This window comes from Schistocerca piceifrons, chromosome 4, assembly GCF_021461385.2.
Source record: "Schistocerca piceifrons isolate TAMUIC-IGC-003096 chromosome 4, iqSchPice1.1, whole genome shotgun sequence".
Taxonomy (NCBI): domain Eukaryota; kingdom Metazoa; phylum Arthropoda; class Insecta; order Orthoptera; family Acrididae; genus Schistocerca; species Schistocerca piceifrons.
In genome coordinates this window covers 637967784-638088934 of record NC_060141.1, presented here as the reverse complement: position 1 = coordinate 638088934, position 121151 = coordinate 637967784, and the positions used below count along the sequence as shown (strand labels likewise).

The window sequence follows — 121151 nt, the reverse complement described above, 5'->3', positions numbered from 1 at the left end:
ACAGGGAACGAAGTTACCCGATTTATTTATGTATAGTGCTGAGAAGCCAACGCGTCTACAAAGATTTCTGTATCACTTTCAACCAAGTAACATGTCGTAAAAAATCGTAACTGACAGAGACCAGAGACGGGTGTTGTGACTTGTTACTGACAATTGATCACAGCTGCTTCTGTCAGTGAATGCAGGACCATGTCAACCAATAACCAATGACCAGTGTAAACGTTACGAAGGGAACTGTTACAGTTTATACTTTCAGAAATAAATATTGCAGAGGTAGAAAAATGTTTACCAAAGTGATTCTTTGCTTTTTCGTTCATTATCTCCATTTTGTGGCGTCAGAGTGAACTAAACAGAAGCAAACACATGTATGATCTTCACAAGGCGTGGGGTAAACGGAAAGAAATACACAACCCTTAACTTTGAATTATTTTACGAGACCAGGACCCAATGAAAACAGATACAATCCGGAAACACAGAACTTTTAGGAGTGCGGCCAAAAGCGGTACTCGAAGAAAGAGACTATCTTTTAAAACTGCCAAGAGCTGCTGATGAAATAATTCTTTACACTGAAGAGACAAAAGTCATGGGATACTTCCTAATATCGTGTCAGACCGCATTTTGCCCGACATAAAGCCGCAACTCGACTTGGCATGGAGTCACTGGAACTCTCCTGCTGAACTACTGAGCCATCATGCCTCTGTATACCGGGTGATCAAAAAGTCAGTATAAATTTGAAAACTTAATAAACCACGGAATAATGTAGATAGAGAGGTAAAAATTGACACTCATGCTTGGAATGACATGGGGTTTTATTAGAACAAAAAAAAAAAAAAAAAATTATTGCTAGACACGTGAAAGATCTCTTGCGCGCGTCGTTTGGTGATGATCAGCCGCCACTTTCGTCATGCTTGACCTCCCATGTCCCCAGACCTCAGTCCGTGCGATTATTGGCTTTGGGGTTACCTGCAGTTGCAAGGGTATCGTGATCGACCGACACCTCTAGGGATGCTGAAAGATAACATCCGACGCCAATGCCTCACCATAACTCCGGACATGCTTTACAGTGCTGTTCACAACATTATTCCACGACTACAGCTATTGTTGAGGAATGATGGTGGACATATTGAGCATTCCCTGTAAAGAACATCATCTTTGCTTTCTCTTACATTCTGATCAGATGAAGCGCCATCTGTCGGACATTTTTTGAACGTTTCTATTTTTTGGTTCTAATAAAACCCCATGTCATTCCAAGCATGTGTGTCAATTTGTACCTCTCTATCTACATTATTCCGTGATTTATTCAGTTTTCAAATTTACACTGACTTTTTGGTCACCCGGTATGTCCATAACTGCGAAAGTGTTGCCGGTGCAGGATTTTGTGCACGAACTGACCTCTCGATTATGTCCCATAAATGTTCGACATGACAGGCGATCTAGGTGGCCAAATCATTCGCTCGAACTGTCCAGATTGTTCTTCAAACCAATCGCGAACAGTTGTGGCCCAGTGCCATGGCGCATTGTCATCCATAAAAATTACATTGTTGTTAGGGAACATGACGTCCATGAATGGCTGCAATTGCTCTCCGAGTAACCGTACATGACCTTTTCCAATCAATGGTCCATATAAACACAGCCTCACACCGTTATGGAGCCACCATCAGCTTGCACGATGACTTCTTGACAAATTAGGTCCTGGGCTTCGTGGAATCAGCCCCATACTCGAACCCTATCATCAGCTCTTAGCAACTGAAATTGGGACTCATGTGGACCGGCTACGGTTTTCCGGTGCCTAGAGCAAAGTGATATAGTTACGAGTTTAGAGGAGGAGCTGCAGGTGATGTCGCGCTGTTGGCAAAGGCCCTCACTGGGTCATCTGCTGTTATAGCCCATTATCGCCACATTTAGTCGCACTGTCCTAACGGATACGTTTTCGTACATCCCACATTGATTTCTGTGGTTATTTCACGTAGTGCTACTTTTCTGTTAGCACTGAGAGCGCTACGCAATTGTTGCTGCTCTCGGTCGTTAAGTGAAGGCCATCGGCCACTGCGTTGTTCATTCCGAGAGGTAACGCCTGAAATTTGGTAAACTCGGTACACTCTCGACACTGTGGTTATCGGAATATTGAATTTCCTAACGATTTACGAAATGGAATGTCCCATATGTCTAGCTCCAGCTACCATTCCGCGTTCAAAGTTTTAATTCCTATCGTGCGGCCATAATCACGTCAGAAGCCTTTTCACATGAATCACCCAAGTACAAATGAAAGCTCTGCCCTTTTGTACCCTGTGCACGTGTTACTATCGCCACTTATGTATTTGCATATTGCTATCCAATGACCTCTGTCTCCGGTGCGTGTATACTACTGGTTTATGTCTTCTGATCATCTTCTGGTATCCTGTACAACAATGTTAGTGTACTCCTTTAATGTGTAATATACATTAGGTTTATAGAGCGTAAGTTTTTTATATATGACTGTTAAAAATTTTCGTAGCTAATACATGATTGTGCAGCATGTGTATTTGAAGGAAAGGGTAAGCATACTAGTTGTATCTATGTATGTTGTTGTTGTTGTTGTTGTTGTTGTTGTTGTGGTCTTCAGTCCCGAGACTGGTGTGATGCAGCTCTCCATGCTACTCTGTCCTGTGCAAGCTTCTTCATCTCCCAGTACCTAATGCAACCTACATCCTCCTGAATCTGTTTAGTGTATTCATCTCTTGGTCTCCCTCTACGATTTTTACCCTCCACGCTGGCCTCCAATACTAAATTGATGGTCCCTCGATGCCTCAGAACATGTCCTACCTACCTATCCTTTCTTCTAGTCAAGTTGTGCCACAAACTCGTCTTCTCCCCAATTCTATTCAATACCTCCTCATTAGTTATGTGATCTACCCATCTAATCTTCAGCACTCTTCTGTAGCAACGCATTTCGAAAGCTTCTATTCTCTTCTTGTCCAAACTGTTTGTCGTACATGTTTCACTTCCATACATGGCTACACTCCACACATATGTGCGACTGCTACGGTCGCAGGTTCGAATCCTGCCTTGGGCATGGATGTGTGTGATGTCCTTAGGTTAGTTAGGTTTAAGTAGTTCTAAGTTCTAGTGGACTGATGACCACAGCAGTTGAGTCCCATAGTGCTCAGAGCCATTTGAACCATCCACACATATACTTTCAGAAACGACTTCCTGACACTCGATGTTATCAAATTTCTCTTCTTCAGAAACGCTTTCCTTGCCATTACCAGTCTACATGTTATATGCTCTCTACTTCGACCATCATCATTTATTTTGCTCCCCAAATAGCAAAACTCCTTTACTACTCTAAGCGTCTCATTTCCTAATCTAATTCCCTCAGCATCACCCGACTTAATTCGACTACATTCCATTATCCTCCTATGTATGTGTGGCCTAGAAACGACGGAGAGGCTTCGTGCCGCCGGAGCCCTCAATGGTTCACAACCCCACAACAGGCCACAGCAGTCCACCCATCCCACCGCTGCCCCAGGACTATCGTGCAGTTTGGCCCCCAGTGGACCCCCACCGGGAACGTCTCATACCAGATGAGTGTAAGCCCAAATGTCTGCGTGGTAGAATAATTATGGTGTACACGTACGTGGAAACGGTGTTCCCGCAGCAATCGCCGATACAGTGTAACTGAGGCGGCGTAAGGGGAACCAGCCCGCATTCGCCGAGGTAGATGGAAAACCGCCTTAAAAACCATGCACAGGCTGGCCGGCACACCGGACCTCGACACTAATCCGCCGGGCGGAATCGTGCCGGCGACCGGCAAGTCTTCCCGCCCGGGAAAATGCGCGTTAGACCACGCGGCTAGCCGGGCGGGCTTAAGCGTACTAATTACTGGAATCTCAGCGTAAATACCAGTTCAGTGTATCATTTTTACATCGACCTGAAAACAGAAATATGCTGTGCAGTCCTTTGTAGAGTGCCCCTACACGAAAAGATGGTTCTTACTGAAATAGACGCATATGAAGATTCATTAAAGATGTTAGGACAGGACTTAATGTCGGCTGGTATGCTGGTCCAGCGGCTCCCAGTCTTTTTTAACTCAATGGGCCATGCCGGCACCGGAGGAGGAAATAGTAAACGCGTATTAAACCGCAGCGTGACTATGATTTGCTGTTTAACCGGCCCTAGTGAACGTGATAAATAGCTGGCGATAAACGAGCGGATTTCCACGACCGGTCACGGATATTCTAGGCTGATTCTTGAATTCCCACAGTCATCGCCAGTGCGTTAGTGGAGAACGACCTTCAGACCGTTACCCTCAGTTCTGGGAACTACCGATCCGGCATATCAGCAAGTACATACACGGGAGGATTTTAATGATGGGCATCGTTCAGCCAAATCAGTTAGTTTTCGGCGAGCAGGTGGCCGACGCGCAACTCCAGCATAACGACGCGCTCACGTCGGCTACCTCTCAACCTTCTCAAACGATTTTAAAAGAAACTGTTCGGTAGAAAAAATATTGTTTTTCACGTCAATTGTAGCGTTATGTTTCAGCTTCACGATGAAGCGCTTATCATTTCACTAATGCTCATGGTTACAGTGATATTTCGCATATCAATAACACACTGCGTAAAATTCGAAAAGTTTGCAATGAAAAATAGGGTCGCTACGAATTTGCGTTTGATGCATAAACTGAGGTGACAAAAGTTATGGGATACCTCCTAATATCGTGTCGCACCTGCTTTTGCTCTACGTTGCAGCCGGCCGCTGTGGCCGAGCTGTTCTAGGCGCTTCAGTCCGGAAACGCGCTGCTGCTACGGTCGCAGGTTCGAATCCTGCCTCGGGCATGGATGTGTGTGGTGTCCTTAGGTTAGTTAGGTTTAAGTAGTTCTAAGTCTAGGGGACTGATGACCTCAGATGTTCAGTCCCATAGTACTTAGAGCCATTTGAACCATTTTTCTGCGCCTCTACAGCCGTCCGACATTGTTAAAGTCTTGCTGGTATCGGATTTTGTGCATGAGCTGACCTCTCGATTATGTCCCATAAATGTTCGTTGGGATTCATATCAGGCGATCTGGGTGGCCAAATCATTCGCTCGCATTGTCCAGAATGTTCTTCAAACCTCTCAAGGACAGCTGTGGTCCAGTGACGTGGCGCATTGTCATCCATAAAAATTCCATCGTTGTTTGGAATCATGACGGCCATGAATGTCTGCAGAGGGTCTCCAAGTATCCAAATATAACCATTTCCAGTCAACGATTGGTTCAGTTTGACCAGAGGACTCAGTCCTGCTCATAAATTCTCATAAATCAAGGATAAATGCAGAATGTGGTGCCACACAACGTGACACTATACAAAACTGGCGCTAATAGCATAGGCACATAGGGAACACACACGACACAGATCTGTAAGTCCACGGTATTGGTGATAACTTGAGAAAACCGTCCTGAAACACATTGGTTACCAAACGCCACTGTTTCCTGAACATGTACCCCGACATTAATATGGGATATGATCACCATGCACACGTACACAGGCCGCTCAATGGGTTGGCATACTCTGGATCAGGTGGCCGAGCAGCTGTTGGGGTATAGCCTCCCATTCTTGCACCAGTGCCTGTCGGAGCTCCTGAAGTGTCCTAGGGGTTTGAAGACGTGCAGCGATACGTCGACCGAGAGCATCCCAGACGTGCTCGATGGGGTTTAGGTCTGGAGAATAGGCAGGCCACTCCATTCGTCTGATATCTTCTGTTTCAAGGCACTCCTCCACGATGGCAGCTCGGTGAGGCCGTGCGTTATCATCAATCAGGAGGAAGGTGGGACCCACTACACCCCTGAAAAGGCGGACATACTGGTGCAAAACAACGTCCCGATACACCTGACCTGTTACAGTTCCTCTGTCAAAGACATGCAGGGGTGTACGTGCACCAAACATAATCCCACCCCACACCATCAAACCACGACCTCCATACAGGTCCCTTTCAAGGAAATTGAGGGGTTGGTATGTGGTTCCTGGCTCACCCCAGATGAAAACCTGGCGATAATCACTGTTCAGACTATACCTGCACTCGTTCGTGAACATAACCTGGGACCATTGTTCCAATGACCATGTACTTTGTTCTTAACATCAGGCTTTACGGGCTCTCCTGTGACCAGGGGTCAGTGGAATGCACCTTGCAGGTCTCCAGGTGAATAAACTATGTCTGTTCAGTCGTCTGTAGACTGTGTGTCTGTAGACAACTGTTACAGTGGCTGCGACAAGGTCCCGAGCAAGGCTACCTGCAGTACTCCGTGGCCGTCTGCGGGCACTGATGGTGAGATAGCGGTCTTCTTGTGGTGTTGTACACTGTGGACGTCCCTTACTGTAGGGCCTGGACACGTTTCCTGTCTGCTGGAACCGTTGCCACTATCTTGAGATCACACTTTGTGGCACACGGAGGGCTCGTGCTACGACCTGCAGTGTTTGACCAGCCTCCAGTCGCCCTGGTCCCCTCGTAACGTCATCAATATGTGTTCTATGAGCCATTTTCAACACTCGGTCACCATTAGCACGTCTGAAAACGTCTGCACACTTACTAGTTGCACCACACTCTGACATGCACCAACACACCTCTGCGTATGTGGACTGCTGCCAGCGCCACCGTGCGACGACCGCAGTTCAAATGCACCGCATGCTCATACCCCGAGGTGATTTAAATCCACAAACCGCCCACCAGAGCGTTGTTTCATTATGTATCAGCATTATCCTTAATTTATGAGCATGAGTGTATATAAACACAGCCCACACCATTATGGAACCATCGGTTTCCTGACCGATTAAAGTACTCGGTAGTGAAGCCACTTTATAAAAAGGGAGACAGGGATAATACTGACAATTATAGAACTATTTCTATGCCATCGGTGTTTGCTAAAGTTATCGAGAAGGTTGTATATACAAGGTTACTGGAGCATTTAAATTCACATAATTTGCTGTCAAATGTTCAGTTTGGTTTTAGAAATGGTTTAACAACCGAAAATGCTATATTCTCTTTTCTCTGTGAGGTTTTGGACGGATTAAATAAAAGGTTGCGAACGCTAGGAGTTTTCTTTGATTTAACGAAGGCTTTTGACTGTGTTGACCACAAAATAATACTGCGGAAGTTGGACCATTATGGAGTAAGGGGAGTAGCTTACAATTGGTTCGCCTCTTACTTTAAGAACAGAAAGTAGAAGGTAATTCTCCGCAATATTGAGAGTGGTAGTGATGTTCAGTCCCAATGGGGCACTGTTAAGTGGGGCGTTCCCCAAGGGTCGGTGCTGGGGCCACTGCTGTTTCTTATTTGTATAAATGATATGCCTTCTAGTAGTACAGGTGATTCAAAAATATTTCTGTTTGCTGATGACACCAGCTTGGTAGTGAAAGATCTTGTGTGCAATATTGAAACAGTATCAAATAATGTAGTTCATGAAATAAGTTCGTGGCTTGTGGAAAATAATTTGATGTTAAATCACAGTAAGACTCAGTTTTTACAGTTTCTAACTCACAATTCAACAAGAACCGATATTTTGATCAGACAGAATGGGCATATTATAAGCGAGACGGAACAGTTCAAGTTCCTAGGCGTTCGGATAGATAGTAAGCTGTTGTGGAAAGCCCATGTCCAGGATCTTGTTCAGAAACTAAATGCTGCTTTATTTACCATTAGGACAGTATCTGAAATAAGTGACACTTCAACACGAAAAGTAGTCTACTTCGCATATTTTCATACGCTTATGCCGTATGGTATTATTTTTTGGGGTAATTCTTCTGATTCAAAAAGGGTATTTTTGGCTAAAAAACGGGCTCTTCGAGCTATATATGGTGTAAGTTCGAGAACGTCTTGTCGACCCCTGTTCAATAGTCTGGGAATTCTGACATTGCCCTCACAGTATATATTTCCTTTAATGTCGTTTGTTGTTTGCAATATTAGCCTATTCCCAAGAGTTAGCAGCTTTCACTCAGTTAATACTAGGCAGAAATCCAATCTGCGTGTGGAATGCACTTCCTTGACTCTTGTGCAGAAAGGAGTGCAGTATTCTGCTGCATCCATTTTCAATAAGCTACCACAAGAACTCAAAAATCTTAGCAGTAGCCCAAACTCTTTTAAGTCTAAACTGAAGAGTTTCCTCATGACTCATTCCTTCTATTCTGTCGAGGAGCTCCTGGAAGATCTAAAAAATTAAGCAAATTCCCGTGTTACATTGTTGATTTTCTTTATTTAAACTTACTTGTCACCTGAATATGTTTTTTATATTTGATTTTATCTGTTTCTAATATCGTGTTATAATTTCATGTATTGACTTGTTCCATGACCGTGGATACTTCTCCTTAATTTGGTCCCACGGAACAATAAATAAATAAATAAATAAATAAATAAATAAAACCAGATTTAACAGTGTCTTATTGACGGGTTACGGCTTCGTGGTGTCTGCGCTACACTCGAACCCCACTGTCCGCTCTTACGAACTGAAATCGGGACTCATCTGACCAGTCCATAGAATCGTCTAGGGTCGAACCGATACGGTCAGAAGCCGAGGTGAGGCGCTTCGGGCCATGCCGTACTGTTAGCGAAGGCACCTGAGTCGGTCGTCTGCTGCCATAGCCCATTAACGTTACGTTTCGCCGTAATGTCCTATCGCATACGTTCGTCGTACGTCCGACATTGATTTCTGGGGTTATTTTACGCAGTGCTGCTTGTCTGTTATCACTGATAAGTCTACGCATATGCTACGTCTCTCGGTCGTTAAGGCCGTCGGCCACTGTGTTGTCCGTAGTGAGAGGTAATACCTGAAATTTGTTAGTCTCAGCACACTCTTGACACTGTGGGTCTTGGTATACTCAATTCCCTAACGATTTCCAAATTGGAATTTCCCATGCGCCTGGCTCCAGATATCATCTGCGTTCAAAGTCTGTTAATACGCTTCGTGCCGCCATAATCACATCGGAAACCTGTACAAGCACTGCTCCTTTAATACACGATACTGCCACCATCTGTATATGTGCATATCACTTTTGTCACCTCAGTGTATTAGACCATATAATTGCTTCCTATTGAATTTAGCTAACATATTCAACTTTTCTTTAGACGTGGGAGGAGATCTCTATCTATCATCGGGCTCGAGAAAATTGATGTTATGTATCACACTCATCTGCGATTGCACGCTCCAGCATTATAACTAAAATGAAATACTCATACATCAGAAACAGTTTGAGATATCAAAATGAGGTGCTGGCAAATGACAGATGAGTATTTTGCCATATGGTAGACAAGCGGAATTTTCTTATCTACCGCGATATACGAGTAATAGTAGACTTCTGCAATGGAATAATATAACTTTTTGCGGTGTGTGGTGAAACGAGGATTGGTGTCGCCTTGAAACAAGGGAAGTAAAGAAATTACACGTTTATATTTATACCGAGAATGTACTCTTTCATAAGCTTTGTACCTGCTTTGTCCCCAGTTACTTGTTTGATAAACCACTATTTCAGAATTATGGCGCATTCGCAACTTCATTACGAGTCGCGAGATGGCACTGTCTAAAATTCACTTTGTTCTGACAACAGAAGCAAATTTTAACATCGCAAGAAGAGTAATATAGGTGATACTCGAAATTAGCCGTTGATGAATGTGTGGTGTTTACGTTACAGCAAGTATTAGTTGCTACAAGTATAGTAAAAATGACCACTTTGATGGTTCAAATGGCTCTGAGCACTATGGGACTTAACATCTATGGTCATCAGTCCCCTAGAACTTAGAACTACTTAAACCTAACTAACCTAAGGACATCACACAACACCCAGCCATCACGAGGCAGAGAAAATCCCTGACCCCGCCGGGAATCGAACCCGGGAACCCGGGCGTGGGAAGCGAGAACGCTACCGCACGACCACGAGATGTGGGCGACCACTTTGAAAAACTTATACAATTGTACCGGGAAACACCCATGGATATTACAGAAACAAGAATGTAAAAAACAGAGCATACAAAGAGATGATTGAAATATTTCTGGACAGTATTCCAGCTGTGGACCAAAGTGTTACAAAAACTGCCGTTTCCTGATGTGAATAAAAATCGGGCATAATATATAGTAAGTAGCTTCAACATCTAATGTAGTGAACTGTTTTTAGATGCAGAAAGCGGGCCAGATCGTAAAAAAGTTTCACAGACCACTGATAATGCTTTATTTCAATAAAACGAAACGCATTTGGTGACAAAAATACGCATTTTTCTGTAGCTGTAAAGAATGATTTAAAATACGTCCAATAATTACTGAAACAATTTCAGAAAAGTGTAGTCTCTTGAAATGGCTGACCAGCTTGATGGGAAGAAAAGGTGTGTGTGTGTGTGTGTGTGTGTGTGTGTGTGTGTGTGTGTGTGTGTGTGTGAGTGTATACAGTATACCGAAGATAAGTTGCGCTACGTTCCAAAATTGTGATCGGTACATATCGGTAACTGTTTGAACGTTGCAGCTGGCAACAGTTGAAAACATGACGTCATAGTCAGGAAAACCACCGACTCGTGCCGATGTGCATCGAGCAGAACTACGGAACAAAGTGACGGTGCTACAGAAACGACGATAACACCTATTGTTTATATTAAATCTTGTGGTTTTCGTGTTGTAATTATAACAACTTACGTTTTTAAAACCTGAGCTTCAGAATAGTACCTTGTAAAATATAATTTCTTATTGTTAAGCATTATCATACGTTTTCAAAAATAGAAACTTGTGATTTTTATTGGTTGGAGGGCGGAGTAAAAGGGAGGGGGGATAATATGGTTGAAGAAGTGCATCCTAGCGACTAGGCTAGTATGTTGTACTGTTGATAGTATACCGTACTGTATTAGTGACGGCAAGCAAGACATTACAAATGAAACGTAATCAAGTATTTATGTATGAACACTAACGGTTAGATTGCTTTAGAGTTTGTGTCTTAATTTTCGTGACACAGGACGGGCTTTACGTTATTTGACGACACAGTTTTAATATTGCAATGTAAGTTACTGCAAATAACTTTCAGTGTTTTATGACATAGTGTTACAACACTTTTCTTGAACATGTACAGCACACAAGTGTTGCATTGACAGTTAAATAGTAAATGAATCTCATGTGTTCTGTCTGTTACAGCCACGTTACATCCGTGTACAGGTGCTGCTTATTTTCTTAGACTTTCTTCGTTTGCATATACTCCAACAACACCTAAGCTGAAATCTACAGACAACGAAACATCTTTGAGAGTACAGTAATAAGTGGTAGCATTCAATCGTATTTCTGTCCTACACACAGCTCAGCAACGCGTTTCGAGAGACAATGCTCTATCATGTTGTAAGACTTAGCTCTTGAAGTTAACTTGATGATCAGAGCATTGTCTCTCGAAACGCACTGTTGAGCTGTGTGTAGGGCAGAAATGCGGTTGAATGCTACAGATTACAGTTGTAAAAAATTAGCAACCGTTACCTCACGTTCGTAACGGATAATATTAAATCTGCGTGGATGTCCATGTTGTCCTGATTCTTGCAACGAGCCGGAGCTGCTCAAGGCACAAGAAAATGCTGTAGTCCGTTATATTTTGCCGTCCACACGTCTCGCGCAAATTGATTCGCTTGGCGCCAGCAGCGCTAATTCGGATTACTTGGTTTGTCGCCGGCCGATCTTGATATTACCGGGGGATTATAAATTGTTAAGTGTTACTAATCTCACCGTTAGTTCTCTTCAGTTCTCAACCCCGTTCCCCTACTTTCAAGAAATTTCGAAAATATACATACGTAAATAAATACAAAATTTGTTTGTTTCAAATATTTGTTTATTTAAACTTCTTGGAAAAATAATGAATTATGAATTGCACTTTGAAAAGCCGGTCGGCATTATCCGGTTCATTGTTGTTGATGGAGAAATGTAAAAATGATAATATTTGTCTGAATCGGTTGCGGGACATCGTTTTGCGAAATATCGGTGTGTCTATCAACGGATTCGTCGACCAATAATCGTCGATCCTTGCTTTTTTTATAATTTCCATAAGGATAGAAAGCCAAACCATTTTCTAAGTTCGGAACCCGCAAAGTCGACAAATTTGGCATTTTTATACAATTTTCTTCTATTGCAATTTTGACTATAGTACTTGTTGGTTTCGTTGCTAATATACTCAAATAGATCGTTTCCAATATGTAATTCGACAATATCCTCGACGCTATGTGTATCTTTGGGAAATATATTTGGACCCGGAGATCCTTCATATTTATTATTGGTCCTCTGTAAATCAAAGTCTGACCACTGTGCACTGTCTTCTTCGTCTGATTCATCCGAATCAGTTGGCAACCGTAGCGTCCGCCGAATTCTTCTTGGACGTATTTCACTGCCTTCCGACCATTCTGCTTAACTCTCATTTTTTCGTTATCCAATGCCTTCTTCCCGATCGGACAAGTCGTCCGGAACGTCAGACAAACGTCCGCGCATTCATCGTAAATAATCGTATCGTCTCTGTCGTTTGCCATGATGAAAGAGCATAAGTAGTTATAAAAACAAAAAGCTTATTGATGTGTGTAACTTATTGCTACCTAAACAGAATACCAACAGAATGCAAAAGATAGTTAAGCGCTGTCGCCGGCCACTGCGCGATACTACGCTCACGACACCACTGTGGTGTCGCCGGCCGTTGACCACTATTTCGCGCACGACACCACATGGTGTCGTCGGATGGAAGTGTTAAGAACAGTATCCACCCTGGTCTCGAGCTCTGTCAACAAGTGCCGATCCACAGCGCAAAACGGGCGGGTGTGTTCTCTGCAGTAATATTCCAATACTTGGAACCATTTCTCGAGAACATTGAATAAATATTGGAAACGACACGTTTATGGTCTCGGATTGCCTTCCATACATTTGCGCACCAATGATTTGGATCAAGTCTTCTCTTCAGTTCGATGTGAGGGACAGTGAATAGATTTTGGGTGAGAATGGAGGCAGAAAGGCGGGGAGAGGAGTCTACAGGGTGGTCCACTGATAGGGACCGGACCAAATGTCTCACGAAATAAGCGTCAAACGAAAAAACTACAAAGAACGAAACTTGTCTAGCTTGAAGGGGGAAACCAGATGGCGCTATGGTTGGCCCGCTAGATGGCGCTGCCATAGGTCAAATGGATATCAACTGGGTTTTTTGAAATAGGAACCCCCATTTTTTATTACATATTCGTGTAGTAAGTAAAGAAATATGAATGTTTTAGTTGGACCACTTTTTTCGCTTTGTGATAGATGGTGATGCAATAGTCACAAACATATGGCTCACAAATTTTAGACGAACAGTTGATAACAGGTAGGATTTTTAAATTAAAATACAGGACATAGGTACGTTTGAACATTTTATTTTGGTTGTTCCAATGCGATACATGTACCTTTGTGAACTTATCTTTTCTGAGAACGCATGCTGTTACAGCGTGATTACCTGTAAATACTACATTAATGGAATAAATGATCAGAATGATGTCTGTCAACCTCAACGCATTTGGCAATACGTGTAACGACATTCCTCTCAACAGCGAGTAGTTCGCCTTCCGTAATGTTCGCACATGCATTGACAATCCGCTGACGCATGTTGTCAGGCGTTGTCGGTGGATCACGATAGCAAATATCCTTCAACTTTCCCCACAGAAAGAAATCCGGGGACGTCAGATCCGGTGAACGTGCGGGCCATGGTATGGAGTTTCGACGACCAATTCACCTGTTCAATACCGATTCAACCGCACGCGAGTTATGTGCCGGTCATCCATCATGTTGGAAGTACATCGCCATTCTGTCATGCAGTGAAACGTTTTGTAGCAACATCGGTAGAACATTACGTAGGAAATCAGCATTCATTGCACCATTTAGATTGCCATCGGTAAAATGGGGGCCAATTTCCTTCCTCCTATAATGCTGCACCATACATTAACCTGCCAAGGTCGCTGATGTTCCACTTGTCGCAGCCATCGTGGATTTTTATTTTTGTGAAATTTTTGCATGAACTTAAGTTCACACTATTAGGAAAAGCAAAAGAAAAAAGAAATAGACAATATGAAATCTTCTTTCATCAAAAAATGCCCCAAGAGCACATTTCAGGTTAACAACTGGAGCATAATAATTGAAGCATATAAATGCATTATATAACTAACATATAGTGAATGGCATGCACTTTAAATTACATGTCATTTAATGGCGTACAATTAACGGCTTATCTTGCGTTGAAAATCACCAAAAATTATAAAAAAACACAACTGAAAACATGAAGGCCAACAGTCGCACTCCAAATCAAGTCAAAATGGCTGTCGCACCTTCCCTTCCATTCAGAGACATAGTTACATGTCACTATACTAGCTTTCGAAAACAGCCACAAGCTCATGGTGCTCTGCTATCGTTTTCAGCCCCGGATTCCCCTACTAATCTGTGGCATTTTAATGGTTAGTTTTATTAATAATCAGCATGAATTTCGCAAGTTTTCTGGTACAAAAAATGACAGTTTGACAGTTTTAGAATATGCCCCCCCCCCTCCCTTTGCATAAATTTCTGTGGACGCCTCCAGGGCCGTTGGGCACACGATATGTGTAAACTACCTGGTGTATGCGCGGCAAGGTTGGCAAGGCTGCTGTACATATGAAAGTTGCCACTGCGGAAAATTGTAGAGAAATACAGAAAGAACTGCAGAGGATCGACGCTTGGTGCTGGTCGTGAATATGCAAGCTGAACGTAGTATCGAATTTCCATAAATTTGTTTAAACAATACCATCACCAAAGAACTTGGGTAGTTACCGCCCTGAAGCGACTAAAGTTGTACTACCACGGAAAACATATTATGGAGAAATCAGGTGTCAGGGTGAGATTAACTGGAAAAATTCTAAGGGAATATAACTTACTCGCGTATTACGAGGGCAATCCCAAAAGTAAGGTCTCGTATTTTTTTATAAGTGCAAAACTGTTTGTGTGGCAGTTGGTCACGCTGTTATGAAGAGTGCTTCACGCGCTGTGTGTAAAGATGCGGACGCCGTGCTGAGGCGCTCAGCCTTAGCTTGGCAGCCGTTGAGAATGGAGCTCTCGTTGGATGTTACCGCCAAGTGCGAATCGCGCGCAGTTATTCGGTTTTTGAACGCAAAGGGCACTGAGACGATTGAAATCCATCGCCATTTGACGGAAGTGTATGATGAGTTCTGCATGTATGTCAGAAATATTCGTAAGTGGTGTAGAGAGTTTGCAACTTGTCGGACCGAAATTCACGCCGAACAAAGGAGCGGGAAACCGTCAATTTTTGGCGAGATAGTGTTGAAGGTTGAGCAAAACATGCGTGAAGATCGGCGGATCACCCTGGATGATCTCTTCACGTTGGTTCCTGAGGTTTCCCGAAGCACCGCTCACAGAATTTTAACGGAAACATTGAACTACCGGAAGGTGTGCGCAAGATGGGTGCCACGCATGCTGACTGAGGACCACGCCAACGAGTTGAAGCTTCCCGCTCATTTCTTCACCACTTTGTAGCCGAACAGGACAACTTTTTGGACTCAATTGTCACGGGTGACGAAACCTGGACACACCACTTTATACAGAGACCAAGCAACTACCACGCCAGTGGCGGCATCCTTCTTCGCCAAAGCTGCGGAAATTCAAACAAACACAGTCTGCCGGTTAAGTCATGACAGCCGTTTTTTGGGATCGGAAAGGGGTATCGTTGGTCGACTTTATGCCCACTGGGACCACAATTAACGCTGACAGGTACTGTGAGACTCTGAAAAAACCCAAACGAGCAATTCAGAACCGGAGAAGAGGAATGTTGAGCAAGGGTATACACATTCTCCATGACAACGCTCGCCCACACATCGCTCGGCAAACCGTTGCTCTCCTGCAACAGTTTCAGTGGAACATAAACACCCACCCATACTATAGTCCTGACTTGGCGCCCAGTGACTATCACCTGTTCCCTAAGTTAAAAGAACGTTTGGCCGGAAAGCGATTCAGCTCCGACGACGAGGTAAAAGAAGAAATTCATAACTTTCTGAACAGCATGGCGGCGAGCTGGTATGACACGGGCATATAAAAACTGCCACAGCGTCTACAAAAATACATCTACAGGAATGGTGATTATGTCGAAAAATAGCAAAATGTTCAAGCTGTAAACTGATTGTAGAAATAAATAGGTCTATGTACTTATAAAAAAATAGGAGACTTTTTGACTTTGACTGTGGGACTACCCTCATATGTGGCGAACAAAACGGCGTTGACCGATACTTCAGTATTGTTCGTCAGTTGTACTAATAATGGAGAAAGAGAAGATCCAAAGAAATGCTGCGCGCTTCGCCATGAGTTTGTTAACTTAGTGCGAGAGCGTTATGTCTATCAGTCCCAGGCGGCAGACGCCCCAGGGGTGGGGTAGTGTATTACGGAGATGTTTACTGTTAAGATTCCGAAGGCGTATGGTCCAAGCAATCACGCAAGATATTATTTCCATATATAGCTGACGAAATGAACATAACGGGAAAAGCATAGTTATTAGAGTTCAAGCGGAAGCTTGCTGTCATTCGTTATTCTCGTGCATCATTCACTCACTACAGAGTATACGGCGGGTGGCATGGTGTAGGTGCGGGGGGAGGGGGGGGGGGGGATGCTTGATAGTGATGCACTCGCTACGTTCGAATGTTGCAGCAGACCATTCCGCTTCGGTTTAGTGTGTGTAATCTATAATTGTTTCTGTATTTTAGAACTGTGGTTATACCGAAATGTGCGTCTACATAGGCTTAAACATGCTGACGCACGCTTCTTTTTACGCACGTTCCCATCTACAGGGATAGACAAAATAGTGTGAACACCTATACTTACTTGGGGATGCTTTATTAATAAGGTATTGGAGCCCCATTTGCCTGTAATACAGCTGCGATTATTCTTGTAATACTGGCATATAATGACTTTATAGTCTCCAGTGGAATGTTATGCCACTCTTCGATCAGAATCTCTCCTAATTACTTTAGTGACGAGGGAGGCGGAAATCTGCTCCGGAGTCTGCGCTCCAATACCGCCCACAAGATTTTGAAAATGTTTACGTCTGGGGACTGTGCTGGCCAGGGAAGACGCTGCAGTTCAGCTGCATGCTCCTCGTACCACTTGTACTGTCCTGGCTGTGTGAATAGGTGCGTTATCGTCCTGAAATACGGCATCATTGTTGGGGAACAGCATTTGAATCATTAGATGCACCTGATCACCTAAAATGTTCACATAATCGTTGGCTGGAACACTGTCTTTGAGAGTAATGATGGAACCAGCAGAACACCATGATATGGCTGCCCACACCATCACACTTTCACCTCCATACTTAACCGTTGGAATCAAAAATCAGGATTGTAGGCTTCTTTTGGCGTTCTCCAGACGTAAACCAGTCCCTATGTTGGAAATAATGAAAATGTTGGCTCGTTAGACCTTACGACCTGTTTCCACTGATCAACCGTCCAGGATTTATACTCCTGACAGCATGTTACACGCTTCTTTGCGTTGGTTGTCACCACTAATGGCTTTGGTATAGCAGCTCGTCCATGAAAATTCGTTTTATGGAGTTCTCGGCGGACAGTGTCGTTAGATACGGGGTTTCGAAAACGGCCATTGAGCTCTGCAGTCACTTTAGCCGCCGTAGTTTTGTGCTGTTTTGATACAATTCGTGTTAGCGTACGACGATCTCTGTCATTTAGCCTTGTTTTGCGCTCACTATTACATTTACACGATGATGTCTTTCCAAGTTTTGTGAAGGCTGTCATGACTGTTGGAACAGTTACTCTTGAAACATTCAATAAGTTGGATGACTTGGTTACTGATGCTCCAGATAATCGGGCCCCCACAATCTGTCCTCTTTGGAACTCTATTAGGTCGTTCTTTGCACCTCGGCCTCTGAATGCAAATGCGAAGTGTGCACTACTCGTAAACAACCTGCACTGATGCCTAGCCCGTGCTGAACACGCACAGTCCAGCACGAAAAGTGCCTTACCTCCGTTATTGACTATCAAACACAACCATCCCATTACTACCACTGTTCACACTTTTTTCCTATTCCCTGTATATCCATACAATTCACCGGGCATCTCAGAAGTATCTACTGTATCGTCTGTCATTAGCAACATGTTTTAAATCATTTCTTGTATCATCAATTTTCAGTGGTGTCGCAGCATTGTTATTAAGCAGTGCGTGGGACAAAGTGAGCACCGAAAATTTAACCACGAACATGGGTGTAGCATTTTTGAAACACAGGAAATTATAAATTTATATCTCTCAAACCGTAGAAATTGCAAAAAAATTAAAATTATTCTCCAGAATGAAATTTTCACTCTGCAGTGGAGTGTGCGATGATACGAAACTTCATTGCAGATTAAAACGGTGTGCCGGATCGAGACTCGAACTCGGGACCTTCCGCCTTTCGCAAGCAAATGTTTGGTGGAGTACCTCTCCGTGAAACGCAAAAGGTCCCGAGTTCGATTCTCGGTCCGGCAAACAGCTTCAGTCTGCCAGTAAGTTACAATATTACTATTCATGTTCATCCAAGAGTTCCCTGTTGCGTTGTAGTATGGTTAATTTTAAAGTATACGTGTGATTTCTTTCCCAGGCTTGCACTGCCCGAATGTAAACTATTTCTCTTACATCGTTCGTTAGCGATCTGTAAAGAACGCAGTACGTAGACTAAAGATGTAAGGTTTTCATATGTTTTCTGGCACTGTGAATATTTCACCTTTACTGTACTGGGAAAAAGATTCATGAGCGCGTTGCACAGGTAGTGGATAAGAACCTTGGGGGACACGCTTGGTCGCTAGTCAGTTGTGGACCGCTGGGGCATTCTTACTTATATTTGTGAGTCTTTGAGAAATTATCTGGAATATTTTATTTCGAAAGGAAAACTTGTTTGTAAAAATATTTTCTTAACTGCATTGATGAAGAGGATTTTTGGAGGAACATTTCAAGGTAAACAATGCATGCGTAAGAATGAAATGCTTGTTAGTCAGAAGGACTAACTGAAGGAAACCTTTCTGCCTTACATAATTAATATTCGTCATTAGTGTTAATTTGATCTCTTTGTTTTCATTAAGTCATTAATAACGCAATTGGTTTAAATGTCTGTAATTTTTGTAACGAGAGAACTTCATAATTGTTAAGAGCCATATTATGTTGTTCAGTCTTCTTTGACAATAATCAGAATTTAATTTTTCACGGACGTTTTTCTACACAGTAGAAGCCTCCTCCATCATTCCCAGTAAAGATTTAAATATTTTGTCGTGTGAGCGTGTAGCCACAGATTGTTTCTGACAAATAAAGAAAAATTTACGCTGAGCAAGAGGTAAGTTACTTTTCTTTCAGGGCAGATCTCGCTTTGCGTTCTTGTGAGCAAACAGTATGTAGTCAGAATTTTCAGGTGTTGTGCTAAGTAAGCAGATTAATTCACAGTGAACAGTGAAGGTAATCTTAAACAGTTACATTCTCCCGAGTGAAGTAGTATTTTATTTTGTGCTTATTTCAAGTCAGACATCACACTCCATGTTACGTAAGTTTCATAACGTGCTTCAGTACTGAGATTCAGCTAAATAGTGTTCACTGAGTACACGATTAGATTCTTTTGGGATTTAATCAGATTCATTTTCATTACTTCAAATTCAGCGTTTCTCTGATAAAAGTTTTGTTTCACGACACTGTCCACAAGCTTAGTACAGGATTGCTCAGCAGTTGAATACGATACCTGGAAGACACGTTACGCGAAGAAAAAGTTTATGAAAAAGAATATTCAGTATTTCGTGCATAGCTAAATTACATAGAAAGCTTGAAAAAGCATCACTTTTAGAATGTGCGTGCCCTACGCATCATCTGTTGCGTTTAAATCCGAGAGTGAGAAAGTCACACATTCCAGGTATACTTCGGTACTCTATTGTCCTGTGTTACTTCGAGTAAATGACTGAACTGATCGTTAACTTGCTACGAGAATACGAACATTTATCAATCTAATAGGCATCTTATAACGAAGTCATAATTTTATGATTTACAGTGTTTACTTACCCAAATTTTACTATTCGTTAAGAACAGACTTGGCATCCATGCAAGTCGTGACTCCAGTCATCAAAATAAATAGGACAAACTGCTAAGTGAACATAATATTAACTAAAATTAATTGGTTCAAAAGCCCTAACTGCATTTAATTATTACTTTTTAGTAGTATTTCAGTGATAACGAATAGTACTCAACCGTATTTTCAGTTGACCAACCTATTTTTTAACTCTTCAGTTATACAGTAAAATAAGTCGCAATTCTAGAGAATAGTTGTCAAATTCTCATATCGTTTAGGTAAATTATTTCCAAACTCGTGGCTTACCGACTTTTAAGCGTGCACACACTGAGGTGACAAAAGTCATGGGATACCTCCTAATATCGTGTCGGGCCCCCTCTTAACCGGCGAAGTGCAGCAGCTCGGCATGGCATGGACTCAACAAGTCATTGTTAAGTCCCCTGCACAAATACTGAGCCATGCTCCTCTACACCCGTACATAATTGATCGCGAAAGTGCTCCCGGTGCGCCGGCCGAGCGGTTCTAGGCGCTTCAGTCTGGAACCGCTCGACCGCTACGGTCGCAGGATCGAATCCTGCCTCGGGCTTGGATGTGTGTGATGTCCTTAGGTTAGTTAGGTTTATGTAGTTCTAAGTTCTAGGGGACTGATGACCTCAGATGTTAAGTCCCATAGTGCTCAGAGCCATTTTTTTGTTCCCAGTGCAGGATTCTGTGCACGAACTGACCTGGTCAAATCATGTTCTTCAAACCAATCACAAACAATCATGGCCCGATGACATGGCGCACAGTCATCCATAAAAATTCCACCGTTGTTTAGGAACGGGAGTCCATGAATGGCTACAAATAGTCTCCAAGTAGCCGAAAATAACCGTTTCCAGTTAATGATTAGTTCAGCTGGACTAGAGGACCCCTTCATTCCATGCGAACACAGCCCACACGATTATGGAGCCACCAGCAGCTTGCACAGTGCCTTGTTGGCAACTTGGGCTTCGTGGGGTCTGCACTACACCTGCACCCTACCATCAGGCTTATGAACTGAAATCGGGACTCGTTTGACCCAGGACACAATTTTCCAGTCGTTCAGAGCGCAACCAGTGTCGTCACGAACCCAGCAGCGGCGCTACAGGCAATGTCGTGCTGTTAGCAAAGGCACTCGCTTCGGTCGTCTGCTGCCATAACCCATTAACGCCAAATTTCGCCGCACTCTCCTAACGGATACGTTCGTCGTACGTCCCACGTTGATTTCTGCGGCTACCTCACGCAGTGTTGCTTGTCTGTTAGCATTGACAACTCTACGCAAACGCCGCTGCTCTTGGTCGATAAGTGAAGGACGTCGGCTACTGCGTTGTCCGTGGTGAGAGGTAATTCCTGAAATTTGGTACTTTCAGTACACTCTTGACACTCCCTAGCGATTTTCTGAGTGGAATGGCCCCTGTGTCTAACTCTAGCTCCAATTACCATTTTGCGTTCGAAATGTGTTAATTCGTGTCGTGCTACGGTCGCACGTTCGAATCCTGCCTCGGGCATGGATGTGTGTGATGTCCTTAGGCTAGTTAGGTTTAAGTAGTTCCAAGTTCTAGGGGACTCAGACCTCAGAAGTTAAGTCCCATAGTGCTCAGAGCCATTTAAACCATTTTTTTTGAATTCGTGTCGTGCGGCCATAAACACGTGGGAAACATTTCACATTACTCACCTGAGTACAAAGGGCACCTCCGCCAATGCGCCATAAAATACCTTGTGTACCGCCATCTGTATATGTGCGTAACGCTATCCCATGACTTACGTCAAATCAATGAAATCATGGTCAAGATTAATTAACCCGTCACAGTGGGAGAATCAGAACACCACTTCACTGCCATCACTTACCTCTGTATTGGAGGGTCACACAGCTACGTGGTACCAGTTTCAAACCGGCGACAGCGTCCCAAGGCGGGTGATACACTACTGGCCATTAAAATTGCTACAACACGAAGCTGACGTGTTACAGACGCGAAATTTAACCGACAGGAAGAAGATGCTGTGATATGCAAATGATAAGCTTTTCAGAGCATTCACACAAGGTTGGCGCCGGTGACGACACCTACAACGTTCTGACATGAGGGAAGTTTCCAACCGATTTCTCATACACAAACGGCAGTTGACCGGCGTTGTCTGGTGAAACGTTGTTGTGATGCCTCGTGTAAGGAGGAAAAATGCCTACCATCACGTTTCCGACTTTGATGAAAGTCGGGTTGTAGCCTATCGCGATTGCTGTTTATCGTATCGCGACATTGGTGCTCGCGTTGGTCGAGATCCAATGACTGTTAGCAGAATTTGGAATCGGTGGGTTCAGGAGGGTAATACGGAACGCCGTGATGGATCCCAACGGCCTCATATCACTAGCAGTCGAGATGACAGGCATCTTATCCGCATGGCTGTAACAGATCGTGCAGCCACGTCTCGATCCCTGAGTCAACAGATGGGGACGTTTGCAAGACAACTACCATCTGCACGAACTGTTCGACGACGTTTGCAGCAGCATGGACTATCAGCTCGGAGAACATCGCTGCGGTTACCCTTGACGCTGCATCACAGACAGGAGCGCCTGCGATGGTGTACTCAGCGACGGACTTGGGTGCACGAATGGCAAAACGTCATTTTTTCGGATGAAACCATGTTCTGTTTACAGCATCATGATGGTCGCATCCGTATTTGGTGACATCGCGGTAAGCGCACATTGGAAGAGTGTATTGGTCATCGCCATACTGGCGTATCATCCAGCATGATGGTATGGGGTGCCATTGGTTACACGTCTCGGTCACCTCGCATTGACGGCACATTGAACCGTGGACGTTACATTTCAGATGTGTTACGACCCGTGGTTCTACCCTTCATTCGATCCCTGCGAAACCCTACATTTCAGCAGGATAATGCACGACCGCATGTTGCAAGTCCTGTACGGGCCTTTCTGGATACAGAAAATGTTCGACTGCTGCCCTGGCCAGTACATTCTCCAGATCTCTCACCAATTGAAAACGTCTGGTCAATGGTGACCGAGCAACTGGCTCGTCATAATACGCCAGTGGGTACTGTTGATGAACTGTGGTATCGTGTTGAAGCTGCATGGGCAGCTGTACCTGTACACGCCATCCAAGCTCTGTTTGACTCAATGCCCAGGCGTATCAAGGACGTTATGACGGCCAGAGGTGGTTGTTCTGGGTACCGATTTCTCAGTATCTATGCACCCAAATTGCGTGAAAATGTAATCACATATCAGTTCTAGTATAATATATTTGTCCAATACCCGTTTATCATCTGTATTTCTTCTTGGTGTAGCAATTTTAATTGCCAATAGTGTAGAAACTGAAATGGAAACGTTGCTTTTCGTTTGTTGTTGACATATAGTTTTATATTTTCTTTACAGAAATTATGATGATTTCCAACAGGACAATGTAGAGAGCGTATTTACTAAGAAAGTTTACATTTATTTACAATTTTGTTGTCAACTGTGTTACATAAAGATATTACGTGATGACAAGATTGGATTGTTGAACAAGCAGATCTACTGGCCGGAGCTGTCGTCGCCGTCGGCTGGACGGATGCAGAGGACGCCCGTGTCGCAGTCCCACCGGCAGCGGTGCGGCCAGTCGGCGATCTCCATCAGCGCCCAGCGGCCCGGGCTCAGCGTGTTCATGACCTGGTTGTGCGCCAGCAGGCGGTACTCGGCCGCCAGCATGCCCGACCTCACGCCCTCGTCGAGCAGCCAGCGCAGAGCCGACGACATCTGCCTGGTCACGTTGTGCTCCACGTAGTTGCCGATGAGCGCCACGTCCACGTTGCAGCGCAGCACGAAACCCTTACTGGTGTTCGTGCCGTTCCAGCCCCGGCCCTCGTAGATATTGCCGCTGCTGTCGATCAAGAAGTTGTACGAGATCTCCGGCTGCTGATACTTCTGCCAGTGCAGCTCCTGCGAACAAGGAAGACTTCTTGACTGGGGGGAAAATGCATTAATAGAGTGCTACAAGTTTCAATTCTAGATCCACTATCTACATTTATACTCCGCAAGCCACCCAACGGTGTGTGGCGGAGGGCACTTTACGTGCCACTGTCATTACCTCCCTTTCCTGGTCCAGTCGCGTATGGGTCGCGGGAAGAACGACTGCCCGAAAACATCCGTGCGCGCTCTAATCTCTCTAATTTTATATTCGTGATCTCCTCGGGGGGTATAAGTAGAGGGAAGCAATATATTCGATACCTCATCCAGAAAAGCACCCTCTCGAAACCTGGCGAGCAAGCTACACCGCGATGCAGAGCGCCTCTCTTGCAGAGTCTGCCATTTGAGTTTGCTAAACATTTCCGTAACGCTGTCACGGTTACCAAATAACCCTGTGACGAAACGCGCCGCTCTTCTTTGGATCATCTCTATCTCTTCCGTCAACCCGACCTGGTACGGATCCCACACTGATGAGCAATACTGAAGTGTAGGTCAAACCAGTGGTATGTAAGCCACCTCCTTTGTTAATGGACTACATTTTCTAAAGACTCTTCCAATGAATCTCAACCTGGTACCCGCCTCACCAACAATTAATTTTATATGCTCATTCCACTGCGAATCGTTCCGTACGCATACTCCCAGATATTTTACAGAAGTAACTGCTACCAGTGTTTGTTCCGCTATCATATAATCATACAATAAAGGATCCTTCTTTCTATGTATCCGCAATACATTACATTTGTCTATGTTAAGGGTCAGTTGCCACTCCCTGCACCAAGTGCCTATCCGCTGCAGATCTTCCTGCATTTCGCTGCAATTTTCTAGTACTGCAACTTCTCTGTATACTACAGCATCATCCGCGAAAAGCCGCATGGAACTTCCGACACTATCTACTAGGTCATTTATTTATATTGTGAAAAGCAATGGTCATAAAAAAAAGAAAAACATGCGTCCAAAATCAGCCTCCAGATCGCTTTCCTTTATTTCTATATGACCGGTTTGGTGCAAGCTGCCAATCATCAGACCTATTACAAAAATTATTTTGTAGTTATAATTGGTGCAAATTACAGGTGGTTTAACGTTTAAGTTCAGAAAGCTTCCACGTTCTTAAGAAATTACTTATAATAGAAATTTGTTGTACATACCATCTGATACAGGTGCAGAGTAACCTGGCGAATATGGAATTGAAAGTCCACCGTCATAACTACCCATACACTAGTCTACTGAGGCTTCATATATTTTTTTAAGAAACCTCATTGGTGAAACATATACAGAACTAATGTAATTCATAAGAAAAGTTCCTGTGTATAACATTAAACACTGATGTGGAATTTAATAGCATTAAAATATTTTAAATAAACAAATTATCAAAACATCTGCTGCGCTAATATAATTCAAATGGTTCGAGAATGAGATTTTCACTCTGCAGCAGAGTGTGCGCTGATATGAAACTTCCTGGCAGATTAAAACTGTGTGCCGGACTGAGACTCGAACTCGGGACCTTGCCCGCGAAAGAACTTAGATGTCTTTGACCACAGCCCACATTTTTATATGTAAACATAGTTTATTTCACGAGTGCACATCATAATAGTGAAATACGAAGCTATAGTTGGTAAAACTGAAATATGGACGTGAAAATGACAATAAGCGTGTAACTAAGTGGCAAAACTATCACCACAGCATAACTATAATAATGGTGCTTCATCTTTATGTAAGTACAGATATATATTCGTCAAATCCTGCCTTACCACTTACAATTGTCCCACTTGTATCTGTGTAGTCACCAGCAAATAATTTTTTTGTATTTATACAGTGGTCTCCAACAGTACAAACATGTACATGAATGTATAAACACCTGAGGATGGGCGCAAGCCCGAAACCGGTGGTGTGACAAATAAATAACCTTTTATTGTGACTGGTAGCGAATATTTTTATACACCCTACACATCTTGGCAAATTCAGATTAGTTCATGAGAGTATTTTACTGGGATGTAATGTAAAATTATTTTACGTCATATTCAATAAAATCATGTGTATATGCCAAAGTGATTCGCACAACCACATCTGGCCATATAGGGATTTATAGTGGCTAGCCCCATTCAGCCCTCCAGTAGGAGACTCTCAGAACAGTTGACTCCAAGAATACCCTGACGCCGCCATCGTCCAACAAGTATTTATGAAATCCTGTTTTAAATTTGTGTAGTTTAAGTACTTATTATTTAGTTTATCAGTGTAATGTCATTATACTTCTACTTGTAAACTGCTCTTTATTTTTTGTAGAGCTGTTGATAATGACTAGTCTGTCGAAACCGCAATAGCCGTTAAATAATTCAAGTGTTTCACGGAAATAAGCTTTAGTGTTCAAGGTAATGTGCTCACTGATGCTCTCTGGAAATAACATGGCAAATGTGAACAATATCCTGCCAGCTTACTTGCGGAATTGGAGGTGCTGACGTATCACTGCACATAGAAAACTTCTCTGATTCTGACTCATGCTACCCAAATTAATAATTAAACGATCAGTATGGTGACGCACCTAGACACAAACTAGAATCAATAAGATATGAAGTGGCGCAGTCAGTGTTTTGGACTGACATTGCAATTCCGAAGAGCTCGAGGAAGAGTCCACTATCCCCCCCCCCCCCCCCTCTAATTCCGCAACTTACCCTTTAGGCAGAGGAGCGCATATATACATACAGACTGGAGAAAATAATATTGTCCCGAAAATATTTATAAAGGGTGCCCCACACGTTCAATATGAAGATCGAAGAGTTTAAAAATATTGACGTTCGCTCAGCGTATTGCACGGCACAAGGGTGATGACGCACAATTAACGACAGTTCCTGTCGGACCGACAGAAATTCAGTTCTCTCGGAACAACTTTGCTTCAAACAAATTTCTTCAAAGAGCTGAAAATAGTGAATGACAAAAATCATGGAGAATGCTAGAGGATGTATAATAAAGCGCCATGCGGTACCCTGAAAAATAAAAATTCCAGAATGGTCAGGAAACGCCAGATACCTCGTTATCCACCATAACAAAGGAAACTGATGATAGTGATGTCATGGCAGTAAGCAGAAACGTTTATTTTACTTCTAGCAGTGTTCAGACGTGGCAGATAAGATCAGGTCAGCTGTCTAGTGAACGTAAATGTCTCATGCTCACATAAGATCATATGATTTTCAATCAGAAGTAACTAAATAACTGTTTTATTACGTTTGCAACATTTATTACAGTAGAGAAATATATACAAAATAGGACGTGTACAAGACAAGCTACACAGTTCATTTGTTTAATTCGTAATTAGCTGTTGTTGTGATTTAAGAACCTAGGTCGCAGTAAACGTGCCTCTCGTCCAATGAAAAGTCTACTGGAAGATTTTCAGAATGGTTTCACTCATTCTGTATAATTTGTGTTTGTGGTTGGAGAGGCAAGAAGCTCAGACGCAATACACGCATACAGTTTCACATGGTCGAGTACAGTCATATTCGCCGCGAAGGTAGAATGGTAACTGACTCGTCCCGGGATAGAGTCTGCGCAATATTATTGTTATTTGCCTCAGACTTTCGCGCAGTATATTGACACTATTACTACGCAATGAATATTAAGCATGTGAGAGCCCCCTAAGACTGGCGCGGAACTAACCTGACCGTTGTTAATGAACAGGAGAACTGAATGTTGCAGAAAACGCTGGAAACGGTAATTTCGATGCACCAGTCAGGTGTTGCCATATGTCTCCACATGTGCATCTCCCGCATGCTCTGTTCCGAGTACTTCACTATGTCATTATGTTCGAGTGAATGAGAGGAGCAGATCCATTTAGCGACTAGTGTTCACTGTCGAGATTTATGTGCAGTACTGTTAGTACAGGAGTTTAGGAGGCGAACTTTTTTAGAAAAACCTCCGGCAAGGTCTGCAATACAGAATTTAGTGGCAAAATGACGCGAATCGGGCTCTGCAGCATAACACTACAGAAAAAAAGAGTTTGGAAACCAGAGTTGCTTGAATGAACAAAGTCCGACAAAATTTCAACGCCATGCAAGTGGAAAATGAGACCTAGTCGTGTCGAAACACTGCCAAGAACGACCTGCAGCTGTATCCTTACAAACTTACTGCAGAGCACGAGTCAAAGCGTCCAGAAAAACTTTCGCTTGTTGGTGTTTTCTCAGTGGAGTGTAATTAGGATTTTTGGATCCTCATATTTTCATTTCTTCAGATGAGGGATGGTTCAGTTTGCAAGGATGTGCGAACTCACAACCAAGTCCCATTAGGCTTCGGAAAATCACCATCAGTACGCGGGTCTCAAGATTGCTACACTCCTGGAAATTGAAATAAGAACACCGTGAATTCATTGTCCCAGGAAGGGGAAACTTTATTGACACATTCCTGGGGTCAGATACATCACATGATCACACTGACAGAACCACAGGCACATAGACACAGGCAACAGAGCATGCACAATGTCGGTACTAGTACAGTGTATATCCACCTTTCGCAGCAATGCAGGCTGCTATTCTTCCATGGAGACGATCGTAGAGATGCTGGATGTAGTCCTGTGGAACGGCTTGCCATGCCATTTCCACCTGGCGCCTCAGTTGGACCAGCGTTCGTGCTGGACGTGCAGACCGCGTGAGACGACGCTTCATCCAGTCCCAAACATGCTCAATGGGGGACAGATCCGTAGATCTTGCTGGCCAGGGTAGTTGACTTACACCTTCTAGAGCACGTTGGGTGGCACGGGATACATGCGGACGTGCATTGTCCTGTTGGAACAGCAAGTTCCCTTGCCGGTCTAGGAATGGTAGAACGATGGGTTCGATGACGGTTTGGATGTACCGTGCACTATTCAGTGTCCCCTCGACGATCACCAGTGGTGTACGGCCAGTGTAGGAGATCGCTCCCCACACCATGATGCCGGGTGTTGGCCCTGTGTGCCTCGGTCGTATGCAGTCCTGATTGTGGCGCTCACCTGCACGGCGCCAAACACGCATACGACCATCATTGGCACCAAGGCAGAAGCGACTCTCATCGCTGAAGACGACACGTCTCCATTCGTCCCTCCATTCACGCCTGTCGCGACACCACAGGAGGCGGGCTGCACGATGTTGGGGCGTGAGCGGAAGACGGCCTAACGGTGTGCGGGACCGCAGCCCAGCTTCATGGAGACGGTTGCGAATGGTCCTCGCCGATACCCCAGGAGCAACAGTGTCCCTAATTTGCTGGGAAGTGGCGGTGCGGTCCCCTACGGCACTGCGTAGGATGGTGGTGGTGGTGGTTAGTGTTTAACGTCCCGTCGACAACGAGGTCATTAGAGACGGAGCGCGAGCTCGGGTTAGGGAAGGATTGGGAAGGAAATCGGCCGTGCCCTTTCAAAGGAACCATCCCGGCATTTGCCTGAAACGAGTTAGGGAAATCACGGAAAACCTAAATCAGGATGGCCGGAGACGGGATTGAACCGTCGTCCTCCCGAATGCGAGTCCAGTGTGCTAACCACTGCGCCACCTCGCTCGGTCTGCGTAGGATCCTACGGTCTTGGCGTGCATCCGTGCGTCGCTGCGGTCCGGTCCCAGGTCGACGGGCACTTGCACCTTCCGCCGACCACTGGCGACAACATCGATGTACTGTGGAGACCTCACGCCCCACGTGTTGAGCAATTCGGCGGTACGTCCACCCGGCCTCCCGCATGCCCACTATACGCCCTCGCTCAAAGTCCGTCAACTGCACATACGGTTCACGTCCACACTGTCGCGGCATGCTACCAGTGTTAAAGACTGCGATGGAGCTCCGTATGCCACGGCAAACTGGCTGACACTGACGGCGGCGGTGCACAAATGCTGCGCAGCTAGCGCCATTCGACGGCCAACACCGCGGTTCCTGGTGTGTCCGCTGTGCCGTGCGTGTGATCATTGCTTGTACAGCCCTCTCGCAGTGTCCGGAGCAAGTATGGTGGGTCTGACACACCGGTGTCTATGTGATCTTTTTTTCATTTCCAGGAGTGTATTTGGAGCGCAATGTCTAGAGTCCGCATCGTACCTCGATTCTATCACCAAATTGTTAATGCTAACCAGTAAGTCCATAAATTGTTTAATCCACATGTGGACCAACTCACAGAAGATGATGAGGTCCCATACTCCGAGGAGTGTAGTGGACGATACGGGAGACCCGCACCGCTGTATTTGGGGAGGTCCTAGTGGAGGTGGTTTGCCATTGCCTTCCTCCAACCGTAATGGGGATGAATGATGATGATGAAGACGACACAACACCGAGTCATCTCGAGGCAGGAAAAAATACCTGACCCCGCCGAGAATCTGACCCGGTACCCCACGCACGGGAAGCGAGAACGCTACCGCAAGACCACGAGCTACAGACAAAAAGCACGAAGAACTGCATTTATATTTTCGTACGGAGCAACACCTCACACCACCTTAACAAGCTCGTAACTTGTGCTGGGGCTGTGTGGTGAGTTGAAGGCAGTTAGGAGCGGAGGTGCAATCTCCTGGCCGCCTCAATCGCTTGATGTCTTTCCATGTGAGTTTTACCTGTGGAGCAGATAGAATGGTCAGGTCTACTTAAATAATCTTCACACACTAGAAGAGCTACTGCAGAAGATCGAAAACGCCATTGCTGCCTTCCCTCTAGCAAAGATGCTACGTGTGTCTCTCACTGATAAATCGAGCACAGCGCTGGACTGACGTCAACGGTAGTCATTTCCAGCATTTTCTGTGATGTTCATTAGCAAAGGTCAGTCCCGTGTCGTTATTACTGAAAACATTTTTTCGGGACAGTTTTATTTTGTACACCCTGTATGTATGCAGAACAGTGCTCTGCGCGTTAGAGAACGATAAATACGTGCGAGAGTTTTCATTGTCGTTATAACTCGTTCTATTGACTGACTAACAGTTTCATTTTGGTGAATAGCGTGAGAAGAGTACGTTTGGTTGCATAGTGTCGGCTACGGCGACGCATCAAAAACTGACAAGAAAAACAATGATACAGAATTATTCACTGAAAACAAAACTGAGCAACGGTGGGATGAACATACTCGTATTATTTGAAAGTTTAAATTTTAACTTTTACTTAAATAATATATCTCCTGAATAAAAGTGCTTGCAATCGAAGCTCGTTATTGTAATATACTAAGACAAGCCGGCCGGAGTAGCCGAGCGGCTTTGGGCGCTACAGCCGGAACCGCGCGACCGCTACGGTCGCAAGTTCGAATCCTGCCTCGGGCATGGATGTGTGTGATGTCCTTAGGTTAGTTAGGTTTAAGTAGTTCTAAGTTCTAGGGGACTGATGACTTCAGCAGTTAAGTCCCATAGTGCTCAGTGGCATTTGAGCCACTAAGACAAAAACAAAGAAAGAAAAGAAAAGCGATGCACAACGAAGGATTTATCCGAATGTGACAGAAATCGGTTGATATGATGTACATATACAGACGAACAAATGATTACAATTTAAGAAAAATTGGATGATTTATTCAGAGGAAGTGCTTCACAGAAACGAACACGTCAACACCACGTTGGTCAACCTCTGGCTCTTATGTAAGCAGTTATTTGCCTCGGCACGGATTCACAGAGTTGTTGGATGTCTTCCTGAGAGATATCGGGCCAAATTCTGTCCAGTTAGCGGTTTAGACCTTCAAATTCCCGAGATGCATGGATGGCCCTACCCATAATGCTCCAAGCGTTCTCGGTTGGGGAGCGATCAGGCGACCGTGCTGGCCAAGGTCGGGTTTGGCAAGCACGAAGGGAAGCAGTAGAAACTCTTGCCGTGTGCGGGCGGGTATTATGTTGCTGAAATGTAAACCCAGGATGGCTCGCCATGGAGGGCAACAGGCCGGGACGTAGAATATCGTCGACGTACTGCTGTGCTGTAAGGGTGTCGCGGATGACAACCAAAGGGGTCCTGCTATGAAAACAAATGTCACGTAGACCATCACTACTGGTTGTCGGGCTGGATGGTGGGCGACAGGTTGGTACCACTCCGCTGTCCGGAGCGCTTCCAGACACGTATTCGGCCTGGAATCTCATTGAATGGAGTATAATTGTCTTCAGTGATGAGTCCCGCATCGAACTGAGTCCCGAAGATTAGCACAGACGTGTCTGGAGATGCCTTGGACAGCGTTGGGATACCAACTTAACTGTCACCCATCATACGGCCAGACAACCAGGAGCGATGGTCTTTTTATAGCATAACCCCTTTGGTCGTCATCAGCGGCATCCTTAGAGCACAGCAGTACGTCGACGATATTCTACGACCTGTTTTGTTGCCCTTCATTACAAGCCATCCAGGGCTTACATTTCAGCAAGGTAACGCCCGCCTGCGCACGGCTAGAGCACCTTTTTAGCATTATGGGCAGGGCCCTCAAACCATCTTGAGAATTTGGCGATCTAAAGCGTCAACTGGACAGAATTTGGCACGATATTCTTCAGGAGAGTATCCAATACCTCGATTAATCAATACCAAGGGGAATAACTGCTTGCGTAAGGGCCAGAGGTGGACCAACGCCTTATTGACTTGTTCATTTTGTGAAGTTCTTTCTCTTGAATACATCACCCAATTTTTCTGAATTTTAATCATTTGTTTGTCTGTAAATGTACATCAGATCTGTCGGTTTCCATCCCTTTCAGATAATTCCTTCGTGGAGTGTCGTTTCTTTTTCTTTTTTCTTTCTTCTGTTTTTAGTCTTAGAGTGTACTTTATTTTCTCTAGACACTTTTCCGGCATCCTAGTGTAAAAACAGGGTACTTGAGATATTAATTTATCTTTTTCTGTTTTCTAATAAATACGTAATAGTACTCATTGGTTTAATACTGATACACTATGTGATCAAAAGTATCCGGACACCCCAAAAAAAATACGTTTTTCATATTAGGTGCATTTTGCTGCCACCTACTGCCAGGTACTCCGTATCAGCGACCTCAGTAGTCATTAGACATCGTAACAGGGCAGAATGGGGCGCTCCGCGGAACTCACGGACTTCGAACGTGGTCAGCTTGTGTCATACGCTTGTATGCGAGATTTCCACACTCCTAAACAATCCCTAGGTCCATTCTATACGATGTGATAGTGAAGTGGAAACGTGAAGGAAAACGTACAAAAGCATACAGGCCGACCTCATCTGTGGACTGACAGAGACCGCCGACAGTTGAAGAGGGTCGTAATTTGTAATAGGCAGACATCTATCCAGACCATCACACAGGAATTCCAAACTGCATCAGGATCCTCTGCAAGTACTATGACAGGCGGGAGGTGAGAAAACTTGGATTTCATGGTCTAGCGGCTGCTCATAAGCCACACATCACGCCGGTACATACCAAAGGACACCTCGCTTGGTATAAGGGGCGTAAACGTTGGACAATTGAACAATGGAAAAACGTTGTGTGGAGTGACGGCACACAATGTAGCGATCCGATACCAGCGTGTGGGTATGGCGAATGCCCGGTGAACGTCAACTGCCAGCGCGTGTAGTGCCAAAAGTAAAATTCGGAGGCGGTGGTGTTATGGTGTGGTCGCGTTTTTCATGGAGCGGGCTTGCACCCCTTGTAGTTTTGCGTGGCGCTGCCACAGTACAGGCCTACATTGATGTTTTAAACACCTTCTTGCTTTCCACTGTTGAAGAGCAATTCGGGGATGGCGATTGCATCTTTCAACACGATCGAGCATTTGTTAATAACGCACGGCCTGTGGCGGAGTGGTTACATGACAATAACATCCCTGTAATGGATTGGCCCTCACAGAGTCCTGACCTGAATCCTATAGAACACCTTTGTGATGTTTTGGAGCGCCGACTTCACCGACCGACATCGATACCTGTCCTGAGTGCAGCACTCCGTGAAGAATGGGCTACCATTCCCCAAGAAACCTTCCAGCACCTGATTGAACGTTTGGCTGCGAGATTGGAAGCTGCCATCAAGGCTAAGGGTGGGCCACACCATTTTGAATTCCAGCATTACCGATGGAGAGCGCCACTAACTTGTAATTCATTTTCAGCCAGGTGTCCGGATACTTTTGATCACATAGTGTACGAGAGTAGCAGTATGGCTTATTAATGTAGAGTGGGTAAAAGTCGCGGGCCTGGTGTGGCCCGGTGTCGTATTATTGATGCAGGAAGCTTGAAAACTGGCGGAAATTAAGCAAACACACCTGTATGGCTTGCAGCACCGGTGTACAATCGGAGAGACCGAAGCAGCGCCCACCCGCCGTGTGCTTCACCACCACGTACGGCGTCGGATGCGCCAGCTGCAGTCCCTGTCGCTGCGGCCGCAGGCTCCAGGACGAGTGCGGCACGATGTGCCGCTCCGAGCTGTACTTGGTCTGTGACACGTCCTCCGAGACCTCCACCGCGTCGTCGGGTCCGTAAACTGCACCTGGCAACAGCGGGACATCACTTTCCACACACAGCTACCAGACCAAAATACAATATGATCTCAGCAGTAGCAAAGCAGGCGGTAACCAACAGGGAGCAACCACTCGCTTGCCTTGAAATATACAAGGTGTACCAGGAGCAACAGCCAGTTTTCAGGGATGTGACAGAAACGATCATTTGAAGCAAAAAGTTTCATATGGATATATGCACTGTTTCGAATGGTTTCCCAGATAGAACACATTTAATGTACCGGCTCATCAAAAAGTCAGTATAAATTTGAAAACTGAATAAATCACGTAATAATGTAGATAGAGAGGTACAAATTGACACATACGCTTGGAAAGACATGGGGTTTTATTAGAATCAAAAAAAATACAAAAGTTCAAAAAATGTCCGACAGATGGCGCTTCATCCGATCAGAATAGCAATAATTAGCATAACAATTAGCAAAGCAAAGATGATGTTCTTTACAGGAAATGCTCCATATGTCCACCATCATTCCTCATCAATAGCTGTAGTCGACGAATAATGTTGTGAACAGCACTGTAAAGCATGTCCAGAGTTATGGTGAGGCACTGGCGTCGGATGTTGTCTTTCAGCGTCCCTAGAGATGTCGGTCGATTACGATGCACTTGCGACTTCAGGTAACCCCAAAGCCAATAATCGCACGGACTGAGGTCTTGGGATCTGGGAGGCCAAGCATGACGAAAGTGGCGACTGAGCACACGATCATCACCAAACGACGCGCGCAAGAGATCTTTCACGCGTCTAGCAATAAGGGGTGGATGGCCATCCTGCATAAACATCGTACGTGCCAGCAGGTGTTTATCAGCCAGGCTGGGGATGATGCGATTCTGTAACATATCGGCGTACCTCTCACCCGTCACGGTAGCAGTTACAAAACCAGAATCGCGCATTTCCTCGAAGAAAAAAGGCCCGATAACGATAGATGTGGTAAATCCAACCCATACCGTGACTTTCTCGCCGTGCAATGGAGTTTCCACGACAGTTCTAGGATTTTCGGTAGCCCAAATTCTGTAGTTGTGGGCGTTCACACCCCCTCGGAGCGTGAAATGAGCTTTGTCGGTCCACAACACGTTAATCAACCAATCGTCATCTTCCGCCATCTTTTGAAACGCCCACACCGCAAATGCCCTCCACTTCACTAAATCGCCAGGTAACAGTTCATGATGCCGATGAATTTTGTACGGATAGCATCGGAGGGTAAGCCTCAATGCCAACCAAACAGTAGTGCATGGAATGCCGGTGCGACGTGCGACTGCACGAGCGCTGACTTCCCCGCGCATAGTCGAACCCGCTACAGTCTCCATTTCATCCTGAACTGTCTCAGCAGCATTACGCCTGGTGCTCGGTCCGTCACTACGGGGTCTATCGTCTAAACAACCCGTGGCTTCGAACTTCGAAATCATTCTCGCCACATCTGCATTTGTCAACGGACCTTTATCCGTTCGAATCCCCTTCCTATGGCGATAGCATCGTAACGCTGAACTAGCACATTCCCCTTTCTATAATACAGCTTCACTAAAAACGCCTTTTCAGGTAACGTCAACATGCTGCGACTGCTGGCCCATCTGATTCTCTCTCTCATTACAGCTCCTTTTATACACGATTGTCTTGCGCAGTCACTGGCGTTTTCCTGTCCAGCGCCATCTGTCGGACATTTTGTGAACTTTTCTTTGTTTTAATAAAACCCCATGTCATTCCAAGCATGTGTGTCAATTTTTACCTCTCTATCTACATTATTCCGTGGTTTATTAAGTTTTCAAATTTATACTTACTTTTTGATCACCCAGTACATTGTTGTTTATTTTTTGTATCATTCTATACACTGCCAGGTTTACACATGCACACATGTACAACAGTTAGTAAACAGCACAACATGCCTTTTACAAAGCATCAATTGAAGAATATTGTTAAGACATTGACCTCTAAGCATTATCGTATACGTCACGTTGCAGCTGTTGTACGGTCCACAATAAATATTCCAATATCCCACCGTCAGCTTCACTGCATTTGTCCACTCTTGCGAAAGCCGGTTGTGCAGCTTGTCTGAGTGCTTCTACCGGTACCCTAATGAGGGCAGCAGCGTCCGCGATGCCACCAAGCAGTTCATCTCGAGTGTTCACCTTCCGTTTGTACACACCAGATGAATCAACCCCTTAGACAAAAGTCTAACGACATAAGGTCTGGCGAGCTTGGTGACTATCTCGACCAAGCCAGCGATCAGGATAAGTGTGGTTGAGATCTTCCCTCACACGTCTGGTAAAATGTTGACGGTCTCCGTTATGCTGGCAGTACATTGCAATGAGACGTCCTCAACGTGGTCAGCCAGGCCGCTGTGGCCGAGCGGTTCTAGGCGCCTCAGTCCGGAACCGCGCTGCTGGTACGGTCGCAGGTTCGAATACTACCTCGGGCATGGATCTGTGTGATGTCCTTAGGTTAGTTAGGTAGAAGTCTAGGGGACTGATGACATCAGATGTTCCTTAAGTCCCTTGGTGCTTAGAGCCATTTGAACCAATGTGGTCAACAAACAAATTTTCAGCAAAATGCAAGTAATTCTGCCCAGTCGTTCGCTCGTCTGAAATGAATGGACCTATGAACATCTTACAGATCATGCACCACCTAAAAAAAATGGTTCAAATGGCTCTGAGCACTATGGGACAACTTCTGAGGTCATCAGTCCCCTAGAACTTAGAACTACTTAAACCTAACTAACCTAAGGACATCACACACATCCATGCCCGAGGCAGGATTTGAACCTGCGACCGTAGCGGTCGCGCGGATCCAGACTGTAGCGCCTAGAACCGCTCGGCCACTCCGGCCGGCTGTACCACCCAACATTTAGCAAAAAAACAACTTAGAAACTCAATCTCTGTTGCTCCATCATGGCCAGGGAACATCGGTTGGTAAGTACTTTTCAATAGCCCTATACTTTGAGGTAATAAAATAAAATATCTCAAAGCGTACGGCTTTTGGCGAAGTTTATTGACATTGAAGAAACTTGGAAATTGACAAGTTCTGTAGCACGTGGAGTTTTGCCGATTTTTCCGCGACCACCGATGGTTATTACGGGTGATGATTCCATTCCGTGTAAGCGTGACATCGACAGTGAATAATAAAATGAAAGCAAATTACAATTGTCTTTCAGCCACTGACAAAATTCAAGTTGTATGGCGATGTGAAGTCAGTGTAAAGACTGTGGCCACGCTGTGGGTGACATGGGTATATGTTTCCCGCATGTGAGTGTGGGAGCAGAAAGGAAGTCGGCAGCCCGCGTGCAGACACGCTGCGCTGTCCGCCGCAGCTACACGCGCCTAGCCGTCGTCACACGGGCCGTGCCGTCGAACGTTAACGTTGAGCGTGCTAAGCTCAACGTGCTGCTGAACGCTCAGGAACGATGCGACTTGTGCATACGGTACGTGGGCCCCAACGTGGTATACGCGATCGCAACGCACTCCAGCGGCAGTTGAGGGCTGTTTATAGTTCGTAAACCACACTGTTTACTTATCGGGCGCGCGAAAGATATATACAGGGACAAAAGGCGTCTTTCAGTTACGACAAACAAAATTAGAAAATTACAGCCGTAGCAACAACAGAACAAGAGTTCCTTCTAAACTATGAAAAAGAATTTGAAACTAATAGTGTGATGATAGAGAATAAAGAAAGAAAAATGTAACCAAATCCCGCACGCCATTCCATGTGCATGGCCCCTCTGCGTACAGATTCCATGTTCCAAATTGGTACAACATTTCGCGGCGTGTGGAGCCCCATGTCGGCGGTCATCCTCTGCCCGGTACTCCCCAACTGTGAGGGGGGTTGTCGAAGACACTGCGCAAATAGTTCGCAAATAGATGTCGGTATCGGGGTGTACACTCAAGTGTGCTATGACTGTCCTGGAGAAATTGCCAGTAATCAAGCACCATCTTCTCATTATCTCGAAAGAGGTAGCATATGGACATGCCTTTAAACCATGTGAGAGCGTGAGTCTTCGCAGGTGTGAAATAAGTATCCTCTGGACAAAGGAGGAGCCGTGGCTCAATACGTAGGTAGCAGGCGAGGATCTTCGGCACTAGCAGCCATACATCTAACGCCGATCCACATGTTAAGCGGTGTTCGTCAGTACCCACGAGGTGGCAACGTGGGCAAAGGGGGGAATCCGTCATCCCAATAGCGTGCAGCCTTTGTCGTGTTACAACCTTCCCGTTCACCACCTGGTACCACGCGGCTCGTACCCGCGTGGGGAGGAACGGCTTCTGGACCGCTCTCCACACTGCCGGCCATAGGGCCGTAGGGCTCTTCCTCTCAATCACATGCCGAGGTATGGACCTTAGCAGCAGCCTGTAAACGTCTCTCGCCTTGGGAGTGCGAGTGTTGGGAAGGTCTGGGTGCACGTAACTATACTCAAGAATAAATGCCGAGAGGTGCGAGAGTGAAGGTGTAATGTGCGCAACCGTGACAGGTGGCAGAAGAGACGCCGGCAGCAATTCCTCTAACAGACGTCCCGTAAGGGAAGCATCTTTGCGGGTCCACAATTTCGTCATTGTGCACAAGTATAACGCTGTAGCTCTTGCTCGTACATTTATAAGTCCCAGTCCGCCATCACGCGGAGGGAGGGTGAGTGTTTCGTAGCGGACTTTGAACAGGTGTCCGGCGGTAAGGTAATATCCAAATGCTGCTTGCAATCTGTGTGCCATCGCTGTCGATATCGGTAGGACCTGGGCCATGTGGATCATCTTAGTCGCCACGTGAAGGTTGAGGTATTCCACACGCTGTAGGAGGTCCATCCGTCGAAGTAAGTTCCGGCGAACTTCTGTGCGTATGGCCTGTAGTAATCGTGCATAGTTCATGGCAGCCGTGCGGCGCACATCCTGTGTAAATGCCCAAGAACCGGATCTTGTTAACTGGTGGGAGTGGGGCTAAAGCGTCCTCCTGTATACCTCTCCCAATCGGCATCGCTGCCGACTTGGCCACATTCATGAGGCTTCCCGCTGCCAATCCATAGCGATTGATCCATTGTATCACCGATCGTACCTCGTCACCAGATCGGACAAGTAATAGAAGGCCATCAGCATATATCCTGCAGTGAAAGGTGTGATCCCTCAATGACATTCCCGAGAGCCTGTTTTTCAACCCTCCGACAAGTGGTTCGAGTGCGATCGCGTAAAGGATCATGGAGAGTGGGCATCCTTGGCGAACTGACCGTCGGATCGGAAAGGGACCCGCAATCCGTCCATTCACCAGTACACGGGATGCACCTCCACGGAAAAGGTGCTGAAAGATGTCGAGAAAGTCAGGCGGGAAGCCCATGCGGGCCATAACGGACAGAAGGAACTTGTGGTGAACTCTGTCGAAGGCGTGGTCGAAATCAATGGAGATCAGAGCAGCTCGAAGGCGACAGCATGTGGCGATGGCTATTAAATCCCTGCATTCGCTGGTTGCCGTTTGCATGTTGGTCACTCCGCCCTGTGTCGTTTGCTCCATTGGCAGGAGTAGGGGCAGAACCTTCTTTATGAGGGTGGCGAGTAGTCGGGCGAAGATTTTATAGTCCGAGTTGAGCATTGTAATGGGCCTGTAGTCCTCGACCGTCCGACCTCTGGAAGGCTTGTGTATCGGTATAAGGAGACCTTCCACGAATGCAGGTGGCACGTGGGAACCGGGGGGTCATCAGTTCTTGGTACACGCTGATCCATCGGGACATCATTAGATCGCGGAAAGTCCGATAAAACTCGAGCGGCAGTCCGTCTGGCCCGGGAGATTTGTTGAGTTCTCCCTTGTTAAGCGCGTCCTCGATGTCGTCCCGTGTAATTCCACCTAACAGCGTCGCCGCTGCTGCATTGTCGAGGGTGTGCGACACGTGCTGCAGTATATCGTGATCGTCCGCTTCCTCTTCCTCTGTATTCACCTCGTCGTAAAACCGCGATAGTGATCTGCAAAGGCGTCTGTAACCGCGGCCTGAGTCAGTACGACCCTACCTCCTGGCGATACGAGGTCCGTGATCAGCTGCTGTCGGCGTCGGCGGCTGTCGAGCACGATGTGATGCATAGACGGGTTTTCTCCTTCCGCTCGGTCTTGACGTCGCGATCGCACGACGACCCCCTCCAAACGTTTCCTCGTAAGAGACAATATTTGACCTTTAATTCGGCGGCTTTCCATTTGTCGGTTTGGAGATGGTGGCTGGCTGTCGAGTTCGCGAAGCATCGTGTAATAAAAGTCCAATGTATGACGATGCCAAGCTGCGATATCTTTACCGAATTGAGTTAGCACACGCCGAAACGCTGGTTTTGCACAGTCCACCCACCATGCTAGAGTCGAAGGATATCGGGGAAGACGACGTTCGCAATCCAGCCATGTGTTGGCGATAATTCGACGGCATTCCGGGTCTTGAAGATGTGCCACATTCAGCTTCCAGGGTCCTCGGCTGCGCCATATCAGCTGCTGTTGTAGAGTGAGTGTGCATATGAAAGCGCTATGATCGGAGAAGGCAAGCGGCCAACGTTCGGCGTCCAATACTCCCGGCGCTAGAGCTCGTGAGACATAAATGCGGTCTAGGCGACTGGCTGAGTGACTAGTAAGATATGTCAGCCCGGGACGGTCACCGTGCACTGTCTCTCACGTGTCGGTGAGAAGCAGATATCGAACCAGGAGCCGAAGTTCTTGACAAGTCGAGAAATGTGGGACTTGGTCTTTGGGGTGGAGCACACAGTTAAAGTCGCCGCCGAAGATATATTGATCGTAGCGGCTGATAAAGAGGGGGGCGATATCCTCCGAGTAGAACAGCGATCGTTCGCGGCGTTGGTCAGTTCCTGATGGAGCGTAAATGTTAATGATGCGTGTGCCCAGTGCTGTGATCGCCAGCCCCCTTCCTGACGGAAGGTAAGTCACTTCTTCGATGGCAATTCCGTCGCGCACTAGTATTGCCGTACCGCTGCCATTCCGGTCCGCCGGTGACACATATGTCACATAACCGTAGAAAACGGGGAGGGCCGCTATATACACTTCTTGCAACAGGGCAGTATCAACATCCGAAGAACGAAGCATCTCACGCAGCAACTGGATCTTCACTGCCGTTCGTATCGTGTTGAGGTAAAGCGTGGCGAGACGATAAGCTTGTTGCCGAACCGCAGGAGTTAAGTTATCCATTAAGACTGGAATTGCCTATGGCACTTCTGACTATTGACACCTCCGCATCCCCACAAACCTCACCTGCCGTCCGTTCTAGAGAGCCGGCGCTAATGGCGTGGGCCCTGTTGGCGTAACTTGCATGGTTCCGTCGTCGTCGTGGTCATCCGCCCACGTCGGGGAACTCAAAGCAAGATCGGCTTCCCTAGCATCCTCAGGACTCGGCATGGGTGCTTGCACTCCAGAAGGTGGTGGGCAGCATCTGTCCTGCATATCGGCATCCGATGTGGCCACTGTAGGTATATGTGGTTTGTCCGCTGTGGTAGCGTCGTCATTGAAGGTGGAGTCTTCGTCCTCTGGAGGCTGCGTCGCATCCCGTTCAGAAGTTGCTCTACGCCTCCGCTTCCGTCGCTTCGGGGAGCGTTGCTTCCTGGTGTGTCCTTCTGTGTCAGACGACGGCAAAGATTTCCGACGTTCCGGCACAAAGGCAGCTGTAGGCACAATAAGCGAGTCTACGGCCATGCTATCGTCATGTATGTTGTTATCCGTCGACGGAGGCGGCGGCATCGGAATTGAATCCGTAGCTTGTGGAACGGGTGTGTCGTCATCGCCCTGTATTGGAGGATGGAGCCGCGACCCAACAGTGGATGTCGGCCGTCGTGGTGAAGTGGTAGCTGTCGTGAGGGCTGCTGCATAAGTCACGGGAAGCAGCGTCGGCTGCGATGGCGGGTCTGCGTCAGCCGGCGGCAGTTGCGTGATTCGACGTTGGAGACATTCTGATCTAAGGTGTCCCTCCTTCCCACAACCAGAGCAGGTCTTTGGTTGCCCATCGTAGATGACGATGGCACGGCAGCCACCGATATTCAGATATGAAGGTACATGTCTTTTAAGTTCTATTCGGACCTGGCGAACTCCATTTAGCACAGGATATGTCTGGAATTGCGTCCATTTTTCCGCAATATGATCATGGACGGTGCCGTAGGGGCGCAGCGCTGCCACGACGTCCTCCGCCGGTAATTCGAAAGGAAGTTCGAAAATTCTGATCGTGCGAAGCCCCATGCCAGAATAATCGACGTGTACAGTCCCCACATTGCCATCAGCATGGCAGAAACGGAGGCCCTGTTTCGTGTCCTGAAGGATCCGTTCACATGTAGCGTCGTTGATGATCTTGACATATACGATACTACTCACAATGGACAAGTGAATGCCGAGAATGTCGGTCGCCGGGATTTTAACTTCTTCTCGTAGAAATCGTTCGACTTCGAGTGCTTTGGGCCGTGCAAATTCGTTGCGGAACGTAAATTTGAGCGTCGATTTTCTGTATTGGTGCGCCATGGTGATCTATATGCTGAGTACGGCACGCGCGAAACGGCCGAGTACGATGTAAACAACACAAGCGCTCGCTCCGCGGCAGGAACACAAACAGCGCGTCCTCACCGCAGCACAGCCAAAGGCCAACTGGATTACGTTAAATGAAAGTTCACACCCCTTATGTGCATATTTTATTACCCCTTGCTGAAAACCCTAATCGTAGATATGTTACTAATTGAAATTTAATTATAACAAATTGTACCAAGAACAATGCGTTTTGGGTGGATCATCAGTGTGTCGCTGCCTTCAAATAGCCTACTCTCATAATACGCCAGTTACAATAATTCTTTTGACACGAATATGATGTTTCTTATTATTTTATTGGAACGAATCACGCAGTTAACAACGGGTTTTCCAGTGATTCTCAATTTGCTGGTGCTCAGAAACGGCATATATACGTATAGGTTTGAAATGAATGCCAATATGGCGCCTCACAACTCTGTACTGAAGGGAGACGGCGTGCGTGTGACGTAGGTGGCGTTGTGCCATCTCATTGGACAACGCTCAGACGCACGCTCAGAATATCTGACATGCCAGATATTGCTCTGCACGTTCGGAAAGACTCCCGAGCGTGCTATTCCACGCTATGACGTCACAAACTCGGCACGCTCAACGTTCGAATGCACGGTCCGTGTGCCGACGGCGTAAGGATGCACACAGAGAACGCTGGTTAGCCTGCTAGTCAAGGTGCTATGTGGTAAGGTCTTATGGGACCAAACAGCTGAGGCCATCGGGCCATAAGCTTACGCACTACTTAACAAAACTTAATCCAACTTACGCTAACGCGCTAACGACAACACACAACCTCCGAGGTGCACCTGTGCCATTAGGGATAAAACGTTGCGCGCGCACCGTTACGTCTATAGTCTTTCTCACACGATTGCACATAAACTAATCGCCAAAAGAAATTATTTTCGCGTTACCTATTGCTTTATATGTCAGCTTCATGATGAAGTGCCCAGAATTTAACGTGATATTAGCATATAAGTACGACGCTGCGCGGAATTAGAAAAAGTTTGCAATGAAAAATATGGGTCGCTATGGTTTTGCGTTTGGTGCATAATACACCATATGTTGCAGCAAACGCAATTTAGGTACGATATTGAATTTTTCTTTAGACGTGGGAGGAGGTCTATCTGTCTGCAATCTCGAAAAATGGAATTTATGTAGCACGATCACTTCCGACCGCACGCGCACTGGATTGAAATATTCATAACGTACTTCATATCTGCTAAACCGTTCGAGATATTGATACGAGATTTTGACAAGACTTAGTATGCAAAGAGAAGAGTATTTTGCTATGTCGTTAACACAGGGAACTTTCTTATCTACGGCGATATGGCGGAACCTATGGCTTTGTATTTTATTTTTTTCAATCCAATACTGTTATATTTTTAACAGTCTTATACAACTACTGAAAAGAGAATTTGCTAGTATCAAACTAAACGTGAAATTTCTTATCTTATTTTACAGCAAACCGACACAATGAGGTTTTCCATAAACTATTGATCACCCCTGTTTCATTTTAATAAGGCAGGCTGTCTCACGATTCTGTCGCAGTAGGTACTGCAAGGTAAGTTTGTGCAGTTTATACCGTATTTTAACAAAAAAAGCAAAATTAAATCTGTCAACAAGAGAAATGTATCCGTCCCTCATAATCGATATGTTTCTTCAAATGTGAAGTGGTTAACAGTTCAACAAAAATAAATATCCAATTCTGTTGCAGTTTTGACGGAATCCTCTAACCCATTGTATTCAGTGCTACCGGCCAGTTTAGACCAGCACCTTGACGTTAGGGAACTGACAACAAATGTATTAAAGGGTCAACACCATTTGAGGCAGTTTGAGTTGCGCATATTCCGCAAATTAGTATTTTTTGGTTGTCCTGTTGTCACGACCAAGGAGAAGTTCAATGTTTTTCTGATTTTAAAACTCTTGTAATTTTACGACTGTTTCTGTGGTTCTTTCAGTTGTTTGAACCTTACAGCGCGATTTTCTCCTGGGATTAATATTTTGATTGTGTAATACTATGGATTTATTTTACTGCAGCTTCACCTTCGGCGCAATTATTGTTTTATGAGGTTTCCAGTTATACATTTGAGACCATCTATTGTTCATTTGGACGATTAAAAGATAGCTCATATAATTATATACTGCTAAAATTGGAGTCCATTCACTGGTTTCCCGGACAGTAAAAACAATTTCAACTTTTTTAAAGTTCGAAATGGTTATTGTCAACCCTGAGTTTGAAATAAAAGTGTTGTTCCTTTTAATGGTGAATGATTTTTTAAATTACTCGAAGTCCTGTCCTACCATTCAACAGCAATTGCTGGCGCCAAATTGGGCGTAATTACCAGGCTCTACCTATTCCACGCAATATGCTGAAAGCTCTGGTAAACTCTCTACGATCAGGAATTCGAGATGTCGGAAAGCGCCCTCGGTATTCATCGATAACAATAGGAGTACTACGATCGCAGGAGACGTAAACATACACCATACTTGTATAATCTTCATGAGGGGCACAATACGTAGCACTTGTACAAACACAACGAATCGATGCTTCTCTCTGATACATTCTCTATCCCTTGCACTACTTCACTCACAAAACACAAAGGACGACTGTGTTTTCATTGGATTTGATGGCAGAAAGACATCCCGAGCAAAGAGGGTGAAATGAACGAGATAGGTTTGGCTAAAATAAAACGTCAAATACGTTGGGTGGGTAACATACTTGCGCACCACCAGGCCAAAAATAAATGCACTATAAATATGTTCTACCTCGGAAATTATTCGCAATAGGACATATGTCCACACGAAGGTTGTTGCTTCAGGTGAGCGATCAGGTCTTATCCCAGAAAATGGACCACTCCTCCATCAAAAGTCTATATATTATATTGATAAAGAGTGATGCGAGAGATTGTTATTATTATTCTCGTGTCAGAAACATATATAAAACACAATTTATACAATTATTGACTGATCAGCACAATTTATGTAATTTTTGACCAAAATATGATCAGTTCCAGTGCATTTTCTGTTGCCGGGTGGAGGTCATCTTCTATGCAGGAGGATGGACACAGTCGACACTGAAGCATATGTTGAACAGTCTATACTTCCTCCCAATCACATTGGGTTTTGTTTTCTTCAGTGTATCCGACCTCAGCCTATTCAAGGACTTTCAGATTGGCCAATTCTCATCGTGACCAGCGGGGAAAGATTCTGGAAACCTTTTCCAATCAGGAGAGTGGGATGTCTCTGCCCTCCATGATTGCAGCCTGCCTTCCTCATCTCTGGTTGTTAGTTCTGAGGAAACTTTTCCTTGACCTTAGTCGTTGTGGGTAGGGTTGTTGCCCATTCATGGAATGCGTTTTCTCCTGCTCCAGTTTCGTTCTTTCTCTGTTTGCTGATATTTCTCTTCGAACAGGAGGTCGTGCAATTCCTGTACGGTGGTAGAGTCATTCGACTGGAGTTGACTTCAAGCAGCCTGTTGTAATACTGCATGTGTCGTTTAGAGCAATATCACCTGTATGGCATGTGAGAGATGAAGCGAATCGGCAGAATAGCACTTGATTTTCAGTACCAATAACGTAACGATGGGATGATTTCCTTTCGATCATGGGTAAAAGTCTTATTTCTCACTCGGTGGCATTACTCGCTTCGCACGCAGCAAACAAAACTGTCACCATTCGACCTAATCTTGACCAGGGTTACGTTACTATCACCTCAACCATGTTTTGAAATTAAATTCGTTCGCCTTGCTAACTAACTACCAATCTGTTGCCTTCCGAACAAATAAACTACACTAGACAGTCGTTGTCTCTGAGAACAACCACGAATTAATTATTATCCATTTACTAGATATCTAGTGATAAATGTAAATCCTGTAAATTGCTTTAGTGCAAGGTTCTAATCCGGGTATATCTGGTTGGCATCTATTGTGAGGATAATTTAATAGAGAGCTTGTGAAAAGTATGCAGTGTTGTGAATGGCGAACGAACGAATCAGTGAGAGGTGACGAACCCCCCCCCCCCCCCCCCCCCCACACACACACAGGAACACAAATATCATGGACAACATAGCAACATAAGCCACTAGTTCTGGTGCATGTACGCTACATATGGGTGGAATGCAGATTTCTAGATTCCGACAATCGTTTGGCACGTTGCCCCATTGTAACCTGTTAACGAAAATTCGAGCTTATGAAGTAGGTTCCCAGACAGGTGAATGACACAAAGACTTCTTAAGTAATAGAACCGAGTACGTTGTACGCGTCGGCGAGTGCTTACCAGACACGAGGGAGTGCCCCAGGGAAGTGTGACAGGACCGCTGTAATTCTCTATGTACACAAATGATCTGACGGACAGGGTGAGCAGCAATATGTGGCCGTTTGTTGACAATATTGCGGTGTGATTGTAGGAGGATACAAAAAGAGTTCGACAAAATTTCCAATTGGTGTGATTAATGTCAGTTAGCTCTAAGTGCAGATGAGTTGGAGAAACAATCCTGTAATGCTGAAATACATTATTAGTAACGTGCTGCTTGACACAGTTCCGTCGGTTGAATATCTAGATGTGAAGCTCCAAAGCGGTGTGAAATGGAACGAGTATGTAACGATTGTAGTAGGAAAGGCGAATGGTTTATTGGAATAGTTTTGGAAAAGTGTGGGTCATCTGTAATGGAGACCACATATACAACATTTATGAGATACATTCTTTAGTACTGCTCCAGTGTTTGGGACCCTTTTCATGTCGGATTAAAGGAAGACATCGAAGAAATTCAGAGGTGGGTTGCTAGATTTGTTACCGGTGTAAGTAGGCTGTTTAGGTTTTTATGTTAGTAACGTCACGTAGCGCTCTATATGAAAATCACTGGCTGTGCTGTGTGCAGTCTGTGGCTGGTTGGCATTGCTGGAATATTCGCTATTGTAGTGTTTGGCAGTTGGATGCGAACAGCACGTGGCGTTGCGCAGTTGGAGGTGAGCCGCCAACAGTGGTGGATGTGGGGAGAGAGAGATGGCAGAATTTTGAGAGCGGACGATCTGGTCGTGTGTCCGCCAGAAACAGTAAATTTGTAATACTGGATATCATGAACTGATATATATATTATGACTTTTGATCATTATTAAGGTAAATACATTGTTTGTTATCTATCAAAATCTTTCATTTGCTACCTATGTCTATCAGTAGTTAGTGCCTTCAGTAGTTAGAATCTTTTATTTAGCTGGCAGTATTGGCGCTCGCTGTATTACAGTAGTTCGAGTAACGAAGATTTTTGTGAGGTAAGTGATTCATGAAAGGTATAGGTTATTGCTAGTCAGGGCCATTCTTTTGTACGGATTTTTGAAAGTCAGATTGCGTTGCGCTAAAAATGTTGTGTGTCGTATATGAAGTCTTCACGTGTTGTCAGCCGAGTAGCATCGTCGTCTCGTAGCAACGTTTCGATGGAATGTGTCTCCATCATCTTCAGGCGAAGTGTCGGGATATCGTCGGTCGCGGGCTTATATCTCTGCTGGACCGCTCTCCGCTTCCCGCGGCCGGCCAATCACGCGCCCGCGAAATCGCCCAATGCGCCTGGATCGGCCGGTGGAGGTGCAGACTGGTGGGGGGGGGGGGGGGGGGGGGGGGAACGCTTGCGCGGGGTTCGAGTCTTGGCGTTCGTCTCTGTCTGCTCCGTCCGCGGCCCTTGGTGGAACGGAACGTTCTTCTCTGATTTTCCTGATTGCAGGCTCCCAGGCTGTGCTGAGATGGTAGCCACTGTCGCGGTTGACTAGGTTGTCGTGTAACTATTCCTATGGACTCTTTGATTACTGAGTCCAAAAATCCGTTTGTACTGCATATTTTCTTTGTGTCCTCGAAATCGAAGGTGTGCTTCTCGTCAATACTATTTCCGCCAGAGCAGATTTGTTGGTCTGACCCAAGCGTACATGCCTAATGTGTTCACTGCGGTGCTGTGAGATGCAACGCTGCGTCTGTCCTATATATTGCATCCCACATTCGCATCCGATCTTGTACACACCTGGTGCCGTCAGACCTAGTGGATCCTTGGTTGAGCCGAGAAGGTCTTTGATTTTTCCTGCTGCGCGGAAAACGGTCTTCACTTTGTTTCTTGAGAATTCTCGCGATCTTGGACGTCGGAGGACCCGCGTATGGCAAGAACGCACAGCCCATTGCTTCGTCTTCATTTGGTCTCTCTTCTTGTGGTCGGTCTTCAGAGCTCTCCTTATTTGTGTCTCACTGTATCCACTTTTCTTGAAGGTGGCCTGTAAGTGTTGCAATTCTCCTGGCAAACTTTCCTTATTGCAGATGGACCTGGCCCTGTGCACTAAAGTGTTGAATACAGCATTGCGTTGCGCAGGGTCGTGGCAGCTATTGGCGTTAAGATAGAGGTCCGTGTGTGTTTTCTTTCTATACACTGCGTGTCCCAGCGTGCCGTCCATGTTTCTTGTGATCAGGATATCCAGAAAGGGTAAGCTTCTGTTCTCTTCTATCTCCATAGTAAATTTAATATTTCCATGTATGCTGTTGAGGTGTTGATGGGACTCTAGCAGCTTGTCCCTGCCATGTGGCCAAACTACAAAGGTATCGTCAACGTATCTGTAGAAGGCTTTTGGCTTGTGTTTAGCAGTGTCCAGTGCTAGCTTTTCGAAGTGCTCCACGTATAGGTCGGCTATGCCTGGTGCTAGGGGGGAGCCCATAGCTACACCATCTATCTGTTCATACAACTTCCCACCACACTTGAAATAGGTGGTGGTTAGAACATGGCGAAAGAGCTTGATGATATCCTCCTCAAAGTGTTCTTCGAGTAAAGCCATGGAGTCTTCTATTGGTACTCGTGTGAATAAGGATGTCACGTCGAAGCTGACTAGTACGTCTTCATTTTCCTGCCGCATTCCCTGTAGTACTTTCACAAACTCACCCGAGTTTTGCACATGGTGTGGACCGGAACCCACCAAGGGTTTTAGCATCTGTGATAAATGCTTAGCAATACCATATGTCTGCGAGTTAATAGTGTTTATAATAGGTCGTAATGGGACACCTTCTTTGTGGACCTGGGTGGCCGTAGAGACGTGGTGGTGCCGATGCCCTCGGGTACAGCTTCCTGATGATATCCTTCCCTAGTCCCGAGTTGTTGAGCATCTCAACGGTCTTGCGGGACACTGTTGTGGTGGGGTTCTTCCTTAGTCTTTTATAGGCAGGATCTTGCAGGAGGGCGTCGATTTTCTGCCAATAGTCTTCCGATAATAAGGACAATCATAGCGTAATAAGCGGTCAGGTAAAAAGTGAACTTAAAATTATTTCTTACAGCAATTCGAGATCGGAGTACAAAGCAGCAGATTTTACGTTGTGTTTCAACAGGCGGACGCGGGCTGCTAATATTGTAAACTTTAACAGTGTCAAAGTTAAAATACTTTCATGTTTCAAAAGGAAGTCTTGCTAAACGAAAATTATGGGTTGGTAAAAGTTATAGAAAAATCATTTTCTGGTTAATAAGGATAGTCTCGAGCTCTAGTGTTAGCCGTGTCACTGATTAATAATTAATGTTGGCGAAAAATCCACTGCAAGGTTTGAGGTTCTTTAAGCATTGCGTAAGGTAACTTCATTATTATTTTATAACAGAAATAATTTCAGAACATTTTTACGATAGTTCTAGCAGAGATAGATATGTTGTGTATTCTATTGAGTTACAGAAACAAAACTGTTCATTTAATAAGAAGCCAGTTCCAGTATAGTAATAATAATTAATCTCACTTTTTCATAACATACAATTAACCAAAGTAAACCAGTGTACAGAAAAAATAGAGGAGCTCGATATACTGGAAAACAACAACCACTGGGAACACTAAAGAAGCCTCACTCACAGTCTCTGCTGAACAACACGTAACCGGTCGAATCCAAAACAGCTATGGGCTCCTTCAAAGAAAGTATGAGTGGTGACATACTGTAACAAATCCGGCAAACTTATCCTGAACTGGCCATCGAATTCAAAGGCGACATCTCCAATGAAACAGTCATTCGTCTATAAGATAAATGTTTAGCAACAAACAACCAGACCTTAGTTCAAATTGGGATGCAAGCACAACGAAAAAATGCTATCAGTCTGCTAAATTTTGAAATCACAAAGGAAAAGGCTACAGCTTCAACGAACTACTTCAATACATTGCTCACAACAAACCACTCCTCAATAACAATCAAAAGGAAATTCACCCCGTTATCATGAACCTGATCGACAACAACACTGGCGGAATTATTTACTTGGACGCACGAGGCGGCACCGGGAAAACGTTTTTAATAAAGCTACTGCTGGTGGAAAGAAGTGCTAAACAACACATCGCACTTGTATTGGCATCATCCGGCATTGCAGCCACACTTATGGAAGGGGGGACGAAGTGCCCATTCTGCCCTACAAATACCGTTGAATGTAGCCGACGAACAATTCCCGGCATGTAAAATCTCAAGAACTTCTGGACGAGATGAACTTCTAAGGCAAGCTAAAATTATCTTCTGGGACGAATGCGCAATGTCACATAAAAAATCACCCGAAGCCATGGACAGAACGTTACAAGACTTACGAGAAAACTGAATTGATGGGAGGAACTTTACTCATACTTCCAAGGAGATTTTCGACAAACACTTCCCGTTACTCCCAAAGTCAAGCACCAGCAGATGTGATCAATGCATGCTTTAAAAAATCACATCTCCGGCCCCACATACAAATACTGCGACTAAAAAAAAATATGGGACTTGGACTATCGAAAGGCGAAACAACAGTACATTTTGCTCACCAACTTTTACAAATAGGCAAAGGTACATATCCTACTGACCAGACGACGGGCCTTATTAAACTCAACAGTGATTTCTACTGGAAACGAATTCATCGACCAAATTTATCCACACATTGTTCACAACTATAACAGCTCGGACTGGCTATTTTAAAGGGTAATTTAGGCAACTAAAATAATACTGTCGATGATATCAACTTTAATATTCAAAACAAAATTCCCGGTGAAGAGAAAATATACAAATCAGTCGACACGATGGTAAACTTTGAGGCAAGTGTGAACTTCTCTACAGCTCTTTGCAAGTGCTAGAAGTGACATTACAGTGCCTTCGACTTACAATTGGATCTCCGATCACATACTACTCAGAAATATCAACTCACAAAAACTATGTAATGGAACAAGGATGATTGTCAAACAGCTATCGAATAACATCACCGAAGTCGGACTTATTACTGGAAAGTACAAAGGACACATGCTATTTATCTCCAGAATACAACTGATCTCTTCTGAACTGCCACTCCAATTTAAAAGACTGCAATATCAAATTAGATTAGTCTACAGTTTTACAATTAACAAAGCGCAAGGACAAATTTTAAAATATTGGGGCATCAATCTCAAAGACTTCTGCTTCTCTCACGGTCAACTATACGTAGGTTGCTCTCGAATAGGATATTCGAAAAATTTGTACATATTATCTCTGGGTAACAAAATGAAAAAAGTGTTCTTTGTAAAAAAAAGTGTTGTACATAGTTAGAAAATGGTTTCAACAAAAAGTTTTTACCTCTTATACTTTAGCAAGTATTGTAAAATGCTTAGAATATGTTTTCAATAAAAAAATTTCCTCTTATACTTTAAAGTTTATCTTTTTATTCCAACTACTACACAAATCATATCAACTCCCTGAGCGAAGCCAGGTACTAATCATACAATAAAGAGTGTTCCTGTCATATATTTGCAATACTTTACATTTGTTTGTGTTGAGAGTCAATTATCATTCCCTGCACTGATAGAGATGTTATATTTCCTATCTAGTCAAGAAATGAATCATGACTCTAATCGGATTATACAGTACAGCTTCATATTTCAGAAATATCTGGGCTTACGTACTAAACTTACAATAGCATCTTGTCCTCCATTTTTATCTGTTGAACTCCCTGTGTGCTACACTTTTCAAGTTCATATTAAAGAACGTGATTGAAGCAAACATAAACTCAGGGGGTATGTGGTAGAAACACCACTAGGGGAACCGTGTCGGGCGTGGACTCTCTTATTCTGTTTCAAGCAAAGTACAGGGTGACAATTATTGAACTACATGAAATAAAATCGTCATAACGGTTTGCGTAAGGACGCTCAAACTGTACAGTTGGTCAAGGGGCATGATGGTTTAGCGATGAAGCTAATTTTCATTTGGATGTGTTCGTCAATAAGCAGAACTGGCGCATTTTGGGGACTGAGAATCTCTTCAGCCTCAACGGCTGACTGTTTGGTGTGCAATGTCCAGCCACGGAACAACTGGTCCGATATTCCGTCATAGCATGGTAACTACAGAACGGTACGTGAAGGTTTTGGAAGATGATTTCATCCCCACTATCAAACGTGACCTTGACTTCGACAATATGTGGTTCATGCAAAACTGAGTTCGACCCCATCGAAGCCAGAGTGTTTGATGCCCTGGAGGAGAAGTCTGAGGACCGCCTTCTAGCTCTGGAGTATTCAGAGGCCACCGGCGTGGGCCTCGACTGGCCACCATATTCTCCAGATCTGAACACATGCGACTACTATTCGTGGGGCTATATTAAAGACATGGTGTACAGTAACAACGCCAAAACCATTGCTAAGCTGAAAACAGCCATTGAGGAGGTCATCGACAGCATCGATGTTCCGACACTTCAGCAGGTCGTGCAGAACTTCGCTATTCGTCTGCACCACATCATCGCCAATGACGACAGGTATATCGAACTTGTCATAACCTAAATCCGAAAATCTTTAGTGACATGAAACTTTCTGGCAGATTAAAACTGTGTGCCGGACCGAGACTAGAACTCGGGAAGCTGTGAAGAGGGGGCGTAGTCGTACTTGGGTAGCTCAGATGGTAGAACATTCGCCCACGATAGGCAAACGTCCCGAGTTCGAGTCTCTGTCCGGCACACAGTCTGAATCTGCCAAGAAGTTTCATATCAGTGCACACTCCGCTGCAGAGCGAAAATTTCATCCGGGAGCTTTAGTGACGTTTATATATTGAACAAAGTGTGTGCACGTCATGGTTTGTAGCTAATTTACGATTTTTTTATGTAGTTCAGTAATTATCACCCTGTATATGGCATGGAAATGAAAATTAGCGTTTGGCGTCATTGGCCGGGAAGCCCCTTACGGGACAGGTCCGGCCGCCTTGGTGCAGGTCTTATTACATTCGACGCCACATTAGCCGACCTGGGCTCCGGATGGGGATGAAATGATGATGAAGACAACACAACACCCAGTCCTGGAGCGGGGAAAATCTCCGAGCCAGCCGGGAATCGAGCCCCGGCCCATAGGACGCCAATCCGTCACGCTGACCACTCAGCTATCGGGGCGGACTGTATGTGGCATGAATTAAATGCATTGAAATGAAATGTATCGATCTTTGGGTATGGCGTCAATGAAGATATAGTGATGTGCAATGTAATGCATGTGTAGTGATGTTAGCATTCACTCTGGCAAAGGCAATCAGCTGTAGTTCAAGTATCAGACACCTTTGGTCCCAAAGAGGAACATTATGTCATTAGTGCAGAGTGAACTAAAAACTCGAAGTATTTTAACTTACCATTCTGTCTGTCTTAGGAACTTACTTGAAGAGAAGTCTGCGAAGTACAACACTCCTGCCAGGATGACCAGGATGATGATGACGGAGGCAGCCAGCATCACCGCCGCCACCCACACAGGTCGTCGACGTCGAAGACCTGCACAAGGTCATGGAAAAAAAGTGATCAGTTCTTTTCTGTTAACTGCACTGGGATACTATTCTCTGTAGTAGCTGGTCCTAACGTATAGGTATGTTTTCAGTATAAAAGGTGCTGATCCGTTGATATATCTGCTGATATCCATTGTAGTCTATTTGGTTGGTTGGTTGGTTGTTTTGGGGAAGGAGACCAGACAGGGAGGTCATCGGTCTCATCGGATTAGGGAAGGACGGGGAAGGAAGTCGGCCGTGCTCTTTGAAAGGAACCATCCCGGCATTTGCCTGGAGCGATTTAGGGAAATCACGGAAAACCTAAATCAGGATGGCCGGACGCGGGATTGAACCGTCGTCCTCCCGAATGCGAGTCCAGTGTCTAATCACTGCGCCACCTCGCTCGGTAGTCTATTTGGATTGCACACAAACGATAATAATAATTTTTATTTTTACTAGTCTATATATTACCCGTCCGCTGCTAGTGGTCTCGCGGTAGCGTTCTCGCTTCCCGAGCACGGGATCCCAGGTTCGATTCCCGGCGGGGTCAGGGATTTTCCCTGCCTCGAGATGACTGAGGGCAAACAATGTCGGCCTGTCCTTCCAAACAAACGAATGAACTCACCCACTGTTTTGGCGAAAATTGGGCACCGTACATCGGCCACTGCATCCTGTGCGGACTCTACCATACTGCCAGACATATGTGTCACTTCGGATCAGAAGAGTACTTTTCTATCTAGGTTGCTAAAGAGTGCTGGTCTTGTAAGGTGAAGGCGGTGCTTCTCATCTGCAGCATCTGATCGTCTGTGGACCGTTGGTACAGAGCCAAATCTAGGGTCTAAACCAGAGGCTTAGACGTTTAAGAGACAGCGTTGCTGCGAATTCCTGGATTGATTCGTCGTGCCGAGACGTGTTGCGTTCTGCAAAACAAATGAGTCCACTGCACACGGAATGCAGCTGCAGGGTTAGCGGAAGCAAAGTCGAGTAGACTCAGAGATTTTGAAGTATTATCCCCCACGTTCTGCAAAACAGGTCGGATCACTGTTGCAAAACCAGACAGAAAGTTCAAAAAATGGTTCAAATGGCTCTGAGCACTATGGGACTTCAACATCTGAGGTCATCAGTCCTCTAGGACTTAGAACTACTTAAACCTAACTAAGGACATCACACACATCCATTCCCGAGGCAGGATTCGAACCTGCGACCGTAGTGGTCGCGCGGTACCAGACTGAAGCGCCTAGAACCGCTCGGTCACAGCGGCCGGCGCAGACAGAAAGTATCTCAAAGAAAGCCGGCGCAGACAGAAAGTATCTCAAAGAAAGCAAAATTTCTTAGTTTGGCACCGGTTCACAGAATCTGCTAATTTAGTGTGGACTTTACTGCGAGACGCTTTAAGTGATGTCCACAGTGAAAAGCTGTCCCAAAATCTAATAGAATATACAAAGAAGATCAGAGCGTACGTGAGGTATATTAGTGGAAAAACTCCTTACATTCATTGCGTGATACCAGAGGTAATCGAAACGAAAAGGAGAGTTATTGAACATAGTTTTTGAAAATTGTTTCACCAAATCTGATGCAATAAATATTCCGAACCAGTCGGAAGTAATTTAAAAATGGAGTCCTTGGAGTATGTTAGTAGTGTGTGATGTGCTGTAACGTCATCCAAAAGAATCCACGATTTTAATTTGCGTAATTAAATCCTAAAATCTGTTGTGCCTTATATTCAGCTGTAGCTCTGTAAACGGATGCAGACGTTATCAATCTGCCTTTTACCATTCCTCTATTACTGTAAGTATTTAATTTCTCACAACTGTTGTGAGTAGCAACGGGTTTGTAGTATATCCCCCGTCCCCCCGTTCATTAAAAGCGCAACCACTCCATAATTATTTCGTCTAACTGATCTAATTAAGTTGTAACAAGATCTATAATATGATGCGCATCAATAAGCCAAATTTTGCATACCGCACAGATTGCCACCATATGTTCAGTAAGATAATTTGATAAACTAGTTGTATTGGGTGATCGCTCATTACATATTAGTTGTATTCGCTCTGCTGGCCGTTTTCGAGCAGGATTTTGTTAAGACTACTTATTGAACTAGGATTATCAAATGACATCAGCGACCAGTCGCCTGAAAGCTTTGATTTGCTGCATAGCGAAGACATATGAGGGCGCTATAATTTTCTTTGAATGGCTTGCCTGATGACATTTTGCAGGTATGGATTTTGTGTAACTTACGAAGCTGGACTTCGTAAAATCAGTATTACATTACTTTTTATCCTATACTCTTTAACTGCCAGCAGATTTCTGTTGTCACAGCCGTCTACTTTGCACTTATTTCCTTTCAAATTGTGCTCTGCCGGTGGCCATATTCGTGGTAGTTAGGTGGCTGCATTTGTTATGATCGTGCTGTTATGGTCGGTTTGGCTACGTCTCTGATTTATAACGGGCAACTTGTTTCTTCTGTTTGGAAAACTACAGCGTTGGGCGGTGACCTAATCTGCGGTACAGTTCGAGGGCACAACGGAAGTGGGTTGAGGATATGGCTTTGCAGCAGTTAACATTTCCTGGAAACGTACGTCATATTGTGTCACGATTCCGTTAATAGCTCGCCGTCGATCGCATTTCTCAGCTGATATCTCAAGAGTGTCGTACGGCTGTGCTAGCCAGTACGGAGCACACATCGTGGCTGACTACTGTGGCCGTTGGGATACGAAATATGCCGAAAAGACAGAGACTCAAACAGCATAATATGGAACAAACTGGGCCGACAAATACAGCGAATCCAGCATCTACCAATTAAACTGCATTTGCTGTCAATCTGTACACGTGGGCCCAACATGCAGGAATTTCAGGACCAAATACACGGAACATCTAAGGGTATTAAAAAGTAACAGCTCACACTCAACATTTGTAGATCCTCTAATGGCAGAGAATCACCATCCAACAAGCAAAGACAATAACTTGGAAGTTCTTAAAACTAGCAATACCCTGTAACGAAAGTTAACAATAGAGGATAATTATCACAGGCAAAAAGCAAGAGCCCGAGGCAGGAAACGTGCTAAATGAATCAGCATTACTCTGCAATAAAAACCTATTTGTCACAATAGAAGAACTGTATGAATAACGAGCGCTACCTCCCCTTCCTTTCTCTCTCATTCACACGTTCTCTCTCTCTCTCTCTCTCTCTCTCTCTCTCTCTCTCTCACACACACACACACACACACACACACACACACGCACACATTTCTCTGACACCATACGACATTGCATTGTCACAACACACGCACACTTAGACAACTTCCTGAAGATCAATAAACATTTTGAATTTCGTGCACCACCCATCAAATAAAGACGCAACGAATCAAATGAACATCAAACAGACGCAATGACACACAGTAATGTTTAACAACAAAAACTTTACGTTTTGCGATAAAAGAAAAATGCGTGTTAAGCTGTCAGAACTTCCATCATAAAGAAAACAAGGGCCTGAACACAAGTCGGGACTGTGTGCAGAATGACCGATGACAAGGCGGCAGATTGTTGCAGATGTCGCAGCGCTCGTGTGTAACCATGCATTGTGATGCTAGAGGAGGCCGTGTTCCATGGGTGGACGAAGCCTTCGAATTCGTGCTTTCCTATTTCTGAGGGTCTCGCACTACCTCGCGGAGTTTATGGTGGTCTTTTTGGGAATGAATTCCAAATGCGCCACATCTTTAACATCCCAGAACACTGTGTGCATGATTTTGCCTGATGACGGGATGGTCTTAATTTTATCGTCGGTGATGCTTTGTGGCGAAACTCCACTGATATTCTCTTGTTTATAGGGTCAAAATGGTGAACAGAGCTTTCATCACCTGTCACAATGTTGTTAAGGAACCCCTGACCCTCACGACCACAATGCAAAAGAAACTGTTGACAGATGTCCAATCTCCTCTGTTACATGTTAGGAGAGAGCATTCGAGGCACCCACCGTGAATACAGTTTTCTTTACTGCTGTTCCGAAACGATGGTCTGTACACGCTCTCATGATATGCCACACTTACCTGAGAGCTGTGTCTGTGTTATCCAACGATTTTCTCTGATGACGTCATCAACCCGATTCCGAAGAGCCTGATCGGTTGCCTTACACGGTCGTCAACTCCGGGCTCTGTCATACATTTTGAGGTTAGCACCACCGTTTCCTTCGTTACGACCACCTAAAACCCAACATCGCACGCTGTCGATGTCGATACAATCTCAACGTACACAGATTTCGTTCTTCAACGGACTTCAATTGGAGGCACTTTTCCTGCGGTTAGAAACTCGATTACAGAACGCTGTCTCTCACGCAGCAACAAAGTTACGTTACGCGCCGCCATGCTGCACGCTACAATTCGAAGCCCTCTAGCGGCAACTTGCGTTAGCGAAGCGCGAAAGTCGACCGAATAATATGGATAACTTTTAATAGCTCGACCGTCATTGAGAACAGAATAAAAATTTCGCAGACATTACTTTTCAGCACGCTCTCGTAGGTGAATTATGTGTACGGGCTTGTTCCTCTTCTAGCAGAATTATACCAAAGACTGGTGGAGGACCAAACCGTTCCTAGTAATAGGTAAAAAGCGCAAGGCATTCTCATTCACGACTAGGGTCGTCGGACAGGTTCACAAAACTATAAGCCTATACCATTGACGTCAGCATGTTGTTGAGTTCTGGAAACGTTTTACTCTCGCGTATTACGGCATTTCTGGAGACCGAAAACGTTTTCTGTGGGAATCAACATGGATTGCACATATAACGATCGTTTGGAACCCAGCTAGCACTGTTCGTGCACGAGACCTAAAAGTCAGTAGGTACGGGGTGACAATTATTGAACTATATGAAAAAAAACGTAAATTAGTTACAAACTATGGCGTGCACACGCTTTATTCGACATGTAAACGTCACTACAGATATTCGGATTTGGGTTATGACATGTTCGATATGCCTGCCATTATTGGCAATGATGTGGCGCAGACGGATAGCGAAATTCTGCATGACCCGCTGAAGTGTCGGAACATCGATGCTATCGATGATCTCCTGAATGGCTGTTTTCAGCTCAGCAGTGGTTCTGAGGTTATTACTGTACACCTTGTCTTTAATACAACCCCACAAATAGGAGTCGCATGTGTTCAGATATGTCGAATATGGCGGCCAATCGAAGCCTGCGCCAGTGGTCTCTGGGTACCGCAGAGCCAGAATGCGGTCCCCAAAGTGCTCCTCCACAACATCAGACACTCTCCTGCTTCGATGGGTCGAGCTCTGTCTTTCATGAACCACATCTTGTCGAAATCACGGTCACTTTCGATAATGGGGATGAAATCATCTTCCAGAACCTTCACCTACCGTTCTGTAGTCAGCGTGCCAACAAGGAATATCGCACCGATTATTCGTGATCGGGCATTGCACCCGTTGAGGGTGAAGAGACTTCTCGATCGCGAAATGCGGGTTCTAAGTCCCCCAAATGCACTAATTTTGCTTATTGACGAACCCATCCAAATGAAAGTGGGCTTCGTCGCTAAACCAAACCATACATGCGCATACTAATTCCCATCATGCCCCGCGGCCAATCGTGCAGTTTGAACGTCCTAACGCTAACCGTTCAGAAGTTATGACGATTTTATTTAACATAGTTCAATAATTGTCACCCTGTATATGCGTTCAGGTTGATGGTATGTTCTTTGACTTCCGGAAGTCATACGATACAGTTCTGCAATGTCGCCTAATGAATAAAATACGAGAATCATAACAAAGAGAAATCGTGAGTCGTAAAAGTAACTTCAGTCATACGCCAAGGGGGAGTTACTGTTTACAGTATACGTAAATAATAGATAACCTAGTGGATAACGTCGGAAGTTCCATGATACTTTTCGTGGATGGTATGGTATCGTACAGAGAGAAGTCAAAATACAATAAAATTGTCGCGAAATGCAGAAATACCAGCAGAGGATCGATGCTTTGTGGAGGGATGGCAATCGAATCTCAGCGTAAACAAATGCAATATGTTTCGCATAATTAAGTAGAAGGACCCATTATTGTATGAATTCGCGACTGCAGAACGATCATCGTAAGCAGCGTGTGCTTACAGAGCGATATAACTGGAACGACCACATAATACTAATCGCAGTTGACGCGGCCCTGCCGGCCGCTGTGGCCGAGCGGTGCTAGGCGTTTCAGTCCAGAACCGCGCGGCTGGTACGGTCGCAGGTTCGAATCCTGCCTCGGGCATGGATATGTGTGGTGTCCTTAGGTTAGTTAGGTTTAACTAGTTCTAAGTCTAGGGGACTGATGACCTCAGATGGTAAGTCCCATAGTGCTTAGAGCCATTTGAAGAATTTTTTGAGGCGGCCCTGTTCGCGGAGCGCCCTTGACTCGGTGGTACTTGAATAATTCGGTGGCATTGCACGACCTCAGACACAGCACAGCAAGCACGTGTTGACCGCGACTTCAGCCGCCGCTACCGCACGTCTTGTCCGTCCTGAGCTCTACTGACATGCCGTCGGCCAGTCCAAGGTCTGATGACATATCAGTCACGTGACACGACGACCTAGTCCATTCGTTGCAGTGACGGCAGCATTCTCTCTCCACACAGGCGCTGCCTCTTATTAAACTGAGTGTCTTTACGCGAACATTTCGAGAAGGAATAAACGTAAAAAAAAAAATGGTTCAAATAGCTCTGAGCACTATGGGATTTAACTTCTGAGGTCATCAGCCCCTTAGAACTTGGAACTACTTAAACCTAACTAACCTAAGGACATCACACACATACATGCCCGAGGCAGGATTCGAACCTGCGACCGTAGCGGTCGCGCGGTTCCAGACTGTAGCGCCTAGAACCGCTCGGCTACTCCGGCCGGCAATAAACGTAAAATGACGTGTGAAAGTTATAAGTCGGAAAATACAATGTGTGCCAACAAAGTACAGATTATACTATTTTACCCAAGACAGTGGCGAAGTGCGAACATTTCAATGCGGTTGAAATAGTTTAAAAGCAGGAAGCTTTGGACTTGATGTCCCGACGATTATGATACCTACGATACGGATCAATGTCTCGCAGGGATTATGACGAGAAATTAAACCGTAAACAAGACTGTCAAAGGAATTATACAGTCTTCTGCCTAATGTTATTTAGGAAAAGTACAACCATGGGCAGACAGAGGTTTGCACTCCACTTGTCCCAGATAAGGACAGATGACCATAACGCAGCCACCCGCACGAGACGCCACATTGACACCGTATAATTAGTCTTGGTAATGGGCTCAATTCGGCGACGAAGAGACTCCACAAATTTCTTCTGGTGTTCGCGATACAGCTGAAACAACGCACTGATGATTACATCCTGTAGAGCTACCAGTCTGCGGGGATGTTGATTGTTTCACCCATTGTTTCAAAAACTGTCACGGATGAAATCTAATCGGGGTTTCAGCAGAGTCGTATCGCCATGTTGTCGCATCGTTTCGACGTGTTTACTTTCTCGTCATCTTCAGTGGAAGTGTCGGTGTCATATATGGTCCGATCCTTCATAGCCGTTCGGCTGCAGACTCCCCTGCAGAAGGCCCATAGGTTGAGCCAAACGCGTGCCTCCGGAAGAGGTGTCACAATCAGTGGTGGTGTAACCGCCATACTGGCGTATCACCCGGCGTGATGGTATGGGGTGTCATTGGTTACACGTCTCGGTCACCTCTTGTTCGCATTGACGGCACTTTGAACAGTGTACGTTACATTTCAGATGTGTTACGACCGGTGGCTCTACCCTTCATTCTATGCCTACGAAACCCTACATTTCAGCAGGATAATGCACGACCGCATGTTGCAGGTCCTGTACGGACTTTTCTGGATACAGAAAATGTTCGACTGTTGCCCTGTCCAGCACATTCTCCAGATCTCTCACCAATTGTAAACGTCTGGTCAATGGTGGCCGAGCAACTGGCTCATCACAATACGCCAGTCACTACTCTTGATGAACTGTGGTATCGTGTTGAAGCTGCATGGGCAGCTGTACCTGTACAGTCGTTTGCGTATCCATACGATAGATTGTAATGAGTAATTTTATACTCACATCGCAATTTGATTTGCAAACATGGCTACATGTTGAACAATTGTAAGGGCCGTTTTTTTATTTTTTTATATACAGATGTGTGTTAGCAATTCCTGCCCATCACTTTTTACACATTACACATATTCAAGCAACACTCTACCACTGTGCCGACGTCTAGCTTCGAAGGTCACGCGCCCATTTCAGTCGTAGTTGCCGATGTCGTGGTGTTAACAGTGACACATGCATGGGTCATCTGTTGCGGGGGCTCGTTGTTAGGAGTGTTCGATTCACAGTGTGTTCATACACACTTGTGGTGTGCGTACTGTAAGACCTTCAGTACACACACCATCAGGTTAATTGACTTGTCGCTCTAACGAAGTAGGCAAGTGTCAGCAATATGTCTCGTGGTCTTATCGTGGCGTGTTTATCTTCTGCCGTTAGGTCAGACGATAGAAATGCCACTTGCACGCTTAGAGTAGCAGATCGACGGTGACCAACTTTAAACAGAACTTGATTAATTTTCACACACATTTATTAAAATTATAACAACCATAAAATTTACTTAACTTGGTTCAGGATGCTATTTACAATTGACACTCTGAAGTACCTTTGGTACCGGTATGTTAATCTTATTCTCACATATATCTGTGATACTTGACAAAAGTGTCTATACATTTATCTTCATGGCTATGTACAGGAGTATAGTAATCTTATTAGGCGCAGACTGAAACTTGTCTATAGACGGCTGCAGACAAATGTAGATCTCGTACAGACTGGTGCAGACAAATGAAGACTGACTAATCGGAGGTCGATACACTCGTTATAATACCTCGCGCGTTCATGCATCACTGTGCGAGTGTGATCCGTTAGGAGAAAAGGTTCTACGTCAGCAGCAATCTCATTGACTGCGTTACATATTAATACGCGGATCGGCGGAAGCAGAATTTGGTCAGTCTCTATGGCAGCGCCATCTCATAGTGCGGAGACGGACGAGCGCTGCACCTGCGCTGTTGTGCTTAGCGGGGCACGCTCTAGTGGGAGAGTTGTCTACGCGCTGGCTACGCGGAACTATGTACACAACACTTGTACTCTGCCCAGCAGTAAAGTCTGATGTAAGTTCCACCACAGTTCGCCACTTGTCCTGTTTTACCAGTCTGTCCAGTTTATGACGCCTGATATTTATAATGAGCAGTGGCCGCCCAACTTCATGACGTGTGGACATGGTTTCACCTTGGTTTGTCCGCAGCTTGTGGTCTAGTGGCTAGCGTTGCTGCCTCTGGATCATGAGGTCCCGGGTTCGATTCCCGGCCGGGTTGGGGATTTTCTCTGCTTGGGGACTGGGTGTTCGTGTTGTCCTCATCATTTCATCATCATCATTTGTGACAGTGTCTAGATTGGACGCTGATGACCGCACAGTTGAGCACCCCACAAACCAAACAGCACCATCATCATCATCATCATCATCATCACCACCACCTTGGTTTCGCCACGTGTTGAAGCCACTCACCACAGCACTCCTCGAACACTCGACAAGTCGTGCCGTTTCCGGAATGTTTGTGCCGAGCCTCCGGGCCATCACAATCCTCTCTCAGTCAATCAGATATATCGCGCGCCTTTCCAGTTCTACGCACGGGCAGCACGCTCACCGATACTACACGCACCGTGCGTGTTTCTGGCTGGCAGCCAGTCCTCGCCAGGTGACGCTGCTATCACCTGGACCGGTTTATATCGATTGTGGGTCCGTGGTCATGATGTTCTGGCTGATCAGTGTACTAGCTTAGCGTGTTTATGTGACAAGTACCATCCGTCTAGTTGTTCGAAAGAAATAGAGTCATACGAAAGAAATAGAGTCATACGAAAGAAATAGAGGTCATAAAACATGTGAGCATGTGAGTGCTATTCTGTCATTCTGCGCAACAGGTTAATCTGAAATGTGCCCTTTACCCTGTGGCTCCTGCAAGATGCAATTTCAACCCCCTCGCTACTACAGAAGTCAGACAGACGCTACTAACTTCCTAAAGAGAAATTCCTGAAAAACTTGCAGCAATAAATATCTTCTGGAGTCGTCCGCTGCAAGGAAATGACATAAAAATTCACAAAACTTCTTACGTAACTAGTGGGTTACTTGGGTACTGGAGTATGGCTAGTTAGTGTAAGAAAAACATGAAACTAAGGAAAATTATTATTATTTTTTTTTTTGCAAAAATTCTGAGAAATCACAATGGCACTTTTAGTTATGAACTTAACATGTTATTTCCGGGTTCTTTTCGGAATGTGAAGTTACCTCTTAAGGATAGGATTCGCTAATGAAATTTCTATACAAAGTTTAAGATTGTTATTGACTTGGCAGAATGGCTGAGAGCCGCGCCTACTCAACTTGGATAATTATCCGTTAGTATGTGCTAGGTACGGTCGAGACTGTCGCGTGTGAAATGCAGTGAATTGTACTATTGTGGAGGAAGTATGGGGCTCGCAAGAGCTGTAGTGCACAATACCGTAAGCTGCGATGACTGCTGTCTGCGCCGCTCGCTGCTGACATATAAGATAACTCTCGTTCTATCTGGATTGACCTTCGCCAATCAAACTCTCCCTACGCCTTTATGAAGTCAAGGACTCCTATTCGCCCCTAGTCTAACTATTGGTATGGCACACCGGTCAGATAACCAGTCCACCGCGATGCCACTCAAAATTCGCTCGCAGGCGTTTAACTATAGCTCTGTCTGTTCACACCGCACAATAATTGTGGCGGCCAACACAGTGGACAACGCTTAATCACAAGGACTCAGTATAGAGTCGCACTCCAATTCGCTGTAGACAGAGGTGCTCTCTCAGTGAAGTACTGAGGAGACACTTGTTCCTCGCTCTTTGAGTACACGTACGAGCGCGCACACTCTCGTTACGTGTTCTCGCTCCTAGAGCAACAACAGAATGGACCCTCTCCATGCCAGACGTGAAGGAGTGTATCTTTCGGTCTCTTCCATTACTCCTTCAGCTCAAGGCGTCAGAACTATCGTCTGCCAATCAGCATTGCTGTTCTAAAACGGGAGAATGACATTTCGTTTGAGGCGACCAATCCGGAAATCTGTAGTATCAATGTTTGGCGTTTGTTGTCTCCCTGAGAAAATCTCTGAAATTGCGTGCTATGTGTAGAGAATGTGTAGGCTGGCCGCTCCCACACAATGTAGCGGAATTTGCTTTTAAGCTGAACACGGGGTCGTCCTTTCACTCGGGCAAACGCTGTCTGCTCTACGGGCGGTCACCGGCCGACGTGGATGGGTTGGGACCGGCGTCCTGGCGTGCGGTTGCCTCTCTCGAACTAAAACCTCCTGTGACCGTCGTGTCTGGAATGTATGTGTGTACGCCAGCCTCGAGTATCCAACCACGGTGCGCACTTGCGATTTATTAGTTATTTGCATATCGTTTACATGAATTCATACATTGACTTTATCTTATCGAGTTTGGGTTCGAATGAAGCGTCTTGATGTGCGGAATATGACTGTGAGGGCGGAATATGTAAGCAATGAAGGTCAGGAGACCACGACGTCTTACAAACAGTGAGTGAAAGAACCATTCTAAAACGACCCGGATAAAATTTTTAATTCTACACTAATCCAAGACATTAGAGACCTTTTTTGGCTAGCTTGTTATAATTCCTTATTGATTTACTTACGTCACTAATCCTCCCATTCCTACTAATTCAGAAACGGAAAAAAATTCAAAAGAAAAATCTGGATTCACTTGGAAATCGAACACAGGTGCTCCGTTTCCCAACCAAAGGCCTTGGTCGCTAAGCCATCGGCGCTTTCGTTGCATAACGTTTACCTTATGGCTACAGAAACGGTAGTCAGAAAAGTTTCTTTTATCGATTTCCTATGTATGATGATGAAAAATCGATTCAGTCAATTCTGAGCCGATTGTGGGTTGTGAACTTGAGAGGTGGTATTCTAAAAGACGGAGGGCGGTAGGGGGTGAGGAGGGGAGGGGGGGGGGGGGGAGTGTTGAGCTGTTGTTGTGGTCTTCAGTCCAGAGACCAGTTTGATGCAGCTCTCCATGCTACTCTATCCTGTGCAAGCTTCTTCATCTCCCAGTACCTACTGCAACCTACATCCTTCTGAATCTGTTTTGTGTATTCATCTCTTAGCTCCCCTCTAGGATTTTTACCCTCCGTGCTGCCCTCCAATACTAAACTGGTGATCCCTTTATACCTCAGAATACGTCCTACCAACCGATCCCTTCTTCTAGTCAAGTTGTGCCACAAATTTCTCTTCTCTCCAATTCTATTCAATACCTCCTCTTTAGGCATGTGATCTATCCATCTAATCTTCAGCATCCTTCTGTAGCACCACATTTCGAAAGCTTCTATTCTCTTTTTGTTTAAACTATTTATCGTCCACATTTCACTTCCATACATGGCTACACTCCATACAAATACTTTCAGAAAAGACTTCCTGACACTTAAATCTGACTAAAATATCTTGTCTTCATGGTAAACAGATGCATCACAGTTATAAATTCTTTAATGACTTAAGTCTTGCACGGCAGAAAATTTATAAAATATTTTAGTCTTCCATTTTAGGTTGTACGCAAGCCACCCGCAAAATGTGAGCGAGATCGGTTGACCGCGTCTAAGGTCTTCCCTTTTTCAGATGGAAACCACTATCCCGGTTGACTAGATCGTCGTGTGCTTTTGTGTACATTGTCTCTTTTATGACCGAATCCCAGAATCCGATGGCGTGACTTACACATTCGTCTGTTTAAAACTTGTCGGTCTGGCCGAGGCCAAAGCTCCTCGTAAGTTCTGAACAGTGTTACGAGATGCTTGTTGCGCCTCGCCGATGTACTACATGCCACACTCGCTACTGATACCAGATGCCCGGAACCATAGCTGGTCTTTGAGACAAGCGTAATTTTAATTTTAACCGTTAAGCAGAGAAAGGTTTGTGTGTACCGCTTTTCTGTTATCCTGACAGTATGACAGTGGGCGGTCCTGCATACGTAAGGAACACCAAGCGCTTTGTTTTTCCTTGTGGATTTTTTCTTATTTGTGTCTCCGAATAGCTGTTCTTGCGAAAGGTTTAGCTCGATAGGCAGTCTTTCCTTGTCGCATATGGCCTTCGCTCTTTGTACCAGGGTCGTGAGCACAGATTTGCGATGCGTTAGATGGTGGCGGCTTAAGGCATCCATATCGCCTTCTTTCTACAGAAGAAATATCCCAACGTTCCACCAGGGTTCCTATAGGTCCGAATGTCTAGGAACAGTAGATACCCGTTTTCTTACACTTCCACAGTGAAGCTGACGTTGTCAAGTATGAAGCTGAGGTTGCACAAGAATTAGTATAGGTTTTCTTCACTATGCGGCCACAAATGTGACGTCCATATCGGGCACTCGGCATCGGAGCCTGCGGTCCAGCGGCTATAAATGAAATAACTGTATATGAAGCTAACATTTCACCTGAAGATCATGACTACGAAACTCGTCGAAACGTTGCGACAGCGCGACGCCAGGGCTCGGCTTATACCCGAGAATATTACAACAATGTAATTCGAGGAAACCTGAATTCCCATACAGTACCAGTCATTTTCTATAGGATGATGATCGGGTGATTTAGTGAGTTTAGTCGGGGTGCCATTACGTGCTGGGTGTTCATCAAATCAAGAAAGAATTTACATCTATAGAATGGTTCGCAAGCCACTTAATGGTGTGTGGCGTAGGGTACTTCTGGTATCACTAACCGATCCCCCCTACCCTGCTCCACTCGCGGATGGCGCGTGGGAACAATGATTATCGGTAAGCCTCTGTATTGGCTCTAATTTTTCGAATTTTCTCGTCGTGGTCATTACGCGCGATATACGTGGCAGGAAGTAATACGTTGTCCAGCTCTTCCCGGAAAGCGCTCTCTCGAAATTTTAATAGCAAAACCTCTCCGTGACACACAACTACTCTCTTGTAAAGTCTGCCAATGTCGTTTGTTGAGCATCTCGGCAATGTTCTAAACGATCCCCTGACGAAACGCGTCGCTCTTCGTTGGCTCTCCTCTATCTCTTCTATCAGCTCTACCTGTTAACGATCACTTATTGACGAATAATACTCAAGAGTCGCTCGAACAAGCGCCTTATAAGCCAATTCCTTCGTGGATTAGTTACATTTCCCTAAGATTGTTCCTATGAGTCTGTCTGTAATCTACTTTTCCTGCTATTTGTTTTATGTGGTCATTCCAGTTAAGGCCACTCTGGATATTCACCTCTATACATTTTACAGTAGATACCGTTTCAAGCAGTTTCTCATCAACAGTGTAGTTGTACAGTAGTGGATTCTTTTCCTATGTATGTGCAATATGTTACCATTATTTCTGGTCAGCATCAACTGCCAGAGTGTGCACCATTCATCAGACGTCTGCAGGTCATTTTGCAATTTTCCAATCCCAAAGAAAGCAGGTGCCGGCCGCGGTGGCCGCGCGGTTCTAGGCGCTCCAGTCCGGAGCCGCGCTGCTGCTACAGTCGCAGGTTCGAATCCTGCCTCGGGCATGGGTGTGTGTACTGACCTTAGGTTAGTTAGGTTTAAGTAGTTCTAAGTTCTAGGGGACTGATGACCACAGCAGTTGAGTCCCATAGTGCTCAGAGCCATTTGAGCCATTTTTTGAAAGCAGGTGTTGACAGATGTGAAAATTACCGAACTATCAGTTTAATAAGCCACGGCTGCAAAATACTAACACGAATTCTTTACAGACGAATGGAAAAACTTATAGAAGCCGACCTTGGCGAAGATCAGTTTGGATTCCGTAGCTACGTTGGAACACGTGAGGCAATACTGACCCTACGACTTATCTTAGAAAACTGATTAAGGAAAGGCAAAGCTGCGTTTCTAGCATTTGTAGACTTTTGACAATGTTGACTGGAATGCTCTCTTTCATATTCTGAAGGTGGCAGGGGTAAAATTCAGGGAGTGAAACGCTATTTACAATTTGTACAGAAACCAGATGGCAGTTATAAGAGTCGAGGGGCATGAAAGGGAAGGAGTGGTTGGGAAGGGAGTGAGACAGGGTTGTAGCGTATCCCCGATGTTATTCAATCTGTATATTGAGCAAGCAGTAAAGGAAACAAAAGAAAAATTCGGAGTAGGAATTCAAATCCATGGAGAAGAAATAAAAACTTTGAGGTTCGCCGATGACATTGTAATTCTGTCAGAGACAGCAAAGGACCTGGAAGAGCAGCTGAACGGAATGGACAATGTCTCGGAAGGAGGATATAAGGTGAAAATCATCAAAAGCAAAACGAGGATAATGGAATGCATTCGAATCAAATCGGGTGATGCTGCGGGAATTAGATTAGGAAATGAGACGCTTAAAGTAGTAAAGGAGTTTTGCTATTTGGGGAGCAAAATAACTGATAGAGAGGATATAAAATGTAGACTGACAATGGCAAGGAAAGCGTTTCTGAAGAAGAGAAATTTGTTAACATCGAGTATAGATTTAAGTGCCAGGAAGTCGTTTCTGAAAGTATTTGTATGGAGTGTAGCCATGTATGGAAGTGAAACGTGGACGATAAATAGTTTAGACAAGAAGAGAAAAGAAGTTTTCGAAATGTGGTGATACAGAAGAATGCTGAAGATTAGATGGGTAAATCACATAGCTAATGAGGAGGTATTGAATAGAATTGGAGATAAGGGAAATTTGTGGCACAACTTGACTAGAAGAAGGGATCGGTTGGTAGGCCATATTCTGAGGCATCAAGGGATCACCAATTTAGTGCTGGAGGGCAGCGTGGAGGTTAAAAATCGTAGAGGGAGACCAAGAGATGAATACACTAAACAGAATCAGAAGGATGTAGGTTGCAGTAGGTACTGGGAGATGAAGAAGCTTGCACAGGATAGAGTAGCATGGAGAGCTGCATCAAACCAGTCTCTGGACTGAAGACCACAACAACAACTGTCTCCTGACATTGTTACTTTGTTGTACACAACCGCATCATTTGCGAATGGCCTTAAAAAGCACTCGGCGCTTTGTACTAGATCATTTACATACATTGTAAACAGTAACGGTCCTAGCACATTTCCTTGGGGTACTAGGGGAAAATGAACCCTGTAAGCATGGCTTTGTCATCTTGGAAGATTAGGATGTGCACAGAAGATATAAAAGAAAGAAGAAGAAAGAGCTACACTTGGTTGCCGAGAATGTTAAAACAACCTGGTTGATGTTTACGGTAATGTGAGTGGGCTCGAGTGATGGTACGAAGAACCACCTATGGGCTGAACTACACCTATGGGTTGAAGTACATCCTCCCCCTCCCCTACCCTCACCCCCCCCCCCCCCCCCAAACACACACATACCACATTGTTGGCTGAGGGTTGAACGATTCATTCGGACATCGGCGCACTCCACGAGTTGTATCATTTGAAAAGAGGCAAAAATAACACCCGTCTTACCACGCTACACGCCTTGCAGCCCTCCAGTTTCTCTGTTTGGATCACCGGAGACGTGCAGCTTTTGTGAGGTACCCGACTTCCAACTTTCGTGTCGCTCGAGAACTGGTTGAGATGACGTGCGACTACTGCCAGCAGCAATACCTGTCGGCTTTGAAGCCGACTGTCACCGACAAGGTGTGTCACTCGACTCTGATCTCTGACGAGTGGGATCTTTTTCCGAGCACTGTACTTACGCCGTGTTACTCGACTGCGAGTGGTAAAACATCGGAGTTCGCGTTGAGAACCCATGAAATCACGCAACTTTATTCTCGGTGTGTTCGTTACCACGTCCAAAAATGACTGCTTCTTTCTGCTCTTCTGTCACGTCTGCAGGTAGACCCATATTACCCACTGCCATGACATTCGTCAGGGGTGGAGGTTGACATGTCCGCCCGGTACCACTTCTACACCAACTATGGCGCTCAGAAGATGCCGGTGATATCTTTTAAGGAAATTACAAGTATTTTGTGTGGCGAGCTTATGCCTGCAGCTAAATAAGTAGGATAGTGACCAAATAACAATCTGTACACTTAAAATTCTACGAAACGAAGATACGTTGCTGCGCTAAAATTAAAATATACTACCTTTCATAATTATTTTGTTCATATGCGGGTCCACAACCTCCAAGAATTTTGTGAAAGAAAACAGTCCGTAGTATGCTGTATAGTTATCCTTTATTTTCTCTGTGATTTGCCGATTTTGACTATAAGTCATTTTCCAGTACCTACAAAAATACATGAATATTGACGAGTATTACACTAAAATATATACACTACGGAATATATTAACCACATACAGGCAGTCTTATTTGTTTATTCCTAAGCAGTATGCTATATGCTCTGCGTGTTGCAGCATACAGTCGAAAAAAATTGTTCTGTATATTTATGTATACGTGGAATAATACAACTGAAGTGCAAGCAGATCGAAAACATCGTGCTAGAAGCAAATAACCACTTCATCTCGTGTGTAAACCACAAGTCTTCCACATTCACACTATTGCAGAAATCAGCTGTTCTAATTGCTAGCAAAGAATACTTTCAAGGATAAGATAGGGGCCGGCCGGGGTGGCCGAGCGGTTCTAGGCGCTACAGTCTGGAACCGCGCGACTGCTACGGTCGCAGGTTCGAATCCTGCCTCGGACATTGATGTGTGTGATGTCCTTAGGTTAGTTATGTTTAAGTAGTTCTAAGTTCTAGGGGACTGTTGACCTTAGAAGTTAAGTCCCATAGTGCTCAGAGCCATTTGAACCATTTTGTACGTAGATTTCCGCCTACCTGTGACGAATGTGCAGAAACGTGTTAGACGGCAATGGTGTATGGAACGACGTCACTGAGGACGGGAGTGGCGTCAGATAGTGTTTGCGGACGAATCCAGGTTCTGTTTGTTTGAAAATGATTGTCGCATTTTGGTTCGCCGCAGACAGAGGGAGCGGCATGACAGTGACTGCATTCGCACAGGACATACAGCGTTAGCTCAAGGCCTTATGGTGTGTCGTGTGGGGTGCTACTGAGTGCAATCACAAATCGCGGTGTGAGTGGAGGGTAATTTGACCTACATGAGTGACATCCCGCAACCCGTAGTCATACCCTTTCTGCACAACACCCCAGATGCCATTTATCAACAAGACAATGCACGACCACATGTTGCTGCACGAGCACGTGCCTTCGTGCTGTCACAGGAAGTCAGCCTTTTGCCCTGGCATGCCGGATCATCAGATTTGTCGCCAATCGAAAATGTGTGGGATACGGTGCAACAACGGTCGCAATGCTGTGACTCGATGCCAACCATCAGAGATGAACTTTCGAACCAGGTGAATACAACATGGATGGCTATACCACAGGAAGCCATTCGCGCCTTATACGCACGGAACACATTATCAGGGCCCATGCGAGGACCCTGTGGCTATTAGGCAACATAACACATGCTTACCTGTGAGACTGAAATGCTAATCATTTTTGCAAACATACTAATGTACATGTCCTGTGAATATGAACGTCCTATCTCTAGTCGCTCAAGCTGTGCTCTTTATTTCTGAACATGAACGTATAATTTATTAAACTTATTCTGAAACGCTTTCCTTGCGAACTGTACCTAACAGAATACATTAAATTTTTCACTGACGCCGGCCGGAGTGACCGAGCGGTTCTAGGCGCTACAGTCTGGAACCGCGCGTCCGCTACGGTCGTAGGTTCGAATCCTGCCTCGGCCATGGATGTGTGTGATGTCCTTAGGTTAGTTAGGTTTAAGTAGTTCTAAGTTCTAGGGGACTGATGACCTCGGAAGTTAAGTCCCATAGTGCTCAGAGCCATTTGAACCATTTTTTTTTCACTGACGCAAATGGATTGCATACATCTTTCCATTGTACCAATACAATTCGTTTCACGTTCATTAGTATTTATTACTTTTTTATTTATGAATCTTATAGTTCAACTGCAAGTACTGGCACAGTTATTCAATGTATCTATAGAGTTGTTGTCAATAACAGCACTACTAATGGCCGAAACTCTTGTTATGAATTTTAAGAAGGAGAAATGGAAATGTCGTGTGGTTACGGTCTCCCGTCGGGTAGACCGTTCACCTGGTGCAGGTCTTTCGATTTTATGCCACTTCGGGCGATCTGCGTGTCGATGGGGATGAAATGATGATGATTAGGACAACACAACACCCAGTCCCTGAGCGGAGAAAATTTCCGATCCAGCCGGGAATCGAACCCGGGCCCTTAGGATTGACAGTCTGTCACGCTGACGACTCAGCTACCGGGGCGGAATTAGGTCATATGAAATGACAAGGAACTTGTATGATAGATTTGCTCTGAATATTTAAATTAAAATGTCGTCTTAACATTATAGTAAGTACGTACTGTATGTCAGTCTGTATAAAAGTTAAAAACTTTAATAATGGGTGCAATTATTTCATAAATAGAATCATAAGATGCTGCCCATTGGATCGCGGCTATTGCTATGAATTTCCCATCAATTCTACCCTTATAGCACAAGCTTCAAAATGGTAATCATTGCAACATCGAAGGGTGTATATTGTATTACTTCTTAATATAAAATAATTCGGCTTCCACTTCACTTCTCCGAGTAGTTCGTTGTCGCTGGAACCAACAAACTGCAGAGTCGTTTTCTTAACTTTAAACTGAAGAAAGAAGCTCTTATGAACAAGTGTCCGGAAATGCATCGTTGTCACGGTAGATGGCGCTGAGGAATGTACGTAGGTTTGCCGGCCGGGGTGGCCGAGCGGTTCCAGGCGCCACAGTCTGGAACCGCGCGACCGCTACGGTCGCAGGTTCGAATCCTGCCTCGGGCAGGATGTGTGTGATGTCCTTGGGTTAGATAGGTTTAAGTAGTTCTAAGTTCTAGGGGACTGATGACCTCAGATGTTAAGTCCCATAGTGCTCAAAGCCATTTGAACCATTTTGTAAGTAGGTTTCTGTGACCACGTGCGGTGTGTTCCTTGCGTGTTGCAGGCTGTGTGATTGACGCAGCGTACTGAAAGCAGCAGAACGGTCCGGTATTCACGTCGGAAACCGCTCGAGATGGTGTTTGTGTAAGGCCAATAAGATGGCCTTACACAAACAGGCGAATGTGCAGGGAGGCGGCAGACTTCGCGAACACCAGATTTAGAGGACCGGGTTCGCCGACGCCTGAACAATATCTTCCCCTTGGATAGGGCTTGGAGACTCTGTGGCATTGCCAGTTAGATCACCGGACTTAAACCCTCTGGATTTTTATCTCTGGGGACATCTGAAATGCGTTGCGTATCCTGAACTAGTTTCTGATATGCACGCCCTCCAACCGTGTGTTCACGACGCCTGGGACTCTGTTCGGAGAGAGGCCGGAATGTATGAAACACTGAGGCAATCCACAGTGCGACATGTGAACGAATACTTGCATTGCTACCCATGGAGACCACTTTGAACATCTCTTGTCACGTGGAAGCGATGCGGCTCTGTACTGTGTTCCAGGTCGATTTGTTGTTGTTGCACGCATACCATCCATTTCCGGACGTATGTTCATAAGATCTTTACTCTTCAATTTCACCTCTAAGAGAGTGAAAAAGGGGATGAAAGATTTTTTGAAAATACATCGTGATTTTGAAGCTAGATCTGCGAAAATCGGTCAGAAATAAAGAGACATGTGTTTCAGGATTTTCTAAAATTTAACCCCTATGGGGGTGAAACACTGGGTGAAATTGTTTTTGAAAATAAATCTTTATCAAAGAACTACTAAGGCATTTCTAAACCTACATATATGAAACTGGCGTTTGACTTCTCGGTGTTTTTGGAAATTCAGCCCTAAGTGGGTGAAATAGGGGATGAAATTTTTTATGAAATATTTCACCAAGAAAGCATTTTAAAGGAAAATATATGAAGATTTGAGCTCTGGCTTCTCGGTTAGAAATCAAATTATACGTCTCAGTGTTTTTGGAAATGTCAAGCCCCTAAGAGGGTGAAATAGGGACAGACTGCTTCTTGACTCACATCGCCCAGCCCAAACCACTAAGGATAGAAACTTGAAGTTTACAGAAGGTGTCGATGTTACACTGTAGGCATCGTTTAAGAAAGGACTGTTAGAAATTCCACTCCGAGGGAGTGAAATAGGGGATGAAAGGCTATTTCAAAATATGTCGCTATTAAGGCAATTTTCAAGCTGGACGTATCAAAATTAATGCTTGGGTTCTCAGTCAGAAATAAAAAAAAATATGCATTTCTGCATTTTTGCAATTCTGCACTAATGGGGCCGGCCGAAGTGGCCGTGCGGTTAAAGGCGCTGCAGTCTGGAACCGCAAGACCGCTACGGTCGCAGGTTCGAATCCTGCCTCGGGCATGGATGTTTGTGATGTCCTTAGGTTAGTTAGGTTTAACTAGTTCTAAGTTCTAGGGGACTAATGACCTCAGCAGTTGAGTCCCATAGTGCTCAGAGCCATTTGAACCATTTTTTGCACTAATGGGGTAAAATAGTGGGCGAAAATTTTTTGAAAATAAATCATTATTAAGGAAGTACTAAAGCATTTTTCAAGCTGTGTCTATGGAAATTAGCATTCGACTTCTCGGTTTGAAATAAAAAATATATGTTTAGTGTTTTTGGAAATTGAACCCCCTGAGGGAGTGAAATAGAGATAGAAAAGTTTCATGAAATTTCTTCTTTATGAAAACATTTTTGAAGCTAAATCTGTGAAAGTTTGTATTTGGCTTTTCTCTTAGAGATAAAAAAACACTTGTTTCACTGTTTTTGGAAATTTATTCCCATGGGGGGACGAAAACTTTAAAGAAAATATTTCGTTATCTAAATATTCTATGGAAATATCACCAGAAGAAAGCAAAAGGTATGATTAACAAAAACCATGGATTCCAGCTACCAGAGTCGCTTTGTGGCCAAAAGTACCTTCGGAAAAAGACCATGCTTCTAAATTAGATGTTCCTATTTGTGAAAGTCATAAAAAATCGATTAAAGAAAACCAAAAACGTCCGTGCAGATCATATAGTCTACGCAAGCATTTGATTTACTTGAATGGTTTCTTCGCTCATTAGATATCTGACGATGCTTGCGTCAGGCGCATATGGCGGTTTATCTTCACATTAATTATAACGGCCGCTGCGTCTAATGCAGATGCTGCCCGTTTGCTAGGCTTTAATTTTCAACCAGAGGAGAGATAAGCCCGCCGGAGGCCTGGGCGGCGAAGATAAATGAGGCCCTAGGTCTGCTAAAAATGATTTATATAGATGTAATGGCTGACAAAAAATTAAGTATTTATAATGTGTGTACTCTATGTTCTAGTAGTCGTAAAAAGCATACTTAAAGAAACAGATAAGAAACTTAGAATAAAGTCAGCATTTATCGCAACAACAATAAGGTAGAGTGCACAGAAATAGTAAAGAACAGAATAAGTAAATTACCTTTCATTTTTTGTGTCTGAAAACAAAGCTTGTGCAGTTTTAATCTCAGTTACCTTTATAACCTTAGTTCGAGAAACTAGTTATTATTGATATTATTATAGCACATGTTTTCGTGCCTTTATTTTACGAAATTCGCAATAACGTCGTAGAAATCTGTTTCTTTTGAAACTTTTCTTTCAGTTGACAGAATGGACAGATAGGCTAGTCTTTCTTGATTCATCGTAGAGCGAAAAATAATTTGTTATTAGTTTCAGTTTACAGAAACCCTCGTATGATGCGCCGGCCGGTGTGGGCGTGCGGTTCTAGGCGCTTCAGTCTGGAACCGCGTGACCGCTACGGTCGCAGGTTCGAGGATGTGAGTGATGTCCTTAGGTTATTTAGGTTTAAGTAGTTCTAAGTTCTAGGGGACTGATGACCACAGCTGTTAAGTCCCATAGTGCTCAGAGGCATTTGAACCTTTTTTGAACCTCGTATGATGCGACTGAGACACAAACGGTCAAGAACTGTTGGATCATAAGTGGTTTACGTGGAAATGATTCACTGAAGTTTCTTTTAATTGTAAATTGAAGGATTTTTTTGGGCTATCCATCTAGCAGTAACATCCACACTCGTATAGGACGCATGAAGATGCCTACGAAACCCTTTATTTCCTGCGGCATCTGTTCCTTAACAAATTCGTAAATTTTTACCAGATTTTCCATTGTTACAGCTAGAATATTTCACGCAGAATAGTTGGGTCTCGCAGACTATTAGCCGTCATTCTACAGTTTGTATGTTTCACGCAACGTTTTGCAAAAACTCTAAAAATTGTGAACAAACCCACTGAAAATTGCCATGGCCTGATAATAGGTAGCTGGCCTGATATTAGGTACCTTTGCTATACATTCTAAGACAAAAAGAAGAAAAAAACGGCGCATCACAAAGGAGTTATCCGAATGGAACGGAAATCCGTACATGCGATTACAATTCAGAAAAATTGGGTGATATAATGAAGACAAACAGCTTCACAAATTGAGGAGGTCAATAACGCGTTGGACCACCTCTGGCCCTTAATGCCAGCAGTTATTCGGCTTGGCACTGATATTGTTGGATGTCCTCCTGAGGTACAGGTAAATCGTGCAAAAATCTGTCCAACTGGAGTGTTAGATCGACAAAATCCCGAGTTGGTTGGTGGGTCCTGCCCATAATGATCCAGACGTTCTCAACTGGGGAGATATCCAGCGACCATGCTGGTCAAGGTAGGGTTGGCAATCACGGGGACAAGCAATATAAACTCTCACCGAGTGCCGCCGGGCATTATCTTGCTGAAATGTAAGCTCAGGATGGCTTGCCATGAAGGGCAACAAATCGGAGGGTAGAATATCGTCGACGTACCGCTGTACTAAGGGTGCCGTGGGTAACAAACAAAGTAGTCCTGCTAGGAAAACAAATAGCATCACATATCATGGCGGGCAACAATCAGGATGGTATCCAACTGCTGTCTGGGGTGTCTTCGGGCACGTTTTCATTGGTCGTCGGGGCTACGATCGAAGCAGGACTGAGGACAATTCTACTCCAGTCATTGACATTCCAGGCCGAAGACGTGTCTGGAGGCGGCCTGGACAGCGGTGGGATACCAACTTGAGCATTACCTGCCATACGGTCCGAAAACCTAGAGTGATAGTCTGGGGTTCCATTTCTTTTCATAGCAGGACCTTGTTTGTCATCTGCGGCACTATTACAGCACTGCGGTACGTCGACGAAATTCTACGCCTCGTTTCGTTGCCCTTCATGGCGAGCCGTCCTGGGCTTACATTTCAGCAAGATAATGCCCGGCCGCACTCGGCGGGAATTTCTAATGCTTGTCTTCCTCCTTGCCAAACGCTGATTTTGTCAGCAAGGTCGCCGGATCTCTTCCCAATTGAGAACGTTAGGGGTATTACGAGAAGGACCTCCCATCCAGCTCGGGATCTTGACGGTCTAACGCTCTAACTGGACAGAATCTGATTCAATATCACTCAGGAGCGTATCCAACAACCTTAAAGATCTGTGGCAAGCCGAAACTGATTGCATAAGGGCCAGAGATGAGCCGCGTTATTGACTTGCTCAATTTGCGAAGCTCTTTCTCTTGAATAAATAATCCATTTTTTCTGAAATTATAATAGTTTGTTTGTCTGTACATGTGAATCACATCTATCGATTTCCGTGCTATTAGGATAATTCCTTCGTGATGGGTGGTTTTTCTTTTAGGTGTACTTTACATACGTTTTAGGTACTCTTAACTTCAAACTGACTCATATTTACTGATCATATTTTGGCCTTGTTTAGGCCTTTATTTTAAAAAAATGGTCTGCTTCAGGGAGCCTCCAAGTACCGAGACCCTTAAAATTTGGCTTGTAAATATCCGTATATGCACCCGCGGAAATCCGCATCGCTGCAAGCTTTTAGCTGCATAGTAAATATTGCTGTGGGTATACTAAAACTCTAAACTCCATTCCAACAGGCCTAGGAAGGCCCAACGGTACCAACCGATCGCCCTGTCATCCTCAGCTGATAGGCATGACTGGATGGAGGGGCAAATGTTCAGCACGCCCCTCTCCCGGAAATTGTAAGCTTTCGTGAGCGGTTGAACTACTTTCGATCAAGTAGCTCCTCAGTTGGCATCGCAAGTGCTGAGTGCACCCCGCTTGCCAACTGCGCTAGGTAGATACAGATGATCACCCATCCAACAGGTAGCCAAGGCCGGAAGCTCTTAATTTCGATGATCTGACGCGAACCGGTGCTACCACTGTGGCAAGGCCGGTGGCAGTGCGCATATACTGGATGAACGGAAATTCGCACACTCAGACGACACAGTGCGATCCCTTGCATACTGACAGCACGTCCCTTACAAAAACGCCCTCAACGAAAATTCGCCCCGTGCATATTTCCGTTAGAAAATGAACATGAAAGGAAGGAAATGTGGCAACACTGTACTCAGATGTACGACGAGTAATGTCTTTCTTTAATAATGGAAAACTGTTATATTCAGTTAGCGCAGAGAGTGAATTTTGCGTTAGAATATCCGAATTCGATTCCTGGTCCAGATGTAATTTTTTTCCTAATTTTACTTTGCTTGATATAATACCTGGCTCCTTAATCATTATACAGCTATTACCGCAGATCTTATACAAAACATTTACATTTATTTAATACCAACACAGAGATGAGAAAACAATCGTTTTCATTATTCCACTTTTAACGACGTATTTCCTCTTTAAGAGTTTACTCTATTCTCTTTCTTGCATTACCCCGCTCCATGCCTTCCGATCCATTTTCAACCTTGATTTACTTTTCTTCTCAATTAAGGAACAATAAGGCATTGACCTCTCTCGTTCTTGATTTACCGCCGCTTCTTTTATCCTAGGTAGTTCTTCTGCAATCTTGCCAATCGCATAGCGCCGGCCGGTGTGGCCGAGAGGTTCTAGGCGCTTCAGTCTGGAACCGCGCGACCGCTACGGTCGCAGGTTCGAATCCTGCCTCGGGCATGGATGTGTGTGATGTCCTTAGCTTAGTTAGGTTTAAGTAGTTCTAAGTTCTAGGGGACTGATGACCTCATATGTTAAGTCCCATAGTGCTCAGAGCCATTTGAACCAATCACATAGCAACATAGTCTAATGTAAGTCTATTGTGTCCTATTGATCACCAACTAAAGGGTGTATCAAAAAGAACTTTTCGAGTTTGAAAACTCATACTGATTTATTCATTTAACTTACATACGTGGTTTTCGTGTCATCATGTCATTTTACACTCCTGGAAATTGAAATAAGAACACCGTGAATTCATTGTCCCAGGAAGGGGAAACTTTATTGACACATTCCTGGGGTCAGATACATCACATGATCACACTGACAGAACCACAGGCACATAGACACAGGCAACAGAGCATGCACAATGTCGGCACTAGTACAGTGTATATCCACCTTTCGCAGCAATGCAGGCTGCTATTCTCCCATGGAGACGATCGTAGAGATGCTGGATGTAGTCCTGTGGAACGGCTTGCCATGCCATTTCCACCTGGTGCCTCAGTTGGACCAGCGTTCGTGCTGGCCGTGCAGACCGCGTGAGACGACGCTTCATCCAGTCCCAAACATGCTCAATGGGGGACAGATCCGGAGATCTTGCTGGCCAGGGTAGTTGACTTACACCTTCTAGAGCACGTTGGGTGGCACGGGATACATGCGGACGTGCATTGTCCTGTTGGAACAGCAAGTTCCCTTGCCGGTCTAGGAATGGTAGAACGATGGGTTCGATGACGGTTTGGATGTACCGTGCACTATTCAGTGTCCCCTCGACGACCACCAGTGGTGTACGGCCAGTGTAGGAGATCGCTCCCCACACCATGATGCCGGGTGTTGGCCCTGTGTGCCTCGGTCGTATGCAGTCCTGATTGTGGCGCTCACCTGCACGGCGCCAAACACGCATACGACCATCATTGGCACCAAGGCAGAAGCGACTCTCATCGCTCAAGACGACACGTTTCCATTCGTCCCTCCATTCACGCCTGTCGCGACACCACTGGAGGCGGGCTGCGCGATGTTGGGGCGTGAGCGGAAGACGGCCTAACGGTGTGCGGGACCGTAGCCCAGCTTCATGGAGACAGTTGCGAATGGTCCTCGCCGATACCCCAGGAGCAACAGTGTCCCTAATTTTCTGGGAAGTGGCGGTGCGGTCCCCTACGGCACTGCGTAGGATCCTACGGTCTTGGCGTGCATCCGTGCGTCGCTGCGGTCTGGTCCCAGGTCGACGGGCACGTGCACCTTCCGCCGACCACTGGCGACAACATCGATGTACTGTGAAGACCTCACGCCCCACGTGTTGAGCAATTCGGCGGTACGTCCACCGGCCTCCCGCATGCCCACTATACGCCCTCGCTCACAAAGTCCGTCAACTGCACATACGGTTCACGTCCACACTGTCGCGGCATGCTACCAGTGTTAAAGACTGCGATGGAGCTCCGTATGCCACGGCAAACTGGCTGACACTGACGGCGGCGGTGCACAAATGCTGCGCAGCTAGCGCCATTCGACGGCCAACACCGCGGTTCCTGGTGTGTCCGCTGTGCCGTGCGTGTGATCATTGCTTGTACAGCCCTCTCGCAGTGTCCGGAGCAAGTATGGTGGGTCTGACACACCGGTGTCAATGTGTTCTTTTTTCCATTTCCAGGAGTGTATATACATCGTGCTTTTATACTTTATGCCCAAACACGTTCAAAGTGACTGCCATTGGTTATGCACTATGCTTCCCGTCCGAAATCGACTTCTTAACATACTCGCTGCAGCATATCAGGTGTGACTTGTTCAGTTGCGACTTAAATCCTGGCTCTGAGCTCTAGTGGAGAAACCGGTAACGGTGGAAGAAACACGGTATCCTTGATGACTTCCAAATCTAGGAGCAACGCAATTGGCGCACCTGGTCCCATCCACTTGCCTGGAAAGAGCACATTTAGGAAATCCCGGACAGTGGAGAGGTACTGCGACGGTGAGCCCTCTTGCATAAACTGTACACTGCGTTCTTGGTTATCAACGTCGTTCTGAGGGATTAAAAAGTTTTGCCTCACATCTAAGTACATTGTGCCGCGGATATTTTTCTCTTGGAAAAAGAAAGGTCTGTAAGCGATGCTCTTGTACGATGCACAAAATACATCAGTTTTGGGCTATCACGTTCATGTTCCAGGGATTCTCGTGAATTTTTCACTGCCCCAAATTCTACAGTTGTATTTGTTAACTTCACCACTTACGTTAAAAGTAGACTCATCACTAAAGATAATCTTTCCAATGAAATCTTCATCTTCAACCAGCCGGTGTAACATTTCCACAGAAAAGTCCTTAATGCCCTCATAAACGATCAAACTTGTTTGTCAAATTCTCTCTTTTCTAGCCACGGATCTCTCAAATGAGCCTGTACACATACGAATCAAGTTTATCGATTACCCTCACTTGTGAAGTAGACGCTGTTTGTGTATGGTGTATTTTGACACTATGGGGATTGGCTAAAAATGCAGATAAAGCATTTCTGATATTGACTTTGGCATTGAGTTTAAAGAAGAAGAAGAAAACTAGAACTGTTTACAATGAGAGAGAAATATACACATGAAAACATGTAACACTCGGAATCTAATGAGTATATCAAGTTTCTGCGAACAGACAGTGAAACAGAAAATCAAAAAAAGTTACTAAGAACTTGTTTAGAATTACTTGACTTCACTCTGAAAAAGAAGACAGGTATCCATCAATTTATTCTCTTCTACTTAGTCTCCTAATGATAGCTCATTAACATGTTGCCTTAGCGCCCCTGGAACAGCTGAGAACTTCGTTTTTTTATTATTATTATTTTGTTGCACTCCCGCTTGTATATTGTGGGTAGAATATGGATTTTCTTCTTAACCTCTTCCTCCGTAATATACGGCTGGGAAAAAAGTGCCACTTTGTTTTTTCGTTGATCGCAGTTTCCATAGTTGTGAGAACTCAGGATACAGTGGGATAAATCGTATGTGAGATAAATGACCATATCTTTCGACCACATTGACTCAGAAGCTTCAATTTTTTACACCGCCAAGGGATAATAGACCTTAGTATGTGACACTAAGAGATAATAGACCTTAGCATGTGGTACAAATTTCAACGTGGTATGTAGACCGATTCCTGAGAAAAAGAGTTTTTAGCAGTCGGACAGACAAACACTCGGGCGGACAACAAATTGATCCTACAAGGATTCTGTTTTTACCAACTGAGGTATGGAATCCTAAAAATGACATAAGAATGTGTAAAGTGAGTTATAAAATGAAGCAGAGTAATCAAAACTTCATACTGGGTTGCAACTGAAAATACAAAAAGTAGAACTAATTCGTCGATATGTTTTCCTGTAAGAAATCTCATTCCTTTATGTGCAAAACTTCTTGTGTAGCCATCGTTGAGTTATGGCAGTCTATGAGCGTCAACGAGCAGAGGTTCTCCAAAGCGGAGGAACGTCTGTTGTCGGCCAAAACGAGCTTGTAGTTAAACAAATCTTTCCTTAAACCGTTTATCGATGGTTCTATCAACTCTTGCAGTATTTATTGGGCGACTAGTTTCGAACGTTACAGGTTCATTTTCAAGGCTGGCGTGCTAAGGTTGCACTGACAGTGCTTGATCTTAATAATAAATGATGAGTGGCAACACATGTCTATAAATGTTTGCAGGATGAATGCCACAATCCACACATGCCTGCTACCAAATCAAAATCAAACTGCGAACATTTATGAAGAATATGTTGTCACTCAATGTTTATCACTAAGATCAGCTAGATTATTATTATTAAGATCAGGCACTGTCAGCGCAGCCTCAGTACGCCAGGCTGGAAAATGAACCTGTAAGGTTCGAAACTAGTCGCCTAATACATACTGCAGGTTTTGACAGAACCGTTAATAAACTCTTTAAGGAATTTAAATAAAGTTGCTCTTCCCTGTCAATGAAATGTTGAAACTGAATAAATAAAAAATCCTTCAACATTTGCTGAAACATCTGGGCCATGTACTTTGATGATTTTCTTGTTTCAAAAATGGACCTAAAAATAGACACATGAATATCGATAATTTATATATATATATATATATATATATATATATATATATATATATATATATATATATATATATCGTCAGTGGATGAACCAGAGAACATTGATTTTTTTTTTAATTTTATTACACTCCAGCTCGTATATTATGTGTAGTGTATTGATTTTCTTTTTAACCTCTTCGTGCTTAATATACGGCTTGGAAAAATGTGACACCTTTACCGTTTTCCTAATTAATATATGTGAGTGGCTTCTGTTCTGTCGGGCATGTCGAATAGAACAGGCACCGCTCAGATATATACATTTCTGAAAACGAGGTAACGGCTCATGGACGTTTGTTTCAGTACGAATGCACAAACATTGTCCGAACTCCTACGGGAATCAGGATTTTCGAGCAGAGAGTTTAATGGACAAGAGACGCTGCCTTGCAGCGTGAGATAAGTTGGAAATTTGAGTTCATCAGGAACCGAGTCCTGATTTCCGAAGTGGTACGGTAGCTCAGCGGTTTCGGTCAGAGGGTTAGCTACCCTTTGCAGAAAATAAAAAAAAAAGAGCGAACGGATCAACGAACAAACTGAACGGGTGCCATCGGACGTCCGCCCTGTACAAATTCAGTGAACAAAATAGAACAAAACGAAATTAAAAAAAAAAAAGTGGTTAAGGCAGCTGCTCATGAGAAGGTGTACCTCCGGGTTCGAGTCGCGGTCCGGCAAAAATTTAACTTTCGCCATTGCACTACCACAGTACCTTGTGCGGCTAGCCGTCACGATTTCCCACACATCCTTTTCTTTCCCCTTCCTCGCATTTCATGTTTACATTTTGGTAATTGCAAGGCTATTTTGTTTGTATCCACGGGCGTCGACTCCGGTACCCCCTCCCAATTTTTCTTTTTTTCTTTTTGTGCTCAGCACCCACACGAAATGGAGAGGGAAAATGAAACAGAATCAATGAAAAATAAACCAGAAAAACAGGAAAAAATTTTAACGTTGTCAATTACGCCAATTCTGACGCCGTGATTTCGCGTTGTTCCTTGCACCCGGCGCTTCTCAGTCCTCCAGAAACAACTAACAAGTGACCAGCGCTACTCTATCGCGGCAACATCGCGGAAATTTTTGAACGGAAATTTTTGAACGTTTCCTCCAACGGGTAACGGCCGGTAGAGATTTAAACCGCCTGCTTTGCCCTCGAAAGATATTCACCCACTCAGTACCGTTCTTTGTGAAACAGTAAGTTTTAGTTTACAGAATGAGATTTTCACTCTGCAGCGGAGTGTGCGCTGATATGAAACTTCCTGGCAGATTAAAACTGTGTGCCCGACCGAGACTCGAACTCGGGACCTTTGCCTTTCGCGGGCAAAGGTCCCGAGTTCGAGTCTCGGTCGGGCACACAGTTTTAATCTGCCAGGAAGTTTCAAGTTTTAGTTTACTTTTTTTAAACTGCGTAGCATCATTTAGACGAAAATAGCGAGGTTTGTCAACACGATCAAGTTTATTTTCCTTAGACGTGTCAGTGGTGATAATTTTCATATTAATGAATTATGTTTTCCTTTCTATAATACTAAATATATACTATAGCTGAAGTATTTTTTACAGTTTTAATGGATGTTCTCACTCGTTTTTCTCTAGATATCAAGTCATGCAAATGTTCTGCTGCTGACGTAACGAGGAACGTCACCGGCGATTTTTCGGGGTTTCAAGGAAAAATCAGAGAATTCTGCATGTTCACTGTTTGGCCTATTCTTTGAACCTTGTGACTCAAGAGGCAGTCCAGGATGAGACCACGGTGAGAGACTCAAAATGTCAAAGAAATGACCAGTTCTCTTCGCAGATCATCCCAAGCGGCTAGCAATATTTGAGTATCTGCAAGATGCCTAAGGTTCTGGTTTTATTCATCCTATATCTCTTCGGTCTTTTTGCCCTGTCAGGTAGTGTTGTAGAATAAGTTCACTGAAACCTATTTTCCAGAATTACTAACAGTTAATTTTGTCCTTCGAGGAACTCGGGCTAGAAAAATTCGATGCCGGTGATAAGCTAAAGGCTTCTTTCGAATTTATCTTTGTCCGTGCGCTTCTTATTAAACTTTTAGAGCCAGTTGAAATTTCGAATGCTTTTCTGCAAAAGCCCTCTTTAAAGCGCCAAAAGGCCTGGACAATATTAATAATGTCCGGGGTATTGTGAAGTTCTCTTGAACTGATGAAAGTTTTGATAAAGGCTGGAGCTCTTGTTTGGAACTGACCAAAAATTTCGATGTCGAAGATCCGAAACTTGGAAAGGTCAGAAAGATCTCTCGAAAACTTGAAGACTGCGCTTTACACTATGCTTTTACCTACCCCCGTGATTATTACCGGAGAGTTTATTTTGAGGTTTTAGAGGTCGTGATTCAGTGTTTCGAGGATCGATTTTCTAAACCTGTTATGAAGATTAACTTTTCACAGAAATATGATGTTAGATGTGTGTAAATCGAAAAATTATTTCGTTGGATGTACGGAAGACGAAGTGAGCTCCTTTTTCTCAAACATGCACGTCGGCGTATTGATTCCAGAGGTGACGCAATTGATAAAATTCTTTTTAGTCATACTAGTTTCTAAATGTACAGCAGAACGTTCTTATTCCATCATTAGCATATTAAAAACTTACTGTGCAACACAATGACGCAAGAGAAATTGGACGACAACGCTATCATTCATGTCCACAAACAAGAAGCAAAAATCTTGAACCTCGTAACACTGTGGCGAATATTTTCACCTGACGATCCACTGTTCGTGGGAACACATTCTTTACGAGTGAGAATTGGGAATTACACAAAGATTTGAGAAAATAAACAATTCAATGTGGATTATTTTTTTGTATTAATTAACAAGCGTGGAAAAAAGAACCTAGTAGAAAAAATAATTTGTTTATCTCTATCCTGAACTTGATTTTCAGGAGGTCAAAAAAAAAATGGTTCAAATGGCTCTGAGCACTATGGGACTTGAACATCTGAGGTCGTCAGTCCCCTAGAACTTAGAAATACTTAGACCTAACTAACCTAAGGGCATCACACACATCCATGCTCGAGGCAGGATTCGAACCTGCGACCGTAGCGGTCGCACGGTTCCAGACTGAATTGCCTAGAATCGCACGGCCACACTGGCCGGCTCAGGAGGTCAGATTTCAAAATTTGTGAACTGTGATTTAGAGCACCCACATAGATCGTCAAAAGCTGGCGCCCCTGTTTGTATCTTTGTTCCTAGTTTCCATAGTTGTGGAAACTCGGAACACAGTGAGATAAATTGTAATAATATTATTTTTCAGTAAACGTTTGTCTCTAAACATCGAGACAAACAAAGTCCGCCATATTGTCAAATTTTCCATCAGTCAAAATGTCTGTCACACATGCTGTATCTTTGAGAAACACTCAAGAAAACCGTAGCCAAACATTTGGCAAACATAGTAAAAATGACAAATTTTTGATCGTGTACGGGAGCCTTTGCGAGCAATCCTGTCATTGTCTTTTAGTTCTCGTGCGATAGTAAACTTGTATGTTTAGAGATGCAACACGGCAAGCAGTCACATGCGGGACGCCAAGCTCTCGGGAAGCACACTGGGTCAATCTTTTAGGACTGCTCACAATGCTTTAACATACTCTGTACGAAAATTACTCTGTACAGTTGTTGCAGACTTCGACTCCAAACCAAAACACACAGCGAGCACTCTCAGCATCGTGAAAAGCGGCCCATCTTCGCTGCAACTGCCGCTGGTGGTTGCGGTGGAGCGATTCTGTGCTAGCGTACCACATGTGTGAAAACGTGATCTGTTTTCCTTCAAGAGAACACCACGACCAAGTTTGTAAGTCGTATGAATAAGTTTGTGCGGATTTTCAAAGCCGTAACGTCCTTTATGATACACCCTATATTAGAATACAGTTTCGAGTGTATCCTCATGCCATTGGTTCTGTTGAATAGTACCAAATATCATGCTGCCGATTTCATTTCTTCAGGAAGTTTCGTCACCGGCAGATCTAATAACAGGTTTCATAGCTAATTAGCAAATTCTCTTACGTTTAGTTTAGTACGGGGTTGAATGACAAAGAACTGGAAGCACGCTTTCCTGCTTCTCTCGTAATTGTGGATGCAGCTCTGCTACGAATTTAGAGAAGCATGAACCAGCTAGTCGCCAACTGTTTAGAGAAGCGGGGAGGCATATTTGAGCTTCTGCTCTGTTTTGTGAAAAACATGTTGTCACTGATAGTGCATTTAAGACATTATAGCAGTCCATTCTTACTGAATCTAATATGCGTATCTCACATCTTCACACTGATATGTTTTGTAGTTATTTCTAATCTATGACAGGTAATTATTTTTACATTATTATTGTTATTCATAAATATTTCTGGCATGCCTGCAAGTAATTGCTACGTTCAACGTTAAAAAAATCGGTTCTTATAGGTTATCTATCGTTTAACTGAGCGGAATATATTTAGAGAAAATAAAAAAAAAATTACACTTAGAACCATTATCGAACCATCGAACTGTAGTATTCCAACAACACTCTACGCACTGTACTAACCGAGCTGTACAGGCAGTATTGAAGCAAAATGTTTGTACATGTGATTACAGTGATGCGACATTGTCTTCTCTGACGTTATTTTTCTACCCTAACACGCACGGCATGAAGTTTTGTTAGAGACGTTTTGTCCTGATAGTATGAAAGGATCACTCTGTGGCGTCCTATTGCGCGAATTTCGGCTCACCCTGTACATGTGAATATCTGTTTCCGCGCGTACACTTTTCTGGAACGAGGTTCTTTCTTTCCTGAATACTTGTTCTGCTAGTAACTTGCTACACAGACAGACGCTGTAACTCATTCTGAACCTTCATGTTATGAACGTCACCCATGTTTAAGGCCAAAGGTAGGAAAACAAACGTCCGACCTTCCTTTCCGTTACGTGTCTTGCGTCACTGACGAGTTTTCAGACAAATATGTTGAAGCAACAACGTCACTCTGTAGAAACAATTGAAAAATTATCTCCCACGGACACAGCCTTATAGAAGGCACCTTCAGCGGCGGGCTGGAGGGTCTGAGTGCTCCAGCGAAGTCCAAGGCTACACCGACAGAAGCATACTCGCTGGCAGGGTCATACAAGTCGGACAGGCCTCGACAGAGGAGCCAGAAGAACTGTGTCTCACATAGAGCGGGAGGGAGGGGCGGAGGCTCTCGCTAGCGGAGTAAACCTCAAGGGAAAATTCTGGTTCAGAAATGATTCAGCTGGCTCTGAGTACTACGGGACTTAACATCTGAGGTCATCAGTCCCCTAGAACTTAGAACTACTTAAACCTAACTGACCTACGGACATCACACACATTCATACCCGAAGCAGGATTCGAACCTGCGACAGTAGCGGTCGCGCGGTTCCGGACTGAAGCGCCTAGAGCCGCTCGGCCACAACGGCCGGCCGGAAAATCCTCGTCTTCCAAGTTAGGGGTTGGATGTGGGGCTAACAACCCCACCTCGGATACCACACATCGACCTCAGAAGGACAAGTAGATTACACAATGATGACACAGCAAAGAAAATGATTACTAAGAAGGAAAATGGATATTATGATAGACACCTGGAATGTAAGGACACTTACGAGGCCTGGTAAACTGCAAGAAATTAAAGAGGAAATGTATAAGTACGCAGTGAAAACAGCTGACTACAAGAAATACTATCGAAAGGACATGGAATGACTGCAACAGGTAAACGTATATTGATGTGTAGTGGAGAGGAAACATACACTACTGGCCATTAAAATTGCTACACCAAGAAGAAATGCAGATGATAAACGGGTATTCATTGGACAAATATATTATACTAGAACTGACATGTGATTACATTTTCACGCAGTTTTGGTGCATAGATCCTGAGAAAACAGTACCCAGAACTACCATCTCTGGCCGTAATAACGGCCTTGATAGGCCTGTGCATTGAGTCAAACAGAGCTTGGATGGCGTGTACAGGTACAGCTGCCCATGCAGCTTCAACGCGATTACACAGTTCATTAAGAGTAGTGACTGGCGTATTGTGATGAGCCAGTTGCTCGGCCACCATTGACCAGACGTTTTCAGTTGGTGAGAGATCTGGAGAATGTGCTGGCCAGGGCAGCAGTCGAACATTTTCTGTATCCAGAAAGGCCCGTACAGGACCTACAACATGCGGTCGTGCATTATCCTGCTGAAATGTAGGGTTTCGCTGGGATCGAATGAAGGGTAGAGCCACGGGTCGTAACACATCTGAAATGTAACGTCCGCTGTTAAAAGTGCCGTCAGTGCGAACAAGAGGTGACCGAGACTTGTAACCAATGGCACCCCATACCATCACGCTGGGTGATACGCCAGTATGGCGACGACGATTACACGCTTCCAATGTGCGTTCACCTGGATGTCGCCAAACACGGATGCGACCATCATGATGCTGTAAACGGAACCTGGATTCATCCGAAAAAATGACGTTAAGCCATTCGTGCACCCAGGTTCGTCGTTGAGTACACCATCGCAGGCGCTCTTGTCTGTGATGCAGCGTCAAGAGTAACCGCAGCAATGGTCTCCGAGCTAATACTCCATGCTGCTGCAAACGTCGTCGAACTGTTCGTGCAGATGGTTGTTGTCTTGCAAACGTCCCCATCTGTTGACTCAGGGATCGAGACGTGGCTGCACGATCCGTTACAGCCATGCGGATAAGATGCCTGTCATCTCGACTGCTAGTGATACGAGGCCGTTGGTATCCAGCGCGGCGTTCCGTATTACTCTCCTGAACCCTGCGATTCCATATTCTGCTAACAGTCATTGGATCTCGACCAACGCGATGCAGCAATGTCACGATACGATAAACCGCAATCGCGATAGGCTACAATCCGAGGCATCACAACAACGTTTCACCAGGCAACGACGGTCAACTGCTGTTTGTGTATGACAAATCGGTTGGAAACTTTCCTCATGTCAGCACGTTGTAGGTGTCGCCGCCGGCGCCAACCTTGTGTGAATGCTCTGAAAAGCTAATCATTTGCATATCACAGCATCTTCTTCCTGTCGGTTAAATTTCGCGTCTGTAGCATGTCATCTTCGTTGTGTAGCAATTTTAATGGCCAGTAGTGTATATTAATGTATAGTGAAAGGAGATACCGGCCATCACGGCACTGGCTTTCTTATACATAGTTAAATGAAGATAAAAATAATTAGTTTCAAAGCAATCATATACAAGTTGTGTTCTTTGAGAGTTCGGGCGGGATTTTTCAATATCACGATGATGTTTTCCTACGCTCTTGCGGAGGTATCAGATGAAGATGACAAGGATGCATTTTACTTCGAAATGGAGAAGGAAATCTGCGAAATCAGAGGCGTTACGAAAAAACTATCCTTGGGGATCTGAATGCAAAAATATAGAAAGAAGAACTGTACAGGAACATAACAGGAAGGGACGGCCTACGTGAAGTCGGACTAAGGCTGATACATTTTGCCAGTGGTAAGAAAATAATAAAAAGCTCATGGCGTCCAAGGAAACATAATACGAAGTGCATGTGGGCATCACCAGAGGGAGTAACGAGAAACCAGACAGACCATGTTACATATGATTATAGATATATACCGGGTGATCAAAAAGTCAGTATAAATTTGAAAACTTAATAAACCACGGAATAATGTAGATAGAGAGGTAAAAATTGTCACACATGCTTGGAATGACATGGGGTGTTATTAGAACAAAACAAAAAAACACCCCATATTGCTAGACACGTGAAAGATCTCTTGCGCGCGTCGTTTGGTGATGATCGTGTGCTCAGCCGCCACTTTCGTCATGCTTGGCCTCCCAGGCCGCCAGACCTCAGTCCGTGCGATTATTGGCTTTGGGGTTACCTGACGTCGCAAGTGTATCGTGATCGACCGACATCTTTAGCGACGCTGAAAGACAACATCCGACGCCAATGCCTACCATTACTCCGGACATGCTTTACAGTGCTTGTAATATCTCTTTATATTCGATGAATTATTCTGATACAATTCTACCCTTGAATGACGTTTACTAATTTTCTATCTTCATACTCGCAGAATCCATGCGAAAAGTAGTTCATACAATAGCTATGCCATGAGCGCATAAGTATTCTTTGTAGTACTCTCTCTGGTGGTTGTTAGAAAAAAAAAGAAGAAGAAAAGCTTCCGAGATTGTCTTCGTGCCGGTTAGCCTGAGCTTAGTTTGAAGAATTGTAATCTGATTATTGAGATTTATGACAGAAGATAACTGAGACGAAACTGTACGATTAAAAAGGAAATATATATAGATTGCTCCTTCAAATAAAAGGTGTGTATTTGACATTTGAGATTTAATGATATTTATCGATATATTGCGTAGTTGTTAATCAGAAGGGAACTTCCGAAAGACTGGATACGAACCTGCATTTAATAATCCAAGAGCTCCATTACTTCTTCGGAAGGTTAAACTTCATCAAAGCCAAATATCCGCTTGATATGAGGTTTCCCGACTGATTATACAACGCTCCCAAAATTACGAGGCATTTTATTTGTACAGATTAGCAGACTGCCGCAAAGCACGAGCCTGCAGAGAAGAAGAATCGTCACCTGATTTCATTCTAACAAGTAAAATTTCAGAATCATTTTGAGTGACTGAGCTACGACTGTGTTTCCTATCATGAATGATTGATTGCTCGAACGAATTGAGAACTACATAATTATATAGAAAGGAGGAATAATTACATACTGTTCACAACATTATTCGTCGACTACAGCTATTGTTGAGGAATGATGGTAGACATATTGAGCATTTCCTGTAAAGAACATCATTTTTGCTTTGTCTTACTTTATTATGCTAATTATTGCTATTCTGAGCAGATCAAGCGCCATCTGTCGGACATTTTTTGAACTTTTATATTTTTTTGGTTCTAATAAAACCCCATGCCATTCCAAGCATGTGTGTCAATTTGTACCTCTCTATCTACATTATTCCGTGATTTATTCAGTTTTCAAATTTACACTGACTTTTTGATCACCCGGAATATGAGCGTATGGCATTGGTAGCCGGGAGACCCCTCGCGGGGCGGTTCGACCGCCGCTCCACAAGTTCTTTAACGCCACTACGGCGACTTGCGAGTGAATGAGGATGAAATGATGATGAGAGACACACAACACCCATTCATCTCGAGGCAGAGAAAATTCCTGACCCTGCCGGGAATCGAACCCGGGACCCTGTGCGCGGGAAGCGAGAACGCTACCGCAAGACCACGATCCGCGGGCTGATTATAGATAAACGGCACACATCATAAATTATTGAAGTTAGTGGCTGTAGAGGGGCAGATGAAGACACAGATCAGTTAGTGCAGATTAGATGTAGGCAGAAGACAGATATGGTAAGAATCAAAAAGAGTAGAGGAAAAGTGAAACATGATATAGAAATTCTCCAAATTAAAGAAAAGTAGGAAGAATGCAAGAAGAAATTAGAAGACATTATCAAGACAAGGAAGAGTATATGGATGTGGAAACAAAGTGAGGGATACTGGTGCTCCGGCGTAACGATGAGCGACGGTAGGATGAGGAAGAATGCAAGAGCAAAAAAGGCTGTGAGACGACATCAGCCTGCTGAAAAGGACCGCAACACGACAGGAAAGTCCTCTAGCCGAAGAGAATATAAGCGCGATCCTGCCAGCCTCGGCCAACTGCTCTTCCATCGCCACGCAGAATATGTAACCTAAAAAGGACTGAAGCTGATAAAGGTATTGTACCCAAGAATCACCAGCAGGGAGTTGAACCTCGACACCCAGCTCCGGCTGTACCGGATGGTTGTCCACCCTTCCCTCACCTATGGCTCCACTGCGTGGCCTACAATTGGTGCCTCCCGGATGCAGATCCTCCAGCACCTACAGAATAAGGTGCTTCTGTGGAGCCTGCATGCCCCTCCCCTCACGAGAAAACGGACATTCTCACGACGTCCATGCGGGCGAAGGCGCAGCGTCTCGATCCCAAAGTAGAAGCTCTACGTGACACGGTCGCTGGCATACAAACCATTGGCACCACAACTCCCCGGCACTGGCATCGGCACCCTGTTCCTCTTATCATCCGTTCTTAGCGTTCTTACGGCCACTTCCGAAGCGTTAGTAACTTGACCACTCGGTGGGCGTCGATCGTCGTAAACCACCAATGTTGCTACCTAATGTTGTCCGTAGTTATGTTAACTCTTGCCTGCAACCTGAACTTCCACCGTCGGAGGGTGGTAAGGGACTTCAAGTCCCACCGCCAGACCTTCAAAGTGCACTCCAGTGATGTCTTTGGAACAAAATCATTGTCGAATGGAACAGTTTTACCATCCACCAACACAGTAAGACCGTGAGCCTCGGCCGCACAGTGCCAGACTGGGACACACAGACTAGCACAGTACTAGAAGACAGTACTAGGCCAGCCTTTAGTGATCCACAAACTGTGTGACAAACTTACCTGAACACTGTATATAGGAAAGGACTCTGACTTGATTGCATGTCGCCCATCGCTTGCGACACCGTTGTAAATTCAAAGTTAAGTATCGTCAATCTTCTACACTCATGCTCTGGTGGGCGGCTTGCGGGTTTAAATCACCTCGGGGTATGACCATGCGGTGCATTTGACCTGCGGTCGTCGCACGGTGGCGCTGGCAGCAGTCCACATACGCAGAGGTGTGTTGGTGCATGTCGGAGTACGGTGCAGCGAGTAAGTGTGAAGACACCGCCACCCGGCTGGAAGCCCGAGAACTCTTCGCCAAGTGTGCAGACGTTTTCAGACGTGCTAATGGTGACAGTGTGTTGAAAATGGCTCAAAGAACACATATCGATGATGTTATGAGGAGTAGAATTCTAGGGCGACTGGAGGCTGGTCAGACACAGCAGGTCGTAACACGGGCCCTCCGTGTGCCACAAAGTGTGATCTCAAGATTATAGCAACGATTCCAGCAGACAGGAAACATGTCCAGGCGCTACAGTGTACAACACCACAAGAAGACCGATATCTCACCATCAGTACCCGCAGACGGCCACGGAGTACTGCAGGTAGCCTCGCTCGGGACTTTACCGCAGCCACTGGAACAGTTGTCTCCAGACACACAATCTACAGACGACTGAACAGACATGGTTTATTCGCCCGGAGACCTGCGAGGTGCATTCCACTGACCCCTGGTCACAGGAGAGCCCGTGACACTTGGTGTCAAGAACATAGTACACGGTCATTGGAACAGTGGTCCCAGGTTACGTTCAAGGACAACCAGATACCAACCTCTTAATGTCCTTGAAAGGGACCTGCATGGAGGTCGTGGTTTGATGCTGTGGGGTGGGACTATGATTGGTGCACGTACACCCCTGCATGTCTTTGACAGAGGAAGTGTAACAGGACAGGTGTATCGGGATGTCATTTTGCACCAGTATGTTCGCCTTTTCAGGGCTGCAGTGGGTCTCACTTTCCTCCTGATGGATGATAAAGCACAGCCCCACCGAGTTGCCATCATGGAGGAGTACCTTGAAACAGAAGGTATCAGGCGAATGGAGTGGCCTGCCTATTCTCCAGACCTAAACACCATGGGATGCTCTCGGTCGACGTATCGCTGCACGTCTCCAATTCAGGAGCTCCGACAGGCACTGGTGCAAGAATGGGAGGCTATACGCCAGCAGCTGCTCGACCACCTGATCCAGAGTATGCCAATCCGTTGTGCAGCCTGTGTACGTGTGCATGGTGATCATATCCCATATTGTTGTCGGGGTACATTAGCAGAAAACAGTTGCGTTTTGTAGCACATGTGTTTCGGGACGGTTTTCTTAAGTTATCACCAACACCGTGGACTTACAGATCTGTGTCGTGTGTGTTCCCTATGTGCCTATGCTATTAGCGCCAGTTTTGGGTAGTGCCATGTTGTGTGGCACCGCATTCTGCAGTTATCCTTAATTTATGAGCCTGAGTGTAAGTTGTAATAAAACTATTAATGTGATTTGCTTGAATTGTTGTATAGCATTCCGAGAACGCAGCACCCTTTAGGCACCCAATACGAGACGAGTGGGCAGGACCCCACAACTGAAAACAGTTATCATTAGCCATGGAAGAATCACTGGGGAGGCAGAATAATAAGGAACAGTGAAATGGTTCGACGAGGAATGCTCACTGGTAACCCATAGAGAATGAAGTGAGACAAAGAATGCTGCAAAGTAAAACAAGACTAGCAGCAAAAAACTATAGAGAGACGAAGAAAACAGCAGATGAAACGGCAATCTGAAAGGAGGAAGATAGCGCATTTGGACAAAATGTGGAATAATAATGAGAAACAAAAGTGCTGTCAAAGATCCACACCCTAGAGAAATGAAGAGAGGACACAAACCAAGAGCAGGCTTCTATATAGATAAGGCCTGGAACCTAATTGGAGATAAAAGCAAAGCTTGGAAAGACGGCAAGAGTAATTTGATGAGTTACTTGGTGGGAAGGGGGGAGGGGACAGAACTGGAATTAGAATCACAAACAGATAAGCAGGAAGTCGAATCACCAAACTTACAGGAAGTGAAGAATGCAATTAAAAACTTTAAGAATAATAATACGAGTCGAATTATTAAAATTTGGGGGAAAGAAGATGGAGACGGCTGTCAATGAATTAATAAAGGAAATATGGATAAAAGAAGAAATGCCTAAGGATTGAACTGTGGAAATAACCTCCCCTTTACACAACTATGGTGATGAGGCAGAGTGTAACCATGAACGAAGGAAGAGTTTAACGTCCCATCAACATCGAGGACATTAGAGACGGGACACAAGCTCGAATTGTGTCAAGGATGGGGAAGGAAATCGGTCGTGTACTTTTAGAGGAACCATCCCGGCATTTGCCTGGATCGACTTAGGGAAATTACGGAATACCTAAATCTCGATGGCTGTACGCTGGTTTGAAGAGTGCAACAATTACCGCTGTATTAATCTCTTAGATAAAACGTAAAAAGTGTTTAGTAAGATTTTAGCCCGTCGGCTAGAATTCCGCGTGGAAACGGTACTGGGGAATTATCAGGCTGGATTTAGGAGGCACAGATTCACAATGGACCAGATATTTTTATTGAGACAAGTGCTACAGAATTTTCATGACTATGACAAGCGTTAACTGCATTCGTTTTACGTTGAGTTTAAACTATCGTATGGCAGCCTAGACAAGAATAAGATCCTCCGCTAAAATAAGTGAGGCTGGCCGAAATGACAAAGAAAGCAACAGTGTGCAAGATCAGTATAGATCAAGAGTTGTCAGGAGAGTTCCATGTGCGGAGGAGGCTGTGCCAAGGAGATTTAATCTTTGCCCTACTTTTAACTTAGCACTAGAGAAGCTAATTCGGCAAATACCAACAAACCTAGTTGGAGCAGTATTTAACCGGCAGGTCCAGGTGGTGGCATACGCTGATGACACGGCACTAATCGCAAGAAATATCAGGGCTTGGAAGAATAATTATGCTACACTGGAAGGAACAGAGCGGAAATTAGGACTGGAAGTTAATATGGGGACAACGAAGTGTATGATGATGGGAGATCCTAGTGAGGGTGGCGGAGAGTCTTCCATAAAAATAAATGGAGATGTCTAAATACTTAGGCTCAATAATACGAGAAGAAACTGGTACACCTGCCTAATATCGTGTAGGGCCTCCGCGAGCACGCAGAAGTGCCGCAACACGACGTAGCATGGACTCGACTTATGTCAGGAGTAGTGCTGGAGGGAACTGACACCATGAATCCTGCAGGGCTATCCGTAATAGTACGAGGGGGTGGAGACCTCTTCTGAACAGCACGTTACAAGGCATTCCAGATATGCCCAATAATGTTCATTTCTGGGGAGTTCGGTGGCCATCAGAAGTGTTTAAACTCAGAAGAGTGTTCCTGGAGCACTCTGCAGCAATTCTAGACGTGTGGGTGTCGCATTGTCCTGGTGGATTTGCCCAAATCCGTCGGAATGCACAGTGGAAGTGAATGGATGCAGGTGATCAGACAGGATGTTTACGTTATGTGTCACTTGTCAATTGTACACGCCCCACACCGTTACAGAGCCTCCACCAGCTTGAACAGTCTCCTGCTGACATGCAGGGTCCATGGATTCATGAGGTTGTCTCCATTCCCGTTCTCGTCCATCCGCTCGATACAATTTGAAACGAGACTCGTCCGACCAGGCAACATGTTTCCTGTCATCAACAGTCCGCTGTCGGTGTTGACGGGCCCAAGCGACGTGTACAGGTTTGTGTCGTGCAGTCATCAAGGGTACATGAGTGGATTTACGGCTCCGAAAGTCCATATCGATGATGCTTCATTGACTGATTCGCACGCTGACATTTGTTGATGGCCCAGCATTGAAATCTGCAGCAATTTGAGTAGGGGTTACACTTTTGTCACGTAGAACGGTTGTCTTCAATCGTCGTTGGTCCCATTCTTGCAGGATCTTTTTCTGGCCTCAGCAGTGTCGGAGATTTGACGTTTTACCGGATTCCTAATATTCGTGGTACACTCGTGAAATGGTCGTAAGGGAAAATCCCCACTTCATCGCTACCTCGGAGATGCTGCGTCCCACCGCTCGTGCGCCGATTGCAGCACCACGTTCAAACTAACTTAAATCTTGATAACGGGCCATTTTAGCAGCAGTAACCGATCGAACAACTGCGACAGACACTTGTCTTATATAGGCGTTGCCGACCGCAGCGCCGTATTCTGCTGTTTACACATCTCTGTAGTGAATGCGCGTGCCGATACCAGTTTCTTTGGCGCTTCAGAACAGCAGCTCAGATCCAAGAAAGGCTAACAAGTGAAATCCCATGTTATTGTTCTTTGGAGAATATATTCAAGTCCAGAAATGGTAGCAGGAATACAAAAGGCCAAATATATTTTACTTACTTAAGAACTATAGTAATGTATGGATGGGAAGGCTGGGTGATGACCACAAAGGAGGAAGGCTGGTTATTGATAAGAATGATGAGGATGAGGTCTCATACTCCGAGGGACGTAGGGAACGATGCGGGAGACCCGCACCGCCGTACTAGGCAAGGTCCTAGCGGAGGTGGTTTGCCATTGCCTTCCTCCGACCGTAACGGGGACGAATGATGATGATAAAGACGACACAACAACACGCAGTCATCTCGAGGCAGGAAAATTCCCTGACCCCGCCGGGAATCGAACCCGGGACCCCGTGCACGGGAAGCGAGAACGCTACAGCAAGACCACGAGCTGTGGACAATTGAAAGGGAAAAGGAAGATTCTGAGAAAGATATTTGGGGCAGTGCGAGAGGTGAAAGCAGGAAAACAGGGACAAACACAGAACTACAGACATTCTTGGACACATGAATATCGTGGTGGATGTCATGGAAGGAAGAATAACATGGCCGGACACGTACAAAGAATGCCAGAAACTGGAAGTATTAAGAAAGCGTTTATAGAAAAGCCTGAAGGGAGAAGGAGGAGAGGAAGGCACAGGAAAAGGTGGCTTGAAGGTATAGAGGAAGACCTCAAAGCGCTGAGAGCCAGGGACTGTAGAAGGAATGCGATGGGCAAAGAAGAATGGAGGTAGGTGGCAATGGAAGCCAATGTTCTACGAGGACTGTAGCACCGACCAGTAAGTAGGTAATCACAGAAAAATGGATAAAAATTTAATGAACTCATCTGATTGCGTTGCCCATGGCTTTGGTCGTTTCTCAGTGTTGTATTCTTGATTCTTTTCCAGTATTTACAGCATTTGGTAACACATCGCTTGCGATATTTATCAAATATCGTCTTGTACCGCCATCGTCTAGCATGAAAATTTTTAATACTTCTCTCAGTTTCGACTGTTAAACGTCATCACCAGCAGAGTACGTTTCTCGATTTCGGTATGCGTGTGGATGCAAACATGTTTCATCTCACACTATATAACGCCAAAAATACAGAACGTCATAACTCAATATACATGTTTGTGTTTAAATTGAATGTAACTTCTGAAGTTCAAAAAATGGCTCTGAACACTATGGGACTTAACGTCTGAGGTCATCAGCCCCCTAGAACTTAGAACTACTTAAACCTAACTAATCTAAGGACATCACACACATCCATGCCCGAGGCAGGATTCGGACCTGCGACCGTAGCGGTCGCGCGGTTCCAGACTGTAGCGCCTAGAACCGCTCGGCCACCCCGGCCGGCTTCTGAAGGTCATTTCGTTTTATGACACGGTCTAGGTTCTGTGACAAGAAAAACTTCTTGCAGTGATTATTTGTAACAATCTAAATTGAGCGACAATAAGAGTTTTCGTAATAGCCGGTGGTGGTAAACCATGATTTTCGAATATATATCTTTACTAATTTAGCGGCCGCAACGTCTCTCGCGAAGACTGTACGGCCTGCAGAGATTTTTGTTATTAATCGAATTTTTATGTTGTTCACAAGCTGCAACTCCTTCTAAGCTATTCATGCTAATTAAGGCCATATAAGCATGGTCTTTTCCGAAAGTATATCTGACCAAAAATAGTGAAAACGTGTATTTTTAAATTTCTAACTGAGAAGCCAAACTTAGATTTTCTTAAATTCAGCTTTAAAAATGCTTTCACAGTAAAATATTTTCATAAAAAATTTCATCCCCAATTTAACCCTCTTAGGGTTCAATTTCCAAATCACTGAAACAAGTATTTTTTTGTTTGTAACCGAGAAGTAAAATGCCAATGTTCGTAGATGTAGCTTTAAAAATACTTCAGCAATTTTTTAAATAATGATATATTTTCAAAAAATCTGCCACTATTTTACCCCCATAGTGTTTCTTTGTTTCTGACCGAGAAATCAAATACCGATTTTCGTATCTATAGCTTCAAAATTGCCTTAACAGCGACATGTTTCAAAAATAAACCTTCATACCCTATTACACCGCTTTAGGGTTGGAATTACGTAAAATCTCTTTTTAAACGACGCCTACAGTACATAATCCACACCGTCTCCAAATTTCAAGTTTGTGTCTTATAGCGGTTTGTGCTAGGCGGTGATGTATCAGTCAGTCAGTCAGGACATTCCCTTCAAACACAGAGATTATGGCGGTTCGAAATGATGAACACGTACGTGGAAAGACGCGTTCGTGCTGCCAGAAATGAGAAAAAATACGCATACGTTTACATGTCAAAAATACTTCTCATTCTGCGGCCTTGTACACGTGAAAACCGGTTTGCACCGGAGCGACCATACTCGTAGTCGAGCGATCTGCAAGGAACCAGCATTCCTTTTGGAGCAAACAGTAAACAAGCGCAAGCAAACATTATTCGACCTGGTTCGGTCCGCATTCGTATATACTTGTTCGTGTTCCGCTAGCTATGAGGTCTTTCAGTGAACCATCAAACGAAGCTCGCGAGCGATTCGCATGGGCGCTCGCAGCCTGGAAAACTTCGTGTTATTTTGCGGATGAACTGCTTTTGTTATCGACGTTAGTCAACCGTAAACGCCGGAGAAACTCGGATAAGGAGAGGAAGGGAAAGGCCCTCCACTGAGGAAAACGAACAGAAACACTGCTTTCTGAGACCGTAGATTAAAACGACTGAAAGGAGAAACAGTCTCCTCATTTACACTCTCGCAAAGTCATAGTCTGCAGACATTGTTCACCATTGCAGTACTACTAACGAGGAAAACATAGCGTTTACTATAACTCGATTTCCCAGAAAGTTCGCTCGGTGGAAGAGGGGTCAAAATAAGCGGACGGGTCTCGGGCTATCTGTCGATACTCGACCGATTCTGAAAAAATGACTATCGAAGTTTTCGACATACTTTATGTGCCTTTTACCGACGAGACAGAAGAAGCGGTGGCTTAGTGCCTAGAGTCGCGGCTTCATGCTTTCGCCCCTCGTATTTGAAACCCGATTCTTGTTTTTATTTTTGTTTTTCTTTTACCTGCCCTAGTCCGTAGATTACTACATGTATTCCAATGTATGTAGAAATAATGTTGTCCGAATTCGTCTACTAATTGTGTGTCTAATGCATGAATAAGAAAAACAAAAAGCCAATAAATGGGTGGAAAAATTATTTGAAATTGTTATCGGTGGAATTCCGCTGATGCAACTTCATTCGTAATCCATAGCAAGCGCCAGTTTTCGGAGAAGTGATCCGTTATGCATGGTCTGACGCGAAATTATTACGAACGCGTGAAATCTTCGGCAATGATAACGCCGTTTCTTTCCCGAGTGGATTTTTACGAAGAAATGTCTCTGTGCAAACCTGCCTTCCTGCGATGCTCATAGTGGTCGGAATTCCTGCATTTCGAATGTTTCTACGGTCGTTATAATCCAAGGGAAAGCAGAACATCCTCCTGGAGACTAAACATAAGAATATAATATAAGGATTAAGAATTGCTATAAGAATGAAATACAAGAATATGAATATTTAAAAAAACTGCGCGACCAGTACGGCTGAGCTTGTCGACTGCTAAAACAACGTCGAAAACTTTGACGATCGTTCTCTTAGAAACGATCGACAACTAAGGATAAGCCGAGATACGTGTTCGTTTTGTTTTGGCTCGTCTTTCGCCAAGCGAAGTTCCTGAGAAATCGGATTACGAACTTGCTGTGTTCTCGTTAGTGAACCAGTTTTACTGATGAGTGCACATATTGATTTTAAATACTGTGATTTATTATTCTTGTACTTTATGCTAATGCAATGTATTACACATTATCTAAAGAAATTGTCATATTAAAATATTTTGTATATCTTATTGTTTTATTATTATATCCTATGCAACTGTGGCACAATACAAGTGCTAGTGACAGCCAATTATATTTTGGTGGGAAGGGGGTGAAAAGAGGAAGGGACAATAAGAAACTGTGAACCCCATTGGACACAACCCTGCATCTGTGCTTGTTACAGCTACCGGATGGTTATAACTAGTGCAGCAACTCACGGGGTTCCACTCTGAGCTGTAACTATCGTATGACAGCGAAACATGATAAATATGCTAATGCGTTAATGCGGGACCGATTTACACTGGGAAAAAATTTGCTTCAATTTTAGCTGCCAGGTACAAATTGAGCGCTGTACAGCAGCTTCCGACGTCTCCAGTGTTCACATTAAACGAATTGTGTAATCGTCGGTTAATAACAAAACCAACGTTATGGCTTTCTCACTTGTTAGACCTTTTCTGCCCGCTTCTCGTTCATTAATCCATGACATATGGAAATATTTCAATAAGTCTTTCTTGCATTCACAGCGCCAGATTTGCACCTGGTGACCAAAACTGGAACTATTTTCTTGCCTGCGTAAATTGGTTCCACATTAATACCTTAGAATATCTACCAAGTTTTGCTGCCATACGATAATTACAGCCCACATTTTTCCTCTGTGAGTAGCTGCATTTTAATTAAAATCACACGGTACAAGCGGAGCGAGTCGTAGTGAACGCTGGCGTTTATCTGCGAGCGCTCGTAATTCTCTTTTCGTTCCGGTGTAAATGCGGCCTATAACGCTTGCAAAATGCGACTGGCTATAAACTGCTGTGTGTACTTGCCATGATGCTCCTGGCCCTCTACGGCTAGCGCGGTCTCCGCATGTTTATCTTGCCCCCCTACCGCCTCGGAGATGCGCATCCTTGCGACTGACGCCAGAAGCTCACTGGAAACAGTTGAGCGAGCGCCCGCCACTTCCCCTCCCTCCGATCAGGTGGTGGGGAGTCGGTGCGCAATTCCCGCTGATTCGCACTGCACAAACAAAACAAGCGGCATACGTCAGCGCGGAGGGGACTTCCCTTCTCTGCCCTCTGCCGGCCTCGTCACGACTCTCTTCCTCGTGTCAAAGCCGGGGTACAGCGCCAAAAATAAGAGAGAGGATGAAGGCTGCAGAAACAGTGACGACGCACTATTTCAGACAAAATACTAGTCGCTTCCTTAAAAGACGCCATTAGTTACTATGGCGCTCTGTAGAAGCTGTAGATGTTGTACTACCTCTTAAAGGAGCCCTGCAGCGTGGTGTGTATGTGCCTCTTGCGTTGTGCGGAATCAGAGCAGTAAGGCTCGATTCACACGGTGGGCAACGTCACGTCAACGTCAGTGACATCACACACCGTCAAAAATCCACTTGCATTCACACTGGACGGAACGTCAAGCGACGGAAAAACTTCAACCACGTTTTGGCGCGTTATTGGAAACTCGCAGAAGTGTTCACGAGAGAGGATGGCGGACATTATATTTAGTCTTGATGAACTTGCTACGATTGCAATTGCTTTAGATGATGAGGAAAGAGAGCGGAAATTGGCAAGGCAATCAAAACGAACGTGGGTGAAGAAAATGATTGTCAAGAGAATGTGTGAAGGCGAATATCACACATTGTATAGAGAGCTGGAAGAAGAGGAGACGTCATTTTGTAAATATTTACGAATGTCGAGACAGCATTTTTTTTAATTTGCTGTCTTTGATAAGCAGCAGCATCAAGAAAGCAGACACAAACATGCGCCGTGCAATTTCTCCACGAGAAAAACTAATGGTTTGTTTGAGGTGAGTCTGATGCTTCAGCTTTACCAATTCCTTTGAGGGTTCCTGTTCCGTAACTTAACGTATTTTATAGAACAGAATATTTATTGTAATCTGCACACTATCAACAAATTGATCTATAGGCTACACATTCACAATTTATGGCCCCTTGTTATGTAGATCTAAATCTGCTACAGTTCGTCCTCCATAAACTTTGGCACTGCAGAGCACCAACTGCACACTGTATATGAGTGTGGAACAACGAACTTTTTACTGCAGTTGTACTTAAATAAGCTGTATCCATACGAAATGTTGAGTGAGGCTCAGTACCAGAAAGTATGTAAATATATGCTATACATAAGTAAACTACTAGCCAAAATGACTACGTGGCATAGAATACTCGTATTTGCTTCGGAATGATAAGTATTACATATAAACATGGTCGAAATAAACTTTCACGAATCGCGAATAATTGTGAATTTGGAAAGCAGGAAGGCTCTAACCTCTGCTAAGCGTTTTCACCTCCTAATCGTGAGAACATACACACATAAATAGATGCAGGTGCGATGTTATACATCTAAATACTTTATATACAAAATAAATATAGTCTGCAGTAGGCCTACAATATTCATACAGTTATTTACCTGGGCGACCGATAACCAATCCAATTTTCTTCCATCATCATCATCATCAGTTATATGCTTTATTAGCAGGTCCTTTGCCTCTCCATTTTCTGCGATCCATTGCTTCCTTCTTAAGGCTGCTGTATGTTGTACCGTCCATCATGTCATGCAATATCTGGAATCTCTTCCTTCCTCGCTTCCTTTTGTCCTTCTACATAACCTTCTAAAACTGTTTTTATCAGTCCGTTATTCTTTCTTAATATATGCCCAATCCAATTTCTTTTTCTTCTCTTTATTACATCTAGTAACTGTCTTTTCTCTCCCACTCTTCTCAGTACCTCTTCATTTTTTACTCTGTCCATCCAACTTATTCTTTCCATCTTCCGCCAAGTCCAGGTCTCAAAAGCCTCCAGCCTTTCTTGCATATTTCTTCTTTAAACAAAGTGTCGCTGTATTTTTTGCAGCTCGTGTCATGCAACTCCACATTTTGGCAAACAAGTTCGATTAACTTCTCGTCGTTCATGTTTATATAAAAAAAATTTATAACTAAAAATTCATTAGATATTTTCGATGTGGAGAACACTGCTAGCAGAATCAAACTCGTGCCATGCGAGCAGCTGCAGAACAGACAGAAAAGTAACAGCCAATAGTAAGCAATTCGCCAACCAAGTGACCCCCACCGTCAACGTCAAACTATTCTTTCGAAGTATACTGGCCGGCGGGTAAACGTACGTTGACGTGACGTTGCCCACAGTGTGAACCTCGCCATTTGAAAGCATTGGACGAATTTTTGACGTCACGTGACCCGCGTTGACGTTGACGTGACGTTGCCCACCGCGTGAATCGAGCCGTAGAAACGTGGACGAGGAGACAGTACAGCAGAAAGGAGCTACCGCGTTTGAATGTGTCCTCGGCCACACCGTGAATGAAGTTCCCCAATTTGTTGGTGTATCAACGTGGACTGCCCAACGTCTCTAAAAGACATGGTATACGTTGAGATGAAAAAAGTCACGAGATATCTCCTGATATCGTATCAGATCTCCTTTTGCCCTATGTAGTGCAGCAGCTCGACGTGGCATGGACTCAACAATCGTTGGAAGTCCCCTGCAGAAATTCTGAGCCATGCTACCTCTACAGCCATCCATAATTGTGGAGGCATTGCTAGTGCCGAATTTTGTATACAGGGTGAAAAGTATTTAAACCGACAAACTCTGGGAGGTTGTAGGGGACATCAAAACAAATATTTTTCCCTAAAGTCATTTTTTCCTATGAGGAGTATTTAAACCAGTACATGAAGATTTCTCTGGCGGCAAATTAATTATAGCAACAAACACTTTTCCATTTTTTTTTGACCTAGAGACAACTCATTAACACAACCCAATTTCAATAACAGTAGATTTTCAAAAATGTCTCCATTGACACGTAAACAAAAGTTACACTGTCGGATCATGTTCTGACTGACACGGGCAAAAACCCCAGGAGTATCTTGAATTGTTCCTGCTGCTGCTACTATCAGGGCAACCAGATCCTCTTCTGATGCAACAGGAGTTGCGTAAACAAGGTTGCGCATCTCTCCCCACATAAAAAAAGTCCAGAGGGGACATATCTGGGGACCGAGTAGGCCATGGTACATGACCACCTCTGCCAATCAACGTTTCTGGGAACCGTCGGTCCAGGAATCGACGCACACGACGACTGAAATGTGCCGGCGCCCCGTCATGTTGGAACCACATGCATTGTCTTGTAGGGAGCGGGACGTCCTCCAGCAATTCTGGCAATGCTCTGGTGAGAAAATTGTAATAGTGCCTGCCATTTAATGGCCTACGTAGCAGATACGGCCCAATTAAACAGTCCCCAACAACACCGATCCACACATTAACGACAAACCGCACTTGATGAGCGCTAGTAACTGTGGCATGTGGGTTATCCTCACTCCAGACATGCGAATTGTGCATGTTGAAGACTCCATCACGCCCGAACGTTGCTTCATCGGTAAACAACACAGAGGATGGAAATGTAGGATGCATTTCACACTGTTCCAGGCACCACTGCGAAAACTGTGCTCTGGGTGGATAATCAACTGGTTCCAGGTTGTGGACACGCTGTAACTGAAATGGACTTAACAATTGCTCTCGAAGGACTGTTCTTACATTCATCTGATTCGTCCCCATGTTACGTGCAATTGAACGAGTGAAAGATCCCGCCCCACATGCTGCAAGACAGCTTCCTCAAATTGCAGGGTTCATACCGTGCGACGGCGTCCCTGTCCAGGTAATCTGCTAAATGATCCGGTCTCACGCAGACGTTGGTACATAGCAGCAAAGGTCGTATGAGACGGGATACGGCGATTAGGATATTGTTGTTGATAAACCTGCTGTGCAGCTCGTCCGTTGTGGTGCGCTACATAGTGCGCACCAACCATATCAGTGTACTCACTCCAGGTGTATCGCTCCATTAGTAAACAGAAACAGTACACTACTACACTGGTGGACAGCAGTTGCCTACAACTGAAGAGCGTAATACGCCCTCTAACATCTGAAGAGCGTAATACGGCCTCCACCGGTTTAAATAATCCTCATAGGAAAAAATGGCATTAGGGAAAAACATTTGTTTTGATGTCCTCTACAACCTCCCACAGTTTGTCGGCTTAAATACTTTTCACCCTGCATGCACCGATGTCTCGCTTATGTCTCACAAGTGTTCAATTGGATTCGTGTCGGGCGATCTGGGAGGCCAAATCCTTCGCTCGAACTGTCCAGAATATTCTTCAAACCAATCGCGAACAGCTGTGGCCTGCTGACATTTCGCATTGTCATTCATAAAAATTCCGTTGTTGTTTGGGAACAAGAAGTCCATGAATGGCTGAAAATGGTCTCCAAGCATCCGGACATAACCACTGCCAGTCAATAATCGATTCATTTCGGCCAGAGGACCCAGCCCACACCATCATGGAGTCACCACCATCTTGCACAGTGCCTTATTGGCAACTTTGGTCATGGCTTCGTGGTGTCTGCGCTACGCTCGAAACTTACCATCGACTCTTACCAACTGAAATCGCGACTTATATGACCAGGTCACAGTTTTTCAATCGTCTGGGGTCCAACCGATATGGTCAAAAGCCCAACAGAGGTGCTGCAGGCGATGTGCTGCTAGCAAAAGCACTCGAATCGGTCGTTTGCTGCCTTAGCCCATTAATGCCAAATTTCACCACATTGTCCTAATGGACACGTTCGTTGTACGTCCCACATTGATTTCTGTGGTTATTTCATGCAGTGTTGCCTGTTAGTTACTACTGACAACACTACGCAAACGCCGATGCTCTCGGTCGTTAAGTAAAACCCGTCGGCCACTGCGTTGTCCTTAGCGAAAGGTGATGCCTGAAATTTGGTATTCTCGGCACACTCTTGACACTGTGGAATTGAGTTCCCTAACGATTTCTGAAACAGAATGTTCCATACGTCTAGCTCCAACTACTATTCGGCGTTCAAAGTCTGTTAACTACATTCGTGCGGGCATAATCCTATCGGAAACCTTTTTACATCAATCATCTGAGTACAAATGACAAATCCGCTTTTTAATTATTTATTTTTTTAAATTTTTAAAAATTCTTTTCCTTTCCAGTTCCCGCTGCTTGAGAGATTTTTTAAGTTTTATTCCGCCAATGCACGGCCTTTTCACACCTTTTGTGCACAATAGTACTACCATCTGTTTATGTATAAATCGCTAACCCATGACTTTTGTCACCTCAGTGTACCTCTTACAGCCATGGGCGTCCGAATAATTTTTTTCGAGAAGGGGCAAGATTCTAAAACCACCATTTTTGACAAAATTTACAGAAAATGTATAAAACTTATTGCATCTGACACTTTCAATACTTATCCAGTCAATATTTCGGAAGGAGATTATTTTCATACTTCTGTATACCCTCTAATGGCATGACCTAACTTTCAGTAACTAAAGTAGGATTATGGAATTACGGTACGACACTTTCGACACAGTTTAATTAAAAAGACGTAAGTAACGTTCCCTCTCAATAATAACTGCAAAGAAGACTGCTAATCTTACACCGTTGTTGTTATTGTGGTCTTCAGTCCTGAGACTGGTTTGATGCAACTCTCCATGCTACTCTATCCTGTGCAAGCTTCTTCATCTCCCAGTACCAACTGCAGCCTACATCCTTCTGAATCTGCTTAGTGTATTTATCTCTTGGTCTCCCTCTACGATTTTTACCCTCCACGCTGCCCTCAAATACTAAATTGGTGATCCCTTGATGCCTCAGAACATGTCCTACCAACCGATCCCTTCTTCTAGTCAAGTTGTGCCACAAACTCCTCTTCTCCCCAATTCTATTCAATACCTCCTCATTAGTTATGTGATCCACCCATCTAATCTTCAGCATTCTTCTGTAGCACCACATTTCGAAAGCTTCTATTCTCTTCTTGTCCAAAATATTTATCGTCCATGTTTCACTTCCATACAAGGCCACATTCCATACAAATACTTTCAGAAACGACTTACTGACTCTTAAATCTATACTCGATGTTAACAAATTTCTCTTCTTCAGAAACGCTTTCCTTGTCATTGCCAGTCTACATTTTATATCCTCTCTACTTCGACCATCATCAATTATTTTGCTCCCCAAATAGCAAAACTCCTTTACTACTTTAAGTGTCTCATTTCCCAATCTAATTCCCTCAGCATCACCCGACTTAATTCGACTACATTCCATTATCCTCGTTTTGCTTTTGTTGATGTTCATCTTATACCCTCCTTTCAAGACACTGTCCATTCCGTTCAACTGCTCTTCCAAGTCCTTTGCTGTCTCTGACAGAAATACAATGTCATCGGCGAACCTCAAAGTTTTTATTTCTATTCCATGGATTTTAATACCTACTCCGAATTTTTCTTTTGTTTCCTTTACTGCTTGCTCAATATACAAATTGAATATCATCGGGGATAGGCTACAACTCTGTCTCACTCCCTTCCTAACTACTGCTTCCCTTTCATGTCCCTCGACTCTTATAACTGCCATCTGGTTTCTGTACAAATTGTAAATAGCGTTTCGCTTCCTGTATTTTACCCCTGCCACCTTTAGAATTTGAAAGACAGTGTCCCAGTCAACATTGTCAAAAGCTTTCTCTAAGTCTGCCACCGAACTTCAATAATTCCCACTATATCTAAATTTAACCTATCCAGTTCCCTCTTTAAATTTTCTAACCTACCTGCCCGATTAAGGGATCTGACATTCCACGCTCCAATCCGTAGAACGCCAATTTTCTTTCTCCGGATAACGACGTCCTCTTGAGTTGTCCCTGCCCGCAGATCCGAATGGGGGACTATTTTACCTCCGGAATATTTTACCCAAGAGGACGCCATCATAATTTAACCATACAGTAAAGCTGCATGCCCTCGGGAAAAAAATCAGCCTTTCGCAGTACCAGCACAGCAAGACCGTTTTGGTTAATGTTACAAGGCCAGATCAGTCAATCATCCAGACTGCTGCCACTGTAACTACTGAAAAGGCTGCTGCCCCTCTTCAGGAACCACACGATTGACTGGCCTCTCAACAGTACCCCTCCATTGTGGTTGCACCTACAGTACGGCTATCTGTATTGCTGAGGCATGCAGGCATCCCCACCAACGGCAAGGTCCATGGGTCATGGGGGGGATCTTACACCACGATAACTAAAATCCACAGTAATTATTATAACTGCGAGGAATGGCAGAGCAAACAGGTTAGGCTTCACGGGGTGATGGGGCGTTTCCCGCGCGATTCCGTCACCACATACCTTCCAAGACCCTAATGGCCACTTTGCCCCGCTCTCCCCTATCTGAGTATCTTTACTAGTCTGTGAAAATGTATTTCGCCTTTTTTATTTAACGGTCTGCAATGACATTCTCATATCACAAAATTCTGCATGAGTCTAGTTAGGAACTGAAACTAGAAAACTTCACAAAAATGTTTTCATTCACTCACCAACAGTATTAGGTTTACACTGAAAATTGAAAATCCGAAAGCGAAAAGAAAACAGGTCACTTAAGCAAATGCCGTTGATTTTCAACAAACACAAATAAAAAATGTCAAAAATACTCTTCTGCCATCTGAAAACTTTTTTTACCTTAACTTCACATCAGACCGTGTTAATGGTTGTTTCATGCCTTCTAATTTTTAGTGTTGTTCAGCATAATAAAAGCTGATTCGGTGTAGCATATAATGAAAGTTGAAAAACATGTGTTCTGAAAGCTACATTTATTTGGGTGAAGAGTAACTCAGTGAGAGCATTCGACGAGATGACTACAGGAAACTTTAAAAAACATCCATCGAATTGATTGTTACAAGCTACTTTTATCATCCACGAACTGATCCAAAATGGTCCTTATATATCCAGTTTGACACACTGTCGTGCACCGATGGCAGCTAGGGTTTATTCGTAATTCTATGACTTGACGTTGCGCTGTCTTGGGCCCCCTGTAGTTTGTGCAGGTACTAACTCCTGGAGAGCACATGTCTTCGATCTGGAAATTTCATCATTCATCTCTTCTAGTGCAGAAAACCGTTGTTCTTCCTTTCGAATGATGTAATGGTCGATAGGTGCAGCGTAAACATTCTTTAGCGTCTACTACACTCCATCTGTCGAGTAAAACTGAGTGCTTTCTCAGCAAGCCTTGGTAAGTCTTATTCGTTCTCGACTAATAATACAGTATAATTAACGATCGTCAGTTGGGGAAGAGAGTGTCCTTATGGGAAATGGATGTTGGGCAAGTGAGCTCCGGCGATGTTAATACTGTGTAAGCGAACTGTAGCTCGATAAGGGCTGTGTGAGGAAGTGACATACAGAAGTTGGAGGCTCTATTTCGGCAACATTGTTATAAGAGTAACGTTGCCGCAATGGCCACAGCGACAAGAAGACGAGGTTATTTCCCGCGAACGACCTGACAACTAAAACCAAGTTATGTAGCACTTGCTATAGCCGCAATGTTTTCCTTTGCATTCGGCAGTTCTAAGTCTGCTATTTAGTAGAATTTCTACCAGTCACTTCTGAAAACAGCTGAAAATTCTCTAATGAACAATAAGCCTGTATTGCAGATTTCAGGAGGGGGCGCTGTCCCGTCCACCCCTTCCCCACCCCTTATGGAAGCCAGCGCTCACGACCCACTGTATGAAGAAACGGAATGTCGACCAATAGGACTCAGGAATCTCATCAAAGGTCTTTGCTCACAACGGCACATAAAGCTTCACATTTCAAATGGACGAAGCATCGCTGAAACTGGATTGAAATGCTGTAGCTAGAGAGGAGACAGGAGTGGTAAGATGCTGGGCAAAAAAAAAAGATTTGAACCAGAAATGGCTATTTATTTATTTAAAAATGGTACTGCAGATATGTGTGTATTTCTTTAGCATGTCTTCAGTAAGACTGAGGAACTTCAATAAATGAAAACAAATGAACAGCACATTTTTAGAATTAGAAACTGAACAATTTAGCTGAAGATAGTAAACTTTCAAGCTTCATTCCACTCTGGTGGTTGTGTCTATCAAGACAATATTAACTAAAACAAAGAGGAAAACATTTCCATTAGCAGAAGTTACTCACCAATATACTACAATAAGTACACGTATAGTTATCAGCTCATAGCAGGTAATGAGCGACAGTTAAAGAACACTATAAGACAAATGAGCAACCATGACAGATGTGCAGATAAATTTAAGAAACAACGATCAACTAGTTTCAATTAACGGTAATATAGTTAACATTCCGCGCCCGCAAGCTAGCCCAAATAATACTTCTACGTCATAAATCAGGCTCCAATCCAGTAAAAAAGAACATCTGTAAAACAAACAAAAAAAAAACAGAAATCCTCGGCAGTGTACACAGCTTGCCTTTTTTTTTTTTTAGTCTATACAAAGGCGTAGAAATATAATTCGAAGCAAAGTGCCCAGACGGCTTCAATTAAGATAGGAGAACTGAACTTGCTTTTTTGCTGAGTACACACTACAGATACAACTCAAATTTTCCACGAATTATGAGCAGAACACAAAGGCAACAGACAGAAATAATCGCGAAACAAATCAAAATCGACTAAATAACGGTAGGCTCCTGTTACCAACGCTGGGGTTATCTGGAACATTGAATACGCTCTAAGGAGAGAAAAAAAAAAGGCACCAAGAAGGATATCGGTAAATGTGCGTACATGTACAGACAAACAAATGAGTAAAAAAGAACTCCGTCTTCAGGCCACAAGTGGCCCATCCGGACCATCTGACCGCCGTGTCATCCTCAGATAAGGATGCGGATAGGAGCGTGTAGTCAGCACACCGCTCTCCCGGTCGTTACGATGGCTTTCTTTTTTTCCGGAACCGCTACTATTCTATCTAGTAGCTCCTCAATCGGCATCACAAGTCTGAGTGCACCCCGAAAAATAGCAACAGCGCATGGTGGTCCAGATGGTCACCCATCAAAGTGCTGGCCACGCCCGACAGCGCTTAACTTCGGTGAACTGACGGGAACCGCTGTATCCACTGCGGCAAGGCCGTTACGAAACAAATGATTACAGTTTCTGAAAAATTGGGTGATTTACTCAAGACAAGTCAATAACGCATTGGTCCACCTCTTGCCCTAATGCAAGCAGTTATTAGGCTTGGCATTGATTGGTAGAGTTGTTGGATGTCCTTTTGAGAGACGTCGTGTCATATTCTGTCCAACTGGCGCGTTAGATTGTCACAATTCCGAGCTGGTTGGTGGGCTCCAAACGCTATCAGTTTGCGCTGCAGTCATGGACTGTGCGGCTGGTCCCAGCGTAGGTTCGGGTCCTCCCTCGCGCATGCGTGTGAGTGTTTGTCCTTAGGATAATTTAGGTTAAGTAGTGTGTAAGCTTAGGGACTGATGACCTTAGCAGTTAAGTCCCATAAGATTTCACATATATTTTTACATTTTGTTATCAGTTTGGAAGAGATCCGGCGACCTTGCTGGCCGAGGTAGAGTCCGGCAGGCACGAAGACAAACGCTCTCCGTGTACTGTAATGGTGCCTCTGATGACCACCACAGGGATCCTGCTATGAAATGAAATGGCGCCCCAGAAATCAGGTTGTCGGGCTGTCTGGCGGGCTACAGTCTCGTTTGTACCCCACCGCTTCCCAGGACATCTCCAGAATGTCTCCGCTGGTCATCTGGAATCGGTTCGAAGCGAGATCCATCACTGAAGACTATTCTACTGCAGTCAATGAGATTCCAGGCCGAAGACGTGACTGGAGATGCCCTGGACTATGGTGGGATAACAACCTCACTGTCGCCCGCCATACTGTCCAAGAAACAGGAGTTAGGGTCTCAGATGCCACTCCTTTTCATAGCAGAACCCTTTTGGCTGTCATCCGCGGCACTGTTGCAGCTTTGCCATACGTCGACGATATTCTACACCCCAAGTTGTTGCCCTTCATGGCAGGCCATTATGGGCCTACATTTCAGCAAGACAATGCTCGCCTACACACGGTGGCAGCTCCTATTGCTTGTCTTCGTGCTCGCCAAACCGGACATTGGCCAGCAAGATCGCCGGGTCTCTTTCCAATGGAGAACGTTTGAGAATTATGGGCAGAGCCCTCCGACTAGCTCGGGATTTTGACGCTCTAACGCGCTAGTTGGACAGAATGTGGCACGCTATCTCTTAGAAGAACATCCAACAACTCTATCAACGAATGTCTAGCCGAATAACTTTTTGCATAAGAGCCAGAGATGACCAACGCGTTATTGACCTGCTCAGTTTCTGGAGCTCTTTCTCTTGAATAAACTAACCAGTTTTTCTCAAATTGTTTTTGTATAGTACATCACAGCTACCGATATCCGTCCCATTCGGATAATTCCTTCGTGGTTTGTAGTAATTTTTTTTAATCTTAGAGCACAGCGGATAACTCTAACTAGCTTCACGTACATTCCACACATTAAAATGCTTACCAATCAGGTCCATATGCCGCTGCCTGCAATTTCCGTAGTTAGCTAACAGCAGAGGCAATAGCAAGGCCGCATCTCCATCTGATTCGACGATCATGTTTCTCAAACGTAAACTGTGAGATTGGCAATGCAGACCTTCGCTTAAAGTCCTGTTCAAGTCCGTCGGTTGCTTGCACCGTCCATGTCCCCATAATCACCAGTCACTGCCGTTGGATGGCCATCCTCCTATTACCGGTCGGCAACAAATGAGGCCGATCCGATCCGAGGCAGACAGCACGCATGCCACCTGGTGGGACGCTAAGCAGGCTGTTGTTAGCTACAGACCAAAGACGTTAAATCACACTTTCGATTACGTATCACAAGCGCGCAAGGCTCTGGACAATATCTGACTGGAGGCGTGTAGTTTGTCCGACAGTTCGCGATTTTCCCTGTTTTCAAATAATTGTTCTGTGACGTTTTTGTGACGCTTTCGTACCATCACTTCCATCTACTATGAACATGAACTGGGATTTAAAATTTCTTGACAGATTAAACTGTATACTGAGCTGGGACTCAAACCTGCGATCTTTGCCTTTCGCAGACAAATGTTCACCGACTGAACTGTCCTAGCACAACTCACGTCCCACTCTCACAGATTTACTAAACCAGTGTCTATTATGAACCACGCTGTTTATTTCAACATTCTCAGTTTGACCCCTTCTACATCTTCACGGTGAGTACTCGCTTACTGTGACAACAGCCGTGTTTACAGGGGTGCACGTATACGTTCCTTGTTTGACAAACACTTAGGCACCTTGTGCTACCTATACTGGCTTGCTTGATGACTCGAGCTTAACCATGTAGAAAATGACTGGGACTATTTAAAACAGTGCATGGAATGTAGCAATCATTATTCCCGCAGTTTGGTAGCTTTACAAGATGTATTCATCAATGAGTGACTTCAGCTAGACGTGACACATCTGAATAAACTTCTGGACCCTCTTCCTCGTAGAATGGAAGGCGTATCAAAGCTAAATCAGTGTTACGCAGTTTTAGCGATGTGTCTTCTGGGGGTGACTAATTTTTTTACCCGGAGTTCCTACCAACAGTATTATTCTTAGTCATCAGTCTTCTGACTGGTTTGACGTGACCCACCACGAATTCCTCTCCCATGCCAACCTCTTCATCTCAGAGTAGCACTTGCACGGCACGTTTTCAATTATTTATTGGATATATTCCAATCTCAGTCTTTGCCTACAGTTTTTACCCCCTGCAACTTCCTCTAGTACCAAGGAAGATATTCCGTCATGTCTTAACACATGTCTTATCAACATATTCCCTGATGTCTTAACAGATGTTCTATAATCCTGTACCCCCTTCTCGCCAGTGTTTTCCATACTTTCCTCCTATCGCCGATTCTGTGGAGAACTTCATCATTCCCTATCTTGTCAGTTTACCTAATTTTCAACATTCTTCTGGAGCACCACATCTCAAACGCTTAGATTCAGTTCTGTACCGGTTTTCCTACAGTTCACGACTCACCACCATACAGTGCTGTAGTTCAAACGTACATTCTCATCTCAGAAATATCTTCTTCAAATAAGTCCCATGTTTTCTGGGCATGAATGCCATCTTTGCCTCTTTAAGCTGTTTTAATATCCTCCTTGCTTCATCCACCATAGGATTTTTTTTTCAAGTAACTGAATTCTTTAACTTCATCTACTTTGTGACCGCCAATTTTGATGTTAAGTTTCTTGCTTTTCTGATTCTGCTACTTCTCATTATTTTCGTCTTTCTTCGGTTTAGTTCCACGTTCTGTACTCGTTACAATGTTCATTCCATTCAACGCATCTTGCAAAACGTTTAAATGGCTCTGCGCAGTCTATATTTCGTCACTATTCTGCAAAGGTTCACGTTCTGTCTTGAGTGTAGGAGAACGCCGAAACTATCGCTACATTAAAGGGTGCGGGATGATTTCTCATTAACAGTGTGGCAATCTGTTAAGGATTCTGACGTATGATGAAGATTGTAACGCTACTTGGTTATGTTTAGAACACTGGCAGCGATATTACCTAACATTTTATTAGAACACTTCCTGCGAAAACGGATTCGCACATTTTAAGCAGTGCGTCATGTACAACAAAGATTTCATACATATCAAAAGCAAAGTTAAAAATACACGTATTAAATGAAAGAGAACATACAGGAGCTGATGTCTCACAATATCCATCGAGACCACAGATATTCATTTAAATGCTTTGACCAAACTTAGCACAACCGCCTCAAAACACTTAAATGACCCTCTTAAAATATACCTGGGTCCATACCGTCCATAAATTCATAAATATTTTTCTTTTGTCAATAATGTTGTCATTATATCTGCTGGCATATCATTCGTCTGTAAGTAAAGTATTTTTGCAACTTTGTAGGATATATGTAAGCGTAGGCTTCCGCGGCCATTGTCACAGCCAATAAAATTTTTCTGGGTCTATGACGGCATCGTCATTGCACAGAATTTCCAACGTTTCAACCACTATTGCAAATGGCCCTCCTCAGGGTTTTATTTTTGCCAAGTGCTGAATGAGAAAAGTTTGTTTCTTGTACTGTCGGAAGAGGCTATTATCGAACTCTGATAGGCTGTTGAGTATGAAGAGGAAGGGTGTTGACATCCTTTATTGGTGTTTACGTTATTTCCTTTCATTAGTGGAAATAGACGTTCTTGATTGATGTTTGCTTTATGCTTGCCGCTGGTGGAAGTAGGCGAATGAAAGACTGGCTGCGGTTGTGACGTAGCGCTGAGGTGTGGCAGTACTCAGCGTACATGCGGCCGCTATGGTCTCCCGTGCGCCTGTGTGTGTTGCTTCGCGTTAGCTGAGCTGACGGTCCGTACCGCTGTTTCTGCTATCAGGGCTCGATAACAGCCTCTTCCGCCAGTGTACTGGGTGAATCAGCTAAAACTTGCACCGTAAATACTGCGGAAACGGAAAGTGCTATTGACGTGTAGTTTTCACAGAAAGGATTGGTAGTTGGGGGACTCGTACTGTTAGGCACGTCACAGATTGTTATAACACTTAGAGAGTGTATTTTTTGTGCAAGCATAAACTGTTTTAAATGGAACAGTGTCTTCTGACATTAATAGACTAAAAGTAGCGTAAATTAGAATGTCAAAGATGTGTGTTGTAGGCTTCTAGTGCGACTCGTTTACGAGCTATCGTATTTTGAAAAGTTCCCACACTGACACTAGTGCCATAACTGTGGTAGCACGCACAAGTGAACAACACAAGTCCATTCTGACCAGGCAGATAACTGACAGTCACAGGTTGTGTTCAAAATTACCACCAGCAGCGGGAATACACGCTTCCAGTCTGGTATGGAAAGACTGCTGTACACGTGCTAGCATTTCAACGCAGACGTCCTAGCAGGCTGCAGTAATACATCGTTACATATCGTCGGGTGTAGTTGGTATGTCCTTGTAGACAGCGTCTTTCCCCACAGAAAAAAGTCTACAGGCGTTAAACCCGAGGAAGGGGCAGGCCAAGGTACCGATCCTCCGAGTCCAATACAACGATCTGGAAACAGTTCATAAGGACATGCTGTAGTACTTCGTGCACTATGGGCTGGGCAGCCATCATGTTGGCACCGTAGGTCCTCCTAGCCTGCAGAGGAATGTCTTCCAGAATGCGTGAGAAATGGTCTTTTAGGAGGCTGCGATACTTGTGCGCGTTCAGTGCTGCGTCTATGAAAAACGGGCTTATGAGCTGATGGTTCTCTATCCCACACCATACACTATGTGATCAAAAGTGTCCGGACGTCTCCAAAAAAATCATCCTAGGTGCATTGTGCTGCCAACTACTGCCAGGTACTCCATATCAGCGACCTCAGTAGTCATTAGACATCGTGAGAATGCAGAATATGGCGCTCCGCGGAACTCACGGACTTCGAACGTGGGCAGATGATTGGATGTCACTTGTGTCATACTTTTGTACGCAAGATTTCCACACTCCTAAACATCCCTAGGTCCACTTTTTCCGATGTGACAGTGAAGTGGAAACGTGAAGGGACACGTACAGCACAAGAGCGTACAGGTCGACCTCGCCTGTTGATTGACAGAGACAGCCGACAGTTGAAGAGGGTCGTAATGTGTAATATGCAGACATTTATTCAGACCATCATACAGGAATTCCTAGCTGCGCCAGGATCCACTGCAAAGTACTACGTATGTCAGTTAGACGGAAGGTGAGAAAGCTTAGATTGCATGGTCTAGCGGCTCCTCATAAGCCACACATCACGCCGGTAAATGCCAAACGACGCCTCGCTTAGTATAATGAGCGTAAACATTGGACGATTGATCAGTGGAAAAACGTCGTGTGGAGTGACGAATCACGGTACACAATGTGACGAGCCGATGGCAGGGTGATGGTATGGCGAATGCCCGGTGAACGTCATCTGCCAGCGTGTGTAGCGCCAACAGTTAAATCGGAGGCGGTGGTTTTATGGTGTCGTCGTGTTTTTGATGGAGAGGACTTGCTCTCCTCGTTGTTTTGCGTGGCACTACCACAGCACAGGCCTACATTGATGTTTTAAGCACCTTCTTCCTTCCCACTGTTGAAGAGCAATTCGGGGATGGCGATTGCATCTTTCAACACGATCGAGCACCTGTTCGTAATGCACGACCTATGGCGGAGTGGTTACACGACAATAACGTCCCTGTAATGGACTGGCCTGCACAGAGTCCTGACCTGAATCCTATAGAACACCTTTGGGATGTTTTGGAACGCCGACTTCGTGCCAGGCCTCACCGACCGACATCGATACCTCTTCTCGGTGCAGCACTCCGTGATGAAACGGTTGCCATTCCCCAAGAAACCTTCCAGCACCCGATTGAACGTATGCCTGTGAGAGTGGAAGCTGTCATCAATGCTAAGGGTGGACTAACAACATACTGAATTCCAGCATTACCGATGGAGGGTGCCACGAACTTGTAAGTCATTTTCAGCCGGGTGTCCGGATACTTTTGATCACATAGTGTACGTTTACACTCCATGGAGGTTGACGTTCCACTTGACGAAGCCAACGGGGTTAGAAACAGACCAAAGGTGCATGCTTCGGCGCTTTACGTGGCCATAATTGGTAAATGTGGCATCGTCACTAAACAAGTTATATGCTTCATCTGTAGTATCTTGTCATAATGTCCATTTTCAGAAGTTAACACGATTCTCATTATCTTTTACTCTCAGCTCTTGATGGAGAGAGATTTGACGAGGATGGAAAGTATGTCGATAGACAATGCGCAGGACACTTCCCTGACTGGTGTCACTTCCTCGTGCGATTGCGTGGGAGCTGCAACAGCAGCAAAAACATTAATTGCCCCCTCTTCTGTCCTCACTTGTTTCCTTCTGTTAAGTTGTCTAGGTATTACACTACCACTTTCAAATAAGTAGTTGGAGAGGTTGATAAATAATTTCCGAGATAGTTGACGTGTACTCATATAACTGGCCTCGTACACTTAACAAGAACGAACTGCATTCTTCCTACACTCTCCATACACCATAAGCATGTGGGCTTTTTTTGCATCATCGTCCACTCACGAC

General features: G+C 44.6%; 1 protein-coding gene and 1 pseudogene across 1 annotated transcript; both read right to left on the bottom strand.

Moving 5' to 3' along the window:
- Positions 1–23468: 23468 nt before the first annotated feature.
- LOC124795117 (peptidoglycan-recognition protein SC1a/b-like) lies at positions 23469–104199 on the bottom strand. The gene is made up of 4 exons (XM_047258973.1): positions 104060–104199; positions 54486–54596; positions 34145–34368; positions 23469–23971 (listed from the first exon to the last, which is right to left on the bottom strand). The coding sequence occupies exons 1-4, from the start codon at positions 104136–104138 to the stop codon at positions 23567–23569; spliced, it is 819 nt and encodes a 272-aa protein (XP_047114929.1). The 5' UTR covers positions 104139–104199; the 3' UTR covers positions 23469–23566.
- Positions 104200–114059: 9860 nt separating this feature from the next.
- On the bottom strand, positions 114060–114177 carry LOC124796505 (annotated as a pseudogene).
- Between the last annotated feature and the right edge of the window lie 6974 nt (positions 114178–121151).

What these genes read in the sequence shown, in the direction of transcription:
- LOC124795117 (XM_047258973.1), bottom strand. Translation starts at nt 104,138, where the DNA reads ATGCGCATCTCCGAGGCGGTAGGGGGGCAAGATAAACATGCGGAGACC. An exon ending in AGAGGGCCAGGAGCATCATG is followed by an intron (nt 54,597 to 104,059) that starts GCAAGTACACAC and finishes GACCTTGTGCAG; the next exon opens with GTCTTCGACGTCGACGACCT. An exon ending in CTTCGCAGACTTCTCTTCAA is followed by an intron (nt 34,369 to 54,485) that starts GTAAGTTCCTAA and finishes CGCTGTTGCCAG; the next exon opens with GTGCAGTTTACGGACCCGAC.